This window comes from Lucilia cuprina, chromosome 4 (genome assembly GCF_022045245.1).
Source record: "Lucilia cuprina isolate Lc7/37 chromosome 4, ASM2204524v1, whole genome shotgun sequence".
In the NCBI taxonomy this organism is placed as follows: domain Eukaryota; kingdom Metazoa; phylum Arthropoda; class Insecta; order Diptera; family Calliphoridae; genus Lucilia; species Lucilia cuprina.
The window spans coordinates 44,934,363-45,078,541 of NC_060952.1; the positions used below are offsets into that span (position 1 = coordinate 44,934,363).

The 144,179-nt window shown below is 28.0% G+C and overlaps 2 protein-coding genes, 1 long non-coding RNA gene and 2 other non-coding genes across 8 annotated transcripts; 1 reads left to right on the forward strand and 4 right to left on the reverse strand.

Moving 5' to 3' along the window:
• Positions 1-39,921: 39,921 nt before the first annotated feature.
• Trnak-uuu lies at positions 39,922-39,994 on the reverse strand. The gene has a single exon. It is a non-coding gene; the product is annotated as a tRNA-Lys (tRNA).
• Positions 39,995-41,047: 1,053 nt separating this feature from the next.
• Positions 41,048-41,474, forward strand: LOC124419394. Its single transcript, XR_006940541.1, has 3 exons — positions 41,048-41,198; positions 41,260-41,280; positions 41,364-41,474. It is a non-coding gene; the product is annotated as an uncharacterized LOC124419394 (long non-coding RNA).
• A 398-nt stretch (positions 41,475-41,872) lies between these two features.
• On the reverse strand, positions 41,873-41,945 carry Trnak-uuu. Its single transcript has one exon. It is a non-coding gene; the product is annotated as a tRNA-Lys (tRNA).
• A 2,835-nt stretch (positions 41,946-44,780) lies between these two features.
• On the reverse strand, positions 44,781-95,958 carry LOC111682816 (homeotic protein Sex combs reduced). Of its 4 annotated transcripts, none has more exons than XM_046949046.1 (5): positions 95,809-95,958; positions 90,191-92,017; positions 77,946-78,902; positions 59,085-59,087; positions 44,781-45,691 (listed from the first exon to the last, which is right to left on the reverse strand). In XM_046949046.1, exons 3-5 carry the CDS (start codon positions 78,805-78,807, stop codon positions 45,384-45,386), a joined length of 1,173 nt encoding a protein of 390 aa, XP_046805002.1. In that variant the 5' UTR covers positions 78,808-78,902; positions 90,191-92,017; positions 95,809-95,958; the 3' UTR covers positions 44,781-45,383. The 4 variants fall into 4 exon arrangements, with proteins under 4 accessions (XP_046805002.1, XP_046805001.1, XP_046805000.1 ...); XM_046949045.1 differs by having other exon boundaries at positions 90,191-92,014; positions 95,809-95,953; XM_046949044.1 differs by lacking the exon at positions 95,809-95,958 and having other exon boundaries at positions 90,191-92,112.
• A 39,081-nt stretch (positions 95,959-135,039) lies between these two features.
• LOC111682800 (segmentation protein fushi tarazu) lies at positions 135,040-136,663 on the reverse strand. The gene is made up of 2 exons (XM_023444788.2): positions 135,814-136,663; positions 135,040-135,617 (listed from the first exon to the last, which is right to left on the reverse strand). The coding sequence occupies exons 1-2, from the start codon at positions 136,655-136,657 to the stop codon at positions 135,040-135,042; spliced, it is 1,422 nt and encodes a 473-aa protein (XP_023300556.2). The 5' UTR covers positions 136,658-136,663.
• Between the last annotated feature and the right edge of the window lie 7,516 nt (positions 136,664-144,179).

Sequence of the window (144,179 nt, forward strand, 5' to 3'; positions counted from 1 at the left end):
ATTCACTATATCTAAAGTCATTCTTGAAAAATAATTTGTATACTTTTTTGGAAGTTATTCGGAAGTGAAATAGTATTATTATGGAATACAACTAATTTGACTTAAATAATATTAACATTGATAAAGGTAATCTCATAAAATTTTAAGAATAAAAAATATTTTCAGCACTGAAAAAACATAATTCGCTTCTTTGAAAGTCATTAAAAATCACTTCCACAGAAGGTAAACAAATTACTATTTGCTACTTTTAAAGTAGTAATTTGGAAGTGCTTCGCTTTATTTTTGCTTGGTAATTGAAATAATACAAACAAATAAAAACCTAACATAAGGTGCGCTAAATTTTTGGCAGTACTTTATAAGTCAAGGTTGGCAAACGTTTTTAAACAGCGGTAAGTTAGCTGAAGTGGTATTTTGACTTATATAGTGGCTCTATGCCCACCATAAAGTAGACCAATGTTAATATTTTTAAGCAAATGGGAAAACATTGTAAAATATTTGAATAAAGGTATGTATTTACAATGTATATATGTATGGAGATATGGCTAATTATGGGCAGAACATAGGAAATTTAATTTGTTAAATATATAAATTTTGGTTTAAACAAAAATTTTTGTAGATTTTCATCACTATTTGTAAACTATTTATGAACGATAAAATAATTGTCGTTACGGTTCCTATATAACTACACTTAGAAAAAACATCGATTTGAAATCGTTTATCTTGATGATACGGACTTCACACTTGCTTTATGATTTTATAATTCACAAACGGTATTTTGTTTCAGTCATACAAATCTTCGGCTTTCTGACACGAAAATGTTGTACTTAATTTTATCTGTAAAATAATGTTTTCCAGTTTTATTCACGTTTTTTGCGTAGTTTTGGAATACGCCAAGCTTTACTTTACATTCTTTACTGAAATAAAAAGTTTCTATGGATAAACACAAGCTTTATATAGATTCAGATAATACAATTTTCCTATGGTTTGTGGATTTACAGAAACATTTTTACATCTTGTACAACTCTTGGCTATTTCCATGACGCTAATTTCTGAATCAAATATCACTTTTCGTTCTAACTGTATTTCAACAAATGTTATGCGGTTATTTTTAACATTTCGACATTATATTAATAGGATAATTCGACATTATATTTAATAGGATAATCGGTATCAGCTTTATTCTTACACGTATTTTAAATGTAAAAAAGTAAAAATTTAAAAACTCATTTTAATGTACCGTTATATTTATGTGATGTGTCCTTTCACTTCCTTTCTTATGTAAAAACCTTTTTGGAGTTTGATTTTAGAGGTGTTGAATTTAAAAAAATAATTTACAAAAACATAGAGTATTATTTAAAATTTTTGCTAATAGAAAATTTATTAGGACAGTATCACCTATGATAAATAAACTTATTTTATGTAAATCGGACAAATATTTTAGAAAATATAACAAAATATGTTTTTAAATAAATGCTATACGGGCAATTACACATATTTATATTTTATTGTAAATATTTTTAACAAAATAAAACATATTTTTTTTTTTAATACACAAGTTGGTTTTCAATAAATTAGTCACTAGTTCCCATACAAAAAACTTCATGACATCCCCCGAAATGTTCATATATTTTGTCAAATTTCTTAAAGAAGCAGCAATATTATTATAAGTATAATATTTCAGTTTCAAGTACCAATAATTTTTATTCAGATTACCGAATAATAAAAATAGTTATGTGGACCATATATTCAGTAATAGTAACCGAATTTAACAATAATTACAATCGTATTATGAGATAGTTGTGAGAACCGACTGAATTCCATTGGAATCAAATTCGGTTATCATCATTATCTGTGTAGTTTATGCCGAATTTTATAGCTATACTTTTATTTATAAAACCATAGAGTGTGCAAAAACCTAATGAAGACAACATGGATATGTATAAATAATTTTAGAAACTGTAAAGGACCATTAATATTCTGTGTCTCTTACTAATATTTGAATGTTTTACAAACCAAATGACAAAATTAATTTTTAAAGGGTATAAAAAATGTTCACTAAATTAATAATTTCTTCAAATAATTACGTTAGTCATGATAAATATTTTAATTCAGATTATTCATTATTTATATTATATTTTTATAAATTTTTGATTTATCGTTTTTTACGTCTTATCATGTGTCACTTTATAATTACTATACATACATATGTATATTGTATGTAGTTCACATTTTTTATATTCACTATTCACATTTATTTTTCTGGTCGAACTCTGAGCCACACAAACCTCTCTAGAACCGAATTTGTCTGACAAATATTAGAACAAATTCGGATCTACAGGGTGGATGTAGAACATACACACACACATTTAATTTATAACATTAACGATAATTCACTTTCTGGTGAAATAATGATCCTGCAATAAAGAAATATATTTATTAATTTAAATTATTAATTAAAAATTGTAATATTTATATTTATAACTTAAAACATGTATATTTGAGGAATATTGCAATTTTGTTTAAATATTAAATACGACAAATTAATGTATGGATCGAAGCGTGCAACACGTTACAGAATTTTATTCAAAACTGGGTTAATTGGTTTGGTCGCCATGGACATTAAGAATGTTGTAGGCAAATTTGCCAACAACAGTTGCTATTAATTCTAGAGCTCGATTGAACCCATGTTTAAGAAAATGATTACACAAAAATATTTGTATGTTTATTTTTTGTTACTTTTTCATTTAATAACATGTTTTTTCTTGTAGCTAACATAAAAAGAAATTGTTGGTTGCACTTTCAGCCATTGCAGTTAGCTGCCACAATCGATTGCATGTCCTTAAAGAAATTCCTTTATAATATTCGTAATATCCTTTAATGACCACTTTAAGTAACACTTTTTATAAAATGTTTTCTTTGCATTTTAACTGTTTTTTTCTATACTTTTATTTTAAATGTGTGCAAGTGTTTTAGTGATTTATGTTAAATTTTAAATTTTGAGCTTTTTTAAAAGTTATTTAGGTTGAGAAGTAAGAAATTTTATGTTGTTTCTTCTTTGACTCACTAAATATGACTACAATTTGTTCACTTTCTTCAGATGGCCAAGTTATGTTATTGATAAGAATTCTAATCGACATTTCACACATTCCCGATAAACTTTGTGTTTATATCAAAAGTTAAGACTCATTTAATAATATTTAAAAAAATATTCACATTGAATTGATTTTTTTGAACAGTGTGTTGATGTGTTAATATTACTATTAACTTAAAGATTTTGATAAATAATATCGAAATGACACTGTCTTAAATATAACTTCCCCTCAATTTACGAGGGGAAGAAGACAAGAAAAATTAAACAAGGGACTTCTAGGTTGATTAACACAATAAAATGTATACACAACCGAATACAATACCTGTGCGACACTGAAGACAAATTGATAAGATTAGATTCCCCAACCCAAAAACATTTGTATATATTTGCACTAGTGCTATCAGTTTGTTTGAATTGAATGACTCGATTTAATGGTTATTGGTTACATTTGACTCAGCTCTACAGAATATTCAGAACAGTTGAGTTACACCTGCTCTAAGTTTTTCCAAAAGATCTGGGCACTCAACACTGGTCAATATAACCCCAGATTGTATACTGTATTAAATTCTGTTGAACGCTTCTGTTAAATAAATAAAAATCTGAAGTAGGAAATACTGCCGATCATTTCAAACCTTCAGATCCAATACGGTGAGGTTTTAAGGAAGGAAAAAATTATTGATCACAATCTGAAATGAAAAAGAAAATTCTTATTTTAATTTTCAGAAATTTAAATGGTAGTTATATAAAATTGTAATTGTAAAAACATATAACATATAGATAAATTATTATTAACGAATAACTAGCAGCACTAACTCGCTACCATTGTATGTCTATACTTGTGTATTTTTCAATTATTTTTCGTCATACTCATGCAATATTTAAACAGTGAAACTGTTACTACAAGTTGTTACTCATGTTTAATTTAATGTTTATTTATATACTAATATTATTTTAATTTCATGTATTAAATATTATCTAATTGATGATTGCCTTTGGATATAAAAAAGTATTGTTGTTTTTTTCTTGACTTACATTCATTGAGTAAAAGTTGGAAAAAAACGCAAAAAGTTTAGAAAAAAGCCGACTTAAGCAAAATATAAAAGAGTTAATATCTTTTATTTTGTCAATAAATGATAGATAGTTATATGATTTTATCGTTTTAATTTAAAAAAGCGAACTGTTGGAACTAATAATATTTGTTGCTGGGTCGATATTGGCGGCCAAGTTTATAATTCTAATAAAAACAAATCAATCACGGCTAAAGTCATGGTGTCTTCAAATGGGGAAGTACTGCCAAACGACAATTTAATCACAACTAGCTGTTACCGTGGTATTAGGAAGAATTATAAACAACTGATGTCCAGTTTTTATAAAACAGAAAATATGTACAGTTACGAATAATAAACATTCAAACTGCTTGCGCTGGTATTTGTATTGTTGGTATACCTTCCCCTCTTAATTAACTCACTTTGATTAAATAATTTTTGGGGCCGTTGTGTCCCATTAAATTCTGTTATTTTAAATTTAACTAAATACAAATGTAAAGACAACACCTCATCAAATAATAAAAATATTAAAGAAAATATAGAAAATAATCTTTGAGTAACATTTAGGTGTAACTTACTTTAACACGGCAATTACAAATATAATGGCTCAAGTGGTTGGCGCCATGTTTAATCAAAGTGATCGATTTATAAATCAAATGACAAACAATAAGTTTCTATAAAAAATTAAATTTTGTAACATAGCAATCAAACTAAAATTATAAAAAACATAACTTTAACTAAGAACAGAAAATGCAAACTAAAGATTAGTTTAAAAATGTTTAAGGATAATCACAGCTATACATACATTCGTGCAAATACATATATACCATACATATGTATGTATTTATATACATATATTATATATGTTATGTAGGTTTGAGTGTTTTTGCTAAAGAATGAGTTGTTTTAAAGGACACTATAGAAATTGGTACACGTCTCAGCTGCACTGCCTTTTTATTGAGTTCACACACACAAACACATGTTAATATCTTTACACACACCATCACAGTGAGGGGTTGAAAATCGAACAATGACAACTAACAACAACTGCAAAAGACAATGGAATCGTCTGCAAATAATAAATAAAATGGCACATGACTTTCACAAAACATTATTAAGCATTTTCCTTTTTGTTTCGTTTCATTATTTTTTTTGTTCGTTCATTCTTTTTTTTGTGTTTCAGATAATGATTGAAAATATAGAGCAAAACCTTTTTTCCTTTGCTCTGCTAATGTTCACAGAACTGAAATTTATTGTAATCATCCATGAAGTGGTAGTTTTTCCTTAAGGTTAAACGAAAAAAATATGTTTTAGTATAAAATTTTAGATTCAGTTGAATAGTTTTATAAAATGGTTTGATAAGCAAATATTTTAGAAATGGTTCAGGCTGGCCGTGTCTATAATATATGAAAGGAAACTTAGTTATTATTAACTAAATATATTATAAAATTATTTGAAAATGTTGACCGAATAAGAAATAGTTATATATGTTTGTGAACATTACCCAGGAAAAACTTGAATTTGAAGTCATTATTTTAACTCGGTGATGTCATTGGAGGCAAATACTTCCTCGCTCGCTTACAAATTGGGAGTTGATGAAGTACTTGCAATTTCTTTTAAAAATAAGTTGTTTAGTAAGTCGTTTTATTTGTAAATAATGAAAAGACCCTGGAACACGAACCAGGGACTTCGGTGTGTTAGTCAAATTTTCTACTCACTGCACCACTGCATAGCAGTTAAATAATAGTTTTCACATACAAATTTAATTTTGTTCTATTTTTTGTAAAACAGAATTCTTAACACGCAATTAATTAAAACGTGCAAACAAAATGACAAAGCCGAAAATAAAGCAAGTCTTTACTAGAGTACTTCTAAGTAATACAGACGATAAGTAGTAGTGATTGAGAAGTAAGTGGTTATGGAAATATAACCTATTACCGAGTATATATATGAAAAACCTTTGGCGAGATTATTAAAATATAAACAGAAAACACGCGTTGCATGAAGAATGTATGAAATGCAAACATGCTTTGCCTCGAAATTCAGTAGAGTGGACCTTCCGCTTAGATTTAGTTTTATAGAGCAGGGGATCCTACATCACGGACCATTGCTTATTAATGATATTTTTTTCATTCATATTCACGGATTTCCTAGGATGTTGTTACAAAACACTAGGAGTTCTTGAACCCCATTTGTAAACCGTTCTTTTAGATTATTATATTACCACAACTTTCAGATAATTATATTTATGTTAAAAACCAATAATTTTTATTTGTCGCAAGAGAATCATAATTCTTGATTACAGGTAAAAATGTTATCAGCTACTAAGGGCCCTGCTACCCCAACTAGTGTAAATACCAAGACGAACTGACGTTATTAAATCGACTCTAAAACGGATTCTAAAGTGAATAATATACTACAAGTGGTGTAGAGTATACAAATTATTCTAATTTCAATAAAAAATTATTTTATAACAAAATTTTCCATATCTACCAGATAACTCGTTAATATTATTTATACCCTACTCCACTATAGTGGGAAGGGTATTATGCGCTTGTGCTGATGTTTGTAACGCATTAAAATATTAGTACTGTACCCACCTTAAAGTATACCGATCGACTCAAAATCAATTTCTGGACCGATCTAACGATGTCCGTCCGTCCGTCCGTCCGACCGTCCATGTCCATGTAAACGTTGTTATCATAGTACAGATCGCAATTTTCAAGATAATTTGATGAAATTTGGAACACACGTTTGTTTTGACCAAAGGACAAAATCGGTTTATTATTTCACCTAACCGCCATACAACTGAACCCCCCGAAAAGGACTTTTGAGCTTATAATTTAAATGTATCTTGATGAAAGTTCGCACAACTAGTGCGAAAGAAATGAAAGGAAGAAAGAAAGAAAGAAAGAAAGAAAGAAAGAAGGAAAGAAAAGATCGGTCTTTATTTGACCCTAGCCCCATACACAAAGCCCCCTTCAGAAAGTGAATTGAATATCCGCATTTTACTGTTTTTGCAATTAAATTTAGCACAGAAAAATATTATATATATTATATAAAAATCATATATATACAAATCTATCCAGCCCATTTTATATGGATCGGTCTACATTTGCTCCTATACCCCATATAGAAAATCGGAATGAAGGTAATTTTCAAGATAAATTTTTTATTATGAAAAATAAACCACATTTAATATTCATAACTGACGTAGGGTATCATATAGTCGTCCAAGCTCGACTATACTTTCTTTATTGTTTCAATTTGTTTTTGATTAAGTTGTAATTATAAAAAAATCACTACAATAAGTCTATTTTATCAATAAAAACATTTTATTCAATTATGAAATTTGTTTATGATTTTTAAGATATTGCTGCCAAATAAAACAGTTACTTAATTTTAATTAGTGTCTGGATTTAACAATGTCACTTCTAACTTGAACCTTAATGAGTTAACTTTCACTTTTTAAAGAAAAAAAAATTACAGAGATGGAAATTTATAGTACGCACTTAAGCTGGTTGAGACTAACTTATTTAAATAGCAGATTAAAATGTTAAACAAAACAAAAAACTACAATGTAAAGATAAAGAAAATAAATTAACTAACGTAAGTAGTTCTTATCATCAGATTTGTAATAACACAAACAACACACGCCCCTTTTTCAATGGCTTTACAAAACGACAAGTGCAGAATATAAACATTAACTATTACAAATTTAAAACTATTTAAAATGTTTAATCTAGCTTTAGTTTTAACTTTTTAATGACAAACAAACTATGTCTTATAAAGCCAAATCTAATGGTATTTAGGTAGTTGTTTAAAACTTATGGAAACTATCCATGAGATACATTTTAATGTTCTCTTACCTATTAGCAAAGCAAAACATTTTTCCTTTTTCTGTAGAGTAGATGAAGGGATAAATAGATGAATATTGATGTGTGAAATTGTTTCATGCCACAAGCTCTCACATATCTTTTTCTATCTCTTTTGCACTTTAAGCATGACTAAGGGAATTTTTCAGAAGAACAATTTCAAAGATACAAAATCTGTTCGTTGTCATGATTTAAATGGTGGTGGTGATGGCGAAATGTGTATGTGTGTAGTCGTCTATAGTTGTTTATTAACAGCCTCTTTATAAAAATCAAGTTGTTTGTATTAATAGAAAATTTAAAATTTAACTGCATATACATATGTATGATTTGTAAATCTGTATTAAATTACGTATCTTTACCTGAACATTAAATGAATTCACACATTTTAGCCGGACTTATGCCTGTAAAATTCCATTACTTTAGGGTTTATCTGTAAATAGAAAATAATAGCAACAAATAAAATTAACTATAATAATTAACAAATAAATTTAAACAGATACATATTAAAATATTTTAAAGTGTTAATATGTATCTTAAGTTATTTTACTGTATTTTTAAAGTGCGCATAATCAAAACTTATCGGTTCTCTCTTAAAATAGCTATATGTAGTATTTCTTGTTATTGTTAAACTAAATTAAACCCTTTTAATAATTGCTTTTTATAGGAAATAAATTTATTTTCTTTGATCCTTGGACGAGAAATGTTTTTGGTTTTGTAAAACAAACAATCACATATACATACACATACATAAGTATAAGGATTATTTTGCAACATAGTATTTAAAGCTTTTATTTGATTCCTTTTTTAGAATCAAAATTGTTTTTGTTTATTATAAACCAGACAAAAGGTGATGTTTTATTTTTTTATTTTGGAAAAAAAAAACATATCTACTGTCAGATCATTTACCTTTTCGCGTAAACAAACATTTTTTTCACCATTCATGCTGAAAAATATTGTAGAATACACCAAAAAAAGAAATGTAAAAGAGAACATCAATACTTTGTATTGGAATTTCGCGATGTAGGATACTGTAATAATGTGGCGGCTTTTAGAAGTTTTTTTTATAAACGAATATTGACAGTAGTGTGAATGGAAAATAATATTGATGTATTTGGTACAATTTTAGGGAACAACAACGGGATAACAACACTCGATATACATAGAAATTTTGTTTACTGCTCGAATAAGTGCTAATCCCATAACAAAGATACGACTTTGTAACCATAAGAATCTAGACCTGGAATAACTGAAGTATAATCAATGGTGGAATTATTATATAGTTTTTTATTCTGACTGAAAGCTTGGAGAGCCGACAAGGCTTTACTTCATATTCCAATGTATTGGACTAAACACTCTTTTTAACCTTTTGTTTAATTTTTAAAATAATTTATTTTTTTAATAACAACAAAATATGTACATATGTGAATTTTACAATACTATAACAATACAATACTATAACATTACACGGCTGTTTGATCTTACAATTTGGGCAAAGTGTTCTAATAACCGCGTCAATTTACAATTTTTCTATTGAAACGTTGTAAGTTCACACGAACTATGTATAAACGTTTTTACACAGAAAAAAATATCGATTGGAAATCGGTGACCATGATAAATATTTAGTTAAATTAACTAAAATTGTATCGCTGTTATTAAAAATCTGTAAAATTAACTAATTTTCTATATTGCTTACTAAAAAACCATAATTACAATCGAATTGCGGTTTTAACAATTTCCATGTCAATAATTTGAACTGAATTGTATCGGTTATTAAATTTTTTTGTGAATTCAGTCAATGAAGCCGACTTTTATTTACGATTAAAACGTTAGAACATCAAACATTAGTCACTGCAACCGAAAAATAGTAGAAAGCAAAATATATTGAGCACTGCAATCAATTATCAATTGAAAAAAATATTTAAAATTTAATTAAGGTTAAAGGAACTAAATTCGATGTTCGTAACCGATTAAGAGGTAATAATAGTTGACGTATACAAAAATAAATAAAATAAAATGAATTTATAATTTAAAAAATCGAATAACGTTTGAGAATTACTTTATGTGAAAAAATCGTATTAAAAAGGTAATGTTTAATATATGTTATATCTTATAATCTATTTTGTGTTATTTTTCCATTAGTGTTAATAATTTTGTAGCTGTGGAAAGGCGTGAAAGGTAGTACCTTATAGACATGTTGGACAGGATGAAGAACAAAATCCCTGGCACATAAACGTAGCGTTTACCACCAAATTATCAAAACTAAAAGGCAAAAGTAGTATTTTTATTTCAAAAAGGTTTGTACGTTTATATAAATTCATATATTTTGTAAATATTTTAAATAAAATTAAATAAATTTTAAAATACACAAAATCCACAAATTGGTTTTCAATAAATAATATTTCATTTGCAAATACCACTATTTTCAATCCACATTACCGAATAATAAACAAAAATAGTTGTGTACACAATATATTCAGTAATCGTAACAAAATTTTTCAATAATTACAATCGAATTTTGGTATAGTTGTGAGAACCGGCTGAATTCGATTGGAAACAAATTCGGTTATCACAACGAATCTGTTTTCTCTGTGTAGATATTTCAATACAATGTAAATAATCACTCAATTAGTTTTTCCTCTTAAACAATCCAATTATAAGAAAAGTCGTAATAGAACTTTAAGCTGTGATAAAGATCAATTTCCTTTAACAAATAAACTAAATTCACTATTTGCAGCGCCAACCGGAAATGACCTTCAATAGCAAAACTTTCACAACGTCTACCAGACTACTGTCAAGACATGATATAAATACATACATTTCTTATTCTCTTCCTTGTTGACTCTTTGCCAGTGTGTTGTTAGATGGGTATTCCGTTTTATTATTGTTGTTAATTCAGAACACATTTTTGTTTAAGGAATGAAAAAAATCATCATCAACAATAACAACTAATAAAAACAAAACAGAACAAAACTCCACTGTCAAGGTTGCTTATTCATCTTGTAGTCTCCGTGGGTAAACAAATGTATGTACATAGATACTTGCAACAAAACAAAAAAAAAATTAAACGATTGAAGGGAAGAAAAAACAACTGAATACATTGTTGCAAATGATGTGTATTTTAAAAGTCATGTTGTGTTAGTGTGTCATTTATGCAAAAACAATAACAGCGACAAGAAATCAAATTGAAATCAATTTAAAATTGCAATCCAAAGAACTGTATAGCTGAGTGGCAGTTCAATAAAATTGTTTGTATGTTGAAATGAGTGTATTTATTATGTTGGTGCAAAACTGTTAAACAATTTTTTAAAGTTCTTCCTATTTTATCATCGTCTCCCCTTTGTTGTCTTGTTTGTTTTGATGTTGAAATTATTTTAAAAAAAAGTTGGCGCGCGATTTTTTTAAAGTTTTTTTTCGTCATACGTTTTAAAAACTAAACAAACTAACAACCAGCAGCAGCAGCAACAATAACAATAACAAAATATCAACAAAATGCGACGGCCAGTGACTCCGACATTGCCAATGCGCCAGTGCTACGTATGACTCCAATAATAAACAAGTATGAACTTCAGGCGTATGAATCAGATTGTGTGTGCATGACTGTTTTAAGTTGCGCTTGCGCGTAATACATTTATTTACTTATTCTGCACTGTGGGATAGTATAGACCCTTTTGGAAAATAACATTTATCAAGGAGTTAAGTTAAATTCTAGCTTATTTAAAATACCATTTACTACCACTTATTTTAATATGTGCTTGTTTAAGGAGAAAGTATCATCATTCCTAACATTTTACAAAGAGACAGTCAGAAAGCTAGTTTCGAGGAGTTTACTGTAGTTTACAAAAGGTACATCCATGAAAGTCAAATAAGAGTCTACTAAGGGGTTAGGCGTTTATGGTAATGATTATATTTTTCGAATGCGTTGACTCTTTGTCGAACTGTTGGAAAGTTTTTTATACCTAGAGTTTACTACCGTACATTCTTCTTTTATTATGGTAAAGGTTGCATCACAAAAACAACTACGATTGTGTTTATGTAAAACTTTTATTTTCACAATTCATTCTGTCCCACTATTGTTGTTTACGTTAAGTGATGTCTTGGGTTCTTTTGTTATGAAACAATTACGAATTATGTGTTCCTTCGCGTTTTATTTGTTCTGCAATCATACAAAACAAGCAAAGAGGAAAAAACAAATATTATCAATCTAATGTTGCCAGTTTTCAAGAGCTACTCAAAATTTATTTTCACTTTTAGAAATTTCGAATAGTAATATACAAAGCCGACTTGTAAACATATGCTTAAAAAGAGAGGCGAATAATTTTCAATATAGTTTAAAGAATATTACCTAAAAAAAGTCTGCGAAACCCCACATTTGTTTTAATAATCTTCATATCAAAACAAAAGGTTATGTAAGTTTTTAGACAAACTCCCACAAACAACACTGGATTATTCGATTACCATGTAAATTTATTCTCTCTTTTGTTTCTACAATCTCTCATATTTAAAAAAGTTTCATTATGAATTAATATTTTAAAATACTTATTCATCAAAATCTATTATACATACATCATATATGTATGTTTGTATGTACATAATTTCAACTGCAATACTATAAGTAATTATAAAATTAGTTCATTTTATTTTGTATAGCAATCAGCGGCATCATTGTTTCAGTTTCATTACTAAATACATTTCAAATCTCGTTTCTCTCAGTGTAATTTTGAATAAATAAACTGTAAAAATGATACGATTTGCATAAATAACACATAAAGATGTCATTCCACTAACCATGTCATGCCTTAGGGATACATTTTTACCCGAATATTACAAACGTACAGAACATGCATAGAAATTATTTATTTGGTTGAGTTTTTTTCAGCAAGAATGTTAGTTGAAATAAAAATGAAAATATCTAGAAAATATAAAGCGAAAAGGGACTTTTGTAACTTAAAAATGTAGTATAAGGGTAGATTTAATAAAACGTTAAGTAGAAATTGTCTAGCTTATGAAAAAAGTAAATTGCTGTCTGCTGCTCTACTTGCTATATCGCAATGGTGGTAACTCTTTTTTTTAATATGTTTTGGATCGTTGACACTCAAATTTTCAGGTATAGGTTCTGGGTGTAAGACATCTTCTCAGGAATTATTACCTCTTAAAAGCTCGGGCAAGGCAATCGCATAGAAAGTTGAAAATGATTTCCTCTTGTCAGGAATTTATTCCTCTTGATAGCTAGAACTGGGTATTCTCTGTATCCATCTCATTGTAAATGCAACAAAATTTCTTGAATGGGAGATGAAACCGGATTGCATGTCTCCCTAGCACATAGTGTACATTTATTATTGCACATTTATTATCTGGATATGAGTTGCTTAGTGGTTTAGAGAGCCACATAAACTTTATCTCTCTATATATATATTTACGTCTAAATTATTACATCCATTTTCAGCCTTTTGATAAAAGGATCTAAAGATACAATTTTTAACAAATCCATACTTAGTTGCTAGGGGATATACATACAAAGCAAATAATGTGATTCGGTCTGTGTGACTGAATATTTACAAAAACAGTCGCAGTTTGTTAAAATGATTTTAGGGAAAGTTAATGTTAGTTGCTCGGGTATTGAAAGGTTAGCCCAATTTAATTTTTAAAGTTATCTCGCATTTCCAGTTATCTTACACATATTCTACAATTATTTTCTTTTAAAACCCTGCACCAATCCTGCAAACAGGTACTGTACCATTTTATTAATAAAACAATACACGTTTTAGAAGAACATTTAAATTGTGTGCATGAAAATAAATGTTAACTGAATACTTTTTTCCTCTCCCTTAATGTTTTAAGTAAATTTTTAGAAATTCCTTTTGGTATTAAATGAATACAACTATTGAAATATTGTTTTACAAAACGCCCTACATAAAGAAGAAAATTTAATAAAAATTTTAATATTTATTATTCAACGGAATACAAGTACTAAGTGGGTGTTATCATTTGTTGTTTGTGGATAAATTGTAAAAAATAAAAAAATTTAATTTAAAGGGCAAAAAAGAAAACTAATTCACTTCCTAGCAGGGAGTCCACATGGCAAAAATTAAATAGAAACTTTTAAATTATATTTAATTTAAAAAAATTATTATTTTATAAAATAATACAAAGAAATATAAGAATATACAATGCTGCGATGCAGTGACTCCCAGCTTTTAAACTTGAACAAAACTCTCATCCGTATCCCACCTAAAGGTCAATAACATTTTTAAGCTTTATTTTAAAAGTTTAAAATCATTTAATTTGTTTGTCCACATTTAATATTTTACGACTTTTGGTTTTGTTTTTGAAAATTTTGAATATGATTATGATAATTTTATGGATTGAAAATGTGTGTCATTTGTATAATTCATTCAATAAATGCGGTAAAATTGATTAAGTTTTTGTTTTCTGTATTTCTTGCTCTTGTTTATGAAACACAAGCTTTTTATGGAGGTGTTTGGAAGAATTTTCAATTTACGCATACATATTAATTTTGTAGGTAGGGTCTTTTTAATTACTTTAAAGAAAAATTAATTTCGAAATTATTTATTTATCAAATGAAATGATTAGATAAAAATATTAAATAAAATATTTTTTAAGAAGATTTGTTCATAAAAATTTTTTATACATTTAAAAAAATATTTATTTTCAGGTTATAAATCCGAACGTAAAGTTTATAAATTGTTAAAAAATAATAATATTGTTTACACGCGTGTGTAAAGAAGTTTAATTTTTTCGCAGGGTAACTCAAATACTAAACATAATTTATTTAAGTAACTAAAATTTCCTATAATCATTGAGATTCTTCAAAGTCCAGAATCTAGATTAGAAAAGAAAAGTTACAGTTCTTGTGGATTCGGCGTATATTTCGATAATCAAGCAATCTCTTTAATTTTTAAAATAAATGAATTTTAAAAATAAATTCAATAAACTTAAAGAAAGACCCAGTTGTTATAATATAAAAAATAAATGGAGCCAAACACTTGTCTTACTTTTTTAAACCGTTTCAATAATGCTTTCAACAGCATGTCAAATTATCAAAGCCGATTTATAAAAACACACAATCCAAACATGCACACAACCGCATACATACACAGAAACACGCATACACATTGTTTTTAATTAAATCCGATATAAAACATAAAAAACAGCCAATAAAAAACAACCCCCTTTTGGGAGGAAGATGAGTTTGCAACCCTGCATTTTGTGCAGATGCAGTGCAAGACACGGACATCTACATGAGTATGTGTTTAAGAATGAGAGTTTGTATAAATGTATGTGTGTTAGTGTACAATATGGCGCATCAGATTAAGTTTTGTTGTTGTTTGTTGCATAAAAAATCTATTGTTGTTGTTTTTGTTAAGGTCATTCCTTAATAAGAATCACGAAAAAGTGCGTTGTCTGCAAATCTATAAAACATTTGTATTACTCTCAGTTTTGACCAGCAAAGTTTTTTAAAGTTGTTGTTATTGTTGCACTAGCAGCAGCATTGGTGGCTGTTGTTTTCGTTGCTGTTTAAATGACTTGCCCGAGGCTGGGTGTTATTTTAATAAAATCAATCACCAACTCTTTGTTAAAATCTAGATGCAATACGATAATGGCGAATTTTGTCGAATATTCGTGTACATGTGATTTGTATCTGTGTATTTTTGAATGTACCCAGTCCTACATTGTTTGGTTTTTCTTTTAAAATAATTCCGTTCGCTGTATTTAAGCGCGCCTTAATATTTGTGGCAAACGAAAGTACAGACAATTTCACACACATACAGGACATTCAACTAAACAACTGTTAAAAATTTTGACTTTTCATTATTCGGTTCAAAAAGTAACGAAGAACCGCACCCATTTCTAAAATAACAACTGAACTTTTTTCATATTTGTATTAAACTGCACATTAAATTGTATGAATATACATTAATACTCAAACTACTCGTTCTCGCTGATAAAAACCCATTAATTTGGATTTATTTCCTTTTTGAAAAAGAGAAACCCTTAAATTTCTTTTCGTATTTCCCTCCAATAAAGAAAACTACTCAGCAGTTGCCCTTAAAAAGATTTTATTTCTATACTAATGTTCTAATTTTAGGTAATAGATATTTTATTTAATATTTAGAGTTAATTTTAGATAGACCTTTTAGTGTAACTAATTTATGGTTGAAACATTAATGTTTTTAAATTTTGTAGGTAGACATTTTTAGGAAAACCTTAATACAAATCTAACAATTTCCACGTAAATGTTTACGGCTACAAACGTACATACATTTTATCAAGCATACGGAGTCATAAATTTGATGTTAGTTACGATTACGTAGAAAATGTTTCGTTTGTCTGCTGTTTAACCCTAAATGGCTGGGCGGCAGTTTTACATGACATCGAAATTATTGGAAATGAAAATTATAATTGTTTTTATTATGAAAATTCTAGGAAAATTTAAATGTTAGTTTATTTACACATTTTAACTACAGTCTTCAAAGATGGAAAAATGAAAATATATTTTAATAAATATGAAATAAATTCTAAAATATGTTTCTGATAATTTTACGAATTAATTCAAAAAAAAAAAAGTACGAATATATAGCTGGGCATGGGCGATCATATAATAACCTACAATGATTAAAAATATTTTTGTTGAATTTCTCCTAATTTAACCCTCTGGGACAGACGTGGTAGTCTGAAATACACCAAAAAATCAGGAAAACTACTTTTTTTTCAATTTGTACAATGTTAATAAACACTGTTTAACATGCATTGTCGTGTCTAGGTTAAAAAAATTTTATAGTAAATAAAAACCTAGACCCTTAAACATAAATAGTTTAAGTAGGTTTCAAAAACAGATCTTAGAAAATATATGCTTTTATAGGTTGAATACATTGATGAAAACAAATTTTCAGATACATGCTTTAAGTGGGACTGAGATTCAAATATGGACCGACACTTATAAAATTATATTTAGTGATTGTATGAACGTATTTATGTCGAACTTCATTGTGATACTTGTATATAAGCGTACTATTGAAGTTCAAGTAATTTTTTGAAATAGTATTTAAGAACTGACTCCCCAGAAAAGCAGAAAAAATTCTATTAAATTTTAGAATCAACACAGACTGATGTCACAACAATGACTTATGTCACAAAATTCAATCGAACTATTGTCAAAATTATTAATATTTTTCTTATTTACTTAAAAAACAACGAATCCTAATCCAGTATAATCAAGCTTTCTATACGAAATCGAAAAAACGATATATAAAACAATTACAGTTAATATAGCAATTAACACATTACATGTACGTAGATTTTTATATCTAACTCGCTTGTTAAAAAAATCAGAATAAGCTTGTAATAGTATAGGTTTTATAAAAAATAGGCAACCGTATTTTCCATTGGCGTTTTTAGCCACACAATCCCATAATATAACAAATTTTGACACTTATTTAATTAAAACATTCTTATTTTTTTAGTACAATTTGGTTCAAATAAAAAAAAACAGTTAAAATGTTGATGGCATCCCTGATTACAACACTGTGTGTATGTTGCTGCTTCCGCAAAACGAGTACAGACGACAATGAGACGAGACAGCAATAATAATCAAGAAATAGCTAAATGCAACAACAACAACAGGAACAACACTTAAACCTCCAACGAAAATAAATATGGGGACACCATTATGAATTTTGAAAAAAAAAGGATTTTTCAGATCATGCGCTCAAAAACTTTACAGAGATATAAAAACATAGACACATACAATACAAAATATACAAACAAAGTTACATGGAAATTGTTTAAAATTAGAAAAATACTAAAAACTAAATATTTCACATTGAAAACTCACCTTCACCAAAACTCGCCACAAAAATCTTTTAAAGATTTTTCTATTTAAACACTCAATTTTGTTTATAAATTTCCATTATACTTTGTGTTTCTTTTTTAAATTTAAAAATATTATTTTAATCACTTTTTTAATTGTATTTAATTAAAAATTTCGTTATTTGTTTTCAGTAGCAGCGTCCACTTCAATTATTAAAACTGATTTGTATGAAATAAGGATTTATTCCTTCTTAAAACTTTTACAAGCAAATTAATTTAAAAAATATATACATCTTTTAAGTACTGTTAGCGACGGCAGATAACTGAAAATTGTTCACTGCTTGTTACTTCATTGATTCAACTCCTACTTAAAAGTGGTGGTTTAAATTTGTTTGGGCTGCTACTTTGTAGTACGTGGCTGCTGGAACGGTTTGTTCGCTCTTTCCTGATCTCCGTGTTCTTAATTTCATTACTTGTTCGCTCAACGACAAATACTAAACTGAATTATTGCAATATGACCAACGTGTGAAAAAACCTTAAATGCTCGCTCAACACTCTTGCGACCTTAAGTTGTCTCAGGCAAAAACTCTGTCAAGCAGACAGGCAAACGGACAGACATAATGGTAACCCTCAAAAGAACCAACTGAAATACAGCCATTTGCCAGCAGCAAACTGAATTTGTAATACAGCTACTAGACCAACAACAAGCGGTCTTTTGCAGACAAACTTAAATAAAGAATAAACAGCAACGACAACAACATCAGCTTAAAGTTGCGCTCTCTCTTGGCCATTTCAGGGCACTCTCATTGCTTAAATAAAAATGTAGTTGGTGTGTGGATACAAAGATGCTACTATAGCTATATTTTAAACTGACTGATTACACGCGCTTTTAATATAAATATTTATACATGGATCAAAAGAAGCAAATTTAGAATCACTAGTTTTAGTACCTAAAGTACTAAAAAATTAAAAAAGTAAGACAAGAAAGAAGTTGTATGTAAGTTGAATTATACCTTGCCTCAGATATACTTAAGCCATTTATTTAAGTAAAATTTGGGATATTTAAGTAAAATTTTTAAAAGGGCTTTTTATAGGGGCTAGGGACAAATGATACCCTATAATTAATTATTATTTATTAAGGAGATTCATCAGGACTTGGTTTTGCAGCTTTTTGTCGAGATACGAGTATATTAACCATAATTATGAACTCTATTCCGCGGGTTTAGTTGTATGGGGGATATATGAAATAATGGATCGATAATAACCATTTTCAATAGACTTCTTTTACGTTACCATAAAATATCATGTGCTAAATTTCTTTGAATTATATATAAAATTGCGATTTATAGTTTGATTATAAGGTTTACAAGCCCTATTCGGGGGTTCAGTTGTATGGGGCTAGGACGTACCAAATTTCATTGAACCATCTTCAAAATTGCGACCTGCAGTTTGATTAAAAGATTTAGATGGACGGACATAGCTAAATCGGTCCAGAAAATGATTCTGAGCCGATTGGAATACTTAAAGGTGGGTAAAGGACCAATATTATTGTGCGTTACAAATATCAGCACAATTTTTATAAGTTCCATTATTGACACTACTCCCCTCAGAAAATGACTTAAAAGCTCATAACTGTCTAAAAGAAGTATCTCTAGCGGTGAAATACGACATGTACATATTTTATAGGAATCATCATATCGGCGTCAAATTTTATAAAGATACGTCCATAATTATCCCTAATCCCCACATAAGGACCACACCAGAAATTAACGTTAACGGTCATAATTGTCTGAATGAAGCTTATATAGCAAAAAATCGACAGAAATATTTTCTATAGAACCTGTTTTTTATAAAATGTTAGAAGAATCGGCAAATATATTTACAGTGCCGCGTTTCTGTGATTTTCTCGAATGGAGAAAAAACAAAAATGAATGTATAGTCGGGCATAGTCGACCATATGATACCCTACACCAGTCAGTGTACCATACAGCCAGCCAACAAGGGGGATGTACATAGCTAAATGGACTCAAGAAACGATTCTAAGCCGATTGGTATACTTTAAGGTGGGTATAGGACGAATATTTTTGTATGTTACAAACGTCAGCACAAACTCAATATACCCTCCCCACTAATAGGGTATAATAATCTTACAGGTTTTAACAGTGTTATTTAGTTTATTATTAAACTTAAATTTAAAATTTTTCAAGGACAATATTTTCGAAATAGTCTGTTTAAATTTGAAAACGCAAACAATACAAATCTGCAACAATTTGCTCAAGAACTATATGTTTTCTAATAGTACCTAGTGTGAGTAAAGCTACGTTTACACCTATCAAATGTTTGACGAATATGACGTGACCCCTAAAAAATCTACATTTTGATTTCTTAAAATATATATTTATTTGCACAAACATAATACATCTTTGACGACATCAGTTCAGAACGTCTTTATTATTTTTTTCGACAATATTTGCAATTACAAAAAGCATGCAGAATCAAAAATAAATTTACAAAAATTAGTGGTTACGTCTTTTTCATAAAATATTTGATAAGTCTGAACGTAATTTAATCTTCCCTTTCAAAAAGCAAAATTTTAGTTTCATATTCATAAATATTGCAGTTTCAATAAACAGAAACAGTTTTCTTAAAGGTACCAAAATAAAGTTTATTCTCCAAAAGGATATAATGATTGTAATAGCCTATTTAGATATTTTTGAATATATTAAATGTTTTTAGATTTATTATTTCATAATGTTTGTACATTTGTGTTTTTTGTCAGATGTTTCAATTATTTCAAGATATATATGATTTATTTTAACGTAAAATGGGATAATTTTAACATTAACAAATAAATTTGAAAATAACGTTTTAAAAATTCAAGTAACGGTACATGAAATATTGTTTATTTTAGAACAGACAGTGGCTATATAAAACAGTTGTCATCACTTGTTTTTTTTTTTTGTATTGCATTGTTTACTTTTATTCTTGACTCCATCAATTTTTTGTGCCCTGTTTTCTCAATTTTTTTATCCATTGTTTAGCCGGGTTTTGTGAGAGTGTAAGATTTGGAATGAGTTAAGTGTTGAAAAACAAATCTTGTGTTCATATCAATCAAATATTTAGTAAAATATGCATGCCCACTGAAAAATAAATCAAGTTTCGTACTTTTAAAGTGGTCATACATGTTATTATTTTTTATTGCTGGGTTGTAAATACATTTTGAACGTATCAGCATTGAAATTTAGTTTTACGAATTAATCATTCGTTTTTAAACGGTATATTAAAGAGAAAATCATTGCGTTAAATTGGTTAAATACTTGCTTAATCCGAAAACCGTTATTGTTTAGGAAATGTAAACATTTGTGGTTGAAATACACATACTCTCATCCCTTAAAACCCTTCACAAGTTTTCTCATTCTTTCCTTGTGCCAGTTCTGTCTGCACAAAGTTTAATGAAATTCTGTTTCGTCTCTTTGTTGTGTTCCATGAAACACAAAAAAGAGACGAAGGACAATTCAGAACTTTTTGTGTATTTTTTCCTTGCTGTTAAACATTGTGTTTGTGTGTAGATTTTCGCAACGTAGTATTTGATTGTTGGTGTTTTTAGGTATTTATTTTGTTGTTCTCGAATGCTTTATTTTTTGCTCATTTTAATTCAGCCATTAAACTTTCATTATCATATTTATCTATTCTGTTTTATTATTTTCTATTCCATTTCAGGTTGAGTTTTTTTGTATACACACAACGTGATGTCAATGAATCCTTTTCGCCGTTTCATAGTCGTGTAAATTCTTATACTTATTCGTACACTTATACATGCAAACATACATCATATTCATTGTAGTGTTTTTGTTGTTGTTCACTTAGTTTTATTGTTAGTCCTTTGGCATATTTAAAGAATGAAAATCAAAGTGGCGTAATTTAAAGCCTCATTAATCAAGCCAGTTTAAAAAGTTGTTGACTACGATGTTGAAGTATTGAAATGTTTTTTTGTTATTTTTGTTCTGCTCTTATTGTTATTTATTGAGATTAAGAGAGCGAGTGCAAAAGATGAAAATGCATCAAAATATGTGTTCATACATATACAGGATAATGCTATACTAAACTTTATATTAAATATTAGTATACATATTAACTATTGTTCTATTTGTTGGAGAAAAATTATACAAACTTGCACTTATTTAGTGTATGAATTCATATGCAAATGATATTTTAATACAGCTTACATATTAGCCACATTTTAAGGTCTTTTAAGGGAGTTCCTGTTTATATAGTTACAGGTCATCAATTTGGTCATTAACTTGTTGTCAAGATGATATCAAATTTAATGTACACAATGTTTTTATTGTCATAATTATATTAAACTTAATTTAATTTTTTTGCATTGCTAATGAACGTTTTTATATTATACATACAAACATTTACATATGGGTAATTCCATACGATTGTGACATTCGCACGCCTTCAGATTGGTAAAGATTTTGTAAAATCAGGAGTACTTGGAAAACAATTTAGTCATTATTTCCATTTAAAGAATACTATATGTATTTGCAAAAAGAATCATTCCATACAATGATTCTTTTTTTGAATTCAAGGTTTTACAAAATATGGATTAAAATATGGCGATATCATACGTGACAAAAAACGGAAGTGCGAATTCTGTAGGTGTATATTTTTTGTTTTAATTTCTTAAACTATGGGACATATTTTTTATTAGTAATCCATAATTTTTAATTAAAAAATATTAATATAATTTTATAATGAACATTTTTAAATATCGTAAGTGACACATCGTATGTAACAGATTTTTCTCTTGACTTTTTTTTATGTTGTAAAATATATATTTTGCAAACATAAAAAATACACAAAAAAATTTAATGAATTTTTCGAATATCCCGGTTTTTTACATATTTACAGCCCGAAAAAATCAGATTTTTCCAATTTAGGATGTTTTTAGCTTAGTTCAAATATACCTAAGGGATAATTGTCCAAAAAATAAATTAATATATTTTTAAGTAAAGAAATATGAACCAAAACAATGCCTATTACAGGGAATAAAAACCTAATATTTACTTGATAACTTAAACTATTAAAACCAGGGAAACCGAAAATATGAAAACATAAAGCCATTAGGCGCTCAAAAAAACAAATTTCAAACAACAAAGTTTGACACATTTATTTCATATATTTTAAAAATAAATTTTAAAAATATTTAAAAAAAATCAGAATTTTTAGAAATATATGTGAGCATAAGTTCTCTGTGCCGTTTTAAGGCGTTTTATTGTAAGTAAATCTAAAAAGTGAGACATTTCTTATGGATCAAAAAGAAAGAAAATTTTTTGAATTTAAGGTTCCCAATAAACCAAAGAACGATATGACCTTTTTAGGGCGATTATGATAACATACTATATAATTGAAAACTGTATTATTATAATATCGTTTTTATATATTTAATTTCCAATAAAAAAACAACATTTGAAAAATATTTAAAAAGTAAAACAATTAAATTATTTCACATTATACAAAATTTTCAAGAAATGCTGTTAAGAAAATTTAAAAAAAAAATAAATTTAACTTAGATAAAAAATATAAAACTAAAATAAATACATGAATTTTGATATTTAAATTTGGTGGTAAGTTGACATATGTACATGTTATTTTTAAAAAGTTTCAAGTATTTGCATGACAACGCAGATTGTATGAAATATATGATTCTATGAATGTATGTATGCAATCTTTCTTTTTTCAGGCTTTTGTTATTTTACTTTATAGAAATATTTAGTTAAATATCCTTAAGAATGTAATTTTGAGAACAAAAGAGCATACAGAAAAAAACTGGAAAAATGCCATTTCACTATCTATATTTTTGGAAAACGATATTATAATTTTATGGAAAAACGATATTATAAGTAAAGATACAATTTAACTCGTAAATACTATCGTTCTTGATACGAGAACGACAAACACTTATAATAGTTTTTATCACCTAAGTGATATCGTTTCGATATATTTATAATATCGTTTGGTTTATTGTTTTTTTGTAAAACTATAAAATATTTTCTGCACCTTTTCATTTCCACCTTTCCATTTTTTTCAAAAGTTCTGCATGATCCCGTTGAGCGTTTGAAATTAAAAACAAAATACAAATATTTTCCATTTTTGCTGTTCTCTAATGTTCAATTTAATGGATTTCAAATTAAGGGAATTCTTTAAGTCTAATATTTTCTATAAAATTTTCAAAAACTAGTTAGATATATTTTTAAAACCTATTTATAACCGAAAGTATATTTGAATTATATCTTTTATTTTTGAATTATATATATTCTTGTATCCTCTCTGATCTTAAAAAATATGTCATTCTTCATAAATTTGAATGTTAAATATCTTTCGGCTCCTGTAACATTCACAAATATGGACCGATTTTGGTAATTAATTGCATATGATTTATTCAAGTAAACTTATGTTAATTGTAGTAAAGATTGAACTCAACAAATTCAAATAATTTTTAATTGTTATATATACGAAACTAATTGACCAATTAAAATAAAATTTTTGTCTTGAGTATTCTTTAGAATCACCTTAATTTTTATAATATGCGTGCAAAATAAATCTACATATTTATTGGAATTAAATTAGATATTTAAATCCCTACAATTTATTTTAATTGGACAATTAGTTTTGTAGATCAATCATAAAACTTTTTCGATTTTGGTGGGTTCAACCTTTAGTCTTTTATAAACAATTTTGAATTTTCAAAATTTCATTTTTGACAATGAATTAATAATCGATTTTATATGCCTTAATTCACAATAAAACAATAATAAGGTAGAATCCATGGTAAAAATATTTTATAAAATCGAGCTACCATACTCATTCCAAAAATACTACATATTTTGTTTATTGAAAAGTCAAATAAAAAATAATTTCTAACAGATTTTTTTTAAAAAATAAAAAATTAAATCAAAATAATATTAAAAAAAGCTAGCGCTAAAAATTTACGATATACATTGCCAAGGCCACCATTTTGTACACATTGAAAGCTACAAGAGACTAAGCACTAGTAATTACCAGTTTTAAGGGCCAGCAACCAACATGCCAACACATTTATCGATTTAAGCCGCTAAGCCGCATCACTTAAATATATAATTTAGCCCCTAATCACAGTACACTGGCCTGAAAACAACGGTTTCAAGTTGTATACATAGGGCAATTTTGTGTCAAGTGACCCAACTCAAAAAATCGATTTGGATGAAATTTGCACCATGGTTAGTACTATCTCTATTAGCTCTAACGGCCAAGAACTGTCTATTATGGGACTATAAGCCCTTAAAGGAAATTGTATAAGCTTTCATCTGCGCACCAATAGTTGATAAGTTACACTCATTTGAATAAAACTCTGTATGACCAAAATGTCCAACTTTGACCCCCGCGAAGACCGGCAGTTCTTGACCGATAGAGCTGAGAATATGTGTCCTACTATTCAATAGTACTAACCTTGGTGCAAATTGCATCCAAATCGGAAGATATCGATTTTAAAAGTTGGGTCACTTGACACGAAATTGCCAATTTATATTGTGTGTTTTAGATGAATCATTCCATGTGTTACAAATGGAATGAGAAAATCTTATACACTAATTTAATATCTATAAATTACACATAAAAAATACAAAAGCCTTAAAATTGTTTCCCCTTTAATGTATGTGGCAACGACTTTTTTATTTTTACAAAAAACAAATTTCAGAAAATACCAGCAAACTTCAAAAAAAATTTTTGTGAGAGCGTAATGACACTACCTTCATATTTTTATCATGGTAGAATCAGTAAAAAAGTACGTTCTCAATTTTATATGCATTGAATTGTCACAAAAAAGGAATTTAAAAAATATAAAAGAAACATAAAAAAAAATTATTGAACATTTTTTTGTGAATAAAATAAAATTTAATATTTTGAACAAAAAAAGTATTGTAAAACCAATAAAAATCAAGAACAGGATGCAAAAGTGTAGAATGCTGTTTGCAAGTGCCGTTCAAGAATCATTTCATGGTATTTTTCGTGCTTTTTCATTTGAAGATTTTGAAGTTTTCTCTTTTTAGTTCATTTTTGTTTGACATAACAAGGGCAGAAAATTGACAACTCTCCCTAATGATTCTACCTTTCTATGGTTATATCATGCCTTAATTAATAATATAGAAAAAACTTTGTTGAATTATCTTTTTCCGTCTAAGGCTAATAGCTTCCTGAAGTCAAAATTTTACAAAGCCAAATTGTACATAATACATATTATAAATTATTTAATTATTACATTATTTATGCACTAAAAATCATCATATGACCTATAACGTGCACACATAGTTAACTTAGAACACAATTCAATGAAAATAAACTCTTCTCACTATAGTGTGTAAGACATACAAATTTACTAAAACTATGTAAAACGAAAATATCAATTTATATTACTTTAAAAAAGAAAAATATTGAAAATTATTTTGAGTAATTGACTAAATATTCATTGACATATACATACATATGTACATAAATTCGCTCTGATAATAAACAATTTAAAACAAATTTTTTACATTATATTGGACTTAATATAAAAATTATTTGTTCCGAAAAATTTTATTTTTTATATTCTAACAGAAACTAATGAAGTTGAATTCTATTTTTAAGAAAAATTTTAAGAATTTCTCAAGGACATATATATGTATAAATCTATTTTGTACATAGGTATTACATAATAAAAATAAAAGGTAACAAATTCACCTTGATTTAAGTTGGTACCTGAACTAATATAGATTTTCCCATTATAATTTTAATAAATTGTTTTTGAACAAACGGATGACTGTCTGTCGCAAGGCAATAGACCTAAAATGCTAAATATTTGCCTGAAATAAATGTATATCCTGCAGCTAAAAATATGAATTATGAAAGCAAAATAGTGTGTTTTATTTCAATAGTATATGTTTTTATTATATATATATTTTTTGTAAATTTTTAAAGATGTACAGTTTTCTTGATGGTTAGATTCTCAAAAGCCAGGTAAAATAGAATGTGTATTTATTTGATATACAGACTTAACTACTATTTTTTTATTATTTGGTTTAGTTAATTTTAAAAATTTACTCTTACTATTAACACATTTTTTGTATGACGATATCGTCGATATTATTTTACAGATACATACAGTGTATCTCAACGTATGAATATGAGTGTATATATGTATCTACATACATATATAGTGTGTTAATGTTATCTTTAGATATTCAGTCATTTTTTAACTTTACTTTGCTGCTGTTGTTATCGTAGTTGTTTTTTTCTTTTATTTTGTTTTCATTTAATTCAAAAAACTCACACAGATACACAAATAAAAATCGATAGAAATTTCATGTACAAGTGTAAAATAATTTTTGAACATTTCATAATTAATGCTAATTGATTGCACTGATTTTCCAGTTCAATTGTTGCTATAACTGGGTTTAAATATTTGTCGATATCTGCTACACACGCAACTCATTTGTTTTACATAAACATCTAAGTACATAGAGACAGGCAGACTAAGGGACAGACGAATAGACAAATTGGCGGTTAGACAGACATAAATTCATAAAAGTGAACTCGATATTACTTGAGCAAAAGATATTCTATATCCAATATCGCAATAACAATATTGATATTTTAACAATTTGTATAAACAGTTTATTTTTCGGCATTTGTTTTTTTTTCTTCACTTTCAAACTGTGTCAAAATCCTATAGCGTATCGGTATCTAAGAGATGAAATTTATTAAATGCTTGATTTTTTGTGATCAAGTTCCTAAAAAGAAACGTAAATACTATTCAGAACACTAATAAACACACTCACATTATCACATATGAGTATATATTAGCATTTCTAATGTACATACATACATATCTCCAGACAAGATATGTATATTGAAGTGAAAACATATTTTCACTCACTCTTCCAACCATTTTGATATTCCATAGTTCGAGGTGTTAATTTCATGAGGGTTCAATTAGACTAATCAATATTTAATTTTGAAGCTTTTTTGCTATATCGCCAGCTTTTCGTTTACTTCATTATTACTCTTTTTTATTATTTGTACATATTTATTTAAGCTAATCTATGTTTAATTAAACAAAGTATTAAATGTAGGCTCTAATATAATAAATGATCTAATAAAAATATCTCAAGTTTTTTAATTTTTTTCAAAATTTTCCTCTGACAATAAATACGGAAATAATTTTAAATATATGTAAATATTATAGGTTTGTTATTTTTTAACGGATGCCCATCCAAAGCTTGATAATGAGTTTAAATTACATATTCAAAATTTCTTGAATATTCCTAATTAAATATATTTTTTACACATGTACAATGTACATATCGTCACCAAAATTGCAAAAAGGCGTAACAACCAAACAATTCAAAATTGACCTTTGGATTGAAAGTGGTCCACTGCATCAAAATTCATGTACCGTAAATTTTTAGAACTCCATGGGTGAAGATTCCGATTTTATTAACATGATATTCAAAAGGGCGTAACAACATATTAGTCATTTCCATTATTTAATTTATTTATAAAAGTTTTTGATTTTTATAAAGTTAAATAAAAAAGTAAAGGTGTTATATTCGGCTATGCCGAATCTTCTCATCAAATTTTATGCGTAAATTTAAAGGAAATTTTGGAAGGTCTTCTCATTTATTTGATATATACTGAACTTTACTATTCGAAATTAATATAGACATCCGAGTGATTTTCGAAATATGATCTTTAGAGATATTTTTTGTTGCTATAAAACTTGCGGAGGGGACCTCGATATCGATACTCAGATAATATGAGAGATTTTGGCTTTTATGAAACATATTTGTATGGAATTTCTTCGCTGTGCTCGTATTTTTAATACAGTAAAGTCGTTTTTTGGGGTCCTTAAATAGGGGGTAGAGTCAATAATGTACCAATCCTCATAAAATTTAACAGTGAGATTTTGTCTTGTAAAACCGTTTAAGCAGTTTCTTGGAAGAGACCTTAATTTGATCAATTATGAACTGATCCTCAAAAAATGTGGTGGATATATTTTGGATTGTATGAAACATATTTGCTTCAAGTTTATTGCTGTATCCGTACTTTTGAGGCAGTACTTAGAGTTAAAGTCAGAAACAATATACCCCCATATTTTTTGATGGTGTGTATATCGGTTAAAATTATAATATTATTTTTTAAGTTTTTTAAACTTAATTTTAATTATTATTGTTTGAGTTTTATATATTACTCAGAAAATAATTATTTTCTTAACTTTTATTGTTTGTTCAAATCATAACGATTATTTTTTATTTTTATATTTAATTAAAAATTAAAAGTTATTCTTGAGTTTTATTTTTTTAATAAAACTCAAGTGAGAACATTGTATTATATAAAATGTTTAGAGGAATGAATTTTTAAAATATTACATGTAATTTTTAAGCTTTTCTTAAGACATTTTAAAAAAGGCCAAGTACGCATTTTAACTCTTTACTATCTAAAAGCATAGCTATGATAATGTCAGAGTTTTTTTCGGATAACATAAACACTAAGTTATGAATACATTATCACTTTTTATATCCACCAATATTGGGGAAAATTCATTTTGTCATAGTCGTAGACTCACAAAAGTTCATACGTACATATATTCTTGGTTCTTATAATATTCTAAGACGATCAAATACATGCGAACTTCTGTTGGATGCACTGTATAGTGCAAATGGGAAAAGCAAGGATGCTAAAATTTATTCTGAAAAAATAATAAAGTTTGAACTTTTATAAATATGTTTATTACATTGCAATTGTGATCAAATAATATCTATGAGTATAAGTAGTTTTAAATCACATGTAAAATGTGCCAAAAAATAGGTTTTATTTAAAAAATTGAAAAAGTTAGTTTAACGGAGAGTTCGGCACATAAATAACATAAGTCCCGTAAAAAGTACTCTTTCGAAAATCACTATAACGCTTATATTACTTTGATATATTATTAAAAAACCCATTTTCTTGATAATACAGATCTTTTTTTGTCTTTTTAAATTTAGTACTATAGATGGAAAAAAGGGTAGCCAACGAACCTATTTAAAATAAGCGCCACACAGTACATTGTCCCCAAACAATAAATAGACATCGTTGAAAAATAAAATTTGGTGCACATGCACGCCTTTACCTAGTTAAAATAAATTGAATTTTAAGAAAATCGGAGCAAAAAAGTGGTAACTTTTAATATTCAAACATTTCTATTTATTTATGAAAATTTTGACTTATCTAACAGTTTTCAAGACATACGAAATTTTTTAGATATGTATAAGATTTTTTCTATTTAATTTATGTGGGGGCTTCAAGCTCCCCAGATGAAAGTCCGCCCTTTTTCCTCCAAAATGTTCAAATGAATATTGAAGTAATTTATGAAAAATTTGATGAATCTAATTCTATGTTTTCCTAGAAAAACAATATTTTGTATTTTATTCATTAGTGAGATGTCAAGTCCCCATTAAAAGTAGGCTCGTTATACTCTAAATGTTCAGATGAACGTCAAAATTATTCAAGCTAAATTTAAAAATTCTTGCTCTAATAGATTTTTAGATATACGAATTTTTCTCTGGGGGATTGGAGCCCCCATAGTAGTCCGAAAATTTAATATACAAAATGTTAACATGAATGTTAAAATTATTCGTGCAAAATTTCAAAGATTTTAATTGTAACAGTTTCCAAGATAAACGAATTTTTATACCCTTCACCTTCGTGAGAAGGGTATATATAAGTTTGTCATTCCGTTTGCAATTTCTATAATATAATTTTCCGACCCTATAAAGTATATATTCTGGATCCTTATAGGTAGCGGAGATGATTAAGCCATGTCCGTCTGTCTGTCTGTCCGTCTGTCTGTCTGTCTGTATGTTTGTTGAAATCAGTTTTTAGAAGACCCCAGATATCTGCGAGATCCGAATCTTCCATAATTCTATCAGCAAAATCGGTCCATAAATAACGGAGATATGAGCAAAAAACCGAGACAACCTCTGAAAATTTCATATAAAATTTAGATTTTTTATTCATGCTCAGACAGAAACTGCAAAAAACAAAATACATAACAATACGGTAAATATTGTTATTGTAATTTGTTTATAAAAGCAAAGCAGAGCAAGAGCAGCAAAGCAAGATTAGCAGAGCGAGAGCAGCACTAATGTTTTGTTATTGGCTAGAAATATGAAATTAAGAATGTAAAGCCTGGATTAAGTGAGAACCTATAAAAGGGGACTTTCTGGTACTTTTTCGTTCTTCAAAAGGTATTTTTTGAAATTTCTATAATATTGAACCTAGAAACATGAAATTAAGTATGCATGGCCCGGATTAAGTGAGGACCCAAACAAGGGGAGTTTTTGGTACTTTTTCGTTTTTCAAAAGGTACTTTTTGCAATTTCTACAATATTGAACCTAGAAACATGTAATTAAGTATGTATGGCCCGGATTAAGTGAGGACCCATAAAAGGGGACTTTTTCGTTGTTCAAAAGGTACTTTTTGCAATTTCTATAATATTGAACCTAGAAACATGTAATTAAGTATGTATGGCCCGGATTAAGTGAGGACCCATAAAAGGGGACTTTTTGGTACTTTTTCGTTCTTCAAAAGGTACTTTTTGCAATTTCTACAATATTGAACCTAGAAACATGTAATTAAGTATGTATGGCCCGGATTAAGTGAGGACCCATACAAGGGGACTTATTGGTACTTTTTCGTTTTTCAAAAGGTACTTTTTGCAATTTCTACAATATTGAACCTAGAAACATGTAATTAAGTATGTATGGCCCGGATAAAGTGAGGACCCATACAAGGGGACTTTTTGGTACTTTTTCGTTTTTCAAAAGGTACTTTTTGCAATTTCTACAATATTGAACCTAGAAACATGTAATTAAGTATGTATGGCCCGGATTAGTGAGGACCCATAAAAGGGGACTTTTTGGTATTTTTTCGTTGTTCAAAAGGTACTTTTTGCAATTTCTACAATATTGAACCTAGAAACATGTAATTAAGTATGTATGGCCCGGATTAAGTGAGGACCCATAAAAGGGGACTTTTTGGTACTTTTTCGTTCTTCAAAAGGTACTTTTTGCAATTTCTACAATATTGAACCTAGAAACATGTAATTAAGTATGTATGGCCCGGATTAAGTGAGGACCCATACAAGGGGACTTTTTGGTACTTTTTCGTTTTTCAAAAGGTACTTTTTGCAATTTCTACGATATTAAACCTAGAAACATGTAATTATGTATGTATGGCCCGGATTAAGTAAGGACCCATAAAAGGGGACTTTTTGGTACTTTTTCGTTTTTCAAAAGGTACTTTTTGCAATTTCTACGATATTAAACCTAGAAACATGTAATTAAGTATGTATGGCCAGGATTAAGTGAGGACCCATGAAAGGTACTTTTTGGTACTTTTTCATTCTTCAAAAGGTACTTTTTGAAATTTCTATAATATTGAACCTAGAAACATGTTATTAAGTTCGTATATCCCGGATTAAGTGAGAACCAGTAAAAGGGGACTTCTTGGTACTTTTTCGTTCTTCAAAAGGTACTTTTTACAATTTCTACAATATTGAACCTAGGAACATGTAATTAAGTTTGTATGGCCCGGATTAACTGAGGACCCATAGATGGGGACTTTTTGGTACTTTTTCGTTCTTCAAAAGGTACAAAAGGCTTTAAACACATCATGGTGAAGGGTATATAAGATTCGGCACAGCCGAATATAGAACTCTTACTTGTTGTATTTAATTTATATGGGAGTTGCCACGTTCCCTAACGCTAGTCCGCCCATTTTTAACCTAAATAATCATATTGACACTAAAGTGGCTCCTACAAAATTTGAGGACTCTAATATTATCTCAAGAAAAACGCATTTTTGTGTTTAATATGGGAGGTGCCGCTCCTCTCATGGGTAGTTCGCCAATTTATTACCCAAATTGTTTACATGGATGTTAAAGTTATTCATGAAAATTTGAAGATTCTAACTGCCTACTTGAAATTTTAAAATAAAAAGCAGCCTGTTAACTATTCTAGACATACAGGAATACGCTGTGAAAATTTTAAGAAAATCGGTTCAGCCGTTTAGTAGTCTAAATGGGATATTTTATTGTCCCAGGGACGAACCTTATTGAAAATGGTTAAGATTTACAACTTTAGAGATAATTCAATGAAACTTGGGACATGATCTTTTATAGTACTGTAGATTAAGCCTATTGAAAATAGTTAACATCGGTCCATTATTTCTCCTAGGCCCATAGAACTGAATCCGCCAAATAGGGCTTTTAAGTTCATAATTATGTTTAATATACTCGTATCTCGACAAAAAGCTGCAAAACCACGTTCTATACTAGTCTTGATGACCCTGATGAACTTTATAATTAAAGGGCCTAAAAAGCCTCCATCACAATTTTAATTTAATATCCATAGTTTTATTAAACAGTAAATGGCTTTAGTATATCTGAGGCAAGGTACAATTCAACTATGCTGCTTTATTAAATCTAAATCACATTTTATTCGTATACAGGTGTAAGGTATTATATGGTCGGCCTCGCCCGACTATAACTTCTTACTTGGTATATATATAGAAGATAATAACTACCCAGCAAAAATTATAAAATTTTTGGTAATTTTCAGTAGTTTTTTCATATATTACTTAATAATTTGTCCATTTATAATTTGACTTAAATATATATGTATATATACACTCAAAAGAATATGTAGGTAAATTCAACTGAAAAGTAATTTAAAACAAATGAAATTTCATTAAAAAACGGACTACAAACATTTTAAATTATTATTTTGGAATGTTGTTTTTATAACTGCTATAAATTATGTAGAAAAAAATGTTTTTTCTTTATTTTAACTAACAAAAACCAAATTACAAAATGTGTAAAAGAAATGTTTTTTCAGTTATTTTTACCAACCAATTTTTACATACAAAATTATTAAAAAATACTGATTTTTTCAGTAATTTTTGCTGACAAAATTTTACATACCAAATCATTAAAAACTACTGTTTTTCATTCAATTTATAGTAAAATAAAAATTTTATATTTGGAATTTATTTTTAGTTTGTTTTTATTACAAATTGTTGTAAAAATATTATATTGATATATACTTAAAGATATTGCCCGATACCTCATTTGCATTACATTTACGGTATTGCAGGACTTCCACCGCCTAAGGTGTATATTTAACCCCAAAGACCTATGTTGCAGGTGTCATAAAATTAATGGACATTATGACGCGCCACCGTAGTTTTGGAATAACCAAAATGATTCATCTGCTTAAATAATCTTTGAAGGGGCACGGTGCAAATACATACATACATACATTCATACATAAAGAAAGCAATTGTGGAATTGAGACTTTTACCTTTAATTTCAAAGCTCAGTCTTGATTCCAAAAAACAATTTATTATTTTTTAAACAACATGTATAAAATGTTAAAAAGTATAATTATTTATATAACTACTAGTTTTTCATTAATTTTTAACTTAAATGAAAACTTTTGAACAACCTACAATCAGTAAATGTAAAAATTTTTTGAGTGTATATACTTATATTGAAAATGGGCAATATCGGTTGAAGTTTTTGCAAACCCGCATACAAGTGGCCTTCCGAAAAACAGTTTAAACAGTCATAACTGTTTTAAAAATATAAATCTAACGTTTGTAGGAAGCATTTACGACATACGGTTTTGATGGTAGGTACATTTCGTTTTGAAAAAAATGGCTTCAGAGCTCAATACAATTGAAACTAACAAGTGCAATCACATTCCATATTGTAAATTCCTAAAGAAGGAAACAAAATAGAATTTCTGCCTAAACAGCATCAACAGCAAAGGCCGATAATATTCATTTATAATATCAAACAAACCTTTATGAAAATTTTGTTGTTAATTTCAGCATGTAACTCTTCCCATTTGTATCACACCGCTCTTCCAATGGACAAACAGAAGGACTGACATAACTGGCTCGCCTTACAATATAATAATATGCATACATATATATATGTTCTTCGTACATGAACAATATTTCTATGTGTAGCAAATTAATAACAAAATACATAATGATTATGTGTACAATAGAGTAAAAAAAGATGTCACGAGTTATTCAAGATTTTTTTACTATATATATTACAGGGGATCAGTTGTATGGGGGCTGGGTGAAATAATGGACCAATGTAAACCATTTTCAACAGGCTTCGTCTACGGTACCACATTTTTAACAGGCTTCGTTTACGGTATCATAGAAGATCATGTGCCAAATTTCATTGAATCATCTCCAAAATTGCGACCTATAGTTTGATTACAAAGTTTAAAAGCCCTATTCGAGGGTTCAGTTGTATGAGGGTGTAGTGGTGTGGTGTTTCGTTTGTTTTTCTTTAGGAACAAATCAACAGAGCAAATAAACAAACAGGAACAGAGTGGAGAGAATAGAGGTGGTTCTTGCCGGCAACCTGTACCATTAACACACACTAACACAAACTTCATACCAGCATTTGGGGTATTTACTAGAAAAAGGGGCCAAAAGTAGTCCTGCATCTCCTTACGGTCATACCTATGCACAATATGGCCCTCCCTCTCGAGAATTCAACCTCGCCTTGGCGACATTTTAACAGAATTTAGTTTTAGCAAATTTAGTTTTAACCAAGTTTTTTTAAATTATAAATTTTTTATTTTTGCTTTTAGTTTTAATAACAAACTTTCTTTTAATTCTGATCTGCACATTTAGACTTCTAAGTAGATTTTAGATTTTAGCTTCTAAGTAGATTTTGAGTAGGTTTCTAAGTAGATTTTAGCTTCTAAGTAGATTTTAGATTCTAAGTGTCAAAAATGTTTGTATCATAATACAATTTTCTAGTCTAAAAATAATTTGATTTTCAAAAATATTACATATTTTTTGGCATACGGACTTGCAGGTTTTAGTCAGAACATTTTTTCCTGGCAAATAAAAAAAAATTCTAAGTAGATTTTAGCTTCTAAAGGTATTTTCAAACTACAATACCGAGTATTAATACTTGTCAAAAATATTTGTATCATAATACAATTTTCTAGTCTAAAAATAATTTGATTTTCAAAAATATTACATATTTTTTTGGCAAAACTTTTTCTTTCGGTAAGTACTTTATAAATACAATAAAAAACAAACAAAAAGTGTAAAGTATATTAAAAATAATATAAGTGCATAAACCATAGAAAATAGATAAAAAATGTTACAAATATTATAGTGTAAACATAAAATGTATTTTTCGGATGGATTTTTTGAAAATCCGAATTATTATCAAATAGCTTTGTTCCTTTACTTGTCAAGTTTGCAGGTTTTTAGCAGAAATTGTAAAAGAGAAAAAATTTGAGCAATTAAAATTATTTTCTCTTTGCCAGAACTTGCAGGTTTTAGCCAGAAAATTTTTTCCTGGCAAATAAAAAAAAATTGTCAAATAAATTATTTGTTTAAAAAATACATTGAAAACAAAAAATATTTGATATTTTTGATTAACATCAATACAAATTTATTGAAAGAGAAATTTTGTTTTTTTCTGTTCCCGTACTTTTTATAAGTACGAAGAGAAAATTCATTATTCTCTTTAGCCAGAAAAGTTCTGGAACAAAGCTAATATTATTAACTTGAAGTGTGTTAATACTCAGTATTGTAGTCTAAAAATACCTTAAGTAGATTTTAAGTTCTGAATTTATTTATTTATAATATATATTTTCTCTTCTTCCTTCTCTTTTCTCTTTGCAGGTCCTACGTATTCTGTCCAGGTTCGGGTAATTCAGGTAAATATTGCAAAATTATTAGCACTTTTAAATAATTATTTTTAATAATTTTTTTCCTGGCTTCCTGCCTTTTTTATCTATTCAGCCGTTTGAATATAATATCTTCTTTTTTTCTTAATATTTGTTTTTGTTTATTTCATTAATTTTTCTAAACGTCAAATGACTCGTTGCCAACTTTTTATTAATCTTTTTCTTATTTTCTACATCCACTCATCTAACTACAGGGTGCACACGACAAGGGCTAGGTGAAATAATGGACCGATGTTAACCATTTTCAATAGGCTTCATCTACAGTTCCACAGAAGGTCATGTGCCAAATTTCATTGAATTATATTCTAAATTGCGATCTATAGTTTACATGGTTTAAAAGCCCTATTAGGTGGTTCAGTTGTATGAAATAAGGTGAAATAATGGACCGATCTTAACCATTTTCAATAGGTAAGAAATTAAAATCGGACGAGGCCGACCGATACATGTGATTTAGTTTTTATATATAGGGGCTAGGGTCAAATGAGGCCCTATAATTATAGAGTTCATGAGTGTCATCAAGGCTAGCATAGAAACATTATTATGAACTTAAAAGCCCTATTCGGCGGCTTTAGTTATATGGGGGCTAAGTGAAATAGTGGACCGATGTTAACCATTTTAAATACGGTATCATAAATTATCATGTGCCAAATTCCATTGAATTATCTTTAAAATTGCGACTTGTAGTTTGATTACAAGGCTTACATGGAAAGACGGACATAGCTAAATCGATTCAGAAAACGATTCTGTTGGTATACTTTAGGTGGGTATAGGACCAATATTATTGTGCGTTACTAACATCAGCACAAACCCTTTTACATAACAAGTAAAAGGGTCGTGAAAACTATATGACTTCACCAGTTATGTGTTCACAAGTTAAATTTTTTAAGTTAAATATTTTTGTTATTACATGTTTTTTGTCGCAACCCTGCCTTCTGAAGAAGTGTACAATAAACCATATAGACCAAATCTTTGGCAGACAGTTTCACGTCTAAGGCACTTTCATTATGTGGCACGAATCAACATTCTAAATACTTGAAGCACATGTTGTCGGACCAAATAAGGTCATTGTAAAAAAGAATAATTTTTGAAAAATATTTTTATAGCAATTTCATTAATCAATTTTTTTTTAATTGTATGTCAATTAGCATCTTTTTGAACACATACATCTTTGCGTATACATATAAGTATTTATATACATACAAATGTATTTATACCTTACAACAATTCAATGGTGCAGTTATGACTACAAGTAGCAGTTTTGAAAATAATGTAAATGATATTGTCCCAGAAAACTATTAAGATAGGTATATTATTTCACTAGCTCCCATACAACTAAACCCCCAAATTGTAAAGCTTGTAATCAAGCTACAGATCGCAGTTTTGGGGATAGATCAATGAAATTTGTCACATGGTTTTCTATGGTATCGGAAGAAGCCTATTGAATGTTGGTAACATCGGTCTATTATTTCACCTAGCCCCCATACAACTGAACCCGCCATACAACTGAACTAGCCTTGATGACCTACGTAGATTTTATAGTTATAGGGCCTCATTCGACTAGGCCTTACCATTTTATTCAACAATAAATGGTTTAATTATGTCAGAGGCAAGGTACAATTCAACATAAATGCTAAATCTCATTTTATTTTTGTAACAAGTGTAGGGTATTATATGGTCGGTCTCGCCCGTATTTGATTTCTTACATGTTTTAGATTAAGTATATGTTTTATATGTTATATATGTTTTAAAACAGAGTTTTAAAGCATTAATATGCCGTATAAACTCAAAATATGCTTGAATTTTTTTAATACATATAATGTATATTTTGTTTATTTTTTAACATTGAACACAATACTGAAAGTATAATAGAATATTCAATGTTTAATGTCATATTTCATCCTAAAGTATTATTCAAATTGGTAAAAGAACTACTTTAATAGAATTTCGTTTTACCTTCAAATAACCAATAAATAACATAAATCTCTTTGATAGTCAAAAAACAAATTTTAAACAACAAATTTTGACACATTTCTTTCATTTAGTACTACATACTAGTGTTTGCAACTGGAAGTTTATTGTTTTACAAAACTGCATTACAAATTTTGCTTTTTTGATTCCTATTATAATGGAATTATAAACTGCAAAACCGTCTTCACACGAGCACACTAGTAATATGATACGTCAAAATTTTGTGTAGAAGAGTACGGATGGGATCGTCTAAATGCGGAGAAAATGCGGATAGAAAATGTTACAATCGAATGGCTCTCTTAATTTTTTTGAAATGATTCAAAAAACAATCAAGTCGCATTAGATCAGTGATGTATTTTAATGTAAACACATATCAAAAAGTAAAACAGCTGTTTCCATCTTACTTTGTTATTAATTGTGTGCTTGTGTGAAGCCGCTTTTTGAGTCGATTTTGCTATGTATGTCCGATCGTCTGACTGTGTACCCATGTAAAGCGCACTCTACAGGTCGCAGTTTTCAAGATAATTTGATAAAATTTGGCTATTTAAAAAAGGTTGAAATCGGACCATATGTTAAATGTTCTTGTATCGCTCCACAATTATGCAAGAATTAGTTTTATATAAATCTCAACGATACTGCTGATTTTCGTAATGATCTGGCTTTATTTAACCTTAGATCCCTCTTGTAGAAAATCTATTTTTGTTGTCAACAATTATTAACAATATTCCGGAATTAAGGTATAACCAAATTAAATGCTTTATTTATTATTTAAAAAACAATCCAAACATACTTACTAGTGTAGGGTATATACATATGTTCAGCCATGTCCGACTATATTCATACTTGTTTTATTATTTAAAAAACAAGTTCAATAACTTCATTGTCAGCGAAATTGCAAGCTCTTCTATAACTTCCTATTTGTAAGAAAGGTTATTAAGCACTTGCCTCCTAAGTCATTAAACATTTTAAAATTATGTCAATTAAAATGATAATAACGAAGTAGTGAAAAGAGGTTTTATTAGCTTTTTAACTCACTACTTTTTAATGTATGTTTTTTTCTGAAATTTGTTTAATACGTAAAAGTTTAATAAAATAAACCATCAACAACTATCTTTACAATAAGATATTATAATAGGGATTGTGTTAGGCGTATGTGCTTTACAAGCATGCAAGAACAAATATATATAATTTATTATATTTTTTTGTTTTTTATTAATTAAAAAAATTTACAGAATGAAGACAGAAAAAAATCAGTCGCCCGAGCAGGGACTTGAACCCTGGACCCTTGGATTAAAAGTCCAATGCTCTACCGACTGAGCTACCCGGGCACATGGTGCTTCGTCGACAAAGTGGTTTTATAACACAAAGAACATAACATTAGAACTGGAACACCTAGCGGTGACTAGCTGAACATTATATATTCTGAAATTATCTAAGACAACAACCGCAAAATATTAGAGGAACTCTGTACTTACAAAACATTCACACAGTAGCAGCTCATTATAGTTGCTACACCGAATAAAATTCGGTGTTACATTCATGTAAAATTCCTTATGTTTGATATTATAGTTGTCAAATTCTTATTATTATACCAGGGATGGCAAATGCAATTTTCAAATTGTACAAAACCGAATTATAAAGTGTACTTTTTTGGGTCAGATTGTACAAAATTTATTTTTGCAAATTTATATCAATGTAGAACAAAAACATTTCAAGTCGACTTTATCATTCACTAAACTAATTTTCTACCGAATTTTACAATCGACTTTACCGCTCACATACATATATTTATGGTTAAAAAGGAAAAAAAAATATATTGTTTTTAAACATTAATTTTTTTAATCCGAGAAGGATGTGTCAATAATAATCATCAGCTCTATTTCATATATCAAGCTAATGTTTATAGGGGAGTTTCTATTTACGGCTTACGGTTTGATGGTGGATATATATGTGGGAGTCTTTATATATGGTAGAACCCTGCCAACAATTTCTATCCAAATTGTAACCATAACGTTACAGCTTATTGTTTAAAACAATCTAATTTGATGTAATCTGAGTGAATGAAAAGTGACCCCGTTCGGAAGAAACTGTTCCACCTGTTTAATACTTACTTGATGTGTCCATTTCGTTTCAGTTTCAAGTCACTTTTTTATAACTTAAAATTTCGTAAATGTAGTAAATTTCCAGTTTTGCCATAACAATAGAGAATTTGGAAAGTGTTATGATTTTATACTCTTTTATGTAATAAAATTTCTAATTTATACTGTTTTGCACTCACTAATCTCTAACTGATGTTTATTTTATATTAAACTATGTTTTAGATACATTAAATTTTAAATTAAAATTTTGTAAATTTTTTAACTTAGCACTGAGAAACACAAAATTGAGCCCTTATAGTGACTATTCAGTTCATGTATCCAAAATTGAACTCAAATTTGCTGACAGGGAAGTTTTATGAAATTAAAGTCATTTCCTGAAGAAGGGCTTGCAGGGGGCTGGGGTTTTAATCCATTTCTACTATGTAACTGACTTGTAAGTACTTAAAGTTCAAATTTAAAGAAATTTTCTAGTTCTAATCGGTTCTACCTTTCAGAAAAATAGTATCATTTCCCCGGTATTTATTTTTGTCGCATAGTGTAATTTCAATAATATTTACATATTTTGTGTTTTTTTTTTTGCTTTATAACAATTTTATAGATAGTAGCGGTTATGAAGAAATTTGCAATAAATATAAAAAGAAATAACAAAATTATTAGTAGTTAAACCATATTCATTGTACATACAAATGAAATGCATGACATTTTTGCCAGTTTCGCTTTAGAATAGTTTTATAGACAAAATATTTTTTTCGGAAAGAGTTAATGGCTTTCCCTTAATTAAAACAAAAATTTTCTCTTCAAAATTGCATTATTACATTTCGAAACGGTAAAAAAAAATTTACTTTTTCAAAAAAAATCTACAGTTTGAGTTTTGTTTATTTATTAGTATTACGATGAGGATACCGAAAGACACTGGGTAATATAAGTGTGCATTTAGAAATAAATTTAATAACAGCGCTGTAATTCTCTATTTCTTTTGCGTTTTACTCTTAAACTTGGGTCAAGGTACTTTTATAATTAATGGTAACAGTTTGTTATCTAAGTTTCTATCTTATATATGTTAAAAACAAAAATAATATATGTGTATATTATTTAAAAAACTTAGATCGCCCGAGCAGGGACTTGAACCCTGGACCCTTGGATTAAAAGTCCAATGCTCTACCGACTGAGCTACCCGGGCATATGTTCTAATTGTTGAAAATATAGATTTTCCCTATTTTTCTATTTTTAGTATTATACTAAAAATAGAACAACTGGAATATAAGAAAATCAAATCAAACGAAAACTATCAATGATCAATGAGTAATGTGATGTGTTGTCGTTTAAGTAAGAAAAGGGGAAATAAAAACACATGTTTCATTTTTATTACATTTTAAAATAATAATTTTTATTGATCTTTTTCTTGTTTTTGTTTGCATTTTAGTTTATTTTTTGTATCAACATATTATTTAATTAATTTACTTTGTTTTATTTTGTATTATTAAGTATTATAATAAATTTTTGTTGTTTTAACATATTGCGAAACTAAAGTACATTTGTTTTTGTTTTTCATATTTTATTTACTAATAATTAAATTATTTTTATAGTTTTTTATCTTTAATACATTTACAGTTGATGATAAAAATGTTATTTATTTTTATACTTATTTAACATTTTTTCTTTTTGTGGTTTTAAAAATTTTACATGGAATGCAGCATAATTTTGCTATAAAAATTCTGCAATTTTGATAAAGAATTTTAATATTTTTTTTATAAAACATGTGATTGATGTCTTAAGATTTAAGAGCGCGAGTGGGATATGCCCATTTTGTTTAATGAAAAAAAACTAAATAATATTAATTAATTTGTATAAATAAAAAAGAAAACAATAAATTTGTGCTAAAATATTTACTAGTTTATGTTGAGTTTTTATTAAAATAAGAAAGTTTATTTTTTTGCATTTTTATTCATAAACTTAAAAATTTAATAAAAATAATTAAAACTTAGTTATTTTTAAATTATGCACTAACCTTATACAATTATAAATATACTTTATTATTAAGTTTTCATTTTTTTAAATTATAATTTTTTAATTTTAATGATAGTGATCATTTTTTTATTATTTACTAAAGAGGATCGATCGTTCTTATTGAAATTATTTTTGTTTATTACGTATATTTATATATTTTTGTTGTGTTTATTACGTATATTTATATATTTTTGTTGTGTATTTTTTAATATATTAAACTAATGATAGTTAAATATTTATAATAATTTGTTTCTTTTATAAATTTATATTAAAACAACAATTAAACCTGATGTTTTTCTTATTTACTCAATAAAACCCTACTTACTGGCTAATATTTTGTAGTTTTTATTTATAAATTATTAACATTTTTACATAGATGATTTTTTACAACTACTTATTCATTTTTGTAATAGTAGACATTTAATAAAAAAACTATTGCAAATTATTTTGTAAAACGAATTTATGTATAATTCAAACAAAATTAATGTATCACCATTAAAACTATAAATATAATTAAACAAAATACTAAATTTTTATCGGCCCTGTGTTCCCGAATTTGTTTTTTTTTTATATTTTTATGTATATTATTTGTTTTTATAAAAGTTAGTTTAAAATTAAAACATTTTTAAAAAAGTAAAGCATTTGTAAGAAATATATAACAAAAACATGGGAGTAAGTCATTGAAATCTCAATTTGTAAATTGAAGTGTAGAAAGTTTATTAAAAATAGTATATTTTTACTTTTTTACAAACTGAGTTCAAATGATTTTAAAACAAAAAAATTCTTTAAAAGAATTTGTAATTGTATTGAATTTGTATAATGTTTCATAGAAAAATTTTAAGATTTTAATAATTTTAAGTACTAGCAGCATTTAATTTGATAGAAAAATAAAACAAATAAAATAAATAAAAATTTACTATTGTTGGGATAAAGGAATAACTACATTCCACTAAATTTATTTTGCTCAATATTAGAAAAATAAATAAAGGAAAGTACTTTTTTTCAAGTTTGTTTCAATTTGATAAAGTAGTAAACCAATTGCATTATGTAATTCAAAACTATTGAGTGAGCTAAATAATAAAATTTAAAACATAATAAATATTAAAAAAAATATATTATATAAAATTAACAAATTTTAAGACAAATGAATTCAAAAAATATATACTTTTGAGTTATGGGTAGGTAAAAATAATTAACAAAAGAGCACACATATAGATAAGTCAAAAATCATCTTAAGCTAAAGAAAAATAATCAAAAGCGAATTATAATTCTACAATAATAAAATATTTCTCATAGATGTTAGGAAATTTAATAAGAAATTATTACGTCAACTGAATGAATTTTGTAATATAAAGAAATTAATATACTTTTTACTGATGTATAAAAATGTATAGAAAAATATAAATACATATTTGAAAATGTGGAAAATTCGAATCAATTTTATAGCATTTCATAGATATTGAGTTTAGGATTAGGAATATATTCTATTTATTTGCCAAAATTCTAATTCGCTTTTAATTCATATAAATATACTTTATAGACTTAAAACTAACTTATTAAATACATTTTTTCTAAAACTAACTTACATAACTAAAGGCTCTTTTCGAATACTGCTTAGAGAATTAAAGGAGTTGGTTTATCATACTGGACGGCATAAAAAGATTTGTTTTTCTTTTATATAATAAAAATAAATTTAGTTTTTCTAAACTATAATTTAAACAAATAATAATGAAATTTGAACAGAAAAAATATACAAAGTATCAAAATAATTTTTAAACCAGTATTATAAACCAAAAAACAAACGAACTTTTTAAAGAATAATTGTATTTGATGTATCTCAGAAATGAAAAACATTCCTTTACACACTGCAATTATTTTGCTGTTAAATTTGTACACTTGTAATAAAAAGTTCGTTTATTTTTCTTGTAGATTAGCTCAAATCAGTTGTATTCGGAACTTCATAATTTTCTATATATTTTGATATCATTTTGATCACATCTTTGTTTTCGAGTGTTTTTTGTGTTCTTCTTCAACAAACAACAGCGGCTGATGTCATAGTTTTGTATTATTTTTAGCAGCAGTACAAGTCGTTATCATTACTGATCTCAGTATCATTACGTGTATCGCAGGCAGTTTCATTTAAAAGTGAATTTGTATCATACTCCTGCTTACAGAGCTGATGATTCTGAGGTAGTAGAAGATGATTATGAGAAGGATGTGTTTGATTACTTTGAGAATGATAATTTTCATCATCTTCTACAGCCAGATTATCGGATAATGACAATGCAGATGCCGACGATGATGACATTAGTCTCTGTTGCGGTCCAATGATAACTTGAGATCAGAATTCTTGCGGATATTTAACACAATCGGCATTTGACGTCGTTGACGACGCCACGGCTGCAGCAGAGGCGAACAGTGCATTTGTACCGCCAACGACACCACTCGTTGCACTATTAACACCTCCACCGCCGCCACCACTGCCGCCCACTAAGTCTTGGGAGTTTTGTGTTTGATAACCGCCGGCTACACTTGCTGCTGCCGCCGCCTGATATGGTTCCTGATACAACTGATTGAGCCTCTAACCAGTACCCGAAAAGTGCCACGCGTCCTATGCGCTCAAATGCGCAAACTGTGACGGATGAATATCGAATTGATGATAGGGATGACCATAGGGTCCCATATGATAGGGCACTATATTCATCGAAGCCATTTTATGTTCCTTTTTCCATTTCATGCGTCTGTTCTGGAACCAAATCTTAATTTGGCGTTCGGTTAAGCACAGAGCATGAGCGATTTCGATGCGTCTTCGGCGGGTCAGGTAACGATTGAAATGGAATTCTTTTTCAAGTTCTAATGTTTGATAGCGGGTATATGAGGTCCGTTGTCGTTTTGTTTCACCATTGGCATTAACAGTACCTGGAAGGGAGAGATAAGATAAATTTTAGTAAGAAATAACTACAGATAGTAAATAGTAATATTAGATTTTCAGTTTACTTTTAATTGAATTCTCAGTTTGACACAAGTTGACATTTGATTCATTAATACTGAAATGAATTGTGACAAAATGATTCTAAATTTAAATTCACTTCCGTTTCCTTAACATGCCATTTGGCTTAAAATAAACTCTTTGTGCAACTACTAATGCCTCCTAAATGCAATTTAAAAATAAAACATCATCCAACCTGTCCATTGCAACAATTATTGTTTTGTAGGAACATTTCTTCCTTCCCTATCGGCCGACTGAAACGCTGTAGTCCACATGAAAAATAAAATAAAACATTTCAGGAACCTTAAACACAAACTTGAGTGATGGATGATGGTTGGCTGGTTTGAAGTATGTTTTGAGGCCCAGCATATATGTTGTTGTTGTCTTAGTTGTTGCTGTTGCAAGATTGTTGGCATTTATTGTTATTTTTGTTGTAGGTTGTAGTCTGGTTACTGTCTACTGTATTATGAGGTGGTCATTAGTTTTAGTTTCTTGTCTTTCATGGCTCTTCTCCTACTTTTCGACATTTGCTTTAATACTAAAAAACTCTTTGGATTTCTTTATTCTACTTTCAGATATATATTTTTTTATTCGGTTAATTTTATTTTCAAGGATAGAAAGCACTAGTACAAACTAATAAATTTGTTTGTATTTTTGTATAGTCAGTAGTTGTCGTACATGTTGTGGCACATGGTAAAACTAAACAACATCTAAAATAAATTGGCGCGTTTTTTTGAATTCAAAAAAGAAAAACAGAATGAATGCCTTCTTGTGAACTTAAGCGTATAGAGTTTAGTATCTATGAGAGTGTGTAGATAGTTTGCTGAGTCTGTAAGTGTGTGTGGTTTGTAGTTTTTATGCTTAAATACACTTTAATTAAATGAGAGATAATTAATTTTAAGTTTAATCGGAAATTCCATTTAGAAAGATATTTTCCTTAGTGATTGATGTACTTTTGACAACATTTTAGTTTAAAGTCTTTTTTGTTTGTACTTGTTTTAGTTTCTATTTTTGGGGAAACAAACTAAAATAGCACAGTTTTTTATAGTCGAAATAACGTATCCGTCTAATGAATGAATCTAAAAGTTTTAAATGAAGATAATTAAAAGAGTGCAAACTTAATGTTGGATATTAACTAATACAAATCTTACATCTTTCTGACTACCAATTTTCGAAGAATTCACTAATTCAAGTTCCATAATTTTCCTTCTCACATGCAAACTTTCCACATATGAAAACTTTTTAACATTCGACAATTTTTGTGATGTAGGTCGTGTTTGTTTATATTCAAGTTTTTTTATTTAAATTTTAAACTACTTTTAAATACACATACATACTTTTTAGATCAAAATTAAATTAAAATTTAAACTTTAATATTATCTACTAACAATTATTAAACTGAGACAATGATTTACCCTCCTCAGTAATAGACACATCAAACACCAGGCGTTACTAGGCGTAAACAAATTTTATTGCAAACAATCAAATAAAAATCCCTCAGTTCTCGGCTAATAGAAGACCAAATTTATTAAAAACTTAAAAAAAGTCTCATTTTAATAATGACAACAAGCACTTGAATAAAATCTAAAAGTTTTGAAAAATATACAAATGTACGTTTTAATGGGATTTCTTGCACCGGGGATGTTCTATTTTTTAAATACGAGAAACAACAGATAGACAGACGATTATAACGTGTCAAACCATAATTTAGCCACTTTTTGACTTATTTAGAAAATATTGTCTAATAAAATAAGGCAACAGTTGACATTTGACTTACGGTTGAAAATAATAGAAAAATTATCTGATTTGAATAAATATGTATTTGGAAAAAAATAATAAATCTATTTGGACCAGTGGGAAATAGTCGACCATAAGACACTCTAAACAAGTTTTAAGTATATTTATATTTTGAATTATTTATTCTTTATGTTTTATTAATTCTGATATATTAAATCTTGAATATTAAAGGATGCTGTAACCACTATTAGAATACTCCAAAAAAATTTTTTGACAAATAAGCATTACTAAAGAGAATGTTAAAAATAATCGATACATGTGTCAAAATCAGGCCGTAAAAATTGTTAGCAATGTCTAGATTACATGGTAGGTTTTTTCTTTTTTAAAATCAAACTTCCTACAGCTAAATTTTCTTAGTTTTTTTTCTGTATTCCATTGTCTATCATTATTTTATATACAACCAATATTTATGTTTTTAACCAAAACCAGAAAAAAGAAGTTTCAAAAGAAGGACTGGTAGAATAACAAAACCAAATGCCACGAGCCCATTTTATTGTTTAATAATGTGGCAAGCAATAAAAAGAAGTATCTTTATGCTGTAAAAGTATTTGGCAGTTAACAATTTACCGTTAAATTTTATGTGTTTTGTCTATATGCAAAAAATGCTTTTCAGTTTTCAAATGTCTCTGTAAATGTTTTAAACAAAATTTAGCCAATATTTTCACCAGGTTGTGTACAAATAAATATGTTTGCTTGTGTTTAATACAAGGGGCGTCCAAAACGCGTTGACTATAATGAGGGGGCGTTTTATAAGCAAAGTAGCAATATTTAAACATTATTTAAACATTAGTAAAAGTAGAAGAGTTCGAAAAGGAAATTGTATAATCTAGATATATGTAGTTTGCTATATAGCTAATAAACTCTTCCTTTAGTGAAGAGTGTTTCGTTTTTTTTTTTCTTGTCATTTTAGTCAATAATTCATATACACTTATTTTTTAATAATGCCATAATCAAATATGACAGATGTTGGCCAAAACAGCAATAATATTACGGTAAGAGAACTTTTTTTGGTTAGTTTTTTATTCCTTATGTGTACATACATATGTATATTCGATTTTAGTGGCGTTATTTAACATTTTTTTATTTACTAGTTTGTCTGTTCTTTTTGAGTTGTTGAAACAGTTTTCCTGTTTTTTATTTTTGTATTTGTTGGGAATTTTGACAAATGTTTTATTCAATCAAAATTAAGTTATTGTTTAAGGGCCTTTACATGTTAGGGTGTTTGTTTATTTTTCTAATGACTTTTGATGGTATTAGGTCATGGGGTCGTTTATTTTGTTTATTTTTTAAATTTCATACATTTGGCATACTTTTCTGTACTCACTAGTTTTTAAAACGTTTAAAATGTATACAATTGCAAATGCAGGCAAACATAAATGTCCATCCGAATATGGCCTTTGGGCTCATAATTAAGTTAAATGTGTAGGGTTTCATATGATCGGCTATGCCCGACTATACATTCATACTTGTTTTAATTCTCAACATGTCTGTTCAGTTTTGCAAACGAGACGAGTGCGGGAACAGACATAATAATATTTGAAATGCTAACCCTCATTTTCTCAATGTCTTATTATTTTTTATAGAAAGAATATATTGAAAGTTTTCAGACAAACAACTATTTTAACTAGCAGATTAACTAGCGGTTAAACGGTAATTATATTTAGATTGTGGCCCTCAGAATGTTTTGTTAAAATATATAAAAATAAATATGTAAAATAAAAAAAACATATCATTTATTGATCAATTATTTATAAAATTCGTTTTATAAACCTTTGATTAATTATTACAATGTAAGTATGTCAAAAAGACACAGGGAAATGCGAGATTTTGCGTTTTAAAGTATTAACTGTTTATGAGGTGATTTTTTTAATTTTGAAAAAAGTTTATGCGTCTAGCCATACGAACTAGTTACAAAGAACTAAATATATGTATATGCAATGTACTCTAATTTCTTGTATTTATTTACTTTTCTATGCGTTTAAACTTCAAAATTCAATATCCTAACTTTTAAAACGAAGTATAATACTAGATTCTTGACTGAAAATTAAGTGTGTGTCTTGTTGAAAGTTGAAATTATTAAGTGTTATCAATGTTAATTTAAAAATTGAATTCTATAGACTTATATGTCCAAAAAACGAGCTACATTTAATTAAAATTAGTGCTTGATTAAAATTTAAAATTGAGAAATTGATTTCAGGGTAAACAGTTTCTTATAAAGATGCATTCTGAATCTAATTATTTTCGATATCTATAATAGATGAGTAGATTTTGCTGATGACATTAAATCAATTATCACACCTTCAAAATTTAATAAAACAATTGTTTTTTAATTTTTTATATTATTATTTATAATTTGTTAATAAAAAACAAGCAGAAAAAACTAAAATTTATAAACATCTCTTTTTTTGTGTAATTTTTTTAATTTGTATTTTTTTCAGTCAATATTTCATATAAGTTTACATTTGTTATTTGAATGACAATTTAAAAAACCGCTTCGTTAAGTGAGTGTTATAAATAGGGTTTCTATGACAGAAATTCCCAGAAAGCAGTTTTTTACTTATAATTTTCGAACTATATTGCCGGAAAGCCCTGAATATATAAAATTATTTTTATGATATATTATAAATTTATGAAATAAATTGAAACCCTTGGTTTAAGTGAACTATGGATATTGTAAGTTTTTGCATTGTATTTTCTTACATTTTTTAAGTTTAAATTATATGCATGTACGTCCGTCCAACTGTCTGTGTTTTTATACATAAATATTCCTTTTTATATATCTTTATAGTTAAATGTTGTATGTTAAAATGTTTGTATAGTTTTTAAGTTTTATTTTTTTTATTATAAATACAAGATATTGTATCACCTTGTTTGACAAATGACAAATACAACATATTGTGACAAGTTACTTGCGTTTCTTTATATAGTTTTTTTTTTCAAACAAAAAATATTTATATTTTTGTATTTTATTTACAAAGCTGTTATGGTTGCTGTTTAGTTTTTACACAATTCACACATATTTTGTGTATTTCGTTTTGTATATAAATTTTATAAATGTTGTTTTTACATTTGCTTTTAATAATGTTTTATTAATAAATTTTCATGTTACTGTAAATTTGTCAAATGTTTAAATAAAACTAATTTGTTACAAAATTCAGTTGTATATGTACAATAAAAAAACTGCATGTCCGATAACTTGACGATGATTCACTTTAATAAAAATACAAATTCACATACATCATCGTCATCATTATTAAGTGTCAAAAAAAGCTTATGATAAAACATCATTTGTTTATTAATATTTTTTGCTCAAACAAATCTTCCTTACCTTAAAAATTGTACACACACGCCCGCCCATATTTGATTAATGTTATATGAAATTTTCAAATCTTTAAAATTTATATTCTACAAGTAAATTGTTATCACAATGTTGATTTCCAGGCAATGGAAGTGGTAATATTATTTTTATTTCGCTAATATCATTTTGTATCTAATTTGAATTATTGTTCATTTAACCCTGACCTGTGTTACTTTATTTCGGTTTATGTCTAGAGCCAAACAAATCAAACCGAAAACTGAAATCAGTTTTAAATATTATTCACAAAATATGCAAGTTAGTTGGTAAGAAAAAAATTATAAAAAGCTATTTGTGTTCTTATATATTTGTTTTTTTCTTTTTTACTTTACTTCTTAACTTTTGTCATGATTGTCTACAAGGTGTATGCTAATATTGTGTCAATCACTGTATCCCAGCTATAGTCAATGTCAATATTGAGATCTGTCATGTCAAACAACAGTCCAGCAGCAGTCAGTCTTTGCATATCACAAGAATACGAAAAAATACGTTGCATTTTTTAAAGTACTTTTGTATGTAAAATATGTTCATGTAGACATACTTTACATTTAAAAATTTTTTTGATTTAATACCAAAAGACTACATGAATTTCATAAGTGAAATATTATGGTGCAGATGAGAACTAACTTACAAATTTTAACATTTTAACTGACTAACGATTATGTGAAGCAAACCTTATCCGGCTGAAGATTGTTTAATGATAATTGTATTCGTCTAACTATTTTATAAAGAAAACTCTATCTCACTAAAAACTTTATAAATAAATCTTTATCTGGATAAATATTTTTTAATGATATATAAGATATGAGAACTTTATCTGGCTAACAATTAAAAAAACTCCATATGGTAAAAGCTATACGGAAAAAGATTTCTAATGAAATCTTTATCATTTAAAATCTGTTATTGCTGGGGTGCCTTAGATAGCCCACTGTTAATGTCTTGCATAATCACAAACAAAAAAGTAAATAAATTTTTTTGAAAGTGTTGTTTTGTTTTTCATTTCAATTTCCATTCATGCCAGAAAAAAGACCTGTAACTTTCATTGCAAGACTACATGTTACTTTGATTCAAAACTCATGCACACACCACAACTATACAGATTTTTTCTGTTGTGTCACTTTATAAATTCTCAGATCTTTTAAGCACATTGATCATCATCCAGTTGGGATCAGGCTAAAATGCTATAACACAAATAGTAATGGACTTAACAACAAAAACAAATAAAAAGTATCTAAAAAAAGATATCTGTGTAATATTTTGCATATGTTTCAAAGAACAAACAACGGACTGCAGACATCAAAAATATACAATTGAAACTGATATGTTAATCTGTTGTCAGTACTTTTTATGTTTGTTTTTCTTTTCGACTCTCTTCTTTTCCATAATATCTCTTTGAAATGACAGATCATCACAACAATGTCAAACAACATGATCAAAACAATGCATTTGTTTCTCCACCAACTTTACATACAATTCGTACATGAATGTTTCCAATATTTTGTTCTTTGATATGAATTATAATAAAAACAAACTTAAGATACCTTAAGGTCATTTATACCAAAATACATATAACTTAATATAAAACAAATATAACTTAATATATTATTTTGAAAAGATCTTAATTTATTTTTTTATATTTTCCAAAATTTGGGTTAAAGTTGTTGCGGGTGTCGTCTTAAGATGGCCATTGACACTGTCACTTGGCTGCCCAACAAATGTGTGTGTGTCTTGTTTTTAAATATTTGAATGATGGGTTGTGTCAGGTGGCTAGCACATTAACTCTATGTTTTTTGTTGTTTTGTTTTTTTAATATTTACGAAAATTTGACTGACAGTTTTATAAACTAAGAAATTTAAGAAAAATAAATAATTAGACTAAATATATAAAAACAAATAAAAAATTGTTGTAAAACGGATACAACTGTTGGAATAATAAATTATTTGAGATTAAATATTAAGATGTTCTATTTTTAAAAATCAAAAAGAAAATGTCAAACGTTGTTGAACTTTTAATTCGTTTTATAACAAATTTACTACTTGCACCCACAATACGTATAGCATTTGTTTACTTAAAGTTTATTGATTTACTTCAGAGACTTATATTAGTACAAGGTCGTATTTACTTTAAAGTATTTTTTGATTTTTTTTTTTAGATCACTAAAAATCTGTTAGTAAGAGTAAGTTGTTTAGATTTCTTTAATAATCTTAAAAAATATTTATGTATTTCTCATCTTCTTCGTTTTTTTCCTTAAAATTGTTTTCGCTTATTTCATTTGGCCATTGTTGCTGTTGTTTTCTTTTCATAGCCAAAAGTGAAATATTAGTTTTTCAATAATATTTGATAACCTGACTGACACTTTTGTCTAATGCTTTTGTCGTGTTTTGTTCAAACGATAATAAAATAAATGTTTGGAAACATTTTGTGGCCACTTTTGACGTAGTCTTTATTTTGTTTTCTTATTTTCTTGGTAAATAAATAAAAATTGTCTAGCCAAGACAGAGATATAGAAGAATATAAATTGGAAATTTTGGAAATCAGATGATGATGTTATATATAAAAGATTTTTAAAAACGGAAAATCGGTTCATACATTGCAGCGATGTGAAAAATAGAAAACAAAGTTATTAACCACAAGTACATTTTTTGTATATAATATGTGCATAGATCGGAAAAGAAAAAAGATTGAAAATGTTCAAATCATTGTTGTGGTGCTAATATTACCGCACAAAGTTTATTTATAAGTGTCCAATTTGAATGTTTCATCGTTATTAAAAAACATCCAGGAACCAGAGTCCATTTAAAAGAAAAATATTTGATTAGAACTTTATTATGGCATACATATACATAAGTATTTGTAGAACAACTGTTAAGTATCACTGATTCTCAAATATTTCCTAAATTTATAAAGAAAAGACAATATCTAAATCACTGTTAATGATTTTAACCTATTTATACACCTCAATTGATTGAACCATTTATTAAATCATAATAAAATGTCTATATTGGAGGCATCATAAATCATCACACTTTGTTTAAATTCTTGATATTTTTTATTGTTTTTACCCAGATTATATCCACGCGACAAATTGTCCATATAGAAATGTTGAATGTTTAAATATTAAACACACTCTTCTTTATGTTTTTGTTACTGTTGCCGTTCAAGTATTATAATCTCTCATTGTTAAAGAGTAGTGATCATTAGATCTGTCAATATTACACCAACAGATCATCAGTCATATTTTCTTATTGTTTGTTGCTGCTGTTTGCTGTTTGGTGCTGCTGTCAAAGTTATTTGCTTGAGTTTACATCGTACTGATCGCTCGTATTTAGCTGCTCAATGCAATGCGTGTGGTTTATTATCGATCCTGTAGTGTTTTATGCGAGTCATTTCAATTTGTTGTGTAAACAAACATTTAGTTTTATTTTAATTGTTTAAAAAATGTTTAACAAAAATTTTATTAACACAATCAGATGCAAAAAGAAGAAAAAATTAAAAAAGTTTACATTATTAAAACCATTAATAAATCAACAACAATAAATGTATGCGCTTGAGTTGTGTTGGATAAAATAAATCTTGATTCAAGCTGTGTGGGGGGGAGTATGGAAATATTAAATAAAATCAAGGGGCTGCTTTGCTGAATTTTCAACCGAATTTTTGGAGTATTTCGTAAGCTAAAGGAAAAGATGAATAAAAGCCGCCAGCGTCAGGGAAAGAGTTTAGTCGGAAACTCTGGAATTTTGTACAATTTTTGCTCTTGCTAAAGATCAACAAATTGTGTTGGCATCTTTCAGTTTATATATTACTACTTTGTGGGTTAATTTCTTTCGGAAAAAGTATATTAATCTTGTAGATGTTTGTTGTTGCTCAGTTGTTGTTTGTTTTTGATTGTAAAAGAATTCTTTTGATGATAAATGATGCATAAGAAGTTGTGATGCGTTCATTCATGCCACAAATACGTATTCGTAAACCCTAGAAACAACGCAATCAAACCACTGACTGTCTTACTGAGCGGCCGAACGAATGAGTATCTCTAGAGATGTTGTATTTATGTCATTGAATAGTTTTTGGATAAATATTGTATCGCTGTTTGTCTGTTGGTGTGTCTATAGTAAAAGATGTGTCATTTGATATGAAAAACATACTGGACTGGACAGTAAACATGTCATACACTAAATGCACTTTTTCTTTTAAAGCGACAAATGATACAAGGTATTTTTTTCGTTAAAGTAGAAACTGATAGTATAACTCAGAAATTGAAGAATATAAATGACTGCGGGATTAACAACAATTTAAGGAAGTAGTAAATGGTCCAATGTTGAGAACTTTTAAGGTAAACGTAGTCTACACTTAACAGGTGGTTTGTGTATGTTTCTTTTCCTGTGCTTCCTATAAAAAATCCATTAAAATCTTATTAACTGTTAAAACAAACAAATAAACAAACAATTGTAACCAACAATAATATCAAAATTGATTTTTTTATTTCATTCAACATTGTTACACTGTTTCATTTAACACTTGAACTGTCATTTTTGGTAAAATATCATTTATCACTTTTTCTTTGTAAAACAATGTTGTTTTTGTTGTAGATGCCGTTGAGCAGGATAGAGGCATGAGGCACGTGTGTTGAAATACAAATAAATACTTCCGAAGGAGTGACAACTATTGAAAACTTAATAAAAACAAACCCCCTTTAAAAAAACCTAAAAGTAGAACATTTTTAATTTTTGGATGTAGGTTTTGTTCTATATTTGAAATGTATCCATACTGACATGTGTAAGTGTTTGGATTTTTGTTTAACATATCCATTAACCCATTGATAGCTTAAATTTAGGTGGCAATGCCTTCTTTACAAAATTTTAATTATTTTTGATATTATTTGAATAATTCAATAACGGTAATATAATTTTGAACTTATTTAAGACTTTTATTTTATTTAACAAAATCTTAACAAATTCTAGTTTTCCTGCAAAAGTCTAATCAAAAATTGCAATCTGTATTCACTTATTCACTTTTTCATAAGTTCTTTTTTGCTCAATTATTTAAAAAAGCTTCGTCCGCACCAACATGGGTTAATGCATTTATGTTTTTCTTTAGCCTACAAATAAAAATTTGCATTGTTTTTGCCTTTTTTTGACTCTTGTCGTATTTTTGATCGTTCTTCAGAGTGAGAGTTTGTGATGAAAAATGGAAATTATGTCAAAAAAATTTAAATTTTATTGTTGTTTGTAGCTCTACAAAATTGATTATTTCGCTTTAAAGCATTTTTCAATTTATTATTTTATGGTAAAGAAAAATTTCTCAACGATTTTGGTTGGCATGTCAACTGAACAGAAGAAAAAAAAACAGCAAAAACGAATTGTTCTTATTTCTATTCAACAAAAAGTCAAAAAATGTATTTCGCACTTTTGAAATGTTGTGTTTTTGTTTATGAGAATTTTTTTTAGTTTTATTTAAAATTTTAATACCATTAAATGAGAGATGCAGTCAAGTGAAATGACATCATGTGTGTTTGAAATAAAATTGTTGTTAAAAACATACAGGCAACAGCTGATGTTGTACATTAAACATTTTCTATATATTTGTATTTGTTTAGAAATGTAAGTGAGAGTGTAAACATAATGATGAATTGAAACAAAAATATTAAACAACATTTATAAAATTTTCGTATATATTCACAGTATTTGAATATAATAATAAGTCTCTGGCCTTTACAAAAATTTTTTTTGAATTAAATTATTTTTTAATTTTAACTGTCTTATTCATAACAATTTATCAAAGGTTTATAAAAAAATGTTGCATTACAATTTGCCTTAAATTTTAAAACTTTAATTCATAATAAAAATCAGAGCTAACATTTATTGTATCAAATATTTGATTAAATAATTTAGTATTATATCAGCTATATTTTGTGTCTTAAAAGTTCTTTTTTAGCAAAATTTTCGTTTCAAATAAGCTAATTCGGTTATAATCATTTCTTTGTTTATTAGAGATTTTAAGTTGTTTAGTGCTATATATGTATACGACATTCAACGTTAGCAGTAAAATGTCTAATAACACTGCCAACTATTATTGTCAGTAATGCTTTTTCTGACAACGTTGCAAAAGAAAAATTGTAAGTTCAGACGATTGTTAGATATTTTCTGAACATTTTACTGACAACGTTGTAAGATCTGACAACCGTGTATCACGACTTTAAGCAATATCATTCTACATTAATGCCTTTAATTAATAATATTTTTGTTCAGTTTTGCATTAAATTTCAAGGTTCTTAATAATAATAAAGCGTTATCATTCCTCAATTTAATGACTCTTAAAGTTTTCATTTAATAGACCAGAAGGAAGAAAAAAAAGGCAAAAAATTATAATTAATGAGAAATCAATGAATGCAGTCAATAGCAAAAGATGTGCATTTAAAACTGAAAATAAAGGAAAATTTCAATGATTGATGACATTTTGATACAGACCACCACAAAACTGACAATGGGTATAATTTTAAATGTAGTTGTTTTTTGTTTTTTTAATTTTCCTCTGTTTCTTGTGCACTGGCACGTCCCATTAACTGTAAAAATAATTTTCAATCAAAAAGACCTTTAATTTAAGATTAAAAAAACTTTTAACAATTTAATGCATGCTACAACGAAAATTTCGCGTTACAAAAGGAGCGTAATAAGAGAAAATATTATATGATTTTTGCAAATTCCAATAAATATGGCTGTAGACACTTTTATATTCTAAGAATTAATAACTTTTCTGATGGGTTTTTAAGCTTTCTTCTCTCTTTTTTCTTATGGTCGGAAACGGGTTTGTTTTAAGAAGAAATACAATTAAAATCCTGTAAGGCAAAAAAAAAAAAAAAACAGCTACTATTTTAAATTTGCACTTCATTTTTATATGATTCTTATCACACATGCTCTTTGAAAACAGGTTGTTCCTAAAGCTTTCCATTCCATGCACGAAATGGGGGGAAGAGAATTTTAAAATATTGTTTATTCAACACTCGAAAAATTCGATAAGTAATACATATCTACAAACATATTGCTTTTAACAGCATATTTTGATTCTTACTTTAGATAGTTAGTTGCAAACATTTAAAATCGTCCATATATATATTATATATATATATATATATTATATATATATATATATATTATATTATTATATATATATATATATATATAATATATATATTTTATATATATATATATATATATATATATATATATATATATATATAATATATAATAGGTTATTGTGATCCTCTTTAATTATAGAAAAAAGTTAATATTTTACAGATTATTTATAAATATATATTATAGATCTTATTCATAAACTCTTACCATAGGTTTATAAACCAATATTTCATTAAAGGTTTGATAAATGTTTACGAATAAAGCCTTATGTATAATAGAATGCAGATATTTACTCACTTTAGTGTGAAGAGTTGGTGATTTCAGTCTGGCATACGAAATTACATTATCAATTTTTACTTTTAAACATATATTGATTACATAGCACTATCCCTGTTTTTTGAGTGTTACTTTTTCATACACACACAAATACACTTGAGGCTGTATGTGAGCAAGTTATACATATAAAAGTATATAATGTTAGTAACAAAATTATATTTAAAGAATTATTTACAAAAACAAAAACATACATATATCCCTCTACTAACTCATACAGACTGTAGTTATCCTTTATAGCAGAATTAAAAAAGAACTCTTTAACAGCTTCCTGGTAAAACCAGGGACTCGTGCAAATGTAAAATAAATAAATGCTTACATACATCAAGCTCCCTAACCAGAAGCCCCATAATTAACTAAGGTGGTCATTTAACAGAATAATAAAACAACAAAGTATAAAATTGTAACTTGAAAAAAAGGAATACAAATTCTACGACTGGAGCTGCTGCACGCGGAGTATGATCAACATATAAATTCAACGCCTGGACAAGTTCAACCGCAACCATAAAAATTGTATACGAAAGTTAACATTTTGACGTGCTCTTTAAATCAAAGATAAACGATAATTATCTGGCGAAAATGCGCGCATAAATAAATTTAATTTAAGTATTTTTTTCATTTAAAATAAGAGGTTGTTAAATGCAATACGTATAAAAAAGCAAGAAAAAAAGATGAGAATATTAAAAAAAAGTATTAAGAAGACATTACGTACTTTGAAATTAAAACATTTGAGGTGGTTGAGTGGAACATGAAAAGAAAAGAATTTATTTTTTGCATAAATTTAAAAGTTTCATTTTAAATATTATTTTATGTGTTTATAAATAGGGGAATACGTTTTGTAGATATGAATTCCAATTAACCTTTTATATGTATAAGCAAGTAGTTATTTGTTTGTTTTCTAACAAGTTTGCAATTTAATTAAAACATTAAGGCGTTTAATTATAGTTTAAACTTGGAAAAGAAATTTATGTCCGCAAAAAATAGAAGAAAATATTAACTGCATACTTGTTAAAAATAGTATTATCATATATAATGTTGCCTACATTTAGGCTTAGCTATAAAATCCTCACTAAAAATATAATTTTAAACTATTTGTTAGACTAAATTAAAACGGTTTTTGTGACTGAGGTTGTGCTTAAACTAACCTTAATCTGCCTGATTCGATTTTTATTACAAAAATATTTGTGATAAATTTTTACAGGTTAAAAAATAATTCATTAAGATCGACTGATAAAAGATCGTAAATTTTCAAAACTTAGTCGCTTTAATTGCTATTCTCCTTATTCGTTTTGCAAAAAATCAACTGTTTGTGCTGCTGACTGACTGCCTTTAAATTATAAAACTCTCCACAGAAGAATCATTAAGAATTAAAAGCTCATTAATTACACAGATAATTAATTTGTTATATTTTCAACAAACTCAAATTCTCGTTATTTCAACCAAAAACACAGAACCAGCATACAACAACTACAAAAAAAAGAAACACCAGACTCATGTCCGTGTTTTGAACTGCTATTGTTGTATTTTAATGTCATGTGAACCAAAAAGGAAGCTGCTGCTGTTATTGTTCAACAAAATAATTTGTAACTTTGAAATTATTGTTGTTATAGTAGGATTTTACGCACCCCCTTAAAAAATAAAAGTAGGGTGGGTGTAGAGTTTAAATTTGATGTTAATCATGCTGGCATTTCAATAAGTTGGCAAAGAATTGTCAAAAAGTTGTACTTTCTTTTAAAATAACAATTTAGGGTTGATTTTTTCTCTTAGGTTTTGAAGATGGTTGGTAACAACATAAAAATATTCCCTGAAGGACCATTAAAACTTTTAAAGCTTTTCAATATGTAGCAGGTTGTTAAAAATAGAGAATTAATATTAATCACATAAAAGGTGTTAATTAATTGCTAGAGATTTAAAATTTAGTAAAAATTAAAATTTAATTTAATATTCGATTTAAAAATTTAGTGCTAATAACAGGAAATACGATTTGTTATTTTTTTATTCCTTTTATAAACAATTATGCAAATTTTTGAAATTTTATTTATTAACTACTGTTTCGTTTCATGAATTTAACATAAATTTTTGCCATGACACCACATGAAGATTGACTTGACTGACTGCCTGCCTGCCAGCCTACAACTTAAACTTTAAGTGGTTCATTAAACTTTTTTCTTGTTGGTTTTAAATTTATTTATTCATTTGTAAATTTGTTTATGTTAAATGTAGTTGTAGATGGTGGAGCACAAATTCTGTGTAAGAGAAAAAAATACAGCCCAGAAATCACAACTTAAGATGGTAGTTATATTCACATAAAAATGATGATGACGATGATGTTTTGATTGCCTGTTAAAGATAAATTAGTTTAACACAAAACCGAACTGAAAATAAACCTTAAAATACACCAGACTCCATCCATACTACACATATTCATAATCGCCTGACTTAGTAAGTCAGTCAACAACCAGACTCAGACAATCAGTTAGTTGTTTTCAAAGTGTATCTGAAAAATACTCAAAAAAAGCCTTTCAAAAACATTCAATATGGCGGCCAACATGTCAAAAAATTGAGAGAGAGCAAACAATAATAAAAACCTACCAAAAGATCTTTTAAAAAATATATTATTGACTTTTAAGCTTAAAGAAAACCAGTTTAAAAATAACTTGATTTTTTATAAACAATCTTTTTTTCCGCTTTATAGTATTTTAAAAATAAAAACAAGATACAACAAAATAAACGAAGAATCTTTTAATTTTTGTTACTTGTTTATTAGGTGAACTCTCCTCATTCACATGCTCCTCCAAGCAAACAGTTAAAAAAAAAAAACAATATTCATATATAAACAATAGAGAGGTAAATAATAGCACTACGATTTGGCAGAAAATAGATTTAAACTGTAAACTGAAAGATTTTATGTAAAAGATTAGCCTAGATTACATAGGCTTATGTAATACTAAGCCTTATATATGTACGTTTAAGAATATTTGTATTTTCCAACATCACTTCTGTTATGCTCACAACTGTTCGGTTCATGTGTAAATTTGTTGTTGTCATATGAGATGATTTTGCACAAAAGCTTTAAGATCGCAAAAGGATCTTGAAACCAAAAAGACCAACCGCGCATCCGCCCGCCTTTTTAATGAAGCGCAAAGTGAAACGAAATCATTAAAAAATAATTCAAAATAAAAAATATACATACATACAAATGTATAAATGAATTTATATTACAAAGCATGGTGCTCATCACAGACAAATGTACATTATTTATGGACTTTAAATTAAAATTATATGAAAGTAAATGGAAGTCATATTTGAACACAATTAGCTATCTAAATGTCATCTAGAATACAGATACACAACTTTTAAAATTAATTTTTTTCTAAATCATGTAGAAAACGAATTTCTTTCGACGTCAAAACTCGGCCTTTCTTATATTTAAATATAATGGCATAAATGTACTTAATATTTAAGAAAGACTCTTATCCTAGATAGAATTGGTCGTAACTTTGGTGAATGTTGTATTTTAGATTCATTTCTAATGTATAGAAGGCCTTCGGCCGAAGACAGAGTTTTTTAATACCGATATATAAAGCCATGTAATCCATTGTCTTTATGGCACTTTTATCATGGAAATTGTGAATCGAATTAAAGCTAAATCAGTCTGAAAGAGAAAAGCTTTAAAAAAGAAAGCCGGAATAGGTCTTATTTGTAGCTGCAAAATCGCGGAACTTCGGGGTTCAGCTCAGGACTAACACTTAGAATCACATGATGTCACTAAAGTGTAGATTGATTTCGCATTACTTGTGGACAATAATGTTACCATTGTCCTTTCTCTGTATTTTAGATCCAAAATGTGAATATAAACAACTAACAAATTTTGTACTTAATTTTTTAGTTTATTCTATTCCTACGATTCCTGTCCCACTGTTATCTGTATTTCGTTTTTTGTTGGGATTTTTCTTTCAAAAGTCTATATTATTTATTTACCACCATCTTACGCCGGCGGGAGTGTGCAAACAAATTGCAATTGTTGCTTGTCATTGTACCAGACCTCTAAAGTAATTTGCCGTACGTGTGTGGAATACAATAGTTTTTTCTATATTTTGTTTTTTTTTTACCCATTTTCCTATTCGATTGTTATTGTTATATATTTTTCCTTGAGGTTGTACAAAAGTATTAAGTTGGATGAAGATGAAGCAAAAAAGCGTTGGCCGTTTTGTAGATCTTATGAATTTTTAATGGTTATATTTTTAGAGGTGTCTTGTTTTATTTCGTTTTTTAGTTACGTTCGTTTTGTTATAATTTAGTAATGGAAATTGTAGTTAAGAAAAATAATCTATGATTTAAATATAAAGTTATAAAAGAGAAAAAACTAGTAATATATAAAGTTAAAAAAATTTAGTTCTAACACGTCTACTTTAGTTTAAGACTAAATTTCGTCTACTTTAGTTTGAGACTAAATTTCTTTATAGTATTCCGATTTACGAATTATCGTTATTTGCAGCAATATTACTAAAAAATTTGCAGAATTGTAGGTCCATCTATGCTTTAAATATAGTTTCATTTATATTTATCTCTGATATAAAAACTTTAATAAGATTTTCTAAAGAAACCAGCTTATTTATTATATTTACTTCTTTAATGCGAAGTTTCCTTCTTTTCAGACACTTGATACATTAGAAAAAATATAAACAAATCTTACTTCATAGATTTTCAATGTAAATTTCAACAACCTGTTTAAATAATAACAAAAACTGTTTACTTTTGCGTTTTTATTCCTACTTAAAAATTATTGAAAATTATTCAAGTGTTTTAACACAAAGTGTTGATTGTTGAATTGAAATTGCAGCCGAGAGGAGAATATGAAAAAACCCAATTCGATATTGAAATGGTTAAGAATAAATTAATATGAATGTAATAACTCAAAATTTTTTGAATGCCACTCAATGGCCACAAAAAATATCACACAAGTTAATAAAATGAAAAGTTTGTAGAGAAATTAACAATAACAAATAACAAACAATGGCGCCACTTGTGACTGATGATGAATAAACGCTGATTGAGATGAAACTGAATGATACGGAATGCAACAGAAAGAACGCTTGTCATGGGGCAATATCTACGATCAGATAAGGTTAATGTGTAGTTATATTATGTTTATACTTGCACTTATAAATTTTTTTAGAAAACCTACTTGTTTGAGTTTTTTATGTTTTAATAAAAAGTTAATTAAAGATTTCTTTCTTTTTTAGTTAAAAAGAAAACAAGATTTATCTTTTAAACACTCATTTTGTTAAGACTTTTGCCGGGCGTTTTATCCACAGTTCAGTAAATGAGAAATTAAAGTTTTTGCGAACCGTTGAAACATGCTGTGCGTAAACTTAATTCCTTAAACAATTCGTGATAGTATTTATTTTTATTTATCAAAAAATATATCTTAAATTTGTTTCTGCAATTCTATAAAGTAATTGCATTTCTTGTTTTTGCTGTCTTGGGTATTGTCAAGATAAATATGTATGTATGTACGTGTAAGTACACTGAGAGAATGATGGTTATGTGAGAAAAACAAAAAAATAAACTGAAAATATAAATTAAACTGTTTGATAGAGAATTTTTTATAAATCAATAAAGAAGGTGATTAAATCAATCAAATTATTAATCGATTACGTTAAAGGAATACTAGACCTTTAACAATGCGTTCAGCATTTTGAAAAATTTTCACTTTATTGACACAATTTAACATATAAAGTGTTTCATAAATTGTAAATAAACTTGAATATTATATGCCTAAAATTTTATGGACTATTTAAGAATTATAAATATTGCTAGCACAAAAATTAAAAAAACTATTAAAAATAAATCTAAAATAGAAAAGAAGGCCAGAAATTTTTTTTTCAATCAATTAAAAAATTACTTGAATTAATTAAAAATTTAATCAACATTTTAGAATTTAGTTTCAAACAGTTTCAAAAAACGAGATAATTAAGACAAATAACAATTTGTTTAAATAAAAAATAAAGAAAATTAAAACATGTTAATTGAAAATAAACTACCGATAATTTTTTCTGTGTATAATGATAAAAATTCACAAAATATTAATAATAAGTAAAAAAGGAAATTTTGACTTTAAGCTTGTTTCGTCCAATTCCTCTTTTATTTATTTCCTTTTTATCCAAAGTGTTAGAAAAGATACGCATATAAACGTTAACTGAAACAAAAAATTAAATGCCGAAACAATGTATGTACAATGTACATATGCATGTATACATGTGGATATAAAAATAGGTGATAATATTACCTTTTTCTTTATATGTAATAGAAGTAAGTAGCAAATATTTAAATATTTACTTCATTGAATATTGCATATTGATTTTAATATACAAAACGTCTTTGTTGAAATGAAAAATATTCTTGTATAAATTACATTGCACTATGGGTCAAATAAATAGTGAGTAAACTTGAGGGACCGAAAATTTTATAGAAATAAAAAATAAGAAAATATTTTTTTAAATTTCAAGCCTCCATAGGGTAAGGTAACAATATTTTAGTGCAAAGTACTCTTTTAAAGCTTTGATATAGGAAAGCAATACAACTACGAATAAAAAGAGAATCTATGAAAACCATTACAAATTGTATACAATTCAAGATGAAATTGTAAATAATTAATGCCAACTAAACTTTGTATAGATACAAATATAACTATGTATGTGTATAAAAATATGTGGTAAAGTGGAAACTACCAACACGTTGCTATTGGAAAACGTGCATTGACACACTCACATGAAAAAAGACCTTTACTTCTTTGGTACACATACTTAAGAAAATGTAGAGCATGATACATTTACTAGATTAAAAACCTTAAACCATTTCTATCAAAGAGTAAAAATAAATCAAAATACACATGTACAGAAAATGAGTACGAGTACATCCTACAAAATAAAACTACAATATGATTACACTCACATGTTTAAAAAGCATTAGTTCCTCTTTCACCTTTAAGCCAATTCAATTTAAATATCTTGTAATAGGATATACTTGGCAAACAATTACACATACATATATAGTATTAGCCACTTGTTTATTGTGTAGTATGTGTTAGTGGCTTCTTGCATTTACATATTTATCTATGGATGTAAGTTTGTAAGTGAGGAGTGTGATTGCTTTCCCAACCATTTGAATTAATAATTCGTTTGCATATTAAATTATATAAAATATTTCATAGTTTCCACTTGGACATTTATATAATTTTTTATGCGTAAGTTTTTTTTAGTTTAAATCTATATGAGTGTGTGTCTGTATATTTGCAAAAGAAGTTATTTTTATTGAGTGCTAAGCACTTTGAAAATTAACACCTTTAAACGTACATATTTTTGGTATTTGAATTGTATCCGTACGTGCAATTATAGACATACGTTTATGTATCTTTTATGTAGGAAGTATTTATATTAAGTATTTGCAACTACACCAAATTAATACGGCGTAATGGAATTGGTAAATAATTTAAACAGCTTAAAAATAAGTGAAAAAATGAAAACTTACAATGAAAAAGTTAAAAAATAAGTGCGAAATAATACAGTTCGACAACATATAAAACAAATATGGTCGGGCAAAAATATGGCATTTGATTTGTTAACTTTATTCCAGAATATTTATACTTATTTTTGGCATTTTTTGTTTGTAGAGAAAGTTACGTCTACCTTAAAATTATTTATGTAGGATCTAAACGTGTTATTAGTGTTTATAAGTGAATTTCGACTTTCAAGTCATTTTCTGAAGGGGAGTTTGTATGGGGATCTAAGGTCAAATGAGGCCCGATCATTACAAAAATTGTCGACTTCTGTTGACATAATAGATCATTTAAATTAATTATAAGTCAAAAGGCCCTTTCGGGGGGTACGGTTGTATGGTGGCTACTCGAAATTATGGACCGATTTTATCCATTTTCAAAAGGCTTGTGCCAAATTTAATCTATTTATCTTAAAAATTGCGGCCTGTAGCTTGCGCACAAGGTTTTCATGAACAGCTAGCCAGCTAGACGGACTGATATAGCTTAATCAACTCAGAAAACTATTCTAAGCCTATTGGTATACCTTAAGGTGAGTATAGGACAATGTTATAACCATCAGAACAAACCCAATATACCCTCCCCACTAAAGTGGTGTAGGGTATAAAATGTCGAAAACCATAGACCAAAATTATCAAAGCATCGAAATTTTATGTTGTGTAGGTTGACCGATACATCTGATGTTTAAAGAAAGTTGCAGAATTGAGCCATGAAATATTCAGCAGAATCCAGGGCAAAATCCAATCGGACTTTTTAGTTTCTCAATTCATGTATATCGTATTTTTTTATTATAATTTTGTTTTTGATGCAGATACAAACCTATAAATCATATACATACAACGCCGATTGTGAATTAGACAACTGTATTAGGCAATATTGCTAAAAAACAGACAACGAAAGTTCCTATTATGTTTAGCACGGTCATGTAGTACGTAGGATGCAATAAATATAAAGTTTAATAATTATTATTATTCTAATATCCAATACAACATTCACAAACATTAGCAGAATAAAATGTTGCTGAAAATATAATAATAACAATAATAATAAACTTAACAAATATTGAATGACATTTTAAAGTTTTACTCGTTTTTTTCTGAAATTACAATAAAAAATATATACAACCCATTTTTGTTCGAATTTAAATAAATCTTAAAAGTAACTAAGAGGGGGAGTAGAAACAAACAAATAAACGAACGAAGAAAAAACACAAATAACCGGGGAAGAGTGAAAACCTTAGTTCAAATGTTTGTAGTAGTATTTTAAAAAAGTCAATTTCTTAAAAAGTGAATAGTAAAAAATAATAACAATACGAATACAACCAGAAAAAACAACTCTACCTACTACCTTAACGTCAAATTGTGATGTTGATTAATGTACAATTCGCATTTTTTTAGTACAACAAAATTAAAAAAAAATAAACCAAGACTAATATCAAACACATACACATAAACCATTCACTCTTACACAGATACTCACACCAAAAAATTTCGGAAAAAAATAATTTAACTTTGCGGGGGTTTAGACGAAATAAAAAATATGCTAAACCATAAAAAATACAAGAATTAATTAAGTAAAAATTAATGTTTTTTAAACAATTTGAAAAAAAATCATACAGTTTCAATATTTAATAAATTACTAACTGAAAACATTTAAAAAATCATGATTCTAGTGTTAAATTGATAATTTCGAAACCAAATTATTCAAATTAATTCTTAAAGTAAATAAAACAACTTAATTTTCTAGCCAGCAAATAAAACAAGTACAAAAATAATAATAATGATTTGTTGATTTATGTAAACAAATTAGAGCACCTAAAGGTTAATAAAAACAATAATAACAAATAACAACTACAACAACAATTGTAGTAAAAAATAAGAACAACTAAAACAATAAATTTCATTGTGATCATATATCACCAGTATAATTGTTCAATTAAGATCTGTTAAATAAATTGCGGAAAAAATGAAATATTAAGGTCATATATTTGTTTTTTTTATAGAATTTTACCTGATACAAGTCTATATAATTAACGGTTTTATTATTGAAATTTATTTGAACATTTACAAAAATTATAGAAATTGATTTTTAATGAGAAAACTTTGAATCGTTTATCTTATTTTTGCTTAGGGGTTATTTTACTTTTAAATGGTGAAAATTTTATTCTCAGAAAAGGAATATTATTTTACTTAAATTATAATTTTGCATCTATTAAATAAGCTGTTAAATGAATGATTTATATAATAAATGGATTGTTTCTTATAAAAGTCTGAAAAAATCTACATAGTTCTTAACAATATTTATAAAATTATGAAAATACAAAAATGTATACAATGTGTCACATATTTCATTCGTAGTGCCAAGAATTTTGTGTGCATTATTTAACACAAGTCAACTTTCACTAATAGTTTCTATAGACCATGCGTTCTAAATAAAAGGAAAAATTATGAATTTCATTTCATTAAGCTCTATTACTGTGAAATGAAAAACATACAAAACTATTACACATAACAAATGTAGCGTCTTTAATTATAAAACTTTTTCTATTAAAAAAAATCTTCAAAATCTGTTCAATGGACAAACAAGTATTTATTTATTGCGTGTGTGTGTGTGTGTGTTTGATTCGTTGCATTTATAATTTATTGAAAATTGATCAAATAACACTTTCCGCCCCAACACTCTCATGCTTCATTATGGGGACTAACTGACTACTCTGTGTGTTTGCTAAATTATTGACCCTTGACTTTGAATTTATTAGAAATGCTTGATCGGTTGCTTTGTTAAAGTAGTTAAAAGTTGCATGATGGTGGAGAAAAATGGTTGGCTGTTTAAATTAAACAGCCACTGCTGATTTTTCTTTTTTTCCTCTATCCATGGTTAAAGAAAAATAACAACAAATTTCTATCAGCACTTGAAGGTTTGTGATTTTTTTTATTAGTATTTTATAAACTGTAAGCCAGTCTTGTTTATTTGTTTTTCTTTTTTATTTTATTGGCCCCAAAAACAAATTACAATCCTACAAGTGTAAAACAACAGCAAAATGTTGTAGGGAGTATAAATGTAGTTTGACCATTGAAGAAAACAGGAAAAAAACTAAACTGCAACGTAATCATAATCATTATGATTAAATGTTGGCTGTACGCGAAATCGTGTACCAAGTTAATGAAAATGTAATTGAGTAACGAATGCTCAACATACCTTGGCCAGACAGTTTTAGGGATAATGTAATAAAAAAACTCCATTCAAGCACATAATCTATACATACACCGAAATTAAATCCAATGTATTGTAATGAAATGGAATACTTGAATGGTTTTAAAGGATGCTGATTGAGGTTTTTTTACATACATATACCTACATATTTCTCTCAAGATATCTAAAAATGGGAGTTAAAAGAATTCAGTTTTAAGTTTTTGACCATAACATTAAAAACGAATAAACCTTAAAGGTGCTGGTCATATGTATGGTTGGCGTTTTTATAATATTTCTTAGTTTGTTAATATTACTTTCAACAAAAACAAAAAAAAAAAATCGAAAAACTTTAAAAACTGTATTTTTTGGTTAATCTTCTTTTGCTTGCAGGTTCAAATCAAGTCTGCCACACAAAAAAAAAATACTTTAAACTTGTTTGAAAGTCATATTTAGTGTTGTTTTCTTTTATTAAAATCATTTTCGCAAAACTACAACAAGGCTATCAAAAATTTTTTTCTGAAAATAAACTTTGGAGTTATTTACATTTGTTTTTAGTTAGTTAGGTCACATCACTTCCACAGAAGGTAAAAATTCACTTAATGCTATTTTTGAAGTGGTGATATATGTAATTCTTTTGGAAGTACTTCGTTTTTTTTAATAAAGTTTTATTTAAGTAATTTTTAATTCATATTTTGTTAATTACTTTTAAAACTAATTGCTTACTTAATTTATTCTCTAGAAAATTGAAGGCATTAATGAAATAAAAAAAAAAGAACAAAATTATTTAAGAAACACTTAATACTTTAACTATAAGAAGGAGAGAAAATGTATAAAACATGCAATTAATTGAACAAGTTTTTAATATCCACTACACCATTACCAGAAATTATTTAAACAAATTATAAGCTTTGTCGAATATGTATTTCTCAAAACCAATTTTCAAATCACAAAACATCATCTTTGTATCAATTTTTTAAATCAACAACAACAGATATGTGTAAAATTTGTAGAATTTATAATTTTTTTTGTTTTTTTCATGATATATTTTCTTGTGTTGCAAATGGTGTAATCATATATAGCATGTTAGTTGTATTTATATTCAACTGAATGTATGTACATATGTGTATAATGACGTCTGCAAGTATATGTTAACTAATATATGTAGCTGGGGATCAAAGCAATTTCTATCTTTGAATATACATTTTATTCTTAAGCATTTTGTGTTTTTTTTATATTCTTGCAATTATTAAACTGATTAATATTATTCCATTTTCCACTTGATGCAGTTGTCAGAGATGGGAATGTATGTTTAAATGTGTAATTGAAATAGACTCTTGAGATAATAATTGTTCATACAAGTTCGTGTAGGAAAACATATTTGTTTGACTATTCTGGTACGACAAAAGTCTAATAAAAAGAATTCTCATAATTCTTAATCAAAACAAAGAGTTTTGATAAAATCAGTTTATAACTTTTGGAATTCACGGTTAAATTTTTTGTAATGCTCTACCGGGTAAATAAAGTTAAAAATGAATAAAAATGTCTGCTTGTTTTACTATATGTCAGAAAAAAAGATGATGTCGTTCTAAAAATTATAATATATCAAATCATATGATCGGGCTACAAAAGGGTTAACAATGATCACCATTTTAGACAAATGTGTGTTAAAAATACGATTTCGTGTTTGTGTATTTTTATAAATTTTAATATTGATAGACATTTTGCAACATTTTTTGTTGTAACAAAAAATCTTGTGTGTGAGGAACAAAAATAAAAAAAAACTAAAACATTGAAACGTTGTTGTTATTCGTATTTATTACGTTATTGCAATATGTCGTCGAGTACTTAAAAAATATAGCAACAAAAACAACCCATATAAATGTCTTAAACACAGAGAATTTTCGTTTTAATTTTTCTTTAAATGCTGTTGATTGTTTTTCAGTCATTTTTTCTGTTGTTGCTGCCACATCTATACTGCTGCCACCCTGCCTGCCTGCCACTCTATTTGATACTTGTACTGTCTCATGTCTGTGTCGTTATTTTCAAAGTTCTATCAACAGCTGCTATAATATTGTATGTTGTTCACATTTTTGTACTAGTATTATTACGAAATCAAATCACAAAAAAAAAAATATTGTATGCAAATAAAATGTAAAAACAAACCAACTAACAGCAACTTCGACAACAGACTACAAAAAGTTTATTGAATTTTGTTTAGAATTAGAATTTAAAATTTTAATTTATTTTCCTTAATAGTTTATTTTATTCATATTTTTTATTAAAAATATTATTTGCATACTCCATCCATGTTTTTGCTGGATGGCAGGCTGGCTGGTTGACTGGCTGCCATAACAATCTAATGTTTTTATAATTATGGGGGTTGCAACTTCTAGTTGTTGCTGGCGTGATTGTTGCTGTTCTTGTTGTTATTAGGTGCAGCAATTAAAAATGTCTACACCTTTTATTGTGTTAGATTATTTTAAGATTTTTCTACTTTCTTAAGTTTTAACATTTATGTTGCTGATAATGTTTTAATTGTTACCACATACATGCAACAGCAGCCACTACATTAAAAATTACTTATAAAAGTTTTGTTTGCTGGAAATGAAAACGACTTTATTTTCCTACTGTTCTTTTTGAACTATTTAAGTTAAATATAGTGGTAATTCACGGTATTTCAAATATCCGTTGCAAGTTGTTCGACATATCATAGATACATTGTATATACCCTTTTGAGGTCAACTAAGTTAAAAATAATGAAGAAATTAAATACTTTAGATATACGTAGTTTTAATATACATAAATGATTAAATTTCTTAAATTTGGTATAATTTAGAATTAGTATACTTCTAAAAACTTTTGAATTTTGTTCGGAATTTGCTTTATTTCTCAAATCCTTTAAGGTTTTTAGAACTTTTATAGAATTACTGCATACTAAAAAGTTTTAAAAGTAAGATATTCGTTATGAAATTGGAGAAATTATCTAAAATGCTTTGAACTTTCTTGTATTAAAAAATCTTAGATATCAAAATTTTTTCTCCAACTGATTTAAATCCTGCGAATTTATAATGTAACCGATTTATATTCAAAGGTTTACAATAAAACATGAAAACAATAATAAGTTTAAGCAATGTCTACATAAATCATTAATCCTTAAAATTAAACAAAGTATTTTCCTTATTTAATTGTTAATAAATCAACAACAGATATTTAAAAATTCATTAAATCTTAATGATTGTTGGTTATAAAAAAATAAATTGATCTTTATCAACTTTAATAAAATGGAGGCTGTATTGTGCACTTTTAAACAATTTTATCAGCTTACATACAGGTACGAGAAATGTTTATTTATTTTTCCAATAAATATTTTAATTTAAAAACACCTTGTCGTGTTTTTTACACAAAAAAAGAATAACTCTTTTTTATTAAACGATCACACTACCATGGGCCACATCTAATGTGTTGTATTTAACGATCCTTTGCAGCAAATGGCAAAATAAAGTTTATAATAAATTGTTTAATAAAATCAACTTGTTGATTCAGTAATTATCATAATAATGATGATGGTTTGCCAATGGTGAAGATAATAATAAAAAAAGAAAATGTTGGTTTTTCGCATTAAAATACTATAAACTGCCACTTGTCTTTCCAAGAGGGGAACATAATTATTTAAAAACATTATTCAATGGTTTCATATTTATAAGGTTTAAAACTTAACTTTGTTTTTTTAACTTGTTTAGATAATTATATCTAACAAGCAGTTGTATATTTAGTATCGAAGAAAATAACTTGCTTTTTCCCGTTGTTCATATGTATATTAAATTAAAATTTGTTAATTTATTTTTGTTAACATAATTACATTATGGTGTTGAAAAATGTTGATCAAGTTTGTTTCATTTGACTCTTAGAAAGAATTGCATCAACTCCGGCACATTTGCCTAGAGTTAAATGTAAATCTAAAAACCGTAGTCTAAAAACAATTTCAATTTTGCGAATTATTACACATTTGACAATTCTTGAAAACAATAACCCTTATGCAATCATATAAATCTAGAATATATATTCATTAAATCGAGGAAGTTAATTATTTTAATGTTTTAAATGCTTGTTTGCTAATCGCTACATTTTAATTATGAATGAACTTTATAATCTGTCATAAACTAGCAAAAACTATTCCCTCAATTTCATTAAACGATTAAATTTAAATTCAAAACTTATTTTGTATTAAATAATTTTCCCTTTAATTCTTAAGAAAATTATTTCGATCTCTTACATGCATTAAATTTATTATATTAAACATGAACAACATGTTTGGGGCACAAGTTCGACGACAAAAAGGTTTTGTCAGAATATATGTAGCAAAAAAAAAAAAAAGGGAGAAGAGCAACAAGCAACATGATGTTAAACAATTATGCTAATTGCAATTGGTAGCAGTTTCCAAAAAGCTCATGTTTGCTTCATGTTCTAACTTGTGTCAGAAAAAGGTAAAAACACAGTCAAGAAAAGGTAAAGTATTTTTGCAGCCATTGATGTTAAAGTTAAAAAAGCAAGTAACCAGTCTGGCCTTAAAAAAACAAGAAAACACGAAGAAAACATGCATAAAATGCTCTATTTATTGCATATAATCACGTCAAGTTTACAAAACCATTTTCATCTCATAATCATAATTTCAAAGACGAAGCCCAAGATGATGGATAAAGTACTCTTCTGGTACTTTATAAGCAATTTTGGTGTCTTCTTTATATATTTCTTTAACTTTCTGTTAAAAAAAACGCCATTGTTGTATAATAAAAAAAGAGTTAAAATTGATGATAATGGTGGTGGTTGGTTTCCGAAAGTGTTTGTAAGGTTTCAACATGTTTAGTATGATCACCTTATATAATTATGGTTTAAACTTTAGTTTTATTGTAGTTACTTTGGTTGTTTTAGTTATGTTGTCTTAAATATTATAACTTGTTCAACCAGTGTTTGGCCGCCACAAAAATAAAATCACAAGTTTGTGTAAAATTCTTAGTAAATAATTTGCATTTCATTAAATTTCTTAAACATAAAAAATTATACAAATTGTTTTTATTTGTATATATCACCCACTAGTTGTGGTTGTATGTGCAAAATATTCTATTTATTATCTATATTTGTTTTTTCTTTAATTTAATACAGTAAAAATGTCAAACGCTTATTAAACTTGCCAACTGGCCACGAGAAATGTGCCCAAGGAAAGTAAAAAAAATACATGATTTTAATGAATGAAGTAAATTTTTTTTAAATACTCTAGATCTGGTGAATTTTTGAAAATTACACTGAAAAAACTCTTCAGGGAAATTTAATTCGATAGCATCAACATTGTTTTTTTATTTTTTTCTTTGTCTTTTAGGTTTTCAAAAACTTTGTATACATATCATTAAATTAATATTTAAGGCGATTTTTTGTGACCCCTTTTACTTCTACAGTATACATCCGATATTAGCAAAAAAAAAAAAAAAAAAAAATATATATATATATATATATATATATATATATATATATATATATATATATATATATATATATATATATATATATATATATATATATATATATATATATATATATATATATATATATATATATATATATATATATATATATATGCTAAATTATGGATTTTCTAATAACATATTATTTATATATCTATGAACTGCCAATTTTGAAAGTACTATGACTCCACATTCCAATGGCATTAAGCATAAGTTTTTAAGAGGAAATTTTAAATTAGAGAATTGTTTTTGAAAGTGGTATATTCCATTCAAGTTTCTAATTAAAGTTTTATGTAATCTGAACATGTTTTATACATTTGAAAACAGATATGTACATGCAAATTGTCTTTGGCACACATATTTTTAAAAACATTAAAATTTAAAACCTTCTCTATCTCATTTCAACCATTGGACTCACGATACTTTCATTAACAATTCGTATACGTAAATATGTCCCTTTTATGCCTGTTTATGTACAAGAAATTTGAAATAATACATATTTATTATATTTTGTTAAATTTAAACATACAAAATGTGTTGTTCAATAATACGAATTTTTCGGTACTACGAAAGGGCCTGACACTATATAATTCGTACTAGTGGACGTCCACTGTACATATTCTTATAATCTGAATTATTAATTTAATTTCGATTAGGAAAGCGGAGCTCCCTTTATGTACTCTAGTGTATATTAATAGTTGATGTACATAATTGCAAAATTTCTCAGTGTACAATTTAATTCAAAACTTGTTTCGCTTTAGTAATTTGTTTAAAAATATTTTCGAATCCATAAAATATTCATACATATTACACTAGCTTAAGGGCATCACAATTAACTAAAGTTCGATAACTTTAAATGTATACATTTTAAATTATAATTTATACAGCCATATGAATAATAAATAAAACGTCTTTGGGGCAACTTTATTTTTAATTGATTGTACTTTGTTTAAGCTTGAGCAAGTGGTGATAAAATGGCGATAACTGCTTATCGATTATTTGTCACTTAGTAGCTAGTGTTTGCACTAAAACAGGTTTCATTTTGTTTTTTTACAAATTTATTATTGTAAAATTATTTTTTACGTTGCAAAATAATGATAATAATTAAAATCATATTAAAGTCAAATTGTTGTACAAAATTAATTAGATTTTAACAATTTTTATACGTAGTATACATACATACATACGTATGATTAATGTCTGTTTTGCTAGTAAATTACTAGTAAAATAGAGAGAGACTCCAAAAAAATCAAGTTAATGCATCAACAAGATTTAATTACATTCTATCATAATTCGTTGAGCACAATAAAACATGTTTATTTGTTTGATTTTTTCTAACAGAGGTTGAAAAGTAAGAATTCGTACAGTTTGTATACTTTTAAAGAGCAATGTGTGCAGCAGTCTGCCCCTTACAAAAATCTAAAGGAATAAATTGCAAACACTTTAAAAAAAATTACTCTTTTAAAGCTCTCTCCCTCCATAGCGTTAATGATAATGATGATGATCATCGTCTGCCACCGTCAAACAATAAAATGAAAATAAAATGCAACAATAAAATTTTATGTAGTGAGAGCATATTACTACAACAAGAAACTACTGTCTATTACTTAGTATAAGACAGAGCAATGACGACAATAAAAACAAAATCAAAATAAAATGCCCAAACAAAAAAGTCTAAAAAGCCATTTAGTTTTAAAAACACAACAGCTGTATGGATCTATTCAAAAGTTTTCGTACATGTTGCATGATGAGGTTTAGTTGATTTGGCTGCTGCGGGCCTGCCATAAGTTGGTAATAAAATATTTTCTTTTTTTCGTTGTTATTTTATTAGACGTAACGTTTTGCACGTAAATTTGCAGTTTATTTAGTTGAGGTGACTCTAAAACAAAAACAAATAATATTTGTATTATTGTTGTTGTTTATAATAATTATTTTCCCATTAGTGCAACAGCAGCAGCAACAATAACAAATATACAGCAGCAACAATAACAAATATACAAATGTACATACAATAATAATAAAAACAAGCAGCAGCAACATGTAATAAATGCAGTTTTTTGTTGTTGTTTTTGTTTTAATATTTTAGATCTATAAATATCTGATTTTAAAAAATCACGTAAATCATTTTTAGTACAACTGCTTTGTTTTGTAAAAGTACAAAATTGTTTACATGTTTTGTTTTACTTTTTTTGGGCAAAAAAAAATAAATAAAACTTGAACTAATTTTTCAGGTTAATTTTATTTTAATTTGTTGAGATTGTTAGTGAAACCAGAAGTGCACAAAAAATGAAGAAAAATAAAATTAAACATAAATCGTGAGTTTGTCTGTCAATAGGTCATAACTTCTCGCCTTTATCAATTTTCAGCTTTTGCCGTTTAATTTAAAGACCCAGAGCAGAGAATAATTTTATTCTGTTGCCTTCTTTTTCACGTTCTTGAATTTGTTGTTATTCTTGTACACCCCAAAACTTTGACACCCAAGAAAAATTGTTAGTCATTATTTATATTTTACGATTCATGCAGGTTTTTCCCATATATTACTTTTTTCCAATTTTCTACAATCTCAACGAAATTTCTTAAAAACGTAGACTAACAGATACAAAAAATATTTAAAGCAAAGAAAAATAATTTTATTATTTATATTAAAAATATTCTATATTTGGAATTCCTACATGTATGTGCGTGTGAAAGAAAGTATATGATCATCATCGTCAGACTAGTTGGTGGGAGTACGTACAGCAAGTGAGTACATACTACGTACAAATATGTACCAGAAGAGTAATTTTGTTATTCGCACCGATCATTTTCAAGCAGCATGAGCTGTTTGAAGAAAATTCATTCATTGTGGTGTAGATATCATCGAATGGAATAGATGGAACATTTTTGTAATTGTTTATTTGTTTTGACAAGTTGCTGTGTTGAAATAAGTACTCCTTATATATAATGTATAAGTAAATAAACTCTCATACACTCATGCTTTAATGTACTATGTATGTAGATCATAAACCATTTTTTTATTACTTGTTTAAAAAGATCTAAAAATTTGGGTAATTTGAATCACAGACAATCTGGTAGCAGTAGTGATATGAACATTTTTAGAAAAATGTAACCCATTTTTCATTACCAGAACTAAAAATATTTGTTTATTTTCTAAATAAAATTTCAATTGAAATGATTCCAATGCAAACAATATTTAGTAGTTAGAAAATATTCGCTTAACTATTTTGCCCAGATTGTGTTTCAGTGTTTTCTTGCCATATAATTTTTAACTTAAAAATTATCTTATTAATTTAGTTTACTTACTTTGACCAAGATGTACTCTCTTCATCCAGGGATATATTTGTGGAGGATTTTTCTTGCCACCACTGTTTTGACTACTGCCCGCCTCATTACCACTATCACTTTCCGAATCGGAATCACCCTCACCGGGACTGTGCATCGGTACATTCACACTATTCGAATGGTTATTATTGAGGTTCACACCCAACACGCCCTTGTTTAGTGATCGGGCCACACTTTCCACCACCGATGAAGGCGATAGTTTGGGGGAAATATCACGTGTCGATAGATCTTGGGGACTGGCTAATGATTGATTGTTATTGTTATTGCTGGTGGTATTGTTGTTGCCGGTGGGTGTTGAGGGATCATTGGCGTATTTACAACTAATATTTGATTGCTGCTGTTGCGGGTGTTGTTGTCCTAACTGCTGTTGTTGCTGCTGCTGTTGACTAACTGCATGCTGGGCCGCCGCTGACGCATGGGCATTATGTTGCTGCTGCTGTTGTTGTTGCATGAGGAGACGTTGTGGCTGTAGCTGAGTGTAGTCCACCATTTCCGGAGGATTAGTTTGAGCTCCAGTACCACCACCGCCTCCCGCGCCTAAACTGTAAGCAGCCTGATTAGCGTAATGAGCCTGAGGTGTGTTTGGATACAAGTTGGGTGCATAAGCAGCGGCAGCAGGAAAATAATCATTGCCGGGAGTGGCAGCACCGGAATTGGCACTGCCCGTACTACCCGCTCCAGGTCCACCATTACTGTTAGGTGTATTAGCGGCACCACTGGGATTGCCCGGATGATTTTGTTGTGCATTCATTTGTTGAGGGTAGCATGATGCCAGCGAGTTGACAAATTGATATGAGGACATGGCAAAACAATCTGGATCCATGATGGCCGGTATTTTGATAAGGATTAATAGGGCTAAAAGTTTAGCCTCAAGGTTTCTACACAAAAGCTGGATTTAAAGCACCAGCCCTTACAAATCTAAAATAACAAAATAAAAAAATGTTAAAATTATAATTTTATATTCTGGTTAATACCTGTTTTAAAAATATTTTAAGATTTAAAAACAAAAAGGAAAATATCTGATAAACTTAAAAAAATACCTTAAGTAAAGTGGTTGCTTATGATTATAACTTTTTTGCAATTTGTGCAATTTCAATAATGTTCATGTTTACACAATAATTTTCATGCCGATTTATTTCAGTTTTTGATCAAATCATATGGAAATTACATTTTATATAAAAAGAAAATAAGTTCTCTTAGTAGTAGGAAAACAATGGTCAATTGTAAAAAGTAAAAAAATCAGTGTTTCTTTTTTTCCTCTAAAGCGCCCTCAAGTGTTTTAAATTGAACTGATAATATGGTCGACAAAAAAGGAGTACAAGTCAAACATAATTTTTATGTTAATAGCAGGGTAAATTGTAAACTTCCCTTTTCACATTTTTAGCTTTTAGTATAAGCAGCTAATTAAAGGTATGTACTCTACAAAAATACAAATTCTAAAAGACTTGACTTCAAGTAAAAGAAAACAATATTATCTCTTGGTATGTTTCCTCTTTTACTGATTTTAAAATTCTACATATAGAATTGATTCTTTGTGGCTTCTGTTTTAATCTTACTATTTGTGGTACAAAACAGAACCGGTAAAGGACATAATTATATTTAGTCTTCAAAAATAGTTTAGCATGTAATATAGAAAAGTGGGTAGAACTTGCACTAAAATTATAAAAAAACATTGCTTTACATTGTTGCTTGAACATGCTCATGCTTAGAAATGTATACATTTGCACTTACAAATATGCATACCTATACATACATAGATGCATACAATGTATGTATATTAAGGAGACCATCATATTGCTAATATGTTTGATTTTACCATATCCATGATTTTTGAGAATAGTTTGAAATATTTTAAAAAGAACACAGGACTATGAAAACGCAATTTTCTCCATTAATCCTATAGTTTAAGACGTAATTCATCCGGTTCGTGTTAAAAGAAATTTCTCTTTTTCTCGGACGGTTTCCTTATTTTAAAACTGTGTATGTATAATATTTAACAAATTTATTATCAAACTTTAATCAAGGAATAAAACGATAAAAAAAATATTTTAAAAAATATATCATATGTATATATTTCAGTTCGATAGGACCCTTCTTATTGGTATTAGACATACCTTTTCTTTAACGGCGCCATTGTGCAATGTTTAAATTGAGTAAAAAGGTATTTGTATTTCACAAATAAGAATGTAACAATTAAAGAATAATATATTCTATAAATTGAAAATGTTAAGTATAAAAGTATATATTAGGTTGTTAATTTCTCAACTGTTATAATAAATCTTATAATAAAATTGTTTTAAATCTATGATTTCCTATACAAAACTTTTAAATATCTACAACATTGTTTAGTCAGTATATATTTAAATGTAAATGTGTAGATACATAAATAAGTAAATATAAACGTTGTTGGCCAACTCGTGCTACCAACAGCAGACACCCAACTCTTGCAACTTAAACTATCAACGATGAAACCTTGTAGTAACGTTTCTTTGAAGCAGGCAGCACAAGTACAACAAGAAAACTTATTAACTTGAAGGCATGTAGAAAATGTTCGACATTGTAAAAGTTAAAATAAAGCAAAAGCTAAAAATATATAACAAAAAATACCAGTAAAAAATGAAAACAACAGTAACAACATTAAAAAAAAACAAATTATTTCGGAAAATGCCTTCAAGTTCATTTAAAGGCTGGGGTTCTTTTAATAATAAACTTTTTTGTGGAAATTCAAAATTTGAAACCAGTTGGACAGAGCCTTCAGCTTAAATCTCACATAATTCAATTTTTTTCAAATTATTAATGTATGTATGTATGTATGTATGTATGTATGTATGTATGTATGTATGTATGTATGTATGTATGTATGTATGTATGTATGTATGTAATTTCCTAATAATAATTAATAAATAGCCCCAAAACAGCAAAATTTACATTTTTTACATTAAAAATAATTGTCATAGCGCGTAAAGCTCAATTTACACTATTGCACAAGTTACACGATCTGTCAAAATTTCTTGAAAGATTACGGATAGAACAGTCAAAAACTAATAATGGGAATGGAATGAAGTAAGGTGAGTGGTCATAAAATCATACGTCTTTTATTCTCACTTTTGACATACAAATATAAAATTATTTTATTTTCCATACAAAAAGTCATACATAAAGTTTTACAGTGTAAAGCTAGCTTGTTGCAAATGGTGCTCAAAGGGGTAAATATTTTTTGTTAAGAAGTGAAATTGGCTCATAAAAATCAATAACAAACACGCTATAGGAAACATGGCAAAGAAAATACCACAACATATTGTTGGTTTTCTACACGATTGGTCGAGTATAAAAGAAGCTTAAAGAGAAGAACACGTTAGTTTTGTTATTGTACTTATATTATGGAAAGGGTTTCTTGACCCGACCATACATATTTGCACTATACACTACAATTACGTAACTTCAATGGGCACGAAAATGTGTGTGAATTTAAAAATATTCTTAAATTTTTGTTAGCCACTTTTTTCAGTTTATTGTTTTAAGGTCATAAACGCTGGAATTGGCTGTTACGTAAAACTACATAATATATATTTAACGATTGTTTTAAAGTTCAAAATTATCTTTTAAATTTGTTTTTAACATTAAATTATATACAATGATTTCTTGTAATATAAGTTAAATTAAAAGCGTTTTAATCTTTAAAGAAAACAGTTTTATTCTTTGTTTTATAGTCACGTGCTAGTAATTTTTAGTTTTAAGGAGATTTTTTAAAAATTATTGGGAAAAATTGAACAAAAATTGTAATAAGTCCAAAATAAAGATTTCAAATAATATCCAGTTGTAAATAAATACCAAAAAATTATTAGTTGGAATTTGGGTTTAACTGTTAAATCCCTTTGAATAAAATGCTTTCATCTTTGTATTTTAATTAAAATTGACACAGTGACCTTAAAAAACCAGTGTTTTGAATATTCATATAGTTTTTTAAAGATCTATGAGAAATTTCTAGTTTGTTAAACTTTAATTGCTAAAAAAATTTTGATCTCTTTTTTATTTGCTAGTTCATACTTAGAAGGTTCTATTAAATTTTTTTACAAACATGCATTTCCTGCATCTTTATTATATATTTAGTTCATTCTTTAGTTTATCCTATTAACTTCATTAACAGTTTTACACAATCTGTTTTTAACCCATTTCAAATGTCGATTTTATTTGATTTATATCTTTAAGATGACACACAACTTAATTGTATGGAACATTATTTTAAAACAATTAAATTCCCATAAACTCAAAATAAACAAAAGTAATGATCAAATATACCTGACCTTACTTTACATTCAATTAAAGGCCTAAAATTATTTATACAAACTATTTAAAAAAAATAAAGGGGAGAAAAAAGTAAAAAATTCGCTTTGCGGTTTAATTATCAACAGAGTCAAAGTCAAAATTTTGAAGAAAAAAAAAACAAAAACTTATCACACAATTGAAATTTTAACAAATAAACCCTCTACAAAGAAGTAACAACAAGAATAGGTTTCTTATTTAATAGAACTATTTTTTTTTGGAATTATTCTTTTTATTGTTGTTGGCAAACAATTTAAAGAAACAAACAAATACGCCAGCCCAACAAACTCTCTCTTCTTCGCAGTCAAATACACACACTTGGCGCGTTAGTTGTGCCTAAATGTCACATTTTCGAGCACTGAAAAATGTCTATAATTTATGGCCTTTCTTTAGAAGACACCACATCTAAGTATTCAGCATCATCGCCAGCGACGTCATCAGCATCACCATCAGTATATCTAACATTTAAACGCCAGACAGTGAAAATTTTCTAACACACGATCATGACAACTACCAAAGTAGTCAAAATTTTGAAGCAAAAAATAAAAAAACGATCTAGCATAGAAATTACTACTGCTGCTGGCGAAATGCTGCTTCTTAAATAATGAAATGCTTCAATGATTTTCTACTCGTTTGCTTTTTCTCGTATATTTACTTTGTTACGAATAGAATTTTTTATTTTGTTTCAAATTTTTGTGGATTTAATTAACACCAATTGAACTGCATGTCATTTGTATATTGTGTATTTAAAATAATTTAACTGTTTGTTTTTTTTTTTTTAATTTTCCCTTGTTATTGTATATTTATAATTTATAGCAATTTATTGAAAATTTAAATGTTTAAAAAAAATATGATTTTAGTAAATTTTTTGTGTGTGGTTCATCACCAATTACGTATGATAATTTGAAAAATTTGTTTGGATTTTCTGATAATTTGACTAAATATAATTTATAGATTTTCATAGGCACATTATTTGACTGTAATCAAAAAATTTTAAAGTAATGGGACAACTATGAAGGAATTTTTTAGCAATAGTAAAGGAAAATAATACCATTGTGCTGTTTTGTTAAGATTTATTACGGTCCGATTTACACCCAACAAAAAACTTAAAATTAAATATGAGTAAAAAAGCTATAAACCTCTTTTCACTACTTATACATAGACATTTTATAAATCATTATTACAACACGGCGATGACTTTGAAGACAAGAACTTAAAACATAACTAAAAAATACATTTATATGTATTTGTATTTTAAATCATCAAATGTCCAATCTTTGGATTCCCAAAAATACCTCAACTTCATTTTGAATATATTCGGCCATTAAAATATATTTTTCATATTTCTAGCCTGTCATAATCTTATAATCCACCCTTAAAAACATTTAAAACTACAAAATATTTAACCTAATACATAAATCATAATTTTCCAATATATATTTATTGTCAACATGGGCGTTTACAAAATAAGAAACAAAACCAGACAAAAATTATGAAAACCCTGTGAAAAACAATAAACACATTAAAAAAAATTGTACGACAAAATTATGAATTTTTAAGATGTTTGCGCACGCGCAACTGCAATCAACTAAAATTATACAAATCACTTGTATTTTTTGTCTTTTTCTCTCTCCCTTCATCAAAGCAATAGGTGAATGTGTAAGAGAGTGTGTGAATTGTAAACCCCATTAAAAACTCATAAAAATGTTGTTGTTATTGTAAGCACCTCATAAAAATAGTCATAAATAAAAAAGACAACAAAAAATATTGCATTTAATTGTTGATGTTGTTGTATGCATTTGTAGTTATTAGTCTTTATTCTTTTGTAGCTCTTTAATATGTCATCATAATTTTGTAAAACGAAATGGTTCTCATAATATTCGTTTTTTCTCCTGTTATTATTGTTGTTGTATGGTTTTCATTGTTTTTGGCCCATTTTTCTCCTTTTGTATGATATTTATGACTGTTTTGTTGCTTTACTATTATTAAGTATTGTCCTTTATTTTCATATTTTTTGTTTGTTTTTTTTTTTCTAAGTGGGCTTGTTATGTAATAATTAGTTATGATAATAATTACTATTGGTAGTTTTAGTTGTATTGCTTTTGTTTGTTTATTTGTTATCTTCAGTATCTTGTGTAATTTTGTGGTTTTACTTCATACTTTTTCCGTTTTGTTTATTAATATTGAAGACGAGGTCACTCATGCTGATTTTAGGAGAGTTTTTTCCATTCATATAAGTGATGATTTATGACATTTAATATTTTTGTATTTGTTTTTCCTGTTATACAAAAATTTGGTATTGGAAATATCATCTTTAGATGTAAAGAAAGTGTTAGTTGTGTAAGTAGTACTGTGTTGATTTTCGGAAGAGCTACTGTTACTTTGATTTAAAGAGAGATTGAAGTGATTTATGAGTGTCAGAAATACGTTAGCATTATTAACAATATGAAATTATATCTGGTTCCGAAAATGCTTTTCATTCTGCTCTGCGTCTGAAAATAATTTCACCTTTAATGTAAATTTTAAAAAAGAATTTAAACATTAACACCGTAACTATGCAAAAATTAATCATTAATTTATTGTCCATTGAGTACTTTTCAATACATAATTCCTATATTAAACCATCAATATCATTAAGCGTTTGTGAGTACGAGAATTAATGGTTAAATATTGCCCTAAGTTTGAAAATCTTTATTCCTATTAACATATATATGAAATTACTTAGCACAAGTTTTTGGCCCACCTAAAACGTGCCACTACTTACTTAAACTTACTTTAAGCACGTATTTATCAAAATTTTAATCTACTGAAAATAAAAGAAACATTTAAATAAACATAAATTAGTGAAATGAAAGAAACCACCTCCCAATTTAATAAAACAATCGAAATAATATAATAATAAAAAATATAAAAAGTCAGAAACAAAAAATTGCGTGTCTCTTATCAAATGGAAAGAATTTTCACTTCATTAAAATAAATGCAACCATGTTTTTTTACTTTGTTTCGTTTAAACCCCCTTTCATTTGTTGGCATTTTTTTTTTGTATGTATTGTTAATTCTTTGTATTGTTTATAATTAAAGATCCATAGAATTCATATTCAGAAATCAAATTAATAATCAAGAACAAAACGTCGGAGAAAGAGAGACAAAACAAAAAAACAGAATATTTTTATTAAACAAAGAAAATATTGAAAATGATATGAGACAAAAGCCAAGAAACTAGAATAACTTGATTTTAATTTTGTGAAAAAAACAAATCAATTCCTAAACAGAAATGTTAAAAAACACAAAAAAAAATCTGGACGAAAATGTGGTATGGCGTTGATTTGTATTCGTATTGCCAGACTACAAACTAGTGGGACGTACTATAATTTATTTATTTTATTCGTTTTTTATGGTTGTAACAATTGACCAACAATAACAGAATTAAGAATACAGTGTTGTCAACTTATGTCTATGATGTAAAAACGGAAAGTTGTTTCATTACTAAAATAATTATTGGGGAATATTCTTTAAGAGTTGACAAACCTAAGAATTCCAAAACTTTTGCATAAAATACTAACATGACATTACTCCTCCTCAAACCTATTATAAAAACTATTGACATATATAACACTTTACATTCTTTAGGTTTTATTTCCATTTTTTTACTACATACCAATGTATATGAGTGGTTCCTTTTTAGGAACTCATGCTGTTTTTAGCCTCCGGTAAAAATGAAATTCAACTGAATATTATTTTTGTTAATGAATTAAAAACGTAATTTAGATTTCAATAAAACAACAATAACAACAATCTACTGTTTTTTCTTTAATATGTAGATTTCAAGCGATTTAGTAAAACGAATTTTAAATTCTTCAGTACTGCGTCACTGCAAGAGCTCAAAGAATTGGTTTGTGTTTGGAAATATTTAGGTAGCCAATATGAACACAGACGACCAGTTGGAAACTTTCAAAAGGGAGTTTACAATAAAAATTTGAATGAAATTTGTTGAAAACTCCTTAAAACGGTAAAAATAAAAACACATGTGTGCGTAACTAACTGAGTAACTAACCGACGGACTGACTAACTAAATAAACTAAGTAAATTAACTAAATATGGTTGGTTTAACTCGGTGTATGCATGATGTGTGTTTGGGTAAATAGTTTATACATATTACGTCAAGACTTTTAAGGGATTTTAATATGGGGTTTTAGTTGCTGTTTTATTCTTTAGGTTTTGTCCAAAACTAAAAAAGGGATTAAAAACACTTGATAAAGGTTCAGTTAGGCCTGCGAAATGTGTATAAGTGGATTGTCAGTTTTCACTTTCTTTATAAAAATAAAATATAGAACTAAAAACAACAAAAGGAAGAAGGACTAAATTTCTGTGAGTATATGTGTGTAAGTCTGTCAAAACTATTGCATAATGTAGGTACAACAAATGTTGAACAGGGACTGCATAAAAGCGGTATCCTTTTCATAAAAGTCAATATGGTCCATTATTTTTTTTCAATTTCATTCCTGGGGTGATAATTGTCCCACAATTGTTAAAGAAGGATATACCTATTTCAGGAATAATCAAATATTCCAAAATAAGTGAAATAATCTTATGTGTATGTGTGTATGATGTTAAGGATTTTCTTTATATAGATTTAAATTAATTAAAAAATAATACTAATGATAATTATTTGGAGAGATTATTTTTAATTTAAAGTTCTTAGTCTGATATTCTTTTCATTTTCGTTATTTTCATGTATGCCTAAAAATATGTATCAAATTAAAATAAAATATGTTTCTGATTATATAAATCATAAAACGAATTCTCGAAATATTCTCGAATATTCCTGAATATTATTACAACTAACAAATTTTTTTTATAAATTTTAAAATTTATACAAACCCAGGAAAAATTGTATTAGTTCTACAACTAGTTCTAGAACACATGATTTTAGCTTTAACTCGTTCTAGTTTGGCTTTGAGACCAATGATTTTTGTTCGAAATTGTCTTCTTCGGAACTGGTTCTGAGGAAGCGTTATGGAGTCGACACTCGTTCTTTGGAACGCTTCTAGAACTAGTTCTTTAATCAATGATTTTTGTTTGAATTTGTCAACCTCGGAACTAGTTCCATTGAAGCTTTAGAGAACGTATTAACAAATATTTATTTTTTAGCGTTTTTGTTTAAATTTATTAAGATTAGGAGCAATTTTAAGAAACTGTTGATGAATTTTTTATTATATTTATTTTTTATTATTATATTTATTTTTTAGCGTTTTTGTTTAAATTTATTAAGATTAGGAACAATTTTAAGAAACTGTTGATGAATTTTTTATTATATTTATTTTTTAGCGTTTTTGTTTAAATTTATTAAGATTAGGAGCAATTTTAAGAAATTGTTGATGAATTTTTACTATTGTACTAATGTTATTTAGTTTTTTCGGAACTAATGGAACTAGTGTAGTAGCAATGTATAACTAGTTTCAAAGAACTAGTTCCTTAAAAACTATTTAGAAGTATTTAAGAACCACAACAATATTCTAAGGAACGGGTTCTAGAAGTAAAGGCGACACTACTAGTTCCAAGGCTGTTGTTTAAGAATCAGAAGTAGTTCTGTTTTCACTCGTTCTAGAACTAGTAGTTTTGAGAACAATTTCTAAAATTTTTCCTGGGAATTAAATTGTTGGTTTAAAAAAGAAATTGTGTGTACCTTTTATTTATAAAAGCAACTTATATTACATGTTCTTTCAACTCAGTTGTTAGAATTTATAATTTTAATATTTGTTATATAAATGAAACACTTACGAATCATATTTAATGAAATGTTTGAAAACGGTTTCATGATTTCAAATTTATAAAATATATAAATCAAATGAAACAAAAAAAGTTCTGTTTACTGCAGAGTTTCATTCTTTTCACAATTTTGTTGAAGTAGAACAACGAAATCAAGGGAAAATGACACGCAAACATTTCATTTACTAGCGTTTTTTGGCTTTTTGAACCTCGTTTTTTTTCGTTTAAAATGGCGTTTTAATACATTCATTTCATTTATTCATTCATATTTCATATTTTGTAACTAGAGAGTGTGTGTGAATGTGTCTTTTAAGTCAGTTTTCTTAACGACACAAAATACGAAAAAAAAAAACTCATTCATGTTGTACAATAAGTGCCGGCCTACATTTATTTTAACTGTCAAAAATATATATTTTGTCTGTTTACAACTAAAAAATATTTATGAAAAAAGCCCTCAAAACATATAAAAGAAACAAAACTTGTGCTATTGTAGACATGTCATCATTATTTCTATTTAATTCTTTTCGTTTTTTTTTTTTTTTTTGTTAAATTAGTTTTTGTAACAAATGCATAAGTTTATTTCTCAAACAAAAATATGCGAAATTATTGTTCTTTTTTGCATTTCAATTTCAGTATTTAAAATTGTTGACATTGAAAGACTGTTTCTTTTAATTTAAATTAAAAAGTAATCAACTGAAAAAAACTATTTGAAATTTGAAAATTTTTTAAATATATATTTTTCTACCCAGGTAAATAATTCAGATCATAAAACAGCAACCTAGGAACTGGTGTTCTAATAAAAGTGTATATGTTTTTAAATCTTTTCTCGAATTAGTTCAGAGTAAAAAAATTTCGAACAAAAGTCATTGATTAAACAACTGGTTATAGAAAAGTTTCATATAATAAGTCTCGACTGCATAACGCTTACACAGTTAGTTATTTTTGAATGTTATATTTGAACCGAGTTAATTTTTTGTAGAACGAGTAAATGTAATAATCATGCGTTATAAAACTAAAAGTAAAATTACTTAGTAATTTTTTTGTGTATTTAAACATTTTACAAAAATATGTTTTTTTTAATACATATTCAAGAGTTTATCTAATATGATACATATTTAAAAAAAATAGATTTTTTTTATTCCCTGTTTTTATGGATAGTTTATATAATGCAATTAAATTTGTATTTTTACAAGAAATGTAAAGATTTTAGAGAATCTTTTAAAAATGGAAATAAAAGGAGTTTACATATTTTAAGGTAATACAGTAAATTGTGTTTTTAAAATTCTACCTTTTTAAATGTAAAACTTCTGAAAATTTATATGTATTTGTATATCGTAATATAGTTGTATGAAAATTCTGTATTTTTCTAATTATTAAAAATGATTGCAACAGAATTCAGATTTTTGAAAGTTTGAAAAGTCTCATGTTGCAATAACTCTCAATCGATCCGTATTAATGTACAGAATACGAAAGTAATTAAAAGTATTGTTTTGTGCTGATCAGTTCTCTACCAGGGACTGAAAATCCTGACCACAGTATAATTTATGAAAAAAAAATATTTAATTTTTTTAATCGATTTCAAATATTAGCTAATTTTAAGCTGATTAAAAAAAAATGTAAATATTTATGGTTCACAAAATATCTTTTATTATTTGGGAGACATATTACATTCGTTTTTTATAGAAATAGGTGTCAAAATTGTTGCAGTTTTTACCTTATACATAAAAGTACTTAAAATTTAGTTTGGTCCATTTCAGACTTTTTTAGATTATTTTAGAATTTATATTCCAAAATTTTATTGTATTAAAATCGTTTTGGAGACCGATAATAATCTAAGTATTAAAAAAATAATTATTTTCCTGGTGATAAGATACTGAAATCAAGAATTATAATCGCTGTTAGGGAACTGAACCAAACATGTTTTACTTTTTCCCGTTTTTTAAACTATAAAATTTAGAATTATGTATAGTGATTAGATATTTACAACAACAAATTTCTTCGTGTCACAAATATTAAAATTGTTACTGACTTTACTGTAAATTATTATATGAATTCAAATAAATTTATATGTTTATTTTAACTTTAAACTGAATGCTAATGTAACTTTAACTTACCAAATTTAATAAACTGGTGTTTTAAATAATCCAAAGGAAACTTTCTTTAATAGTCAATTTGTTAATAGTTTTTTTTTATCAAAGTAATGTTAACTTATATATTTCTTCACTTTATGTTTTTTATTTATTTTTCTACAATATGAATCCGTATTTTTTAAACACTGTATTTTCAAATTTGTATATTTTTTAATTGCTCATTTATTTAGTATTTTTAATAATAAGTTTGAGTGTCATAAATCAAATTGTAAAAATACCACAAGAGAAACATAATAATAATGTAACCAACACATAATGCTTTAACGACGGCAGCAGGTTGTAATTTTTCCGATAAACATTTTGATATCAAATTTTCTATTTTTCGTTTATTTTTCTTTTAACTGCTACCAATTTAAATGTGAGTTTTTAAAAACCGGTGTTGTGGAGGAAAAACAACGTACGAATGAAATGATGAAATAAATTCGTTTGGAAAAACCGATGATCGGTAGATAAGAATTGCCGTCGTAGTGTGTGAGAGAAAGAATGTTGTGTTGTGATGATCATGCAGACACACCAACTAGAACAAGAACAGATGATGTTTGCTGCAATTCAATTCAATTCTTTTTCAACGATCATGCAGGATGTTTTTCCTCTGCTATAGTTCTTGTTCTTGGTCTCTTGTATTGTTGTATTTACCACTGTGTATCATAGAGTTAAAAAGAGTTTTTAATTTAAGGTTTTATTTGATCATTCGTTGTGTGTGTTTGTTGAAGGTTTAGAAGATTTCATTTATGTTAACAATTGTTGTTGTTTAGTTGCACAGTAGAGAGAATAAGAGTATGTTTAAATGTATTGTAGCGAAAAAGTCAAAAAAGGCCATAAATTTTGTCAAATAATAACAATGTTGACAAGTTTTACACTTTTTGTTATTATTACTCTTGTTGTTGTTGGTGGTAAAGGTGTTTTGTTGTAGAGATTAAAACTCAAACTCTCTCATACACACTCTAACTAACCAACATGTGTTATTGTTAATAACAATTTAAAATAATAATGATGATAATTTTTAAAAATGATCCCTTTTTGTGTACAACTTATTTTGCACTTGATTTGCTGTGTTAATCCTTGACTTTAAGGGGTTCTATATATTGTTCTTCCGGTTCATCTATTTTGGCAAATTTTAATCCGTTTTACCTGTTTGTGTTAGAGACAAATTATTCTTGTAAACGCCAAATTTTTATTTTTATTGCACTTGTTTCTTTTTGTTGAATTTATGTTTAAATTTATTTATGATTATTTTTTCGTTTTGTTTATTTGACACACAATTAAAAGATATACAATTTATTAACACTTTCAGTTGTTATTATAATTGTTGTTGTTTGAAATTTTTAATTTTCTCTTAAACTTTTTTATTTTGTTTATTTTTTTAATAATAAATCATAGACATAAATTTCATGCTAAATTTGCGATCATTCATCAGCGAGAAAATTCATTTTAATCGCCATCAATAAACCACTAAAACACTTTGCAAAACATACATCAACATTTTATTTTTATAATAAGGCTGACTGAATAGCTGGCTGGTGAATTCATATATTTCAGCATAAATAATACAAATATTACACTCACTTTTTGTTTAATTATATTTTTTAAGTTTGTCAACAAACAACGCTTTTTTATCAAAATCCAAGTTTTCTTTAATAATTAATAATTTTTGTTTGTTGTACTTGTTATTTTTTCTCTTTTGAATATTATAAATTATTGTTTTTGTTAAATTAATGTATTTTCTTTATTTTTGTAATTTTCTTTTACCCGCGTATACGTGCTCAAAGCGCCAATGTTTCACTTTGACTACTTGGTTATAATTCAAATCAAAAATATCAGAGCATCAATAATAAAAAACTAAACAAACAACAACAACACCAACCAAGTAAACACTCACACACAATCAAATTATGAGAAAAAAGAGCTCCCTATTAAATATACATTAAGCTTTTTTTATAATTTTCCCCTTGTTGTTGTTTTTTGGACTTCTTTATTGGTAAGAGAGAATAAACATTAGTCTTCTTTCTAGACAGAAAACGTAAAAAACAATCTATTCAATGTGAAACAAACAAAGACAGCTAAAAACCAATAAGACCATCACTCACTCTATTGCTTTCTCATTCGCTCTACCAGCAATAAAGGGGTGGCCATTTATAATGTTTACTTTAGTTTTTCTTTTTGTTTCTTCCGTTTCTTGAATTTCGAATATGGGAGCTATTTCCCGTTTAAGTGAATGAGTGTGTTGTGTGTATATGCGTACATGTGAGTTTGTTTATGAAATGAGAATAACTTGTTTGTGATATTCGAATTTGTTATGTGTTCTCTTGTAAATAAATAGTGTATTCGAAACAAGAGAGAATTTTCGAATATTGTCACACGTACACTGTCCGTGTGTTTTCTATTTTGTGATCTTATTATCAATGAACATTGTTTTTAGCATTTTCGAAATTAATTTTCTACTCTTCTGTTCAACGTAAGGTATTTCGATTTCTAATAAATTTTTTAAACACGTTTAAAGTAGAAATAACATCTTATTTTCGACTGTAGGCTGCTGCTCTATTAGAAAAACCAAAAATTATGCCAAGTCCTTGTTTGTTAGAAAAATGTTTACTTGTTTAATTTAAGTGCTTTAAAGAAGTTGTGAAAATGTTCTATGACATTTTATAATACGATAAAATATTTCAAACTATTATTCACTTACAAGGAAATGTACTTAAGTTAAAAATATTTTTCAATAAGTGGTACATATTTCTATGTCTACATTTGTAAATTTTGAAATATGTTTAGTACATGGGGATTTTAAATATCTCAATTTTCTTTGTGTATGGAATTTAAAATGATGCAATATTGGCGTTTTTAAATGCTATAACTATTTTTAAACTTGTTTTAAGCAGCTTTTCATAAACATATCTAGTTGTAAAACTAAGTGCTATGAGTGGTGTTCAAACGATTAGTTGTCGATCGGTCAATCGATAAATTTTTTGCCGATTAATCGCTCGCTGTTTAACAGTAAAACTGCTGTATATTTTCAACAAAATTCAATATTTAATATTTAGAATAAATTTATTTCCTTTCTTTATTATTTCTATAACAATATTTCTGATTCTTGAAAAGAAATTAATGTTATCGCCTTCAATTTTACAAATAGTTTTGAAGAATATTTTTTAAGGTACTTCTAATAAGTTTTTAAGCAACAGTTCCGAAACTTGTTGAAATCTTATCTTATTATAAAAAAATTAATTAACCTTATTTCTTTAAATAGAAAAGTATTTCACACGAAAAGAAAAAAATATATTTAAAAAAATTAAATAGGAAAAAACTTTGTAAATAAAAAACATCCAGTTATCTTTTATTAGATTATCCGAATAATTATGAATTATCCGATTACTAACCGGGTAACATTTCCTATAGATTTAAAGACGTGACAAAGAAATAAAATTACATCAAAATAAGACTTGTGCTCTTGAGAAAATTACAGGCTTTATATTTTTAAAACATTTTAAAATTTTAGACACAATAGATTTTACTTGAGTGCAGTAGATAGAAATTTAAGTCTGTGGTAAAAAATTAAGAATAAAAGGTGTAAATAGATGAAAATCATTTAGTTTTTATATTCTATAAAATTCCATAAAAATTTTATTTTCTTTAAATTAACGTATAATTTTAAATCATCCATATCTTAACAGTTCAAATCTGAATATCAATTTAGTTTTTTTGTTTACATTTTGCCATTACCGCCAATTTATTGCGTACATGGAACCTGAAGTTAAATCGAGCAGACTTGTAAAAGTTATTGAATTACATATAAAACTATTTTTTTAAATGAATTTGAGTCGGAAACTTACTGATTTTCAGAAAAAAATTTGTCAAAATTTGGTAAATTTAAGCAGCCATTTTGTATTATTTGTATATATAGTTCAAAATTTTATTCGTAATTAATATTTATAGGTCCTTACATTTGAATTTGATTTGAAAATTAAATAGATTCAGATAGTACAGATTAATATGTTTCTCATTCAAACTAAAATATAATTTTTATTTATCTAATATTTGTGAAATCATTAGTTTTAGTTTTAGATATATTTAAAATTTTAAAAACTTCTTTCAAAGACCCAAATTTTTGGATTATTAGAAAAATTTAATTTTTATAAAATTTATTTTTTTTTTTGCCTTGTGGAATATAGAAAGCAAAATGTACTAAAATATGTTTAAAAAATTCTGTAGTAACTTTTAAATATAATTTTTTCTTAGGATTACATGGTTTATTCGAAAAACTTTATAATGTCAATGTTACAATTCGAAAAAACATCGATGTATTTAATATTTATATGAGAAATTATCTAATTTTTTTAATTCCTTAGAAACCCGTGTCACTTACTAATTTTTTTTACCTTCTTTTTATTTTTTGGTCCATAGTTTTAAAATTTGGACACTATTCGTTATATTGATAACGAAAGGCACTTAGGAGATAAATTCTTTACAATGTGCCTCGTTAATGTGCCCTAAATGGGAGATGGGTACGACAGCTACAGAAGTTGGTAAACTTGAACGTAAATTTCTTAAAATATCAGTTTTTAGCGCGGCACATTCGCACTTATATAGGAAATTATTTGAATTATTGCGTAAATTGAGTTTTTTGTTATTTTGAAATATAAAATCGAAGGAGCATGCTAAAATATTCTAATGCAGAATTTTTATAAACTTTTTAAAAATTTTGCAAAATATAATTTTTTTTATTTTTGCGATTTTATATATCAAACATGGACTTATACAAACATTTAATGAATAGACGTAAAGATAATGACAAACACATCGGTTTGGGATCATAAATGTATTTAAAATGTCCTTGTAAGCTACAAAGACGTCACTATTATCTAAACACATTTTGAGCATCATGGATGATGCTCAAAATTTGTCAAAATTATCACCATTTGCAGGTTTTCTTAATACTTTAATGAAAATCTGGGGCGCATCAAAAGTTAAAAAATTTTGGTTTTTGTGTGCCAAATAAAATGTACCTAGCATCAATTTATAAATATTTAAATCCAAACTATAATTTTTTAATTGCATTCCCTTATAAATCAAGTTCGTATAATTCAGATATTAACAGTTTTTTTTCTTAAATTTTACTAATTCACGGTTTTTCAAAAACTAGAGGCAACAATTTAAAAAATTACTGAAATAAAATTTCTTACTGTGTATTTTTAAAATTTTTTTGAATTAAATCTTATGGTATGAATTATTTTCACATTTATATGTAATTTTAAGATTTTTTTTAAATATTTAAGTGAAAACCGCTATAACTTTTGCGCCCCTCGATCAAAATGATTAACGCGAACGGATTCATCACGTATTAGGGTCTGTTTATATTCACACAAAATATTTTGAATGTGCCATCAAAACAATTTTTCGATTTTTTAACTCTAAAATTAAAAAAATTTTAATAATTGCTCATTTGTTTATAAAAAATAAAAACTTTTAGTTAATCTTTTATATCATGTATTTCAATATCCGTAGATTTATAAGCTTTTACAGGGTTTTATCTATTTCTTGTATTTTTATTATTATTAATTAATTATTAAATAGAAACATTTTTTTACTTTTTCTATTTATAATTTATAAACATTATAATTATAATTTATAAACATAATGGATTATCCGTTGTATCAATTAAAAAAAATAACCGTATAAAAAAAATCGCTACATTTGCACACGCTAAAATGTTTACCGTCGTTAAGCGTATTCGCACACGTTTATTTCAATGATTTACTTTCGAAAAAACATTCAAAGTTTATTTTCACTAAACGGACAAAAGCCGGTTTAACTTAAGCGATGAAAAAAGTTTTACATTAAACTTAGCGGCACTTGTTTTGTCCCCCCAAAAATAAAATAAAAGAGAGCAAATAATGAGAAGACCTCTTTTAAAAAAATGCTCAAATTCGAAAACTGTAAATCATTTTGCCGGTTATTTTGACGAGTAAATGAAATGAAACTATTGAAATATAATGCTGGCTCTTTTGCTCCCTTACTCTGCGTCATGCAGTAAGACTCCGCCTCCAGTGATAGTATGAATGAAAGATTGATGTTTTGGGGTTCTAAAGTCTCTTCTCTATTGTTGGTAAAAAAGGACCAAATGAATCGCAACGATATACCGTTTATTTAACTCGCTGTAGTTGTAAGTAAAAAATGTAAGATTTTTTTTTTATTTTCCATGATTTACATTCAGAAAAAAAGAGGAAAAACGAAATCTACGTAAACAGGTAGTTGTTGTTTCAGCCTGTATAAGTGTCACTGCAAATGTATGTTTCCATGTGTTTGAATATCTGTTTGTGGCTGTGATATGTTGTCCCTTTAAATCTTTCAATGCTGCTGCTGATGTTAGGTTCCGTTTTGTAGGGAAACCAATTTCGTGATTTTCATTTTCTCTTGCCGTTCTATACAAAACATCCGTTCTATTAAAATGCTGTTTTCTAATGCCACTATATTCTGTTGCAGCATCCTTATGATTGTTTCTTTAAGGAGAGCAAGAACAAACTTTTGGTCCAAATGGCAGATTAGTGGCCTGACATTGTAACAATTTCTGATTGTGATTTGTATTCAACAGTGACGTTGTTTAAATCATCATTGTTACAGTGTTTTTACCATTACCCATCAGCCGTTCATATCATCAACATCATCATTACTATTTTATAAACGTATCCATTTTAATTTTTATTGGCTTTTTGTATTTTTTGAGCTTTTTCAATATTTTTAGTTGTTTTTCTCAGCGAAATTGGAAATGCGTTGTTGTGGTTTTACTTTTTTATTATAGTACAAATGAAAAAAAATAAATTGTATACGTGTTATCATTTTTATGATGATTTTGTACATGTTTGGAAAATAAATGTTGGACAAATTGCACTAAAATACCAAATGTGTTTTAAATCTTCACAGGATGCTTTAAATGAATTTAAAGATGTTAGTGTAAAATGAAATTGTTAGCATAGACATACATAAGATTTGCGAATGATCATAATTGTTCGGCGGAAGGTTTCAAATATTTCTTATCTTACTATGAAACTTTTTTCTATAAGATCGCAAGCCTAGAACCTAGTGCAACTCACAAAACCTAAGAAGATTCGAAATATATTTCAGTGATTACTAGAGTATTCAATTATTTGGGTTTTTGTCTTTTTCGGTTTATTCGACAAATAATTATTTGATGTTTTACGTTAGCCGGTTAATAATCGGATAATTAAAAATTAATCGGTTATTCGAACAAAAGGAAACTAGGTATTACTATTGCTTTTTACAATAATTATCTTCATGTTACACAATGTAACATTTTTAAAAAAAGCTTTCAAATATGGTAAAGTTGATAAGCATGTGAAAATAGATTACACTTATACCAATTCTGTGTACTCCGATTTTTATGTCCTTATAAAAGGATTTCAAAGTTTAAAGGACTACAAACAAATATTTAAAATATTTATATGAATTTTATGATGCTAATATTGGTGTCAAATGGAAGCTGGTAATCTGTACATTCTATCCATATATATTATATACCTGTCGCACTTAAAAAAAAAAACGAAAAAGAAATTTAATTTAAAAGGGTTTCATTTTTGTCATAAAAACTTTTAACTACTTTTTTGTGACAAATTTTCTTTAATATTTCCAATTCTTTCTTGATGATATTGATGATTTGAAATAAATTATATTATTTCGAAGGAGAGGAACTCACCTTCATTTGAAATTAATATTAATGCTAACTTTTTAATATAAATTTGGAATTTATCTTTTGAAATCGGTTGTCTTCTAAACTTTAAAGTCCTTTAAAGAGCCGATTATGAAAAACTGAGTACACAGAGTTAATACTAATGGTCCACAGTTTCCTGTACGCATAGATTTTTTCATGTTTGAAAATAACATTTGCACAGTTTATAAACAAAATTATGATTTTCACTTCTTTCACTTTAATTCTATGTTTAGTTCTTCTCAATTATAAACCATTCCTGTTTATGTGAAATGCTTTTCTATATAAAGAAATTACTGTTTTTAAGATTTTCAACGAGTTCTAGAATTCTTACGTTCCCTTAAACACTAGTTCAACTATAACTGTTGCTGAAGAACTTATTGGAAATACTTAAGAACACAACAATGTTCCCAAAAAACTGGTTGTAGAAATAAAGGCTATATAATTATTTCCATGATTTCTTTTCAAAAAATCATCAAATAAAGTTTTCTTTATTATAGAAAAATTATTAAGAAATTAAGAAAAGAAGAAAATTTATAATAAAAAAATTCAATTATGTAGAAAATAATAGTAATTTTACTGCTAAATAGTGAGTTTTTCTTAATCGGTTAATTGATATAAATTATTCGGTTATATTCGTTATTTGAAATTTGACAATTTTCATTTATTCGAACGATTAATCGTCAAAAACTAATCGATTAACCGATCGACGATTAATCGTTTGAATACTCTAGTCTATAGTCAATGTGTAACAGAAACGTCTACAGTCGAAAGTATAGAATAGACCATAGAACAGTCTATAGTCAATACTATAGTATAGTTTATATTCAAGATTATAGAACGGTCTATATTCAAGGCTATAGAAGAGTCTATAGTCAAGAATGTAGAAAAATCAGTCTATAGTCAAGACTATAGAATAGTCTATAGTCAAGACTATAGAATAGTCTATAGTCAAGACTATAGAATAGTCTATAGTCAAGACTATAGAATAGTCTATAGTCAAGACTATAGAATAGTCTATAGTCAAGACTATATAATAGTCTATAGTCAAAACTATAGAATAGTCTATAGTCAAGACTATAGAATAGTCTATAGTCAATACTATAAAATAGTCTATAGTCAAGACTATAGAATAGTCCTAGTCAATACTATAGAATAGTCTATAGTAAAAACTATAGAACAGACATCGATTCAGTCTATAGTCATAGACTATAGAATAGTCTATAATCGAGACTATAGAATAATCTATTGTCAAGACTTTAGGAAAGTCTATAGTCAAGACTATAGGAAAGTCTATAGTCAGGACTATAGAATAGTCTATAGTCAAGACTATAGATAGTCTATAGTCAAGACTATAGAATAGTCCTCTATAGCCAAGACTATAGAATAGTCTATAGCCAAGACTATTCTATAGTCAAGACTATAGAATAGTCTATAGTCATAGACTATAGAATAGTTTAATAAGTCGAGACTATAGAATAGTCTACAGTCAAGACTATAGAATAGTCTATAGTCAAGACTATAGAATAGTCTATAGTCAAGACTATAGAATAGTCTATAGTCAAGACTATAGGAAAGTCTATAGTCAACACTATAGAATAGTCTATAGTCAAGACTATGGAATAGTCTATAGTCAAGACTATAGAATAGTATATAGTCAAGAGTATAGAATAGTCTATAGTCAGGACTATAGAATAGCCTATAGTCAAGACTGTAGAATAGTCTATAGTCAAGACTATAGAATGGTCTATAGTCAAGATTATGGAATGTCTATCGTCAAGACTATAGAATAGTCTATAGTCAAGACTATAGAATAGTCTATAGTCAAGACTATAGAATAGTCAACCCTATAGAATAAACTATAGTCAACACTATAGAAAAGTCTATAGTCAAAACTATAAAATAACATATAGTCAAGACTATAGAATAGTCTATAGTCAAGACTATAGTATCTATACTCGACTCTTTATAACAGTAAATGATTTATGATAGTATATAGTCGTCAGTTTAGAATAGTCTAAAAATTATTAAGATCTTAAGAAAAGAAGAAAATTTGTAATAAAAATTTTCAATTATGTAGAAAATATATAGTAATTTTCCTGCTAAATAGTGAGTTTTTCCTGATCGGTTAATTGATATAAATTATTCGGTTTATTTTTTATTTGAAGTTTGACAATTTTCATTTATTCGAACGATTAATCGTAAAAAATTAATCGATTAACCGATCGACGATTAATCTTTTGAATACTCTAGTGACTATAATAATAATTTTCACAGTAATAATTTTTTTCAAAATTCCAACTCTTTCCTCTGCATACCTGAGATGGAAACCACAGATTTTGATCAACATTTTTTACAGAGCAGAAACTGCAGGATAATAAAGTCAATAAGAATGTAAAGCTTCTAAAGTGCATTTAGTATCATCCTAAGATGCACTTTTTCAAAAAATATTTAAAAAAATATTTTCTTTGAGCACAATTAAAGTACGCTTGCACATGTGTTATCACATCCCTTTAGATGTGATTATATATATTTTATATTTTCAGATTTTAAACTTTAGAACACTTTATTACGAAAACCAGGAAAGTAAAAAGGCCCAAAATTTGTCATCATAGAGGTGGGAGAACAAATTTCGCAACCTTATTTTTGAAGCACTATTACCCCAACTATCTCCAAAGCCGATAAATTTGAGAAAACTTTTATATAAAATTATATAAGCGAACTAATTCACGATGTTTGGATCATCATGGGAAACATTTACACTAATACTTTTTTAATTTCAATATACATACATATGTCTACAAAAATAATCCATTGCATATACTTAAATTATATAAATGTATGGGATTTATCGTTTATGTTGCAGGGTAACTGTTGCGTCGTCTTATAAAGGACAATATTTAGTTGGCACCTTTTATTAACATTATCATTTCGCCACGAAAGCATTTAAAGCCAAATTTGGATAATCTTTAACACCGCGAAGTTCCGATCGAATATGCCTTGATGAAGAATGATGATGAAATACCATAAATTTTACGAAATCTAGTTTTTATATATCTCCAATATTCATAGCAATTTTTTAATATATGTATGTGATTTTTAGGTAAAATGTTATTTATTACAGCAATTGTCAAAGTTTCTCAAGCTTTTTTCAAACTACGTTTATTCGAATTTTTGATAAATTACATCACAAGTAGTAGTTCTGAGGTCATCGCAAAAAATTTCAACAAATTAATTCAAATGTACATCATTGCCACGTTCGATGATCGTCATTAGATATAAATTCCAACAAAAACAATCCAAACTTGTTATTGGCATTAACAGAGGCTCCAATCATGATGAGCAAGTCTCGCATGCGCAACATGAAGTCCAAGAGAAAAAAATCTTAAACCGAACTATATATGGCATTAAAAGCATATTGTCTATGCGTTCAAGTATGTAAGAATTTGAAATAAACAAGAAAAAAATATGTTGAAGGGGGAAAATACATTTTTTCAATTAAACAAATAAATTAAGAACATGCGGCAACCAAAAGGGAATGTATGTCGGCCAATTCTCGAAACAAAAAACATGCAATCTGAACATCATCCAACCAATTTCAACTGTTTCTTTTTCATATGATTCTTTTGTATCTTCTTGTTGTTTGGTTGCCTTCCATATAAATGTGCAGAAATTGAGCCGACATTCGTAGACGTCAGAATCTACAACATTACAGCCGCAACAGCAGCAGTTTCTTATAAAAATTATATATGCATGTATATGATATGAACTACTTGTTACTTAAAACACACCAACTAACCGACCAACCAGCCATATTAACTTTAAAGAAAGGATAGGCATCATCTTATTTTGCAGTAATTTTTGAATTGTATTTTTCTCTTTAAGTTAATTCTACATTTTCTTCATCTTATTTTATTTCGAGCATGGGGTGATGATGCTGTTACAATCAGCCGCCATGCTCAAGAGATACAAGTGATCATATGGAGTTGTATCCATGGAGGCCTCAGCGGTAGTTCAAATTTTAAAATGTATGAAAACATCATTGGTATATTACTACTATACACAAACGACAATAATACTGCAGATTTAAATCAGAATTTTTGTTATTTTTTCTGAAATGCAGATAAAACTTTATCCATACGTAATAGATACATACAATAAAATAAACATATTGACAAATGTAATTGATATTCTTCCTCAAAAAGATACAGGCATGAAGATACATTACACAATGTACGGAAATTTTATGTACGTACTTTTAATTCGGTATATGTATGTATGTACACTTACTGTTACACATTTGACACTTTGTCTATGGCTGACGAAGATTTTCTATCTTTAAGCTTCTCTGTTGGAATTGCAACATCACATGTTGCATAAGAGATTTTCAGTTCTCATTCGATTAAAAATAGTTCTTTTATCATGCATATGTATAAAGTAGAAAAATTGTCAATCGTTAATAGAAGAGTGTCAATAGAAAAGATTCGATACGAACAATTTTCAAACACTTAGATTTATGGTTCATCGACACTTGAAAGTAAATAGAAAGAAATTTCAATTAAGAGATCAGGAGAAAAATAATAGGACAGAAGGCACTCAGTGAAAAGTTTCTATCAAGAATGTCGAAACTGGTAGTAAATACATATGAATAGAAAAAAGAGTGTTTAAAATTATGTTGACCGATTCGGGTTTAAATCTTAGTTTGAGAGTGGAATCCCAAAATTAAGAGGGATCGATTCTCATTCATGTTGTTTAATAATATTTTATATTTTGATTTCAGCTTTTAGTTTAATCATCGATATTTTTAGATTCAAACTTCTTTCATTTTCCCTGTCATACGTATATTTTTGACCAATGAAAAAGATCCTTGTAATAAAGGTTTTCATTAGGGTATGCTTTTAAATACGTACTTAGTTTTAAATTTGCATATCTGAACTTGCATATAAAAATAAATTTTTGCTATTTATACCATTACATTCGTACAAAAACCTATACAAAATATTTAATTTTTTATTTAAAGCACAATGCTAAACTACAAACGTTTCTTTAAAGCCGGGTATCTCATTACTTAGTTAAACTAGGCTTAACTTACTGTTAGATTTAACTCAGAACAAATTTAGGCAGACTTTAACCGATGATTGTGTTTTTCAGCTTTGGATTTAAGATAGGTTAACTGTTAGTGTTGCCAACTTTTCAGTCAAAAACATAAACAAAGAACAGCAGCACAAACATATGAAAAACTAGGTTTAAACAAAGTATGTCCCAGCAAAAACTAATTGATGTCATACTTTACAAACGACATCTTAATCACATCTAAAAATGCGACTATATATTTTTATAAACCAAATATATCCTTGCAAATAAAAACCCAGTTAAAGGTGAGGAAAGAGGTGTAGAAAGTCACTACAAATAGCATATTCGAAGTACATCAAACTTTGGTGAAAAACCAATAAGAATGTCACTGAACGAATTCGGTTTATTTTTGACATTCAAATATGAACTACATCTATGAATAACATTAGATGTAGTTCATAGTTGTCAAAAATGAACAACATCCCTCCAATGACACGCTAATGTATAATACATAGGTTTTTCACCAAAATTGGAAGTACTTCAAGTATGTTATTTGTGGTGAAAATTCTACTTCTTTTTCCTCACTTTTTTGCTGGATTAATATAATAACAACTGGTATAAATTTCTAGTCGAGCAAGGCCAACTAGACCTGTTCAAAATGTTCCGGAATATTTTTTCAGATTTTTGACAATAAAATAGATTTTCTATAAGAGGGCTCCTATGAGGCTAAGTGTAAATACGGGCCTATCTTTATGTATATTTCAAAGTTATTTATGTAGAAATGAATCGTATTATAAGTGTTTTAACCTTCAAGTAATTTTCTGAAGGGGGCTAAATGAAGCCCGATTATTACAAAAATCGGCAGTGTCAATTAAACTTCTATAAAACTATTTTCAATAGCATTCATCCCAGGGCCAAACGATGAGTATTACATGCACACACAGACAGACGGACGGACAGATGGTGTCTGTTGGACCAATATTTTTGGGTGTTACATACTATAGTGGTGTAGTGTATAAACACGAGGTTGAAGATGTATTCGCTTTTGATATACATATGTTGAGTTTTGACTTATTTCAGATATAATTAAACAAATTATTGTTGAGGGACTGTTTTTCTTAACGAGGCTTTATATGAGGCTAGGATATGATTGGGGTCAATACTAAAAAATTTAGTGAAGGGTTTTTGTAAAATTAATACTTTTTGAAAATTACATAGGTATACTTTAATGTGGATGAAAAACTATTATACCCTTATTAATATGGAGGTTTAGTGCTTAAAATTTTTCAGAATTTTTACTAAATCAATATCAAATATAGACCATTATTCATACATATCATTTACGTAATAGGGCCACCCTTCCTTTTCTTTTTGCTTCATTCAACTTTCAACTTCTTTGCCCTGTTTGACTTTAATCACGACTAAATAATTTTGTGTAGATTGGGTTCCATCTTAATTATATTATTAAACAACTTTCATAGTAAATTATAGAACTATAAATGTCATTATTGATTTAACTATTTTTTAAGTAATACAATTTTAAAATAAACATAATTGATGCTAAATACCCTTCCAATTTACTGAATAGATTATTTCTAACTAAATTGATTTAGTTATATTAATACGAATTTATCTTCTATAGCGTGACAATACTAAAAAGTTGTTCATTAAATAAATTGTGTAAATACTGCGTACTAAACCTTAGTGGAGATCTCACATGATATACAAGTGAATATCGTTTTTAGATTAATTTTCATGAAACTAAAATAATTTAAAGGGAATAAGGAAGCATTTTATAAAATAACAGCTCCTCCTTTGTTCATTTAAAAAGGCGAGTTAGTTAGACTTCGGTACACGAAAACTTAGTTTCATTGATGAATACACACAACGAACTGTAGACAATCTCTAATAAATTATCCTCAGGATGGACCACGGAAAAAATCAAAAAATGATCTGAGATGGGATGTTGTGTGTAAACGGTGAACATGTGTGCCGCCATACATCGATATGTAGTTGTTTTCTTTAAAAGTTTGTCTGTATAAACCTAAATGTGATACTTTTTTGTAAAACAATTTTTTAGGACTATGGACGCCGTGGCAATTTTGTTAATATTTTTCAATTTGAGATGTTCACGCAGTCATTTCGAATGCAGTGTTCAGTTTAAGGAAATTCTAAATGTATCTCAAGAGAAAAAAACTAAAAAATGAATTAAGTACAAAATCAGCGAAATTGAAAAATTTCTTTTAATTTAGTATGAAACCATAAAAGGAGTTGTTCAAAAAATAAATTGTTAAGATCTCTAATGTTTTTTTGTTCCTTGATGGAAAATAACAACATTTTGGAGGCTGTAGATTGGAAAATTAAGAATATTTAAATGCACGAATGTATTAAGTTCGTTGCAAGAAAAGTTTATGTTAAAGTTGAGAGAGGCGCTATGTAGACAGGGCCCATAGATTCTGGTACATATTTTTTAATAAAAAAGGATATTTGAAAAATAATTTATTTTTTAATTTAAAAAAAAAAAAAAATTATTAAAACATACCTCTGCACGTTAGTTGCTTGTATTCTATTAGTACGAAATTTATGGGTTCAATTCCCACCAGAGACTCTAAAAGGGGCTCACCGCATGCTTCATATTGGCCTAGGTATAGCTCTTGGGATTTGATGAAAGATGTAATGTTACTAAATATACCTTGGCATTTCATTTCATTCTGCAATCGTGAGTAATATACTACTACGGAGGTAGGTACCTTGGCCTCCGTGGCGGACAATGCGTCAAGTGTACAGCATGCCATTGGCAAAAACATGGGGTTAAATGAGAAGGATGTTCTCGGAGAAAGCTCTAAGCTACATTAGCTTTTAAATATAGGTTCCGACTCTAAATCCTCAGATGGCAATAACGACGGAATCCTCCTGTGCTACGGATGTACCACCCCAGCCAAGTCCGACAGTCAACAATCGACTCCAATTATTTATTTAGTAAAGATTATTACATTATTTTAATATTTCTAATATGCCCTTTAATGTACAGAAGGCGATAAATTTAAATGTCGCACTTTGACAACAACACTGGACATTTTTAAGACAAACGTCGTATGCAGACATTTAACATGTTTTCAACTTTAAAGGAAAAGTAAAAAACATGCAGTGGCGGTTGTATTAAAACAAACATCAACCAACATCAATGGCATCAACAGCAGCAGTAACTACAACAACTAAGGCAACATCTACATAAAAATAAATCTAAAAAGCAACAGCTTTAACAATAATAAGAACAACAACTGCAACAAAAAATCTTAAGTCGTATGAAAAATTAATTTACATTAAAAGACAATTTAAAATAATTTACTGAAATCGAGTTGTTAGCTACTTGTATTTCTTTTTCTTCTTGTATTAATTTTTTTTTAATACTTGCTTTTATATTTGGTTTCGTATTTTGTATTTAAATGCATTTTAAAGATTTTGTTAATTTATTCTTTTCGAGAGTGTGTTAAGTAATTTTTCTTAACTTTTTGTTGGTTTTAAATTTTTTTGTTATAATTTGAAAACATGCAACAAAAATGCAGTTTTTAATTAATTATTTTTTTATTTGTAAATATAAATAAAAAAACAATAAAAAAATTAAAACATTGTTGTTAAAAATTTTATCGACACAATTTTTATTTATTTCTGTTGCTTTTAGTTAACGAAGATTATTTTTTATTGGTATAAAATGTTTTAAAAATGAGGTACTAGTATCTGAAATATACAGATACAATAAACATGGTTGTATCTTTGTACTACTACATACATACATTCAATATACATAGAAACACGCAATATTCAACTGTCTTTTTTTTTTTTGACTTAGGTTGTTGTTGTTTTGCATTTTTATTTCTTAATCTTCATCTCGATTTGATGATGATAAACGCTTGTCAGCTGTCATGCAGCAAAAAAGAAATATATTCACATCCTTATATACATATATAAAACTACAAGTAGGTACACATGCCCAGCAAAAACTTACATTGTACAGTAATGAGTTACTCATCTGTAAGATCTGACAATTCTGTATCACAGAACTTAATAGGTCTAGATTAATGCAGATGGTAATTAGTTGTTATTGAAAAAAGTTTGGAGTAAATCGTTACCATGTTTTTCCTAGGTGGGTTGTATAAAATTTCCAAAAACTTATATACACAGATATCACTTAAATTCATAGACACAAAAAATGTATATACATAAAAGACTACACGAGACGAGCATTAAATTATTTTAAAGTACATTACAACAAATATCTACATTTTGGTTTTGTTTTGTACCCAAATATGTTTGCAATTGTTTACTTGAATTTTTATAAAGTTAATGCCTGCCCGTCCTTCAGTCTACATAGAAGCTTTATTCATACTATGAGATTTTTCATATATATTCATATTCCCATTTTTAAATTATAATAACAAATATAAAATAAAATTTGTAAAACTAAACCAAACTAATGACATTAAACATTTACAACATTTGCTACAACGTTCCTACGAGTACTTCCTTGTCTTTACTTGTGTTTCTATGACAAACAACAGCTGACTTAGATTTCACCAAGAATAAATATGAATTCTAAAGACCTATAGTTTTAATATTTGCATTTTGTGTTTTAAGTTTTTAAATAAGCCAGCGATTTAATTTTAATAAAATTTATAATACCATTTTACTTGCGAAATATGTATTTAACAGCCGTTTCTGCATAATTACAAAAATCTACTTTAATCATTAGAAAATTGAATTAAAGTCTTATATTTGGATATTCGAGGTAGAAGTACATGTAAATAATGTGGAAATGTGAAGTTCGAAGTAATATAGCAAGTACACTTTAAAAAAAAAACTATATTTACTTCAACTAATGTTACTAGGGTAATCAATTACCGATTAACTGTCGATTAATAGCACGAATGAATGAAAATTGTCAAATTTCAAATAACAAATAAACTAAATAATTTCTATCAATTAAGCGTTTAATATAACTTAATCTGAGATAGAACTAAATCTAAGTGGATTGTAATAAAGCCTCAACTGAATACTCTCCCAGAGGTAGGGTTCACATCATATGGGTACCAGCCCACTCGGGAGTAGTCGGTAACGAAAGGAGGAATGTAATAGCTTTAAAGGGAAGGGAGCTCGAGGCAGTTAACCTGACAAACGCAAAACCATTTGGCGCAACAAAAGCTGAACTAAAAATATGGGTGAGAGAATCCCATAAGACCTCTTGGAATAATGAAACTATAAGTAGAACCATGATGGTACGTATTCTGAGTGGACACACAGGATTACGAGCACATTTATGCAAAATTGGACGTGCGGATTCAGACGTATGTAGAGCATGTGGAAAGGACAGTAAAACTCTGGAGCACTTTCTTTGCCACTGTCAGGCATTTGTTGAAGTTAAAAAATCTATATTTTACAAATATTCATACATATTGAATTAATTTCTACAAGCAGTTGAAAATATTGTAGAGAAGCAATAAAATTAATAAAAATATCCTTTTTTCTCTTATTCGATTATCCGACTAACATAAAACCTTAAAACAATTTTTACCAAATAAAGCCAAAAATACATAATTCCGCATAATTAAATACGCTAATAACTATCCTCAAATCTTAAAATTTTGTAATGATTAATCTAGGTATTGTAATTATTTAATAGATTACCTAGTAATGACTAGTTGAATGTACACAATTACCTAGAGCATATGTCTAATAAAAACAATTTAAAAATTAAGGAAAGTTCCAACGAAATGGAATAACTTCCTAAATTAAAATTAAATAACAACTCATTTTAGGTTGTTATTCATTTATTTCATGTGTGATAAAGGCCCTAATTCTAAAACGAAATATGATCTCATTAACAAAAATCTAGACATGGAGATACAAAATAACAAAATATGGAACATGTCGGATTTAGGAATATTTCTAAAAAGTATACGTGAATAATGCCCAAAAATCGTATTAAATTTACAATTTTCTTTTACTTTCTGAAAAAATCTGGTGAGTTATTTAATTTTTGTTTGATCGTACTAGATATATATGAGTTTAAATTAAGGGTTCTGTCGAGAATGATCTCCAAATAATTGACTTCGTCAAAGAACTTAATAATAGACTCCATATCACAAGGGTCAATTTGCAGCCTTTTTCTTCACACATTTAATGTTAATCTCTTACTTCATCCTTTACGATATCGTTGTGTCGTCGAAACCTGTGGACATGAAACTAACGATGACTAATGTCTACAATAATTACGTGTTATCAAAGACTCTTTGTATGTCTATAAAAGCACATATGATTATTTGTTTGGAATTCAGAGCCTTCTCCATACTCGTAGTAATATGATGTATAAAAAGAAGTCTCAGCAGGTTTGCTAGATTGTTAAGCAAATCCAAAACGGGTAATAGGGTACGTCAAAAGATACTCTTCCCTAATGCAATTGCCAAGTAGTTTTTCCATTGTTTTCAAGATGGTGTAAAGGATTTTGGCAATTGTTCAGTTTTACCACCAGCCTTTCGTATTTAGACAAATCTAACTCCACGCCAAGAGTTAGGCAAGCGACCTGTCAAAAGATTGAATTTAAATAATCTTTACAGCTATGCAAGAATGATGACTCCCTTTCAGTAGGCAAAGAAAAATCGCATCCAGCCCAATATATATTTGTTATATATTTAAAATAAACGAAATCTAAATTCAATAGAAATTAACAAAAATAAGTGCAATGAACATAGACCATATTGATTTTTTGCTGACTGATCTACTTGTACAATGTATATATGTATATGAAATTTAAGAGCTTCCACCGAAAAACTGAGACCCTTTACGTAACTTTTTTATTTTTAGTTATGTTCCTAGTTTAGATCTGTCCATCTGCTCAAAAGTTACGAAAAAATTTACTTTAAACTTAAAATAAGCAGAAAATCTCATACATTTTGAAAATTTAATTATTATTTCTCATTTTGAAAATTCTTGCAAAATTTTTAATCTTCGCTAGGTGTATAATTTTATTGAAGCTTTTCACACCAAAAGCTTTTACAAAAGTTCCAGTAAATACATACAATATTTATAGAGCATATGCAATATTTTCGTTTCAAAAAGCAATTCAAACCCCTATATAGTCTTCTCATTTTAACAAATGGTCCATTATCCAAAAACAACGCTATCCTGTCTTTTCGAAATGATGCGCATGTCACACGTGTATAGTATTTTATATAATGATTAATGCACTTAAGGGTGGATGGTGGTGGAGTGGTGGCTCCGAACTGTGGGCAGATAGAACAACTCACCCCCACGATTTCTGAAATACACATAGTAGTTTGTGTACGATGAACAGCAGCAGTAACAACAACAACAAAAAATGATAATGCAGAATCCCTTTTATATACATATGAATGTTTTTTTCTGTTATTTTTAAATATGTAGTAAACATTTTAGTGAATATACATATGTATGTATACGTGAGTAAGTATTTGTGTTAAAATATATGAGTTTTCTAAGTGTAACAGAGGTATCCTAACTCCATTCTATGGGGAATTTTCCTCTGTTCGTTTTTTTTATTCTTCATAATGGAAATATTAAAGACAAAGAAGTTAACAAGATGTAGTAAAACTAAAAAATTTAAATGTTGTTTAACAAAAATCCTTTAGCTAATGTTGTTGACTATGAGTTGTTATTTTTTATTTCTAAAAACATAGTTTTAAACAAATTGTTGCTTTTAACATTGCATGTGTATAAATTTGTTTCTATGTAGTTATGTATTTATACATTTTAATTTTTCCCTCAAAAAGTATGGTTTCCCTCATTTTAAAAGACTAAATAAAAAACACACAAAGGAGAATTTTTGGCTTTTGGCTTACATTTGATACATTTTTTGTTGTTACTTAGGTTGTTTTTTTAAGAATTTGATAAATTTTTACCTTGACATTTGTTGACTTGACTGACAGATCTGTCTAAAAACTTGTATGTATTATGAACATACACATACATACATATGTATGTATGCGATGAATAGAGAGTGTGACTCTTTGAATGCATTCGTAAGGATGTGCGTATATTTGTAGCTATGAATGTAAATATACTTTTTATATATATACTAGGTATATGTATTTTTAGGTTTTCAGTTTTTGTTTTGTTCTGTGTTAAGTTTTAAATAATTTTCAGCATCTGTGTAACAGTTTTCCAGTAATTAATTAATTTTTTGCAGTAAAAAAGCAGCTGTATAAACATCACATTGAAGAAAATAAATAAATTAAATTTCTACAAGGTCCTCTTTTCATAGTTTTTTGTAGATGAACTTAATTTCTAACAAACAAGTAAACAACTAACTCTTTGTTTGCTTTAAGCTTTCAAGGTTAAATTCTTTATAAATCAATACATTACTTAAAATTTAAATATTTGCAAAAAATGTCCTCGTTTCATCCTTTTTGTTCTAAACATTTGCAAAATCCTTTAATTTAATCTCCTATTTTAACGCCTATAATTACACATCCTTTTTGGGTATCTATCAAATGTCACTTTGCCTACCTGCTGCTTATGATTTTTCATTATCATTGTGTACTCATTGGTGATCTACTTGTCTGTTCTTAATTTTTTTTTGCAAATTTCCATGAAACTCCAACTGAAGCACATGCAAAACTAAATAAGAAATGAAAAAGACAAAGTCCATTTTAATTTCTTGTCATTATTGATCTTGCTGTGTGTCCATGGCAAATCCTTTCCCAACTTTATGCGTGTAAACAATGTGGAAATCACTTGTACGCCTTTTGTTTGGTCACATTGAATACTAATGACTTTAACTTGTTTTATTCCCTTTAACTGGAACATTGACTGGCATGGTAACTGGGTTAATTTTCCATTGTCATATTGTCACTTGCACATCGATATATGATGGTTGATTTACTTTAATTGGTTGTAGATAATGACTTTTTACATGAGTTTTTTCTTTTATTTTGTATGGTGTCATGTCTTTTGATTTTTTCTTGTTTTTTTGGGAAAATTGCCACAGCAAGTCGTTTTAGTTAATTTTTACATAATCAAGGTCACATTTTTTTGAAGAATAGTAAAAGTTGTTGCAGGCATCCGAATTTTTTGTGTATTTAAGTAAATGGATAATTTACAATAAAGTAAATATAAATTCGCATAATGTCGTATAATGGGATATTATATGGAAGATTTAGTTATAAAGAAAATAATCGATATATCTAACCTGGGAAACATGCTAATGACTTATACTTATTCAAGAACTTACTTTTCAATTACCTGTTTATGTAGAATTTATTTGCTATTCTGGTATTTTTAAGTTATCAAGTTATGTACTGATGCAATCTTTATATGGGAGGTATAGTCGATTATCGACCGATCTTTATAATATTTAAACTAAAAACTTTAGTTCCCTACAAATTTGTACATTTCGAATTTCATTACCATCCGCGCTTTTAAAAGCCATTTGTGTGCTTTATAGTAATTTTCTGAAGGGAACCTTATATGGGGTTGGGTTAAATCGTAGGCAGATAGTGCTCATTATCAATACAAAATATTGTTCAAAATTTCAGTTCATATCGTGCTTTCAACAGACAGGCAGACGGACGGATGGCTAGATTGTCCTAAAATCTAATAAGGTCCTAATATTTGGATGTGTTACAAACGGAATTACAAATACTATATACCCCCATATTTTTCGATGGTTGATATAAAACATGTTAAGTAGCTGATGAAGTTACTGACTTATAAGTGCATTAATGTACGCAAACCCTTTTTGCCTTTTTGTTGGAAAAGTTTTATTTACATTTTAATAAATTATTCGAATAAAAACTGTTATTTGTTATTCGTTCAAATATTCCAAAATTTTTTAAAATTTAGTGGACTACTCGAATAAAAAATATTTTGTATGTCGAATAACTTTTAATAAGAATAATTGGCAACCCTAGTAGATATGCATGTGAAAATAGATTCCACTTATAGCAATTCTATGACTCCGATTTTTAAAATCAGCTATATTATCAGAACTTCAAAGTTTAAAGGGCTTACAATTTCAAAATATATACATATTTATTAATAATATTGGTATCAAATGGAAGCTGGGAATCTGTACATTCTATTTAGTGTTTTGAAAATAAAGTGATTTATGAATGTGGATTTTATATGAGAAAGACTAATTTTTGAGTTTTATGGATCAATTGGAGTATTAAAAAATTTCAAGATGAATTGTTATGGATATTTGCAGTAAAATTTTTACTTATAGACCAATTCAATCTATATGAAAAGTAAAATTTACCTTGCTTTATAAGTTTTCCCAAAATAATTTAAGTCGGGCGATGGTGGTTTGTAAGCTGGACTAAATTTAAAAATATTTTTCTACATAATTTTTTTAAATTTTAGTTCTCTTAAAACAACATATTCAGTATAAGTCATTTGAAAGATATTTTAAAGCTGCATTCAACTATGTATTTATCATATAATGTTTTCTCTTAATTTCAATATCCAAAAAAATATTTTCTTATATTTTTCATTAACTTCACCTAATTGATGCACAATTTTGTAAATTTTGTACACCGTTACACGCGAATCCTTTCAAATGATACCACATGTTTGTTTAATAAAAAACTTTATATTTAGAAAATACTGAACCGGTCCAGCTCTCGGAAGGCCTAGATACACCATCATAGAGCAAAACTAAGATATTTTGAAGCTGGGTAAAATTTTGAATGTAACATATCAAATTGTGTCCCCTTAGGATATTTTTTACATTGATATTTTCTAGAGAATTTGAATGTCAGCTTACAGTTTTCTTCGATTTTAAAGACTGATACATAAAAACTACGAAGGAAATTAACAATATTGGCTTAACTCTTTTAAACTAAAATAAATACATATCTACGTTATTTTTATTAAAGTATTCCCTTAATTCCTACATCTATTTTCTCTCACTCCCTTACAATTGTTAGTTATATACATACAACTTTATATATGTATATAATATATATATGCAACATGTTGCACTTAAAATTGAATTCATGTTATCAACATTTAAGAAATTCCCACACAAACACATAGTTAATATTCTAAGTCCTGCCACAATGCAGTTCAGTAAAACTTAACGAAACACTGTATTATCGACTACTCTTCTCAAAATCGTTGGGGTGAATTTTGTCCGCGTTGAAATATAAATACTTTAACAACAAATCCGCGTTGAAATATAAATACTTTAACAACAAATCCTCTTACACATCTGAACTAGAAACGAATGCATTGCTCTTGCACGCATTTTTATTGCACTGATTTAATCTAATTAGAATTTTCCAACTGAAAAAAGTAAATGGTTTTGCAGTTGACATAAAGATGGCGCATTATGAATTGTTAAATAAATTGCAAATTTAATTCTTTTCTGTTAGTATAGTTTCTTAAATTAAATGTTAAAATATTTGTTCTCACTTTTTTGATGTTAAATTTTACGCCAACAAATCGATATTTTACATTGTGTTTAAAAGTAATTGAACTTGTAAATGTCAATTCTGACAACGACCTTGATCATTAATTTAACGGATATATTCTATTTATGCTACACTTAACTTAAAAATTCTGTATTACAAAGCATGTGCTTTGTTTATAACAAAAATCGATACTTTTACATACATCTAATACCCTTTTTACGCCAAAGCCAAAAAAATTAACTAACTGCCTGTTTCACAATATCGAAACAACATTTTCTTTATTATAAATATATTGAAAACATAAACAAAATTTAAATTTATTTGTTGCTTTCAATATATTTGTAAGAATGGTAATGTTCTACACACTGACCTTGTTCGTATAAATTCGTGTAAATATCAGTCAAAACTTATCGATTTAAACGTGTTCGTCTGAGTGTACATGTAAAGATTATTTGGAATTTTCTTAATAATTTGGTAAAATTTGACCAATAGAATATGGTTAAAATAATTTCATTATTAGGTTCAAGTACATATACAAATACCGGAAGAACTTCCCAGCAAAAAACTAGATAATGTTTTTCAATTACTTTTAGCATTTAACCCTTTACATTATAATGAATGTTTTTGCTGGGTTAAAGCCAACCTATCACTACCGATTTTCAAATTTTAGTATTACTTTTGATATTTGAGTGTAAAATTAGAAAAAGAGTGTAAAATAAGAATGAATCCTAGTTTCCCTATTGTTTGACAAAAAAATTATAATTTTACACTTCTATATATTATAAAAAAGGTGACTTTAAAGATAAGCGAAATCGACACAACAAGTAAGTATTAAACTGGCGAAACAGGTTTCTGCGATCAGAAATTTTTTAGACTTAGTTTAGTCAATTCAATAAAATTATCTTCTGTATAAGATCATTAAGCATATAAAATTATTGTAATTATAATTAAAGCATAAATAGACTTTATAAATATCACACAAATTAAAATACTTATGTATTTAATTTTATAAACCAAATGAGAATTATATCAACTCATTTTACCACACAAATTTTTTTCAACTCTTCTAAAGTAGTCTTTTTAAGCGCAAGTGTTGCTATTCCTTTACAAACAAAGATAATTACATAAAACCATTTTAGATCTTTCAACTGCTGAAATATGATCACAAAATAAGCTTTTAAAACCATCATAGTTTAAACTACAGGATGTTCAATTTATGATTGTTGTTATTGTTTTTTTCATTTAATAAGTTTTTCAATATATCGGAATCATTTTGAAATTTTTTTTTTAGCGCTCAACTTATTAATCACTTTTATGCCATTAAAAGGAGTCAAAAATTACTTCGTTTACTAATCTTCAAATGTTTGCATAAAGGCACAACTTTTCTATTCGATGGTATGAATAACGCTTTGTTATACGAATATTGGTTTTATTTACGTAAGAGTGAAGTTTTTACTTCAGTATTGTAAAGTATTCATTATAAGTATTTTGTGTTTTTAACTGTCATAAATACACATTTTTTCACATGAACAATTTCCAAATTAACTATTAGATTTTATTATATTATTTGATTGAAATCTTAAGGATCCAATAGAAGAAATTGAAATGAATGATAAACTCAAATGAGGAAAGTATTTTATTAATTCCTGATAATAACTCTGCTCTAAAAAATGCAGTTATTGAAAATGCTGTAGAAATGCAGTTTTCAAAGTATTTTTTATCACGAGTCAAAACCAGATTGAAAATCTGAAGATTGATGTCGAAAACAATAATTCATAATTTATTAAATAGCACTAAAAGCACCGTGCGAATTTGCAAAAAGAACTATAAATACCCGTTTTATTTTTAGGGGTATTTTTAAAAATCTCCGGTTGTACGAAGCTAAAACGCACAAAATAATACATGAAAAGCATCGCAGTGGGAACACTAATTCTTATTTGTTATATTTTCTTAAATTGTTTGTAACATAAGTACAAGGTGTATTTATATGTATGTTCGTTTTACGTGTTTTGCAAAAATGTAAAATAAAAACAAGTAGGAAAGTATAGTCGGGCATGGCCGACCATATAATACCCTACACCATGAGTATATTTTTAAAATTTTTACTTTTTATAAAATTTTTATTTTTTATAAAGAAAGTTTTATGTTGAATATTACCAATAATTCCAAAATATTTAAGCAATTTATTGATAAAAAAAACTAAAATTTCTAAATGAGGCTTTATATAGGTCAAATATGGGCCGATCCTCGGTTAATTTGGGAAAAGGATATATTTCTAAATAACAGTTAGTTTTGTTGAGTTTCATTGCGATACAAATGGTTACAAGTCAATTTTAGACGTTTAAGTCATTTTTTGAAGGGGGGTTTGTATGGGGGCTAGGGTCAAATATAGGCCGATCCTTACGAAAATCTGCAGCGTCATTTATACTTATATAAAACTTATTTGTGCCAATTTTTAAAGAGATAGCAGAATATTTGACGTAATTATGGCATAAAAAGTTCAAATCGGGAGGTACGGTTGTATGGGGGCTAGGTGAAATAATGGACCGATTTCAACCATTTTCAATAGGCTTCGTCCCTGTGCCAAAAAACATGCTTGGTCCAAATTTCATCAAATTATCTTGAAAATTGCGGCCTGTACCTTGCGCACAAGGTTTACATGGACAGCCAGCCAGCCGGACAGACGGACGGACGGACGGACATGTCTTAATCGACTCAAAAAATGATTCTGAATCGATCGGTATACTTTAAGGTGGGTATTGGACCAATATTTTTGTATGTTACAAACATCAGCACAAATTTATAATACCCTCCCCACTATAGTGGTGTAGGGTATAACAATAATAAATTACAAATGTAAATTTCTTTACGCCGAGTATAATAAGGTTAGAAAATAAAATTTTGTTTGTCGCCTCGGAAGGGTGGGGAAATGGCTCCATTTAAAGCACAACTAATTTAAATATTTTTGACGAAAACATGCCACAACTTTAAGTAAACAAATATACAGTAACAAAATACGAATTTCCTTGTGTCTTTCTGTTTTTCAACTCTGACACATACTTTAGAAACTTTGAAAATTAATGACTTTAAACACATGCGTCCTAGTTCTACTAAAGGCACACTCATTTGTGGATATTATCAGAATAATATCCATTCTATACGTTCCAAAAATATTACGTGAAAGTTGAGTTTATTTTAAAAATGTGTTCAAAGCAAATAGAAAAAGAATTTATTATTTGTTTTTTTTTTTTAATAAATATTACTACATGCTTAAGAATAATGTGTAATACTAAAAGGATAACAAAAATTTAGATACATGTGTTTTGAGCATTTTATTAGTATGTGGCACAATTGTTTTTACCATTTGTAACCCTTTTTAACTGTAATTCGTAATTGTTTTTTTAAACAAACTCAATAAAGTGTTATATTTTAAAGGTCAATTGCAGAACAATTAATTTCAAATGAGCTCAAAATCGATGATTTAATGGTTTCACAAAAAGGTTAAGAAAAACATTTAAAAACATGGGTGGGCCTTTATCTATATGCAAACGTTTAAAGATTCCATTCATTGATAAACACAAAAGATTCTTAGAATTTCATTGATATACTGGAATTTTTAAGTCAATTATGAGCTTAAAGTTAGCATTCTTCAAGAAACATTATATTATATTTGGAGTAGGGTCAATAATAGACTAATCCTTAAAAAATTAAGTATTAAGGTTTTAGTTACTGTAAAACTTATTCATATCGAAATTTTGTATTCCGGTACACAGAAAAAATTATCGGTAATTTATTTTCAATTAACATGTTTTAATTTTCTTTTTTTTATTTAAACAAATTATTATTTGTCTTAATTATCTCGTTTTTTGAAACTGTTTGAAACTTAAGTTGATTAATGTTGATTGAATTTTTAATTAATTCAATTAATTTTTTAATTGATTGAAAAAATTTTCTGGCCTTCTTTTCTATTTAAGATTTATTTTTAATATTTAATTTAGAATTTTGTGCTAGGAATATTTATAATTCTTAAATAGTCAATTAAATTTTAGGCATATAATATTCAAGTTTCTTTACAATTTATAAAATACTTTATATGTTCAGTTGAGACAATAAAGTGAAAAAAACGTATTGTTAAAGGTCTAGTGTTCCTTTAAAGTTGTGTGTAATCGATTAATTTTTAACAATTTTTTATCAAACAGTTTAATTTATTTGATTAATAAATTAATAAAAAATCTATTTTTTATTTATTAAATATTTTTTTTATACAATAAATTAATTAATCAATGTTAAATCTTGTCTCAATTATTGACAATAATTGTTCTGATTAATTCGTTATTTGGAAAAAAATATATATTTTTATTTTTTTTTAAAAATTTGGTAATTGATATCATCATTTTGGTTATAGGTGCAAAACTTGCTTGATACAATTATTTTGATAATTAAAACTCATTTTCAGTTTTTTCTGCGTAGGTTAGTGGTAGACCGGAGGTGGTGGGTTCGATTCTCACCTGTGGCACTGGTTAAGGAGCGCACAATAGGCCCGATGAAGGCCTAGGTGCATTTCTTTGGATTTGATGTATATATGTATATCTTTCTTTCGAACTAACAAACTAACTAACTATTCCAGATATTACTAACTGTTAAATATATCTTTTCCCCAAATCTATCTTACTGTTGACTAGACCTTTTATTTTACTTTATTGAAATTTTGCTTATCGGGTTATTGGCATCGTTAACTTCTGGCAACTTTGGCGTAAGATAGCGGTCCTTTTCTTTTCCCGTCTAGCTTCCCCTTTCTCGTTTTTCGGAGCTTTTTTGAGATACCCTTACCTTCGAGATTGATATGCCGACGTGATCGTCTCTGAATATATGGCTTGGCGTTGAAACCCTTACTCGGAGGATTCTGACTTCAGGTTCCTTTGAGTGAAGTTTGGCTTGGCTTTGACTGTGTATTAGAAGACGGTAAGCTCTTTTTCTTCTTGGGTTTATTCTCAGTTATCAACTCCTCGGTAGACCTGATCCTCTTTGCCTCAGATCTTGTAAGGGAGTCTGATTTTGACTTTGGAGTGTTGTGGGATTGATTTACTAAGATTTCCTGAAGCATCATTTTCAACTTCCTCTCTGTGCTCCAGAAAGACTTTTCATAGTAATAGGTAGTTTAGCTACCCAGTCGAAATTAAACGAAGTACTTCCAAAAGAAGTACTTAGTGCTGCTTCATAAGTAGCATTTCTGTGGAAGTAATATTTATTGACTTCTAAAGAAGAAAAGAATCCAATTTTGTTTAAAATTAAAGGTATATTTTTTTTTGTACAGAAATTTTTGTACTAAATCAATTTTATTTTAGAGTTGATTGATAAATGCGTAATGTTTTATTTATGTTAATATTATTTAAGTCAAATTAATTGTATTCTATAATACAACAATTTCACTGCCAAAAAAGGGACATAAAAATTACTTCCTCAGAATGACTTCAGATGGTTTCTCTTCTTTGTAAGTTCTTTCTTTTGCTGGGAGGAGGCCAAGGTACCTGCCTCCGTAGTATAATTTTGCTCACGATTGCTGGACGACGACGATACGTGACTCGCGAGTAGATCAACACTTGCCGCAGGTACTGGGTTATTTAGGTCCTGCGCAGCAACTTTTATCTTTTTATTTTCCATTTTTCCAGTTTTTGGTTCGCGGGAAATATAGTATTCCCAGGTAGTGGACAATCTGCCCTCCCTCAGCTTAAGTGTCTTTAAAGCTGAGAGAGAACAGATGTTCCATCTACAACCACTATTCGCCACCCAGGGACGCGCTCAGTAGGAATGATTGGAAAACTATCCCGAGTAGGCTTATTAAGTAATATTTTAAGTAATATATCGTTGCAATGCTTGAAATCTGAAAATTTTGAGCACACATCACATCTAAATGGTTAATGAGAGAATTTTAGATTTTGCACCATTTGATCTCCTTAGAATATATGAATATATCGGTATATTTGCACATGGATATAGATATAAATAAATTATAAATCTTTAGAGTTTTTAACTAAAAAAATAATTTATCGATTAACCCCCAATAACATAATGTCTAGTTATTCTTTATCTTAAGGCTAAAGTGACAGTTTTTATACAAAAAATATTTTAATCGGCAGAATAACTTTCGGTTTAACGATAACCAGAGGTGAAGTTAACGGGGCTAAGTGTTATAGTTTGAAGACTTTGAACTATTCAGAATTTGAATTAATTTTTCCAAAAAGAATATAATTAAAACAAATAGAAACACATAAATCTATTTTTGTAGCTCAAAAGCTTAAATATCATCATCAGCATCATTTTAACCTGAATTAAATTGAATTCCCATAAAAATTTATTTAAACGATATTTTTTAGTTATAACTACACTATACATACATACATACATACATACATACATACATACATACATACATACATACATACATACATACATACAAATATATGTATTTATAATCATACAAACATATAAAATAATACATAAATTAGTCAAAGGGACACATCATAAAGCATTTTGTGATATCATAAATCTTCAAGCGCTGGCGGTTGGCATGCGCATTACCATATTAATGTGTCTCTTTAGCGATTACTACCACCGCCAAGCGATGCGGCGCGTTTAAGAGACAATCATGTGTTTTAGTATGTGTGTTATTCTTTCAAGTATGATTATTTGGAGTATGATCTTTTTACCAACAAAATACGATTATTGTCTAGAAATGGGTAACGATGTCATGATTTTGGCTTCTTAGGATGTTTAATAATCTGTATAAACTTGTATATACCCACAAATACATATACTACATCTTTAGACTATTACTATCACTCCATTCTAAATGAACGGGGCTGGAAAATTCATTGCCACTGTGAAACATATTTTTAGATCACATCTATATACTTACATACAAAAAAATAATGTCAGTGTCTAATTTTACTATAAACAGTTATGTAATTTCAGTTTTGACCTATTTATAATTATTTTAATGTTCTTCATGTCAGTCGTATATCATGACTGACGTTACAATTACAATTTTCTTTTTATTTAACTGTTATGTCAATACCCACATACCCGGGTATGTTTTTCATTTTTGAAGTGATATATCTCGGGATCTATGTATCTTATCGGCTTGACTTTGGACTATGCTTTCAGAGTAATGTTTTCTATACATTTCCAAAAAATTAGTTAGATATATATATATATATATATATATAATATATATATATATATATATATATATAATATATATATATATATATATATATATATATATATATATATATATATATATATATTATTATATATAATATATATATATATATATATATTATATATATATATATATATATATATATATATATATATATATATATATATAATAATATATATTATATATATATATATTAAACCGATTTATGACCGATTTTCTATTTTTACCTCGTGCATCAATACCTAACATACAAATGACATGTCTGTTATCGGACAAAAATTAAGTTTCATTATAAGTTTCATGTTTTATTATTAGAATTATATATATTTTTGTATCTTATGAAAAAAAATTAACCAAAGAACAAATTTAGTTCCAAATACAGAGTCATGTGTCTTTTTTCATAAATTTGAATGTGATTTATTTGTGGACCCTGTAACATTAACAAATATAATGATGAAATATTTTTTTATTGTATATGACTTGGTAAAGTAAAATTATGTTGATTATAATAATTTTATTGATTATTATTATTTTAATTTTTGACCATGACTTAGTAATCTTTTTTGCAAAAAACTTCCCTACTTACGACAGCAAAAACCATTTATTTAATGCTAATCGATTCTATACACCTTAATAAATAATATATAAAAAGGATTCCCGGTCACTGAGTAATAGCTTCTTGAAGTCAAAATTTTACAAAGTCAAATTCTACATAATGTATATTATACGTTATGAAGGCATTTTTCTTTAGGTTTTTTGCATATGTTAATATATTGTTATATTGTTAATAGAAAAGCAATAAGAAAACTTTAAAAGAAATTGCTAAAATTTAATGATTTATGATCAAAAACTATTTACTTTATATATACAGACGTTTTATTAAATTTGTTTTAATAATTATGTGAATTATACACTAGAAATGTATAATAAAATGAAATAGCCATATAAATTGTATGACATACTTGGGTATGTTGGGTATTGATGTACGTAATTTTGCTCGGGTATAGACAAGTCGGTTAAATAAATAAATACATACATACATATTTAAACACAAAATACATACAAATGTGTACATTGTTAAATTAATTTCAAGAAAGTAGTGTCACCCATTGATCGAGAAGTCTATTTCTAAATTTAAGATTTAATAATTTAAATTTTCCATCTCTGTATAAGCAAGGTTTTCCCTTGATTTGATATGAGTAGAATTCAGGTGATGGTATGTATGTGTTTTTTTATTTTGGCGGCACTGATATCATCAAAATCGAAGAAATTCCAGTGAAACAGTAAGCTGAGTAACCAGCTTGTAAGTTTAAAAATTTATGCGCAAAAGTAACATTTGTAGCAATATTTAAGTTTAGCAGTCCCATAATTCATTCCACTTCTGTTTGTTTTTATTTTCGATGTTCTTCTTTTATCCACGTTTTATTTTAAAGGTTTGTTGTTTGAAATAATTATCATCAGCCTTGTTAAAAGTGGTCGGGACAGACGAAAGATGAACAAATGAATGCATACATACGTAGATGAATGAATGGTTGGTGGTTTAATTTAGTTTGATACGTTGTTAGCTTTGGAACATTATCTGGCCCATTACACCGACTATGCCGCTTACAATCAAACGCACAAATAGACAGACTAACAAACAAATAAACTAACGATATTTTGTAGTTTTTTGGTTAAAATAAATAAAAATTAATTGCTTTTTTCAAATGTAATAAATAATCCCAGTAAAAGTGATAATCAAAACAAAAGTTTCAAAATGAAAATATGTTTGTATGTACTGAAAATAGCAGCAGCAACAACTAAAAGTTAATATTAAATATTAATTTTTAAAAAGTTTTTAATTTCGAAGGGTTAACCGCGTAAGGTTAAATGTACGATAACTATCAACTACATAGTTGATAGGTGTTTGGGAATAAACTTAAATTATTATTTATTCGTGTCTTTTTAAACATGCACTTATTCCTAGCAAAAACTCAGTAACGACTAGTACGTACATAACCACTTACTTTTTAATGACTACCACTTACCGTCTAACTAAGCAGTGGTGTTGCGAGTAAGGCAGCGAACAAACAAAACAAGAAGCCCATTACTTGCTTCAAATGTCATCGCCGTGTTAAGATAATGAGTAAAATTATATTGAACGTATGTATGTTTTTGCTGGGTTTTTTGGAAGCTTTTTATAAATTACAAAAATAATACGTATTGTTAAACATTTTTACATCCTACAGGTGTAATGACTGATTATCCCAGTATAACCACGGTTTTAAGCCAAAACAATGTCTGTCCAACTTGACCTTTTAAAAGTTTATACATATGTATGTCTTAAGTGACCAACATTTTTTCTATATTACATTCTTACATACATAAATTTGACTTTTAAAATAAATATAGAGATTTCCAGATACTACGCATTAAACAATATTTATTTGGTTTCATTATATAAACCGCAACTAAATAGTAGCAATTTATGTAAAATTATCTGCAGTGTAATTTTAACTTTGTTATAGATTTTTGAAGTTTTGTTTATTTAATTTTGACGTGTTGGTGTTGATGATTTTTGTGTTTTGTTACTAAAGAATTTTTAATTGAATTTCGTGTTGTGGTTTGAAACATGCAAACCTTTTTTCGTCGCTTGTAATGACGACAAGTAAAATAATTCATTTAAAGTATGAAAAAAGTAATTAAAACTGAAATAATGAATTCATTCAATTTGTTTGCCTTATAAGTCTTGGTCTTTGTTTAATTACCAAATCAAAATCACTTGCTGCCTGCTTGTCTGTCGTGCAGTCCGTCCATCTTTATCTCATAGCTGAAATCTGCCACTGATTGTTCCTACTCAGTTTTATTATTTATTTAAAATTGGCGGCTAAATGTACATCCATACATACTTTTAAACATTTATTCATTTTATTCGTACACATACATTACAAAATAAACCAATTCTCTTTCTTACTTGTTTGCCTCAATTTCAACTGATGAGATGTGGTTGCTTGATAAGTGTGAAGGAAAGAAATTTTAATTATGACAACATTTGTCGGTAATCAAAAAAATTTGTTGAGTAAAAAACCATTTAGATTTAATGAACTTTTTTATTTCTTTTAACTTTTTTGTTTAAAGTTTTTTGTGTTGTTTCTGCGATTAAAAACTTTAGTTGCATTAATTAAAGGCATAGTTAGAAAATAAGCTTTGTTAAATGATTAAACTGTTAACATTTTCAAAGGCTTCCCAGCAGTCAATGCATACGAAAAAGACATTAATTTCTCACAACAAAATTATTTTGTATGTCTTCAGTCATAAAAAGTTAAGACAGTTATCACGTTAGTGAGGACATTGTAAACGAGGGTGGAGGCAGTTGTCACTTTACTGTTTCTAGAATCTAGATAGTAGGTGTTATTTAACTTTAAAAAATTCTTCAAGAAATTTCTCTCATAGCTATCACATAAAGTAACCTTCAAAAAATTACTTTAACGCTTAATAAAAACAGTATAGTAAAGAAACAAAAGTTCATAAGAACAGAAATCTATTTAAAAAAATGTGAAAAGGATGGGTTCGGAATTGATCTCACCACTATTGAGAGTACCTTTCCGATAATGAATGCATAGAGGGAATAATAAATAAACACTAATAGTCGTTTGTGTCAAATTGACACTAAATTAATTGAGTCTTATTTTTCCCAGGCTTATTATTCCCTACATAATAAGCCTACTATATAAAATATGTGTACACTAACAATTGCTACTAGTCCCTGTATATAGCTTCATTAAGAAAATTTGTTTTAATCAATTGCTTTAATAAATATCTATAAATGAATATATTGACGAAGGGGGTTAGGGGTAAATCTTCTGACTTTTAGAAAGAGTTTATGGAATACTAGTGTATAATTAAACACACAAAGATTTTTAACCAACGATTTCAATTTATCTGAACCTGTTAAAGAATTTTAATTTAATTTAAGTTTCTTGCGTTCTACGTTATTTTCGATCTGTTAACCAAATTAAATTGTATAATAGCTGTAAGGTTGATATAGACTAGATCACTTCAAATTATTTTTAAATTTATATGATACTGATGTATCATGTTACCATATAAATTTGTAAATTTACAAAACTCAAATACACCCAGTTTTATAATTAAATTTTGTTAAATCCCACAAACACATACAAATTTGTTTATACTAATTTGTCCGACTTAGTAACTCCCACATTTTATACAAACATTCAAACTAAGTAAGAATGCATACTTATACCCAAAATTATTCTTCTTAATTTAAAAGTCACTTTCAAAAATGGATGAAATTGACTTTTGACTGTTTACTTTTAATATAAGGCTTATATCAAATAATCCTTTCCAGTTAAAAGGATTAAATCGATAAACCGGAAAATGAAAGTCTTCAAATATTTTTACAATTGTTAAATGTCAACAAATCTCATCGAAATCTCGTTTTCGTCTCAGTGTTTGTGTATGTTTTTGTGAATAATTTGAGAAATTCTCGATGTAGGCGGTTAGTATTAGTAAACACTACTCGGATCAGAGTGCAAATCCGAGCTCAAAGTACATTTAATCATACACATAACATGTAATTGAATGTAGGAAAGTGTATGTGTGAGTGTGGATTGGTGAATGTTCTATGCGAAGGCGATTTGCAAATTCAAAACAAAGAGGTGTTTTATTGTTATAACTTTGTAACTCCTTCATTCTATAATGTGTTTAAGACTAAGATATGTTGTGTCTGTGAATGTTAGTTGTTCAGTTCAGTGCCAGACTTTGGTAGTTGATCCTTGCGAAAACCTTTTGTCAGGTAATTTAAGCAGTTCTTCATTATCATTCTATGCCTTCCTCGTTCGTCCTTTACTCTTTGCTAGTGTTCTCGAGACAAAACGAAGGAGTTGCAATACTTTAACAATTGTTTTGACAAAGGCGTGTTTAATTTTGGGTATTTAAAAGGATTACGGTAAAGGATTGACTTTTTGTCCTTGACGTTTACAACGATTCGCTAAGTGTGTGCACGGATACATTATTTGCAATTTGTATGTGTGTGTTTTGTATTTCCTTCTCTACTAATATAAGTATGTGAATTTGCTATTACGAATTAGCATGAATTTCCGCGAATCAACAAACAAACTTACTATGTGTGTGTATTTATCTACACACAAGGTCTTCTTCTTTGCATAAATGAGTTCGCGAAAAGCGACGAAAAAGGATTTATGAACTCAACCCTTAGGCCGTTTTGCTCATTAACCGAAAAGTGTTTCGATGCAGAATATGTACTTGTAGTACAAACAGTAAAAGAGTTTATGTTGCAGTTGTTGTAGTATTTTAGTATTTTAGCAAGAATCGATTGTCGTTTATTGCAAAAGAGTTACATGAATATTTTTTAAAGACATACATAATTTCGTTTCGCAGAATTCGCTATTGTAACTTAACGTAACTCTTTCGTCATTTGTACGTAAATGTTGTATTTTTTATGTTCATGTTTATTGCTTTATGGTTTTGACTTTGGAAGAGTTATTAAAAATAAAAAAAGTAAAATTTTAGAGTTTTTGTTTTACCTTGAAGGGTTATTTAATGTTAAATGCATTATTTTGTACCGTATTATAATTTTTTAGAATATCGTTAAAAAATACGTCTTTAAATTCTTAGAAATATTGTTTTTTTTACCAGTATAAAGCATCGTTTTGTTTTGGGTAAATTCTTGTGATTTACGTTAAGTAGAAGGTTTTATTTTGTAAAGTATCGAGCAAAATGAGGGCATAAATTTCGATATAAAAAACAGAAGTTATTTTAGATGCAAAAAATATGAAAATCTGTAATTTTTTTACCCTTATAAAGCAGATGTGGTTTTAAATATATATTGTCATCCCGTTTTCGATGAGTTAGAAAATTGGAACCATTTCACCTGTTCTATATACAAGTGCCAGTGCAAAATACAATTTTACATTCAAATTGGTATAAAATCTGCATTTTACAAATTTCCTAACAATCTTTATGAGGTTTGGTCAGTAACAAATCATACCATATAAGGCTGTTATATACTTTTTTTAAAAAGTCACTATTGTGATTAAATTCCAAATAAACAAATTTTGTTGGAACCAAATCTGCCAACAAAATAATTTTTTGGCAGATATCTCTCGCATTCCATTATGGGACTATAAAGCTCTTGAAGAAAATTGTATAAGCTTTCATATAAACATACAAATTAATTAAAAAATGTGGTAAAGAATTAAGAAATAGCTATCTGAACTCCTTTGGACAATTTTTGGTAGGGCCAATAGATAAAAATTACACTCATTTCAAAAAAACCCTGTATGACCAAACCTTAAACCAAACTTAAACCTCCTTTGACTCCGGCAGTTCTTGACCAATAGAATTGAAAATGTGTATTTGCTACTATCCCATAGTACAAATCTTGGTACAAATTTAATCTAAATTTAATAAAATCTATAAAAGACTTTTTGGTATAAAATTCTAATGCTTTAACGAAATTTTGTATTTTATGAAAAATTAAAAATTGCTAAATATAGTAAATTTATTCAAGAGAATTTTTTTTAATTTTCTATATATTTTCTTTTATACTTTGTCATTCTTCAAGTAGTACTTTTTGAGTTTTTTATTATAATGTACTCAGAAACATAAAACTATGTAATCAGAACCTTAAGGGACATTTAATGAACATTTAAAATGGGATATTTTTTGACACTTTTTCGTATTTAACAGATTTTGGTAACTTCAGATTAAATATATAAAAGTCATTCTGGTACTTTTTTATTCTTTTCTAATACATTCAGTTTTTCGATAACCTAAAGCAGGGACTGAAGGGTTGGGTTATAGTTTCATTATAAAAGTCACAAATTAAGTGTTTTTATTTTTTAAGGAGAAATAAAAGTTATTTATGATCGGAAAAATAAAAATCATGAAATATCTTTAATTAAAAAAGGATGGCATATTCTTAAAATTTAGTTAACGATGATCAAAATGGTATACTTGATACGACGATCAAAATGGTATACCGATTTCGAAAGCAGAAGCAGAGGCCTTTATAACAACATATAAAACGTTTAAGTAACCTGGAGAGATTTGTGTGAATCCCATCAGCAAACATATTTTTATACCCTTCACCTTCGTGAGAAGGGTATATATAAGTTTGTCATTCCGTTTGTAATTTCTATAATATAATTTTCCGACCCCAAAAAGTATATATATATATTCTGGATCCTTATAGATAGCGGAGTCGATTAAGCCATGTCCGTCTGTCTGTCTATCTGTCTGTATGTTTGTTGAAATCAGTTTTTAGAGGACCCCAGATATCGGCGAGATCCGAATCTTCAATAATTCTGTTGGACATGCTTTCGGGAAGATCGCTATTTAAAATCAGCAAAATTGGTCCATAAATAACGGAGATATTAGCAAAAATCGAGACAACCTCTGAAAATTTCATCAAAAATTGATTTTTTTTATTCATGCTCAAACAGAAATTGCAAAAAACAAAAATAAAATACACAATAATACGGTAAATTTTGTTATTGTACTCTTGTTTATAAAAACACATGGCAGAGCGTGAGCAGCAGAGCAAGAATAGCAGAGCGAGAGCAGCACTAGTGTGTTGTTATGAAACATGAAAATAAGTATGTGGAGCCTGGCTTAAGTTAGAAACCATAAAAGGGAATGTTTTGGTACTTTTTTTGTTTTTAAAAGGTACTTTTGGAATTTTTTCTAAGATTGAACCTAGAAATATGAAATTAAGTATGTAGAGTCTGAAATAATAAAAGGTAACTTTTTGGTGCTTTTTCGTTTTTAAAAAGGTACTTTTTGGGTTTTCTATTATAATGAACTTATAAACATGATATTAAATATGTAGAGTCCGGATTAGACGAGAACACATCAAAGGGGATTTTTGGTACTTTTTCGGTCTACAAAAGGTACTTTTTGAATTTTCTATAATATAGGACCTAGAAAAAGGGACTTTTTGGTACTTTTTCGTTCTACAAAAGGTACTTTTCCAATTTTCTATAATATTGAACCTAGAAACATGAAATTAAGTTAGTAGAGTCCGAATTAGGTGAGAACACATAAAAGGTGACTTTTAAGTACTTTTTCGTTCTACAAAAGGTACTTTTTGAAATTTCTATAATCTTGAAACTAGAAACATGAAATTAATTATGTAGAGCCTGGATTAAATGGGAACTCATTAAAGGGGAATTTTTGGTACTTTTTCGTTCTTCATAAGGTATATTTTGAAATTTCTATAACATTGAACCTAGAAACGTGAAATTAAGTATGTAGAGTCTGGATTAAGTGAGAACCCACAAAAGGGGATTTTTTGATTTTTTATAATAAAATTCGTACTGACTGCTTTTTAACACATCATGGTGAAGGGTATATAAGATTCGGCATAGCCGAATATAAAACACTTACTTGTTTATTTTAGTTTTTTACTGTTGTCCAAGTTTGGACATGTTTTTTTATATAAGAACCGTACTATTTATTAATTGACTTTGATTTTAAAAATCCGATAGCAATTGACGACATTATTGATCTTTTCCCTAATATAAAATTGTTCATAAACTGATTTCCTGAAGGATGCTTTATATGGTGGATAGGGTTAAATATGGGCCGATCCTCAAAAAATTTGCTTTAAGGATTTTTGTTTATATAAAATGTATTTATGCATCGTAATGTTAATATTATGGAATTCAACTCATTTTCTGAAGGAGGGTTTGTATGGGGACTAGTGTCAAATAAGTTCTAAACAATACAAAAATCGGTATAAATGAATTTGCTGTAATCTTTAGTGATACTACTGATTCTTTAGACAAGAATAAAAAAAATGTCTTTATTTCCAAATTAAAAAACGGTTTATATTCCACTATGTTACCTCAAGCTACCTTCCCTTTAAAGCTATTGCATTCGCCCTTTCATTGTGGACTACTCCAGAGTGGGCTGGTATCTATATAATGTAAACCTAACCTCTGGAAGAGTATTCAGTTAATGCTTTCTTACAAACAAATAGTGTCATAGATTTAATCCTGTCAACTTATACCGCCCTAATTGCGACTACACCCGAGTGGGCTGGTACTCTTATGATGTAAACCTTATCTCTGGGAGAGTATTCAGTTAAAGCTTTCTTACAATCCAATACGGTCTTATATATAATTGTAACACCTGATAGCGCCCTACTTACCTTCTGGCTGTCGGTAAATATGTTAAACTCTGTGGGCGCCATATTTATTTTGTTTGTCTCCCAATTTAGAGCCATCCGTATAATATTTTAATGTCCAGTATACATTGATGATGTGTCCTATAACTGCCAAATTGTTATAGTACCCCATCTCATGCCTATAGTTCTCCTCATCTCAGGCCTATAGTTCTCCTACATATCGCTCAGTACCGAAGTGCCTTGTTGATCCTATCCTGTATGTGGTATATTTTTGCCCAGGAAGCAAGGATCAGTATACGTAGAAATGTTTATCTTTCTTGTGAAAAGACAAATTTTCGTTTTTGAAGGGTTAACATTGAGTCCTCTCAATTGAGCCCAGCTCAAGACTGTATTCAGATCCTCTTCTACTCATGTAATTTGTACCTTTTTCCTTTAAAAAAATTACGACATCGTCTGCATACCAGACAGACTAAAGTCCTTTCTCGGATATAGTCCTTAGGAGGCTATACCCTGTGGTATACCGCGAAATACATTTTTCCTAATTGTTATTTCATTCATCTCTCAAAGAGATGCGGATTCAACCAGCGCATTTGTGTACGTTTCTACTTTATCTATATACTCTTCATTTCTACATTGAAAAGTGTCTTGACCTAAATGGTTCTTTAGTAAGGTCCCGAACATTGTCCAATTAGTTTTATACTTATTTCAAAAAATTATCGGCTTTCGTGGTAGTCTTAATATTTTGAATCTTTTGTACCGGTAGTCAAAAAAGAAGTGCTCATCCGGAACTCTCCAATATTGAGTTTCGTTTATAAGCTCTTCTGAACACAAAGTTATATCTTACACTTCTTCTCTGATTATATTGATAAAGGTAGCTTTCAATGCGATCAATTCTCTAATGTTATGGAAATCTATAAGGGCTTGTCACCTACGATTGGTGTTTGAACTACCCAAGCTACATGGTGAGAATTTGCATCACAACCTATTACAATTTTCTTATCTTTCCTTTGATGTAGTGGGTACTATTGAAGGCAAAGCGGTGTCCTTATCTGGCTTTGGAATATGATACTGTTAAATCGAAGTCTTCCCAAATTCCTCGATATTTAAGATTTAGCTTAAAAAGAGAGTGAACATGTACTTAATGTAATTATGTTTTTTGGATTCATATTATAGAACATGCAAAATGTATAATTTACAAAATGAAAAAGTACCAAAAGTGAAAATTCTTTCTTTGTGGAAAGTACTAATAAAAAAGTATAATTTCATCTCTTCTCGCATAGAAAACTCTTCAATACTGTAGTGTCATTTAGTGTCATTTCTGCATACGCTAATAAAAAGAAAAACTTAATGTGCGAAAAGAGTACCAAAACTACAGTTTTCTCCCGTTCACTTCCAAAAGAGATCTAAGTTTTAAATTTATTAAAAGGTACCAAAATAACATTTATTACAGATTTTATCTCTTTAAAAATACGTATTTCGAGTATGAAAGTATAGTCGGGCGTGACCGACAATATGATACCCTACACCAGTTATGAATACTAGATGTGATTTATTTTTTATAATAATACATTGTTCCGATACATTTAAACAATTTATGGATGAAGATCGAATTCTCAGAAAGAGGCTTTATATAGGGAATAGGGGTAAATATGGACCAAGCCCGATAAAGTTTTGTGAATATATTTATTTAATATTTATTTGTACGATATTTGTGTTTACAAGTTAATTTTGGACATTGAAGTAATTTTATGAAGGGGACTTTGTATGGGATCTAGGGTCTACGCCCGATCTTTATAAAATTTGGCAAGGTCATCAAGGCTTGTATAAAACTTATCGATATACAGGTATATTTAACATAATTATGAGTTCAGAAGCCCTTTTCGGGGGGTTCTGTTCTATGGGGGCTAAGTCGAATATAATAAAGTTAAAATATTATATTCGACTAAGACAAACCTTATATATATATATATATATATATATATATATATATATATATATATATATATATATATATATATATATATATATATTATTATATTAATATATATATATATATATATATATATATATATATATATATATATATATATATATATATATAATATATATATATATATATATATATTATAATATATATATACATACATACAAATATACCAATCGGTCTTATCGGAATCACTTTCCGAGTCGATTTAACTATGTCCGCCGTCTGTTCGTCCATGTAAACCTTGTAATCAAACTACAAACTACAATTTTTGAGGTTATTCAATGGAATTTGACAGATGATCTTCTATGGCTTATTGAAAATGGTTAACATTGATCCACTATTTCACCTAGCCTCAATACAACTGAACCCGCCGAAAAGGGCTTTTAAGTTTATAATTATGTTTAATATACGTTATGTCGACAAAAAGCTGCAAATCCAAGTTCTAAACTAGCCGGCGTAACACTCATAAATTCTATAATTATAGGGCCTCATTTAACCCTAGCCCCTATAAAAGGCCCCCTTCAAAATTTGACATAAATGTCCACATTTTATTCAACAATAAATGGCCTAATTATATCTGAGGGAAGGTACAATTCGACTTAAATGTTTCTTATGAATAATAAATCACATTTTACTTTTTGTAACAGGTGTAGTGTATTATATAGTCGGCCTTGCCCGAATATAATTTCTTACTTGTTATTTATATAATATATATTGGTGTTATATACAACACTCTAACAATGGTTTTCTTGCCAAAAAAATATTGAAAATTCCGTTTAAATATTTGAATAGATATCGGAAAATATCTAAATGGGGATGGTATACTCAGAGCCATAAGTTTCTTATACGGAAAGAACATGCCAATATTTTTTTTACCGTTACATAATAATTCCTAAAAATCTTGTAAAAACAAACGGAACGACAGACATACTTGACTTAATCGATTTCGTTATCTAAATGGATCCAGAATATATACATATACTTTATGTGGTCGGAAAATTGTACTGTGGAAATTACAAACGTAATGATAAACTATAAAAATAAATTGAATTTGGTTTTCGTATCCCGATTTTGTATCCTTCGCATAATATTATAACAATAATATATCCCCTCTTTGAAAATAATAAATAATGAATAACAATAAATGTCAGACAATCGAATGAAAAATGACCAATCAATGAATTAAGGTATATAAAGAAGGATACAACTACTTGTGTACAGATGTTGGCGTACCAGCAGATTCAATGTTACAATTTTTACCCTAAAATTGTGTGTTTGCATGTGCGAAATTGTGAGGAGATTTCGAAAAATTATATTTTAGGGGAGGTTTTGCGAAATGATGCAGCTGTTCATATTAAATCTGACTGCAAAATTGGGTTCAAATAAAAGAAATTTTAGTTTTGATTTTCCTACAAATTATATAAAATTATTTTATTAACATAAATTAAAATTTGTTATTAAGTAATAATTTAATAATAATAATAATGAGCTTAAATACTAAAATTAAATAAAGATGTAAAAAAATACAAAAACTTATAAGACAAAAATGCTGATGTTACGTTTAATTGTGTACCCGAAATTGTTACAAGAAGATGTTCAACAAAGTGTTAAAAGTCAAATTGAGTGTGATGAGGGTGTCCTAGAGTTATAGTAGTAGTTGTTACATGTGATAATTAACCACCCCAGGCTGCAACCCAGGTCCTGCCGTGGGTGAACTAACGTTTAGTCTTCTATTGTGTGAACTCTTCTACTTTACTCTCCGTAAATAATGTTGCTTGCAAAACTCATAATTTATTGGTTTTTGCTGTGTGCACAGCGAGTGCTGGGTGCATGTTGTAGAGAGTGTGGCTCACATTTTCCTTTTATTTCCTACTTTGGTTATTTCCTTCCTGCATTTCTCAATGCTGTTGTTTTTGTGATTGTATGCTGCCTGCATATTGTTTCTTCCTACTTTTGTTCGCTTGTTTGTGTGTAAATATTGCACGTTTGCGCCTGCGCTCATAATTTCAGTTCTGTTAGTGGCAATTTTGTATGTGTGTTCGTATCGGTTCGGTCAAGCCAAAACCGACGACACCATAGGGAGTGATGTGTGTGTCACTCATACTTGCTTTGCCGTGGAGAATTCGAATTTGAAACCATACGAAAGTTGAGTCGTCTTCGTTGACCATTTGTTTTGTTCATATTCAAATGGTTGAAAATCATACGGCTTTCGTGGTCTAAGCCAGCTGATACATTGGGTTGGATCCCGCTGGCATGGTTATTTGTTGTTGATAGTTGGTTTGAGCAAAGTGTGCAGCGGCAGTGCTATATTGCTGAGCGTCTTGTAGGTAATGATGAGCATGATGATTAAGATGGGCATGTTGAGATGTGGTTTCGTATTGCTGGGCAGCAAAATGTTCGGGAGAGTGGTGGTGGCTGTGATGATAAGCTGCAGGATAAGCAGGTTGTGTTGCTGTGGCCAAGTAAGCGGGATATGTCGAGTTACCGCTAGAGCCAAGATGTTGGTGAGATGTAACAAAAGGCACTTGTGGATTGTTGGCTTCCAGAGGCATGACTGGATATGATAAAGCTTGCTGATGTAATTCGGGTGAACCTTCCAGAGTGCGATCTTTCTTGGATTTCATACGACGATTTTGGAACCAAATCTTAATTTGGCGCTCAGTTAGAGCCAAAGCATTAGCAATATCAATGCGGCGACGTCTGGTGATGTAGCGATTGAAATGGAACTCTTTCTCCAATTCTAAAGTTTGGTAGCGAGTGTAGGTTTGACGGGTGCGTTTTGAGTCTTTGCAATCTAAAAAAAATAAAATTTTATTAGTGAATTGTTCTTGGAAGTTGTAAATTTTTAAAATGTACAAGGAACATGTGATTTTCTATTGCAAAGGATCATTAGCTATAATTGTACAGGTAGCTAAAGTGCAAGTTGCAAAAGCAAAAAACACATAAAACCAAATTTAAGGGAAATTATGAATTTTTAATATGATGCTTACCTGATGCAGGGCTATCTTCGCAGTTTGACCAATTGTAGTCGTTGGTTGTCAAAATTTGATGATTGATTTCATGTTGTTGGGCTGAATTTTGATTGATGTGTTTATCATTGGGCGATAGGGGTGGAGTGCTGATACCATCGACTAAAGAAGCAGGGGTGGCTGGTTCTGAGGTGGTAGTAGATGAGCCATTTTTGTAAACTTTTGAATTGCTGGTAACCTTTAAGGATTGTGGGGAATATACATCCAAATAATCGACATCACTGCGATTTGGTGACAAGATGCTTTGTTGGGTGGCTGGTGTGTGTGCTGAGAGGAAATCTTGTTCAAAGCAGGGAGGTGTATTTGGTACAGATGTTTGTTCCGTTTGAGTTTTGACATTGTTATTGCTGTTGACTTTTTCAAAAGTTGTGTAATAATAATCGGGGGAATATTTCAATTTCTTGACAGGATTTGTGAGTAAGGCACGCAACTTGCTTGGTGGTTCTTCTGTTTCAACTTTGCTTATTTCCGCAGCAGGTTTGCTAACAATTTCTTCCTCTAATTCACTAGCTCTGCGTTTTAGCGATGTTTTTGGAGCTTCTGGAGTATTGATGGATACTTGTTCATTGATATTGTTATAATTGTAATAATCGTTGTACATTTGGGAGTTGCTGTTTTCCAACCCGACATTATTGTATTGAGGCATAAAGTTGGGATTGTAGGTGGCTGGATTCCAGGTGCTGTTGCTCTGCTGCTGATGATAGTAGGAGGCTGTATTGTCGTAATATGTGGAGGCGTTGCTGTAGTTGTACATATTTTGTGTGCTGTTACTGGAGAAATCGGTATAAAAATTTGTAGCTGCCATGATGATGGAAAACTAAAATTTGTTTCTGGGTATAACGAAAAATAAATGAAAATTTTTCTAAACTAATCTATAAGTGAGATGTGATCACGATGAGGATGTGAAAGCGAATGTGCAGCTCTCTGATTTTGTGCTGCTTAATATAGCAAAAATTTCGTCTATACTACTATGCACAAGGACCTTGTGGCACACGACCTTTAGCGTTGTGTTGTTGTTGTGATTGCCTTTTCGCTGTTTTGCTCGTCATTGCACATAAATATCCTTTGCATGACACTTTGACACATGCTGCGACAGTTAAACAGAGATTGTTTAACTGTCTATTTTCTTTCCCCTAGTTTTTGTTACAGTAAAGAGAAAATTTACAATAGATTCATAAGGGAGAGTATGTAATTGTTGTGCTGAGGTAGGTCAGTGAAAATTTTGTAGGGGTAATATTTTTATCCATTTTTTCTTGTACTCTCTAAAATTTTTATCCGCTATAGACAAGATCGCTTTATTTAGAAAACCTGGTGCGAATACCTGCTGTGCTCTTTATTACCCATATACATTTTCCATAAGTAACGCATTATCATCGCGAAATATTCAACGTTATATTCGATGTTATCCGTACTCTCGTTGCAATATATTTCCCCTGCTCGTCAAGGTTTCGATGATCGTCGTTTAAGAGAGTTCACGGAGATTTTCATCTTTATACCTCCCATGGTTTATAATTAAGACGCTTGATGTACGTAAGAAGGAGGTGACATTGAAATCAAATGTCTCTTAAAGAAATTTCATATATTGAATGTTTGTTGTTGTATTATTTGCCTGCATTTCGAGCATACGTTTCAACTAATTGCTATAATCATAAAGACATAAAAATTATAGAATAGAAGCTACAATATTATAAAAACAAAAGCTGCTGCTGATGCCGTTGTCCCTTCAGCTAAGAAAGACATTGTTTAGCAAAAAAGTGTAAATTCCTGTTTTTGTTGTTCTTTATAATATTCAATGTTTTAAATCTTCTTTCCTTTGCCAAAGGGACATGTTAGATAAATATTATGCCTACAAAAATCATTTCAATTCCGGAAATTCGCAAGTAGTTAAATGAAAGAAAGAAAAACAACAACAGAAATGAAACAAAACTCATATTCAATAAACAATTATTTAAACTCGTTGTCCATCATAAATCGCGCAATACTTGCTCGCGCACTCCTTTTGTTGAACAAACAAAGGACATGCGAGTCCCTTTCGCGTTATTTAAATATAACAACAACACATATTTAAAACTAAACAAGAAATTCTTACGTATGACATCCACACCTTTCTTCATTAAACATAAAAATCTGCTGTCATAAATGAAGGAAGTTTAAGGATTATTAAGTAACAGTAGCTAAAATATACATAAATTTGTACATATTTACTTTTACTTACATATGTATATTCCAGTGAACTTTATAAGTTACCATAAACCAAAAAAGGCTTGCTCTGATGTGTATGACCAGATAACTGATGTTTGCTTAGTATGGTCTTAACAAATATGACTTATTTTGAGGCAAGTTAAGCTTCTTACAGACACATGTTTTATTGAACTAGAATGCAGAACGTGTATCTATTTCATTGATTCTATTCATAGGTCGCTTTACATTTTTTGATAATTGATTAATTTAGTGACATTTATAATCATGGCGAGTCAATTGCTTTAAATTGTTAGTTTTGGTTTGAAGTTTGACTACTTATATATTTGTTGTTTATTTTCGTTTGGTTTTAGATTGAAATGTACCAAATGCCAGGTTTTTATTCAAACAACAACACCACAATTATCACCATCCCCCACAGTCTCTACACATATCCTTCCACGTACATATATACACACATATACGATTAGAAATGGCATGTGTGCATTATCCTTTTGTCTACGTATGTTATATAGTTTTTCTACCATTTCACATGTAAGTGGTTGCATTTGCACAAATGCTAAAGGAAAGTTTAATAAAAAGACTGAAACTGTTGCAAAATTTATGACTTTTTTCATTTTGGGTTGACATTTTTACACTGATTCCTATTGTTTTTGATTTAATTCAAAGGTTCTGTTATATTTGTTGTTCTTTTTCCTTCAAGGGGGAGAAATAACTAAAGTGAAAAGATATAGTGGGCTGTGAGATGTTACTAGGCACTGGGTTGTGAATGTCGTGTTTAAATAAGGACTATTGCAAATCGAATACAGTGAGTGAAAGTTTGATCTAAGTAAACAGGATTATGATATACATATAGTACATATAATCTTTCAAATCAAGTGCATTTAAAATTTTGTTGAACAAGTTTAGTAACTTACCCTTTCCAATTTTGATAAACATTTTTACACACAATTTTTGTATAAAGTATAAAATTTATGGAGGATAAAGATTCATATTTTTAATTCATTTTTTTAACAAATTATAAATTTTATGTCATATATTTTCTAAACATTTTAATTGATTTTTAACGTCTAAATAATGCCTATGTGTTTGGAAATAACTTTTAGTAAAATAATCTGAACTTATTTGATTATTTTTACCTATATCAATTCATCAAAAATATTTTAATAATTTTTTCTCTACTTATGGGTTCTTATAAAAACATATTATTGAATAATCTTTATTTATTAGCTAACATAAAACGTTAAATTTTATTTTGATGTCTTTATTTATAAGTAAAATATGCGATTTTTTAAAACAGACCGATGACGGACCGGTCAGGAAAAATTTTAGTAGAGTCATATACATACATATGTATACATAAAACATGTTTATCTTGAATATTATTCCTAGATGTTTATTTCTTAATTAGTTATGGGCATTCAAGTAATGCTCATATTATGGGCCGATACTGATCTACTTCGGTTATATGATTCTTGTAACAACGATAAATCATTTCCGAAAATATGTACCTTTGCATGTGGGCTTGGGGAAATTTTGATCCCTAGGTGAAAAAACGCCGCCAAAATTCATCGAATTATTAATTGGATTAATTTTTTTGTGATCTTATACTATTATTTACTAATAATTTAATTTTTTGCAGTAGTGCAATACAATGATTACAATGAATACACGATAGGGACGGAACGAAAGGAGGGTTTTCATTTTCTTCAAATATTCTATATTGATAGGGTTTGATTGATGATCAATATTGGTCCATGATTTTACATTGCACTCCCACAATTGGGCCCCCAGAATATAGTTCAAAAAATTGTTTTATTGGTTTTAAAATGCTTTACAATCTACAAACATTTTAAAATTTAATCTTCCAAATAACTTTTAATAAAATGACAAATGATCAATACTTATGTATAAATATTATTTATTAATTAAGAAATTTATTATTCAATCATAATTTAATTGACCATAACACACAGCCAACAAAAAACTATTAACACGTGAAGAGCACTTTTCAGATTTATATAGAAACAAAGTCTCTTGCATGTGTATTTTTCTAAAATGTTATTATACCCTACACCATTACAGTGGGAAGGGTATGATGCGTTTGTGCTGATGTTTGTAATGCATTAAAATATTTGTACTATACCTTATACCTTAAAGTATACCGATCGACTCAGAATCACTTTTTGAGTCGATTTAATACAAAGCCTTGATGACTTTGCCGAATTTCGAAATGACCGAACTTCATTTGACGCTCCTTCAGAAGGTGACTTGAATATCCGCAATTCATTTATTAGCACTGTTATTGCAATTAAATTTAGCACATTTTATCGTAATAGGTCTAAATTTGCTCCTATCCCCCATACAAAGCCTCTTTTAGAAAAAAAAACTTTTTCGTCAACAAATTGCTTAAATATATGGGAGTCAAGGTAATTCTGATTTTATTATGAAAAATAAACCACATTTAATATTTATAACTGGTGTAAGGTGTCATATAGTCGGCCAAGCCCAATTATACTTTCTTACTTGTTTTCATTGACAAATAATTAAGTTGTTATACCCACATACGAACATGCGCCTGTCTTGTATCCGTACGTATCATTTTGATACCACCGTTTTTCCTTAAACCACCACTATCATTTTTACGAATATGCTGAAGCATTAATGGAAAATGTGCAACGTTTTTATTGCGGCATTAATAAATTACCTTGACACATACAACAACAACGACCGAAACAGGAACATCCCATTGTAACATTTGGTTGTCAATTTCTACAGTTTACCTAGTAAATAACTATTCGATTGAGTCTCCTTTTTTGGGTTCTGTCTATTCGTGTATCTTCTGCTGAGGGATAATTATTTGATTAAAAGTGAATTGTTTCTTTTTTATACCGGACACTCAGTTTTGAGTTGAAAAAAATAAAAATATGTACCAGCCAAGGCACGTGTCAGAAAAATAGGCGAATGTGTTAATACCTCTGCAAACGGTAATCTGAACTGCACTTCACATTCATCGTGTTGAGAAGAGTAATGAACTTAGCACGTTTTTTTACTGATTTATACAGCGTGTGATAATGAAAATAATCCATGCTTATCTTTACGAAAAAATATTCGACTACTTTTTTCGTAATATATACAAAACATTTTGTGTATATTACGAAATAGTTTTTAATCCACACCTTTTCTAATTTTACGAAAGTAAAATTACGAAAAGAAATAAGGAATTTGATTTTCATAATAGTTCTTATAAACTGATGACCCTTTAATCTGTATTCTTTGGGTTTATTGACATAATGGTCGCTGTAATGTCATAGAAAGATGTAATAACTAAAGTCGCTAATCAGAATTTTTATTATTTTCATAACCAGTTAAATAAGAAATAAAATTTTATTTTTTATTAAACCCCAGTCTTTTTGATTTAAAACTTTGCAATAAACTCCCATAGACATTTTAATACAAAATTTTTAAATAAATATTATTTTGTTTAGAAAGTATACATACAATATTTATATTAGAAAAATAAATAATTAATAGAGGAGTAAATGACTACACGCTGTGTATTAGTATATTCCACTCAAATCTCTCGTAATAAAAACTACATCAACGCATCATTTGAAACAAAAAAAATGGTCGACATAATATTACATGTGATAGGTTTACAGCCAACGTTATATAGTAATAAATTTATATGCATCTTCACTGTCATTTTTATACGGCGATGACACTGAAGGCGTAAGTACTTGCCTTGCCAGCTTACAAATGAGTATTTAATCATTACAATTATTATGAGAAGTGTAAGTCGGTTTGGGTTAAAAAGCCGTTTTCTGAGATATCATCCAATTTTCGGGGTGTTTTTACGGGCACCAAAAAAAGCTCTTGCCTTTGCATCGGCAGATTACAATTTTATTACATGCTAGATATTTAATATCTGAAGTAAAATGAATTGTGTAGGGTATAAAACCTAAAACAAAAATATAGTTTTTTTTTTGTTTATCTAATACTTAACAACGGAAAAATAAACAATATGCAAACAATTTTGCTTCCAGACGAAGCGTCTAACAGCTCACACTCATAAAGAAACATTGAAGTAAACCTTTAAATTTATAAAAACCGCTGAGAAGGGGGAAAGGGAGAACAACGTGTAAAAAATTAATTGATAAAAGAAGCTCAATACACAGCATGATATAAACGAGAATACATTTTCTTAAATCAATACGCAATCAATTTGATTTCCTCAATCACCAGTTAATTAGGAAGCAAAAAAATAAAAACCAACTACAACTAAACAATATAAACTGATGATCACAGGGCAAGGCATGGAGTGCACATAATTAAGGGGGTATTCAGCAAACAATCGATGATTGTTAAAAAATATAAGACATACAAATAAACATAATATTTAATTTGATCAATAATTTATTATTGGTATATTTCTGCAAATAAGCAATCATTTCTTATTAAGTGATTAAACATTCACTCACATTTATTGAAGCGATTTTGAGGTGGTGATAGTTCGTCGTATTTTAGATATTTAATCAAATATTACAGAAGTGCCTGAAACATTAGTAGCTAAGTAAAAAGGAATACATGTTAAAATAATAAATGGGGCTATGGTGATTGGACGGACTAAAATATCTAGTCCCAGTTATCAAATCCTCCTTAAATATATACATATGTACTTAACGATTAACCTGATTTGGTGGGAGCAAGATAACATATAAACATTTGTTTGCTGTACCAAAAACTAAACTTAATTGAATTGATACTTTTTGAGAATATTGATGAAGCTGTTAATCTTAAATTGTGCTTTTAATTAAGAAATAGCTTTATTCAGCTTTAATCTCAATACAGACAATTTTTTAATATATTACTTAAATAAGTAGAAATACAAATAACAGTAATATAAATTTCAACACAATTTTTTATTTATTACACTATTATTATTTATATCATGTCAAGTTAGGTGATATAATATAGATGAATGGTTGGAATATTGTTAACATGATCAATTTATATTTTCCCTGTTTTACAACAAGAATGCAAAAAAAACTTTAATTTTCAACGGCTAATTTTGTATGTCAGTAGTTTTCACTGGCCTTGTAGTCATCTTTCAACAGACAGACCTCCAATACAGCAGTTTGTTCAGTTTGTAATTAAGTCAAATTTACAAAACGAAAACATAAAAAAATACAATATTAAATGACCTTCACAGTCGGTAATCATTGATTAAGTTAGTAACTAAGTAAACTAGTTACTACATTAATAAATAATAGTACAAGGTCTCAATTTCCCCTCTATGGAATACGTATCCTCGTTATCCTTCAACTATGACCTTGTACAAGTGCTTCTACATCTACTACTTTAATTTTATATGCATTTAAGTACGACTTAAAACATTTCTTATTTTGTAGAAAAATTTCTTCCGCTTGATGTGTTTGTTTGCAAATATTTTCATTGTCACACCAAGTCAATTGAGTTTAGTTTGTGTTCTGTCTTCTGTTGCTGCTTGCCTATATTTATTCATGCATGCTGTTCGATAATGTCACTCGTTCTCACTTTGATGCTACTTTTTACATCCTATTTTCTAATAAACTCACTCTTCCTCAATGTCATTTGATGTTTAAGTACACTCTGATATATACTGTGTGTGTTTTCTTTACTGCCAAAATAACAATTTGTCTTGATTATTTATGTCACACTTATTTTTATTGTATTGTTTTATTTTTTTGTATATATTTTTGGTCAATTTTAATTCATAATGACCTCGGAAAAAAAGAACATGTACACTGAAGATTGTACAGTTCGTGTTGCCAGAATGTTTCATGTAAGTACATTTAAGGAGTTTTGTGAATTCTTAACTCAATCGTCCAATCATCTTAAAAATATTAACACTTCATTCAATTGTTGAGGCCATATAGACACAATAATAATTTTTATAAATAAGTATTACATTTTTTTATCAAAATAAAAAAAAAAAACTAATCATATAAACCAATATCTATACCTACATCATCAGAGATGTGAAAAATCGATATTTGAAAATAAAAATACACAAAGATTTTTATTTTCAAATTTTTAAATAAAAAAAACGTTTTTATTTGCTATAACAAAATATAAATACCTATTTT

Excerpts from the sequence above, each read along its gene's own strand:
- LOC111682800 (XM_023444788.2), bottom strand. The coding sequence starts at position 136,657 with ATGGCAGCTACAAATTTTTATACCGATTTCTCCAGTAACAGCACACAA. Across the intron at positions 135,618-135,813 it reads CGAAGATAGCCCTGCATCAG|ATTGCAAAGACTCAAAACGC; the intron begins GTAAGCATCATA and ends TATTTTTTTTAG.
- LOC111682816 (XM_046949046.1), bottom strand. The coding sequence starts at position 78,807 with ATGGATCCAGATTGTTTTGCCATGTCCTCATATCAATTTGTCAACTCG.